We start from the raw sequence: 144,179 nt of genomic DNA, 5'->3' as shown, positions 1-144,179 counted from the left end.
GCCTGGGGAATTTGGCAGAGCTGCCTGCAGCTACGTCCAGACAAGTGCAGACGGCAGGCTGGAAGGCACTCATGAGGACTTGCTGTGTTACACTGAGTTATGTTTCTGTCTGATGGCCAGTTTCACAATGAAAAGGAGCCACTAAACCAACCTTTAGTTTTTAGCTTCTATAAAACACAATGGCTCAATATCGCTGCATCTTTGCTCACATTATTCCTTCTATCCAGAAACATCCTTTTCCCTCACGAAAGTCCTAACTTTTCCTCTAAATGTAGGAGCACCTACACTCCTTAAAAGTTTCCTTTGTCTGGGGTGCCTGGGTGGCTCAGTTGGTTAAGCTTCTGACTCTTGATTTTTGGCTCAGGTTATGATCTTAGGTCGTGATCTCAAGATCGTGAGATTGAGCCCGGGCACGGCTCTGTGCTGGGCGTGGAGCCTGCTTAATATTCTCTCTGTCTCACTCCCTCTGCCCCCCACCCCCACTTGCATGCTCTACTCTCTCTCTCTCTCTCCCTTTCTTAAAAAAAAAAAGCTTCCTTTGTCTGAAGCTTTTCCTGATCCCACATTTACCTCTCACTGGGGAAAATTTATCAATCCACATTTTGAGCTTCTCACTATACGTGGTTAGTGGATATAGCCCCTGTAATACTTTAGTGCACTTATTTTATATCTCTTTCTCCTATTACTGTTTTTACCCTCTTTAGGTCAGGGACTGATTCCTAATTATCTTTATATCCCTATAATTCGGCACAGAGGCAGTCTCATTGTAGGGGTTCCGTGTATGCTAGCTCAGTGCGTAAATAAATGAATAAAGAGGGGCGGGGAGAGGTTCAGAGGATAAACTGGTAAGAGTTAAAGGATTTCAAAGCTTTACCTGGTAGATATGTACACTGGTGGTTACCACCCTCCGACTCATTCTTTGAAAACTGTCATTCCCATCAGGGCGTGGAGCACTGCAATGATGAGCATCCCTTCCCGGTTCTGTTTAGGAATCCTGCTATTAGCATACTATCTGGGGTTATATTCTCTTCTCCCAATTAAATTCCATGTGATCTCATAGAAGAAATGAACAATAGCTCATCCTCTGAAAAAGGTTGCAAATTTGCATCTAAATTTATTCAGTAACCTTCACCAATATTTATTAGGTATTTATAATTCTCTGGGCACTATGCTAACCCACAAGGGGTAGAGGATTCTAAATTAAAATCCTCACAAGCCACTATCTAGTCTTTGAAGTTCCCAAGAAAAAATTCCAGAAAGAAATCTACTAGTGCCCTCCATTTCAATTTCTCCCCTCTGGCTATTGATAGCTCAGCAGGAAATCTCTCCTTTGCCCTTGAAGGTTTCTGGGTTTTTGGAAGAGTATGAACTTTGGAGGCAGGCAAATGAGTCTTTGAATCCCTCTTTACACTTGGAGCTGTATGGTAATTCACTCCATACCTATAAACATCAATTTCTTTATCAACAAAAATGATAATACCTATCATTAGTGGTTGTAGTAAGAATTAAAGGAGATAATGAACATGTGAAGTTATCTAGGAAATAACAGTGCTCAGAAAATGGTAGGTCTGATCGGTATTATTATTATTCTTTAGTATAGTTCAGAATCGTACAAGTAATTCTCTTCAGCAAAGCTTGCGACATATTTATCAGTGTGTAGCACTTGTACATTTAGAACAGACTCTTTACATTAAACTCTTCTGGAGTGATAGGAATGGCTTGTTACATATTGTAAAGATACCTTGATGGAGAAGAGAACCTGAGAGAGCACTGATGTTGCCACCATTACTACAATACTGGGATTTCCTTCTTGGAGTCTTGGAACCACTTCTGGCTGAGCCCTCCTTCCGGGCTTTGCCGGCACTGGATGGTTGGTGGTATGTCTTGGTTTCAAAGACAGCACAGACCATAGAAGTCAAAAAAGCTTAAGTTAAAAACTCAGCTTTGCCACTTGCTATGTAACTGAACTTGAAAGAGTTACTTAAACATCACGTGGTAGACAGAAAAATGCCCACCGCTTCCCCAGTGCTGTCCATGTTCTAATCCCTGGAATGTGTAAATATGTTACCTTACATAGCAAAAGGGATTTTTCATTACCGATATAATTAAATTAAAAACTTTGAGATGGAGAGAATATTCTGGATCATCCGGGAAGGCACAATGTTATCACAAGAGTCCTTTTAAGAGGATACATAGGAGGACGCAGGGTCAGAAAAAGGACATGTGTCAATAGAACTGGACTTTGGAATGATGAGCTTTGAAGATGGAGAATCGGGCTGTGAGCCAAGGAATACAAACCGCTCTAGAGGCTGGAAAGGGTGAGGCCATGGATCCTCCCTTGAAGCCTCCCTCCAGAAGGAACACAACCCTGCCAAGAAATGTTGTTGTGTGAAGCCACTAAGTTTGTGATAATTAGTTACAGCAGAAGTAGAAAACTAATACACACCTCAAGCTTTAGTTTCTTATCTCTAAAATAATAATGCTATATAACAAATACTTATTATGTCAGGTATTATTTTAGGCCTGGAAGATATTGCACTGAATAATACAAAGTCAGTGCCACAGGGAGCTTACATTATAGTGGATAGACGATAACAAGTAAGAAAATATTTTGAAGTAGTACAAAGTTTTGTGGAGAAATAAAGCAAGGGAAGGGAGAGTGTGGGTGGGTGTGAGTAGGAGGATCTATTCTAGATGGGGTGTTCAGGGACTCTTTGCAGAAGGGATACTTGAGCAGAGAGGTGGAATAAGGCGCCAGCCTGGGGAAGATCAGCAACAAGCACTTCCCAGCGTGAGGAAATGCCACAGCCTGTGGTGCTTCCTTAGGCTGGGACAGGAACTACGCAGGAAGGCCAGTGCAGCTGGGGGCTGGGGGTGGGGGGGGTGGGGAGCGGGCAGGGGAGGGGGGTGGGGGGTGATGGGAGCACAGTGGAGGCCACTCGAGATGTTTGCATTTCCTTTTAAATGCAAGAGGAAGTCTTGGAAAGAGATCAGCAGAAGCATAAGTTAAATTTAATTTAAATTAAAAAAAACCATGCTGGCAATTTGGTTTGGCGCTCAGAGGAGAGGTCAGAGCTCGAGGCTTTTGTCCAGATAAAGTGCGTATTGAAGCTGCAGGACCAGACAAGCTCAACCCCGCACAGAGTGTAGGCAGAAAGTCTGGGCCTTTTGGGTCTGGGAGGGAAAGACAAGCTGGCAAAGGAGACCGAGAAGTAGGAGAAAACTTCAGAGAGGGGCTGTCTTGGAAGCCAAGAGAAGAACATGCTTTGAGAATGAGGCTGGGATTGCCCTTGTCAGAAAGCCTCCCTCTAAGTCTTGTGTTAATGTTTAAAGATAACAACAGACACAAAGGTTAGGTATCATAGAAAATCCTCCAAAATGATCATTGTACTTAATGTTAGTGTTGATAAGTTACTTGAGTTCTCTTGATTGCTTAGAAACAATACCTTAGAGCAGACCCATCTTGCAGCTACCCAATTACTTTTTTTCTTACTTGAATGTCTTTCCTATTTTGTTCTTGCTGGTTCCCTTGTAATCATGTGTTCTATAGACAGCGAAGACCAGCCAACGGTAGGAAACAAGCACTAAATGGACTCTTTTTTATACTTGTGCAAGGGATAGCTCTCGAAAGACAACAGCAAGAGTTTAACAAAAGACGATACTTTGGTACAACTAAGGAAAATACGATTTCCTAAAGTACCCTGCCTGTTCTGCATCATTTCCGTTATAAAATGACATTATGAAATGACAGTAAAATCCCACATTACAGGACACAAACAATTGCAGTGGTAAGATCGGAAACTTCATTATGCATTTATTAACTAAAGATTTGAGCAAACGATTTCTAACCTCTTGGTATTGTGACAGCCTCTGATTTTTTTTTTTTTTTTCCATCTGTCACTCTCTACTCTTTCTCCTAAGAGCTGTAGTGGGCTAGCTTTACTGTTTGAATTAAATATAATTTTGTTTTGAACATTCTGACGCCACTTAAGATTATTGAAGATAGTTGCAGTGGGAATAGCTCGGCTCAGGGGGGGAAGAACAAGTGCACAATGGAGCCAGTGATTCATTTCAACTTGAGAGCACTTTTTAGCATTTGGTGTCATTTAAATCACTTTGAAGCCTCATCTCTTAATTAAGGGTTTCAGAACACTATTCTTGCCCTGTCCTAGCCTATGATGTAGGGGAGTCTGCTTTGCCCCAAATATGTAGATTACCTTTCCAGCTCTCTCTGACACCTCTCTTTCCCTGGGTCTCTGCATTCCAGCAGTTTTTTCCAAGTGCCCTCCAACCTCCTTCCTCAGGGCCTTTGCAAGGGATGCTTCCTCTCCGGGAGCTGATACAAATTGGTCCTCAGGGTGGGAGCGTCGAGTCAAATAGTTAGGCTTTCTTGTGGCTCTAGGATCTGAGTTGAGGGCCCTTCGATGAGGCCCAGCAAACCTGTTAACATTCTGGCCAGTGTCATGGGATGGGACCTGCGTCTCTCGGGAAACCACACTCCCCCCCTCCCCCCATCTTTTGCGGCTCCAAACCACACTGGGTTGCCGGACATCACAGCCACGTGGAGCCTGCTGTTCGGGCCATTTAAGAGTTGCCACAATATCATGTTTAGCAGGCTTTCCCTTAGCATGGCACATAGCACATTTTCGACACTCAGCTAATATTCAAACACTAAATATACCGATGCTCATGCTTACCTTCCTCATGTTCTTACTTCCCTCCTCACTCAGCTTAGTTTCTGTAATCCTTCATTATAATCAGTCTTCATCTATACCCTTCACTTCCTTGCCTCTTTCCCTCTCTGTTTCAGATTTGTATGCTGTAATAACAAATTATCACAGTCTTAGTGGCTCAAAACAACACCTCTTTGGTATTGCACCATCTCTGAGGGTCAGGAGGCCAATCACACGTTAGGCAAGTCCATTCCTTGGGTCTTACGATGCCGCAACCAGCCAAGATGTTGGCTGGGCTGCGTTCTCATCTGAGGCATGGAGTCCTCTTCCAAACGCACACAGAATTCATTTCTGGTAGCTGTAGCATGCATAATGGTTTGCTTCATAAAGTGGTTTGCTTCTTCAAAGCCTCAGGAGAGCATCTCTTGCTCAGGGAAGACCTAACCTTTCTCTGCAGGCTTAATTGAAGAGTTAGGCCCATCCAAGATAATCCCTTTGGAAGAACTCTCAGTCAACTGATAAGGGACCTGCAAAATCTCTTCCCAAGATTACATAATGTATGTAACCTTTCCTCCATTCTCTCTCGAGTCCATTTCATTAGATACCATCCCCACCATTCCCTAGTCACAGTTCTTGCCAAAGTCATAAATAGCCTCTTTTTTTTCACCAAACCCAGTGGTCAATTCTCAATCCTCATCTTACTTAAGCATTTCACACAGCTGAGCACCCCCTCCTCCTTCAAATACTGTCTCTAAATGGTTTTCAGGATACCACCCTCTACTGCTTTCCTATTTCAAGACATAGATATCCAACAGTTAAACGCATTAAAGGAAGGTACAAGAGACTGTGTACACAATGCTACTGTTTGTGTAAAAAATATATATTCTCTTGTAAATGCACAAAATGTATCTGTGAGGAAGCACAGAACATTGGTTACTTCTAAGATGGGGAATCTGGGTCCTTTTGTATCTTTTGAATTTTTCACCACATGACAATATTCAAAATAAATTAAATTAGAAGCACAAAACTTATATCATATGAGTTGGTTGTCAGGACTCGTGGCCAGTTGGCAGCCGCTGCAAATGTCTTGGTGCCACCAACCTCTTTGCTGGGGTCATAGGTGGCCACAGCCACAGAGCACTGTGACATCCTCCACACCCCCCTGTCCCTGAGCTATAACAATGAGATTTTGGTGTGGAATATACTTTTGGGAACAGGGCCAACTAAACAATTTAATTTATTAGTAAAATGATGTCAAAGGCAAACGATGCTCACAAATCCGTTTTTGCTTGTGGGTAAAAGCACAGAACACAGAATTACATGGAGCAGGAGGAGGTCACGAACTTGACATAGTCCTTAAATTGTTGTAATGCCAGAGAAATGGAAGACAGGGGTGGGGGGACGTTCACCTAAGAAGGACAAAGAAGGTAGAACAGTTTGATTGAGATGCACTTGAAAGAAACCTTGGGACTGTACTAATTTTTAATTTTTTTCTAGGAGACAGTATTATTTATTGCCAGAAGTTTTATTTAAGAGTTTTTTTATTTTTAATTTTATTTTATTATTTTTTTAAAGATTTTATTTATTTATTTGACAGAGAGAGAGACACAGCGAGAGAGGGAACACAAGCAGGGGGAGTGGGTGAGGGGGAAGCAGTCTTCCCACTGAGCAGGATCCCGATGCGGGGCTCGATCCCAGGACCCTGGGACCATGACCTGAGCTGAAGGCAGACGCTTAACGACTGAGCCACCCAGGCGCCCCTATTTAAGAGTTTTAAAAAGGCATAATATTTTTATTATTTGTTGTCCACAAACTGTGTCAGTGTTTTGTTCCTTATTTCCCAGCTAAAACATTGTTTTAACTCACAAAAACAGATACATTTAAATTCTTCAGTATTGTTTTCTATTACAGAAATGATGGTGGTGGTGTTAAGGTGAATGTGTATGTGTGGAGTATGTGTGTGTGTGGGGGGGGTAAAGGTGGAAATTCCTTTTTAAAAATTAGGAAATGTCTAAATGAGTCCTGGGACGTTTTTTTCTTATTTGGTTCCTATACAAATATTCACTTCTCTTCTTCCAGCCTTCCAAATTATCCTTCTATCTATTCCTTTTTTTTTTTTTTTTTTTGCTTGGGGGATGTGAAAATAAAATGGCCATTTCCTTAGAGCCCTCTTTGCTGACTCTAAATCCTCAAGCTCTTTTAAGTTTAGTTCATTTTCTTATTTATTTATTTAGTATCTAGGTAGTGAGGAGTTTGGGGAGATGTCATATTTTAATACCCAGAATGCTAGAATGCCATGTTCATATCCAAAGATCTGTTAGAGCAAATTAAATTAGAGGTTGTATTAATACACGCATGGGGCCAATGGGGGCGACGAGGATAGTCTTCTCCTTGTTGACTTGGCAATACTCAGAATATGTTGTCCTCCTGTGAGACCCCTCTTGAGAAAGTTAGAGGCATTAAGAAGAGAAGAGAACAGGATACTTGCCTTCAAATATTTTTTTAAAGATTTTATTTATTTATTCGAGAGAGAGAGAATGAGAGCCAGAGAGCACGAGAGGGAAGAGGGTCAGAGGGAGAAGCAGACTCCCCGCCGAGCAGGGAGCCTGATGTGGGACTCGATCCCAGGACTCCAGGATCATGACCTGAGCCGAAGGCAGTCGCGTAACCAACTGAGCCACCCAGGCTCCCCGCCTTCAAATATTTTAAGGGTGAGATGAGGACAAGAGTTTGGCTTTGTGGTAAATGCCAAGTGGTAAAATATGGACCAAGTGTTGTTGCAGGAAGGTGCAGGGACTTCAGCCCAAGGGTGCATGAAGATACAGGAGAAGGATTTCTTTCGGCATGTCTGAAGCCCCTAGGGACGGAACTGGCCGTCTGGGGAGAGGGCACACACTATTTCTGAAGGTGGTCCACCATTTTCAGATGGATGATTGGAGAAGATGACATTTCACATCTCTTCCATTTCTTTTTATGTTCTAGGACCTTTGATGAGTCTTGAATTCTTGAGACTCTGATAAAAGCTATCGGCTCTCTCCCCAGAAACAAATACACGTGTGTTACCATTTCCTCCTGCAGTCGATGTACAATGTGGAGAGAGAGAAAACAGCTCCAGGGGAAGAACTCCCAGGTCTCCAAAGATGGAATTTTGGAAATTACTGTTCTGAGTTATTTCTTGCTTATAGCGGGTTTGAATAATTAAAGGCTTCATCAGAAACTAAGGATGCTTTTTCAAAATGCTTCAAGAAACAGCATTTTCCTCCAAATTCATTTAAACACAGCACATAGATCTTTGAAATTAATTTGTTTTTATGGGTTTTGTAAGAAATAGGTCAGAAATAATAACAGACTACATATTTATTAATTCAAAAGCATTTTTTACAAGCACGATTATAAATTTAGCTGAATCTAAGTGCTAAATATAGATTAGTTTATAATGCATAACTTTGCCTACTTTCGTCTTTGGTCTTTACGAGAATCCCATGATGCAGGCAGATTATTCATAACCACTTTACTTTACAAATGACTGAGCATCAGAGAACTTAATTGGGTGGCTTGAGATCAAAATTAGAGAAGTATATATGTAATAAAGAGTGAGTTATAACTGGATTCAATTCCTGATCTGTTGTGTGACCTTAGAGAGCTCACTGTTTCTATAGCTCAGTTTCCTCATTTCCAAATGGGGGTAATGGTACCATTAACCTTTCTAGAGGTGTTCTCAACCCTTAGATGAGATTTATGGTCTTACGTATTGGTGAGGCATGTGTCTTGAGAATGAGAGCCAAGCAAAAGCCATATCCCCTTTCCTAACCCAGCCTCAGAAGGCACATTTCTGCTGCATTATTGTTATGGTCATAGAACATTAGAAGTGAGTCACTATGGCTGCCCGTATTCAAGGAGAGAATTAGCCTCCATATTTTTATGGAAGTTTTTTAAAACCATCATGTCCTCCAAGCCTCCTACCCTCTTTCTTAATTAGTAACATCGGCAAATTATTGTAGATGTGTTGTTGGGGGAAGCAGGTGTACAAAGGATAAAAGACTTTATCTCTGCTCTCAGGGAGATTACAATCTAGTTGGGAAAGATAATGCTTTCCTAAGAAAAGATAACCAAGGATATCTTTGGAGTAAAAAGTTCCAAATGGTAAATTGTGCTTGAAGTGAGGAAACCGGTAGCTCTAGCTCTCGTCCTACCACTCACAAGCCACATGACAGTGACAGACCCCATTCAGGGGCCCTGGATTTCCATTTTTTTATCAGGCATACGGAGGTGGGGTGGGGCTCGTGTGGACACTGGAGAGACCTCTGCTACTTCTTTGGTGTTCCTCTAAGCAGTAAATCTGTGAAAGAGGGTTAACTTTAATGTATGAACTTCTTAAATTTACCAAGTATATCGTATGTGCAAGGTGCCCTGTGAAGTGCTGTAAGTAAATGAAGTCATAGGAATTTCATGAACAGGTACATCTATATTATTCTATATATTGTATATGTAGTATATGCATTCTTACAATATCGAGATAGAATTTTTTTTAGATTTTTTAAGAAGAGTTATTTATTTATTTGAGAGAGAGAGAGCACGAGCAGGAGGAGCAGAGGGAGAGAGAATCTCAAGCGGACTCTGCACTGAGCACGGAGCCTGATGTGGGGCTCGATCTCATGACCCTGAGATCATGACCTGAGCTGAAATCAAGATTCAGTCACTTAACCTGTTGTGCCACCCAAGTATCCCAGAGATAAAACATTTTTATTTCTTTGCAATTGATATATATGATGTAAAAAAAATATAAAGGACACATGTGAAGACTATGTGTGTGTATATATATATATATATATATATATATATTATAAAAAACATCCACATCTCTAAGAGATATACAGTTGATCCTTGAACAACAAGGGTTTGAACTGCATGGGTCCACTTACATGCAAACTTTTTCAATAAATACTGTACAGTGCTGTAAATATATTTTTTCTTCCTTATAATTTTCTTAATAACATTTTCTTTTCTCTAGCTTACTTTATTATAAGAAGACAGTATATAATATATATATATATAACATACAAAATATGTGTTAATTGAATGTTTATATTATCAGTAAGGCTCTGGTCAGTAGTAGGCTATTAGTAGTGAAGTTTTTGGGGAGTCAAAACTTATACATGGACTTTTTTTTAAGATTTTATTTATTTATTTGACAGAGAGAGACAGCGAGAGGGGGAGTGGGAGAGGGAGAAGCAGGCTCCCCACTGAGCAGAGAGCCCGATGCTGGGCTCCATCCCAGGACCCTGGGATTGTGACCTGAGCCAAAAGCAGATGCTTAACCGACTGAGCCACCTAGGCTTTTAGACTGCACGTGAGGTTGGCACCCTTAACCCCTGTGTTGTTTAAGGGTCAACTATATATAAAATGAATGTATAAATTCAACAATCATGTTAAGTAGTGTCTGCATCAACTGACACACTTCGGGGGTAATGAACATGTACCATGTCCAGTAAAAGGTATACACGGTAGGCAGCAGACTCGGTTATAACTGCTTCTCTCATTATGTAGTTTCGGCATGTTACTTATCCTCACTGACCCTTATAACCACTTCCACAGAATGACAGGCCTGAACTACTTCACAAGTGTCCTTCAAACTCTTAAAAGAGCACTGATTTAATGACTTCCGGTTTTTGTTGTTGTTTTTTAATAACTGTCTGTGATTCCAAATTCATGTGTTAAAATATTCTGCCTTCTAACATTTATTGAGTGTCCATGGTGTACATGCTTGAATGTGTTAAGAATGTCCTTTAAATAAAATTTTCTATTGGACACTTTAGGAAACAAAAAGAGGAAACCTATCTTATAAGAGTAGCTCTGTACTGCACTCAGATTTTTTTTTATATATTACAAAGTACATCATATATATCTACAAAATAGTTGTGCCTTGCCTTATGTGTCCTTGGCCATTATGAAAGTCTTTCATTGGGTACAGTTCTGATTTTATCTATCTCTTGGGCTTCTCTGTTCTTGTCCTTTTAAGGTCCTTCTCTGGCCTGTTACAGCACTTCTGGGCCCCAGCCCAAAGCCTTCTTGATGGGTAAACATTATATTCCCATATAAGAGGGATGAGACTGAATCTTAGCAGGCAGTGCTGCTGGGGAAACTATCTATTAGGTCCAGGCAATCTGCACTTTAGGAAAATTGCTGAATTATACTAAATTATAGAATGACCCATTCCTTATAGCCTGGCAGAGAGAAGCCTGGCCTGCCTAGATTTGCAAAGAGGAGGATAAATTACAGTCTATACCCATTACCTTATTTAATCCTTAAACAAGCTTATAGGATGAGTAACATAAGGAACAAAAAGGCTAAGTAACTTCATTAGAGTAAAAAATCTAGTAAGGGGCAGGGGCAGGAGCTGAAGTTAACTGCTGGGGCACAGATCTGTCTGGCAATGGAATGTAGGCAGGTTGGGGAAGGTTCTGGTATCTGGTGGCCTGTTCCAGGGCTAATCTAATCTAACATGCAGCAGTGGGGCAGAAAGAACTACAGAGACAGTTCAGAAGAGAAAATAGCAGAGCTTGGCGACAAGGTGGGAAAGGAGGTGAAGGAAGGGGAAGCATGGAATGACTGCACGTTAAAATCTGCTGGGCGGAAATGTGAGTGTCACTGATGTGCCTGAGGAGTCTTAGCTCCTTGACATATAAATAGGAATTTTTTTTCCCCCAAAGCTACCAACATTAAACCAACATTTCCTTCTGGCTAACAGATTCCTTTAACAACATTTCAGGCCTAGTCAGTACGTTTTCCGTCAGGTTTAGAATTAACAAAATCTTATTTCAATTACTGTCTAGGCCAGCTTCACAGGCTGTGTGCAGGGCCCAGTGAAGCCATCCAGGGCCACATTCTCACAAGGGCCCGGGGCTTGGAGCCTAACACTCTCCAGCTGCCATCTTGAAATTCTTAACAATGTTCTCTTTGGACTTGTGCTTTGTAAATGAAGTCTGATGGAGCAGTGGAGCGGGCTCTGGGGGCTTGGAGCCTCAGGCCCACGTGGATCTCCTTCTGCTACTTCCCTGGGACAGGTTTATAGCTGACCACTCCTCTACCCCTTAGGGTCCCAGGCCCATGCATGCACTCCCCTCCCTACCTCCACCCAGTGACTTCTGCTGCCCCCTGTCCCCACTGGGGGCCTTGTGGAGTCGGCACCCCCACAGTCTCTGCATGGGCACAGCTGGGGTGGTCCCTGCCTGGGTTAGCAGCATCATGCTGTGTTGGGTGGGCAAACAGCTGGAGGGAGCCTCTCACCACGCCTCATTCAGGGGCCTAGTGCATCCTAGCGCCAAGGCTGCAACATCTTTGGGGATCTAGCGGCTTGTGGGAAGGGAATCGGAGCTGTCCGGTGCAAGTCCAGCATGCCCCCCCTTGGGGCCCCTGAAGCCTGCAAGGGTCCACATGTGGCCTGTGTGTATCCCTGTGCCTGAGGGAGAGTGACATTGGGCAAGAATAGAAAAACCTCGCTGACATGTTGAGAGACCATGAATGAAAGGAAAAAGCTTTATATTTGAGTATCTTCAAGGATGAATTTTCTTGTTTCTAGGATGAGGAGCCTCATGTTTTCATTTTGCACCACGCCCTGAACATTATGTAACCAGTCCTGATTATTATGTTTTAATTATCTTAACCTCAAACTCCAATCTCATGTTCAAGTCAGAATGTTCCCTCCACCTCCCCCCGCCCTCTTCCAAGCTTGCTTCCCCAGTGTTGGGATGGAGACAGCCCCACGTCAGTGACTTGGTGAGGTTTTTGTCTGCTTTCTGTTTCATGCAGTAGTCTCCCCTTATCCACTGTTTTGCTCGTCTGTGGTTTCCATTACCCAGGGTCAACTGCGATCCAGAAGCAGGTGATCCTCCTGACATCTGGTCAGAAGGTCAGGAGCAGCCTAACGCTATGTCACAGCACCTACGTCATTCGCCTCACTTCATCTCATCACGTGGGCAGTTGATCATCTCACACCATCCCAAGAAGAAGGGTGAGTAGAGTACCAAAGATATTTTGAGAGAGAGAGAGAGAGAGAGCACATTCACTTAATTTTTATTACAGCATATTGTTATAATTGTTCTATTTTATTATTAGTTGCTGTTGTTAATTTCTTCCTATGCCTAATTTATAAATTAAAATTTACCATATATATGTATGTATAGGAAAAAACATAGTATATAGTGGGTTTGGTACTATCTGCAGTTTTAGGCATCCACTGGGGGTCTTGGAACATATTCCCCATGGATAAGGGGAAACTACTTGTAATTGCTTTTGCAATTTGCCCACTTGGGGTGGGAAGGCAAAGGCCCCTTCCCATCCTGCTGATAAGGGACCCAATCCCAAGGAGCTTTTCTAGGTAATAATAGTCCCTTTCAGGGCCTGGCTGCCACATTTGTTGATGTCTAGTTGGTAGTTACACGAAACATTCATCTGAAACAGGCAGCACTCTGTTGGCCAACCAAGGCTGGAGTCTATCCTCTGTGGTCCTAACTCTTGAGCCTAAAGGCATAGGCAGCTAGTATCTCGCGTACCTCTAGTACACTAACTAGTATCTCGTGTACCTCCAAGAGAGTCCTTGGCTCCTCTCTACCGTATTAGTTCTCCCCTGTGCTTTAATAGCACTGGGGCAGACTGGCCATTCTGGTGTTTCAGAGGACATCCAACTGGGATGGGAACAAAGTACCATTGTCACCAACTCTTGGTTACACAAAAACTTCAAAAACAAGTCTCTTGAATTTAGAGCACAGTTTTTGAGACAGAAACCAATCAAAAAAGGATGTTAATGGAAGAGGTTGTCCTCTCCTTACAAACTCTGCGTTCCTATTCCGCGCCCCCCGCCCCCCACAACAGCCCTGCTTTGGGGTCTTAGAGTTCCCTCTTATATCTTTTGTGAATAAAGGCTGCCAAACCAGATCATCCTCTCTTGCACCTGGGGCCAGAGCAGGGGGCTACTTGTAAGAACTGAGCCCTCTGAGCTGAAATTTACTATCTCTGCTTTCAATAAAACATTAAACTTTCTCTTCAATCCCTGAAATCATTTGGTAATCTCCTAGGGCAGGAGAAGATCTTAATTAGCAGATCTCACAAAATCCTGTTATCCACATTAAAACATATCATTTTGCAGGCCCAGCAATGAACGTCATTAATAAATATTTACTTAGTATCCTGTAACGTGCATAACATCTAGGAAGATTCTGTATAGGGTATAGACCTTATCCTCAAGGACTTTTAAATCAGTTGGAGAGAAGGGACATAAAGATATCAGGAACAGTGCATGAGAATATATGCTAAGAGGGTGGTATAGACAGCAAGAGTTGTATAAAGTGGGGGAGCCGAGAGATTTCTGTGTCAAGGAGTGTTGGGATGACGTAGAGCATGGAGGACATAGAACACATCAGGTGAAGTGTGCTCAGGATTTAGAGAAGCTGTAATAAGGAGGAAGTGCTTTTCAGAGAGGGGGAAGAAATAAATAAAAGAGTAGAGTTCAGACTGTCCATGGTGTTGAGGAATATTCCACACTGTACAGAATCTTTGTCCCCCTTTTCTTTTAAGAACTCCCAGCCCCTTGCCACAGGTTTCATCTTGCCCTGGGAGCCATTCCTGCTGTAAATGACGGGCGGAGACAGTGATTGCAATTATTCACTTTAGACGGCTATGATGATGCTGGACTCTTCAGCCTGGCCTTTGGCATTCCTTCAAGTGTGCAACAGAGAAGGGCGATTTGTGTTCATCACCAGCATCCACAGCCCTTTGCAGACATGGGGATGCTCAGACACACAGACCCAAAGATCAACCTTACTTCTTGGATATAGTGCAATCCAGCTATAGTGCAGGCCAGCCTGAAGGCTCATGGGGAACAACCTCCTCAACAGGTAGTAGCCTAAAATGAGTAACTCCAATCATTGTGTCCATGCTGATCATCTACAGCAGGAATCCAGATACTTGGTCAGGAAATAAAATCATTTCTTCAAGCCCAAACTCTCTGTCTTATGTTGGGCTCCCTAGAGGCAGAGTTTGAGCCAAGGACTGGGATTCCTGTGATCTGTTGAGGTTTAGCTCTTCAGAGAAGAAACCTCTCAGAAATTGAGTAAGCAGGGCAGAAGAGGGATGGGGCTGGGTAAAAATGGGATCCAAGGTGAAGTCTGGCCCTGACCCCTATCCAGGGATACAGTGGGGTGGTGGGGCTGGGCTGTGGAGCATGAAGTTGCACTGGAGAGTGGTCCTTCCAGGAGGTAAGGGGGCTATTTTTTTTTTTTTTTGTAGTTTTTGTTAGGTGGGGGCTGCAGGCTCTGTAGGGGGAGAGAACAGATCAAGCTCCCAGGCTTGACTCTGCTCAGCAGAGGGCTTGGAGGAGGGGAGGCAGTGGGAGCCATTGGGAACCAGCATTCTCAGCAGCGGGTAATGGATGAATAAGCCCAGCAGAGTAGATCTGAGCAGAACTGGCAGGCATCCCACAGCATCCTACAATATCCGTATAGGGACTTATTCTGATGCATTTCAATGTCACTCTACATCCTGTTCTACCTCCCTGAACCCAGATTTTCTCCCAAGGCTCACCTAACACAAGAAACCAGGGCACATCACAAAGCCTTCTATTGGTAGAGACACAAAGACAAGGCCAAAGCTTTGGTATTTCTTTTTCTTTCCTTCCTGATGGCTTTTTCTAAGCTGGTCAGGATGTCCCAACACCGTTCTCTGTAACCCCGGCAAGGCAATTATGGTTCTTTCGTACAAAACAGCCCCAGGGGTCAGGAATTAGGACAGGGTGTGTGTAAGGTTTCCTCTTTTCCAGTTATACAAGGAAGGAACATTGACTTTGAAGTTGCAATATCTGTGATTTATGGTATTTTGAAAATTGATTCATATTGAATCATTTTTATATTATCAGAACTGTATACTTCCTCATTAAGTGGAAAAACAAACCAGAGACAAATCCGCTTTAGACTCTCAGATTCTCTTACTGTAATTGAACGATGAAGTTTTTAAATTTAAGTGTAAAAAGAAACGGAATGATACCGTTTTAAATTCTTATCAATTCTGATGAGGATGAAGGAAGTGGTAGCTTTTGTAGAGTGGGTGGAAATAAAATGGGGAGAGAGAATGTTAGGAATGAATTTTTCCAGATAAAGAAAAAAATAGCATCATATTAAAAAAATTTTCAGCAAAACATTTTGCTCAAAATTGACTTGAATTTTCTGGTGTAATCCACTTTTAAAATTTTATACACAGACTTAGAAAATGGGGACTATAGAATGCAAAGAGTTCATAACCTGTTTTGTTTATACAAATATATTTTTTTCTAAAACACATTTTTAAATGGATAGTCTTCCATTTTATGAAATTGCCACAGTGTGTTTAATTAATCCTCTACTGAACATCTAATTTATTTCCAAGGCAGTGTTTTTTTTTAGTGACTTTAGTTGATGGAATAAACTTTTACTTTTTAATTTTAGTTTTTTAAAATTCCAGTATAGTTAATGTACAGTGTTATAGTAGTTTCAGGTGTACAATATAGTGATTCAGCAATTCTATACATAATTCAGTGCTCATCATGGTAAGTGTGCTTTTAATCCCCTTCACCTGTTTCACCCCACCCCTCTCCTACCTTCCCTCTGGTAACCACTATATTGTTCTCTATAGTTGAGTCTTTTTTGTTTGTCTCTTTTTTTTCTTTTTTCATCTTCTTTGTTTCTTAAATTCCACATATGAGTGGAATCATATGGTATTTGTCTTTCTCTGACTGACTTATTTCTCTTAGCATTATACCCTCTAGATCCATCAATGTTGCAAATGGCAAGAGTTCATTCTTCTTTACAGATGAGTAATATTCCACTGTGTGTGTGTGTGTGTGTGTGTGTGTGTGTGTGTGTGTGTGTATGCCACCTCTTCTTTATCCATTCATCTATCAATGGGCACTTGGGCTGCTTCCATAATTTGGCTATTGTAAATAATGCTGCTATAAACATTGAATTTGAATTAGTGTTTTCCTGTTCTTTGGGTAAATACCCAGTAGTGGAATTACTAGACCATAGGATAGTTCTATTTTTAATTTTTTGAGGAACCTCCATACTTTTTTCCACAGTGGCTGCACCAGTTTGCATTCCCCTCATGAGAATTCCCTTTTCTGCACCTCCTCGCCAACACTTGTTGTTTCTTGTGTTTTCTATTTTAGCCTTTCTGACAGGTGTGAGGTGATATCTCATTGTGGTTTTGATTTGCATTTCCCTGATGATGAGTGATGTTGAGCATCTTTTCACATGTCTGTTTGCCATCTGTATGTCTTCTTTGGAGGAATGTCTATTCATATCTATTCATTTTATATTATCAGAACTGTATACTTCCTCATTAAGTGGAAAAACAAACCAGAGACAAATTTGCTTTAGACTCTCAGATTCTCTTACTGTAATTGAACCATGAAGCTTTTAAATACAAGTGTAAGAAGAAAGGCAGGGCAGTGACATTTTGATTTAAATTATGCACAGTGCCAAACAAAGTATCATGAATAAATAGGCTGGATTCATATTTTTGGTTACAAGATTTCCTTTGTCAGTGAATGAAATTGGTAAAAGTACATTTGCATTTCAGAACAACAAATTTACTAAGTTGTTATGTTCTTGATGAAATGCCTCGAGTGATGGAGACCCATGTTATTTAAAAGTACAATTTTGTTTTAAAATTATCCAACAAACATGTGCTTCCACAAGCAGAATTTTCCATTCCAAGACTTCTGAGGCAAAGGAAATTGGCATAATCCTAATTTCTATAGTAAAATTAAAATAATGCCACAATAAAGTCATTATACTAAGCAGTTAGTGATTCCTAGAAAATGATTTTTCATTAGAAAAAACCAACAAATGACATTTAATCACTAGCTTTTTTGGTAAGTCATTCACTGCTAAGAAAATTTGAGAAATACCACTTGGTTTGAAAGTCAGTACAAATACCACCAGCATTCAGGCCCTCGGATATTCTAGGATCTGAGATGTGCCCCCAGCTCTGGTATTCCATTGGGGTGTCTTACAAGTTCTTGCTTATACATTGAGTAGCACGCCCCTGAACAATCTCTATGGTCCCTTCTGTTCTAAGAACAGAAAGAGGCAGAAATTCACAGAGGTAGGCCTGGTGCCAAGGGTATTGCATTCTTATGATCTTGAACTTTTCAGAACACCTACACACATGCATGCACACACACACACACACACACACACACACTTAATTTAAAATATCAAAGACTTTGATTCCAAACTCAGCTATACCACTAACGAGCGATCTTAGAGTTCATCTTCGTGTGTGCTAGTTTCTACATCTATAAAATAAGGGGTTAAACTAGACCAGATAGAGATTCATAGACTTTTAGTACTGGAAGTTACTCTGTGGAATCAATGCAATCCCTGCACTTTTCAAATAAGAAACTGTACACTAGACTTGTCCAGTGGGGACACAGAGTAAGGGCCACAGCTCAAGTTCATTTATTTTTTTTAATTTTTATTTTCTTTAGAGAGGGGGAAGGAGCGCAGGGAGAGAGAGCATCTGAAGCAGGCTCCACACCCAGTGCTGAGCTTGAAGCAGGGCTCGATCTCAGAACCTTGAGATCATGACCTGAGCCGAAATTAAGAGACCAAGGCTTAACCGGCTGAGCCACCCAGGCACTCTGCTCAAGTTCATTTTAATACTCAAATCATGTGTGCTTTTACCCGACACTCTCTACAGCTGTTTTACTGTAAAACTTAAGAATTTATGATCAGCCAAGCTAGAGTTTACACTATGAACTAGAATCCTGCAAATCTGTCACGTGTTTATGGTTGCTCACAATCGGCAATTAGTTACCCAGTTTTGAGTGCTCTTTGGACAGGAGAAAATTGTTTTGGTCTTTATCCTGGCAGAATAAATATAAACCATCATCTATCTTTCTTGAGTTCTATCTGCTTGCTCTCAGACTCAATCCTGGGGCTAAAAGCAAGGTCAAAAATAGTAACACAGAAAAGTAGATACAAAGAAATGGTAACAAGGGGGGTAAGCAAATGATGGTAGAGCAGCCTGTGCTGTTTATTAGATTCACATGGTAAAATAGCAACAGAGATAATCTTGTGGACACAATCTTACTTTGAAATAAACTATATTATTTCAAACATCAGCCAGCCTTGGGGCTAATGTTAATTCAGCTCTGCAACAGGTTACTTTGTAGATGACATACTGTATCAACAGATTTGCCACAACTGTGACCCCTGTTAGGATAGTATTGCTCCTTCTCTGGAGGCTAAAGCTTCCTTCGAGTCTTAACCTGTAGACAGTGGTAGAGCCTTCTTCAGAGGCTGCAAGGTGGGAGGCCAGGGAGAATTCTCGGATCCCAGTCATTTTCTCTGATGTAGTTGTTGTTGGGTGGATTAGGTGTTACTCTCAGCCAGAACCAACAGTACAACATAGAAAGTAGGAGTGGGGACATGAGAAATAGCAGACAGCTGAGAACTAGAGGTGGCTTGGTCATGCAGAAAGTCACTCCGAGTTCCGTCCCAAGCCAGGGGGTGGAGCTTTCTTTTGTTTGTTTCTTCATCACTGATGGGGCATTTCTAGCAGAGTTCTTGGACAAGTTTATTCAAGGGCTGAGAAAGTAGGATTATCCCACTCCCACGTACTGATGAAGCTGGCGTGTGACTTTTCCTCCAGTTCAGTCAAGGACGGGAAGGGTCACTGGAGCTACCAGAAAATTCTTGGAGGAAATGGACCACCTCTCAGTTCCTTATATCATGATGCTGTGGCAACACGCCACAGAGGAGGGGTCAGTAAACTTACCGTAAAGAGCCAGATAATGTTTTTGCCTTTGCAGGCCATACAGTCTCTGCTGAAACTATACAGCTCTATTCCTGTAAGCCAAAAGCAACCCCAGACAACAAATAAATGACACTGTGTGGCTGGGTTCCAACAGCGTTTAGTTTACAACAGGAGGGGAGGGATGATCTGTAGTTTGCCGATCCCTGCCGGAGAACACGGACCCATTTCACGTCTGCTATGGATGTAGGTGGTGCTATTTCCTCCTAGTTACTCAGATAGAAATCTTGGGATGATCTTAAATGCCTTTTTCTTTTTTCTTTTTCCTATGTAATCATTCATCAGTATTATTGATTTTACCTTCTCGATCTCTTTTTTGGTCATCTCCTCCAAGGCCATTTTGATCAACCTAGTAAAAGCATGTTCAACCCTTTTATTTCCATCTCATCACACTGTATTTCCGGAAAAGCTCAGGTTACAGCCTGAAATTACCTCATTTATTTGTTTACTTGTTTACTATTTATCTCCCATACTGAAATGGAAACTCCTGGGGACTTTGTCTCTTTTCTTTCCTGCTGTAGAATGGTGCCTGTCATAAGGCAGGTGCTCAGGAAATACTTATTAAAAGAGAAAGGACCCCGAACCAGTCCCCCTGCCTTTAATTTCCCACATTATTCATTTCATCTTTCACATGAAATCTAGAGCTATTGAATCAGTCAAGGCCTTATAGAAAGAAGATGGCATGCTTAAAAATAGGGTAAAAAAGAAGGGCTAAACAGAAGGGCTGTTTATAAAAATGTGTACACATGAGGGAAATGAAGAGGAGCAGTGGGGCTATTAACTGTCCGCAAGTCTGAAGTGACAAGTTAGTGAATTGCTACAAAAGCCTGAAAAGAGGGTCCTATAGAAAGACCTACTGTCTTAGTCAGCTTGGGCTGCCATAACAAAATACCATAGACTGGGTGGCTTAAACAAGAGAAATTTATTTTCTCACAGTTCTAGAGGCTGGAATGTCTGAGATCAAGGTGTCAGCCAATTTTGTTTCTGGTAAAATCTCTCTTCCTGGCTTGCAGATGGCCTCCTTCTTACTGTGTCCTCGCATGGAAAGGGGAGAGAGAGATGGAGAGAGAGAGAGTGCTCACAAGAGAGCAGGTTCTCTGACATCTCTTTTTATAAGTCCTAATGCTGTTGATCCTATTGATCAGGACTCTACCCTTATGACAGCATTTAACCTTAATTACTTCCTTACTCCAGATACAGTAGGAGCTTCAACATACAAGTTTGTGGAGTGGGGACACATTTCAGTCTATAACACTCATCATGGCAGGAACTGTGTCCTTTGGTTATGAGAGGCAACCAGCCAGAGACAGCTCCCAGGATGGGAGCAGAAGACTACATGCCCTCATTTCACTCTCATCCCTTTGTCAAATTTCCTGCTAGGACTGTGTGAGAATGGAACTGCAGCCCTGAAGGCAAAGGAGACAAAAGATACAACCCATTGGGAAGAGCCTCTTGGATCTGCAGTAGTAAACACGACATCTGGTACCATCATTCCTTTGGCCCCTTGGCATCCATTTCTTTTTGTGGGAAAAGTTTGTGTCTGTATAACAGGGAACACACAAAATCTCATCAGCTACTGAATCATCATGGGGTGATGTCAATTCAGTCATACTTGTGTCCAGAACTAAAACACTAGTAATTACTGGGTTTCTTCATATAAGGCAGCAAGGGAAAAAAGGCAAAAGAAATAAAAAGGAACACGAACAGGAGTTGACACAGTCCCGACATCTGGACCTGGACACAGCACAGATTGGTAATCAGAGCTTCCTTCTTCTGTCACACGTATTATCGTGTTCTCCTTTCTCTCTGCTGGTACTGTGGCTGGACAGAAGTTCTCTCTTGGTAAGATTATCTAAGCTTCATTCTTCTAAGATCCTCAAATGGATAAACAAATCAATCCTAGACTTTTATTTTTGAGGTTTGTTTCCTGGAGTAATTTTTGGTGCTATTAATATATGTAGCAGGAAACATATGGCAACTCAAATGAGAGGATTCAAGGAGAACTTAATAAAGGGTATGGTGAGGTATGAGCAAGACCCAAGCTGTAGTTTTGGCATTCCTCGAGCCACTAGCAGGAGGGATTCTTTAGGTCTAGGCTTGAGAGGGAGGGATTCTTTCCTATAATCAAGAATGAGAGGGTCTTGTGGAGAACACATTCTCAGAGGAACTCTTTCTTGTCTTGGGCGGAGAGGCAGAGCCATCCTGAAGTGACCCTGCAGGAGGGAAGATGAGGGAAGTACTCTTACTGCACTCTCCTCTCTTTGATACTGTTGGGGCTCCTCACTGGTCAAAACCACAGGGAAGTGAGAAACCAAGAAAACCTGTTGATGTGCTGCAAACATAGTGGCCTCTTGGGGCAGAGAAATAGGCAGAGGAAGGTGAGAGGGGACCCTGAAGGGCAAGTAAAAGATCTCTGGCATCATTATATTCTTGAAACACAAGCCAAGTGATTCTTAAAAATCTCACCTTTGATGGCTTCCGATTGTCTACAACACAAAATCCAAAGGATTTTGATACCTAAATCCTCCCCCAGTCTCTCCTCATCACAGTTGCCCTACCTTGGCTTTCCTATCTTTCCCAATCCGTGCTACTCTTTGCACCATGTACTTTGTATTTGCTCTCCTTTGTACTCACACTCGAAGGCACTTCTCCATCTGTTCTTAAAACTCAGTTTAAAAATTCTGTCCTTCTGGGAAGCTGTCAAGTGTACATTCATCTGTAGTTCCTTCTCTTCTCCCATTGTACTTATTCTAGATGTATTATACTTTTCATGAATGTAACTTACTGTATTTATGATTTACATTCCTTACTCCAAATACAGTAAGGACATCAACACACAAACTGCTTTGACTATGTCCTTTTGTTCTCATAGGAATCCAGCAATATGACTATTTGTATTCCTCTTGACAAAAATAAGAATCTGAGTGCCAGAGAGATCTATCCATAAACATCTTACCCAATGATGAAGTTAGCCTAACTGATGTGGAACATTTGGATGCGGTGAGCCTCCTGATGTGATGAAATGTGAGGTACAGATCACCTCCCATGGATTCTTGCCAAAATGTGTAGGTGGATACATAGCAACTGTAACAACAACCAAATAAAATGTGTAATCTTTGATGGGGTCCTTGTTTGCCCAAAGTCATAAGGCATGCAGCAGCTGAGTCACAAGTCAAGCTTATCTTTGTCCGAGATTGTAGAGATGTGGTCCGTGTCCCAGCCATATGCCATAAGCTCTTGGCACTTACTGTTCTCATTTCTACCAGCTCTTCTGTGTCAAAGGCTTCTGACTTCAAGCACCTGAGACTCTCTGCCAGAGGGCTTTTTTTTTTTTTTTTTTTTGCCCATGCCTAGGGCAGTCCAGAAGGGGTTTGAGAGTTAATGGCCCTGGGAGTAGCACCTAGCAAATAAAGGAGAGACTTTGAAGACTAAATGTTTCAGCTTCCTCTTTTGGGTAAAAAAAAACTCTGATGACAGGTCTCCACCATTTCCCAGAGGTGGCCAGTGGAATTTATTCCCCATTTACAGAATTCATCTTCTCTTTAACGCACGCTATATGGACTCCTTCCCTCCCCATCTCATTTCCCCACTGCACTGGCAGAGCTTCCTGGAATCACTTTCCAAATTACACCACTAACACTCAACATTCTTTTTCCTGGGATCTCTTGCTGGAGGAACCCAGCTTAAAACGGGTGTCGAAACTTGCTCTTTCCATTAGACAACAGGGCCGCCTTCATTCATTCTGTCTTGTGATATGGTTGGTGAGAGGCTACAGGGCAAACTGCATAGAATGGGATTGGGTTTTGCAGCCATGCAGACCTAGGCCTTCCCCCTGGCTTTTCCACTTGCGCGTTGCTTGATGTGAGGCAAGTCAACCCTTTGAGTCTTAGCATTCTCATTGGTGAAATGGATTAATAATAGAGTTCCTCTTTTGGCACCCTTTCAGCTTATGAACTTTCATAGGTATAATAACTCTTGTTACTCTTGGTTGCTCTCTCTGGCACCTATGCAAGTTCATTAAATAGGTAAAGCTAGGTAAGAACAGAAGTAACTCACCACAAGACATCAGGGATGGCTTGAATAAAGTCATTTTGTACTTTTGCCTCTAGAACATAATGCACTGGTGAGTCAAGGAGTTTCTGAGTCTCTGGGGGTAGAGATAGTGTGAGGATGACACATAATGGTGTGAAGAACACAGCCTCCTGCCTGACAAAGGAGGTGCCCAGTAAATAAGCGTCTTTGTGGTTACAAGTCTGTCTCTAGATTTTAAGTTCTTAGGTGGCAGGAACAGTGTTTTCTTTATCCCTAATCTTTCCTTGTAGTAGTTGTACTAAAGTGAATAAGGCAAATTTTATACTCTGCAACTTTCTTTTAATAATATATTTGCATTATTCATGATATATCACACAAATCAAGTAACCAGCAGCACATTGTACTGGGAGCCCACTTACCAAATGTAATTGTATTTATTTTTCACGATGTCCTTGTAGCAAATTTTCCTCTTTCATTTCTCTCATTATCACATCATTGGGATTGTTTTAATTCATCCAGTCCTTTCCATACTGTCATTCATGGGAGTTTTCCTTTTCTGATTCTAGCCTTTGGATCTCATCTCTCTCTCTCTTTTTTTTTTAAAGATTTTATTTACTTATTTTGGGGAGAGAGAGAGAGAGAGAGTGAGCATGAGCAGGGGGGAGGGTCAGAGGCAGAGGGAGAAGTAGGCTTCCTGCTGAGCAGGGAGCGCAACGCGGGGCTCCATCCCAGGACCCTGACATCATGACCTGAGCTGCAGATGCTTAACTGACTGAGCCACCCAGGCGCCCCTGGATCTCATCTTTTAACAATCAACTTGGTCTTCTTTGTCTTCCTTAACCCACTGAGACGATTTCTGGAGTTTGAAATGTTTTTGTTTTGTTTTGTTTTGTTTTGCTTTGCATATTACTGATTTCATCAAGTTTTCAACTCCAGTAAATAGTAGGTATAATGGCTAATAACAGGTACATACTAATAACGTATTAAAACTATAATTTAATAATATTACCTAATGACTGTCAACTATTTAGCCTTTCTTATTCTTTTCTTAACAAATTTTGATTGTCAAGTCTCTTTTCTTATTCTTAAACTGTCTCATTTTATTATTTTGCTCCTTTCATCAGGTTAATTAACTGTATAAATACAATGCTCTCTTACTCTGTGGCTTTACATCTAGACCAGTGCTATCCAATAGAAATTTCTATGATAATGGAAATGTTCTATATCTGGGCTCTCCAATATGGTGCCACCAGTCACATATGGCTGACGACCACTTGAAATAGGGCTAATGTGTCTGTGGAATTGAAATTCTAAATTGATTTACTTTTAATTTAGATAGTCACATATGACTACATTGGATAAAATAGATCTAGATTTTTTAAAAATTTACATGACAGAAATATTTTTCACATTTGTCCCTTTTATTTTTTCTTCAGAAACATATAATCTGGCCTAGACAGTTGTGAACAAAAAGTTATTGGTATCTACAAAAAAATATATTCCAAAATTATTGATGCTTACTATACTATAAAATACTTGAAAAGTTAAGGAAAATGTGGTTGATGAGATTATCTTTGTTATCCTGATTAACATACTAATAATTGTCTTGACCACTCAGTAATCTGTTACTGTGCATAAAGTAGGGGAAAAAATGTGATGCCACTCACAAGAATAATTTTTAGACGAGGAGAATTTCACACAGAAGCCAATGAGTTATTCAACTTGCCCCTACATGGATATAATTGTAAAATAGGTTAAATCTTTGCCTTATTTCTTACCTCTTTTTCCTTCCTCCTCTTGGAGTCTCTTTTCCAGTAAGGTGTCCTATGCCATCACTTTTCTCCAGCTGATCCTTTGCTGTGTCCCCTCCTACCCCCTGCCACTGTAGAACATTACTGCGTGCACCCCTCTAGTCAACTCATTTACATTCAAATGTTAATAACTGGTAGCATTCTCTCCCCACAGAAAACTTACTCTGTGGGGGAATATGGCACTGTGGTTCAGAGGGCAGGCTTTGGAGTGTGGTGGTTCTGGGGTTTTCATCTTAGTTCAGTGACCTTCAGTTTTATAGCTCAGCGACCTTGGTTTGAGCAAGTCACTTTGCCTCTCTGGGTCTTTGATTCCTCAGCTATAATATGAGAATAAAAATAGTACCTACTCTATGGGGTTAATGTGAATATTAAATAAAATACCATATGCAAAGTGCTTAGCCTAGTGCAATAATTATTGAATAAATGTTATTGTTACAAGTTAACTTAATTTTTAGGCAAAAGTTACTTATGTACTCTCAAATGAATCTCTAATGATAAAATTGCAGCAGTAAGTAAACAGCTTGGGGAGAGATTCCAAATACTTAATATAAATATTTGTTGAATGAATGAATTGATGAGGAATTCATAGCTTCATGTAACCAACAAATGACCTGTTATCAACGTGTTCCAGGCTACCTGCTGAGTAAATAGAGATAGCATTCAGAATGCCAGGTTTAACTAAATTTGGCTTTGTGGTCTCAAAGAGATTTGCTATTCAAAATGAGCATAAAAGTGTCAATGACAAGTGTCATTTGGCAGGGTGGGACTTTAATTTTCTACTTTATGTTATGCCTTGTTTGAATTTTTTTATAAAACTGGATTATTTTTAGGAAAAAAGAAATTATATATAGTTATGTTAATAAAAGAGCCGCAAAGTATCATCAAGTGCCTTGAATTAGTATCACAGTATTTATGTGAAGTTTCATGATATAATTATTGATTGAAGAAAATTTGTAGTATTTAGCAGTTTTGCCTTAAAAATCCAATAGGTTTTTTTAAATATATTTTTTTAATATTTTATTTATTCATTCATGAGAGACAGAGGGAGAGAGAGAGAGAGAAGCAGAGGGAGAAGCAGGCTCCCAAGGAGCAGGGAGCCCGATGTGAGACTCGATCCCGGGACCCCGGGATCATGACCCGAGCCGAAGGCAGACGCTTAACCATCTGAGCCACCCAGGTGCCCCAAAATCCAATAGGTTTTTTTAGCATTTGTATTTTCTTTATGGTCAGCAATGTAAAAAAAGTAAGATTCATGTGAAACTGATATAACAGGCTCTCAACAGACACACAAACAGAGATACACACATACACTTTTATGGAAGACTGATACAGGATATCCTTATTAAAATGAGATAACATACTTACTGAACTTCACGGTGATCAAAACTTTGATGTCACTGTGTATTCCTAATGTAGCTGTATTTTTCTCAGAGAAAGAAGAATGAAGAAAAAAAAAAGGCTATTGTTCCTCAAAGCCAGTAGCTATTGCATGTTTTTTTCCCAGTCCATGTGGGGGATAGTGGTAAAGAATTTCATAATTTCCTTTAAGAACTGACATTTATATTTAGAAATGTTTTGCAATTAGTGGGATATGATATATAAATAGATGAATCAGTTTAATAAACATGCTACGGCTCCTATTTTTCCAGTCACAGCTCCTAGATGAAACCTAACAACAAAAAATAGGGAAGCTGATAATTTTTTTATTTTATGCTTAAATCAAAGGAATCATTCATTACTGATTTGGATACATTTGCAAAACCTACGTGTATGTCCCCCTGGTGAAGTCCTGTGAGACATGACCTCTGCGTATTGCTAAATTGTACAAAACTTCTAAATAAAACATTACTATCTCTAATTCGCTTGCCAAAATAATGAATCATAGTAGGTTGCTGTCGGTAAGCTAGCAGCCAGTGACGTATGTTCTTTTTGCTTTTCTGTAATGTTAGAGCGGGTGGCTGGAGTCTTTATCCTCAAAACGAAACTGCTGGGAGCTTTCTGATCCCTAGGACAGTTCCTGCCTCACACTGCTGATCTTAAACAGGCTGTGAAGGGCACTTATCACTGACTCAGCTACAATTGGTCAAAATTATGAATGTCGCATGTATACTCCCTCATTTCTCTCCTTCCTTCAACCTTTACTTAACCCCTCTTCCCTTCTCTGGCATGTCAGTGTGGAGCTGGCAGGAGGATTAACCGGAAAGTTGGCAAATATAATATAATAAGTAAAGAATGTTCAAACTTTGAGACAAATCGTCTCTACTGGAGGAGCAATTTTTTATTTGTACAATGAGGGTGTTAATACTTACAGAATGTGTGAGCACTGAACTTAAAGCATTTAAAAATACTATTGAAAATTGTAAACTAGCACATATTCACTGTAGAATTCTTTCAATTACAAAAAAGTAGAAAAAATAAAATGAAAGTAGTGCATTATTCAAGTACCTAGAGAATACCACATTTTTTCTTTTTTTTTTTAAATGAAAATACTTAGATAGTTTTGTATCCTGATTTTTTTCACTTTATCTTATAGTAGGTCACTTATCCTAAGTCACTAAATAACAAAGTTCATTTTTAAGCTGCCAGGTTCATATGCCATTGCTATTCCTCAACCTTCAATTCTGAGACTATAAAAGACTAATGTATTATTAAGGAAACTTGAAGAAGCTATTTCCTTGGCAATTTTGTGTGTGATAGTGTGATTCCTTCATGCCTGAACTGACCATCTAGTTTGTTGAACTGAGATGGACTTTCTCTTTTCAAGTTAATATCAGATTGAAAAGTGCAGTACTTACCATCAAATAATGGTGAATACAGGCTAACACTGGAAAAAATATATTCACAATTTAAGTGGAGAAACATCTTCAAATTTTATTTTACATTCCATAAGCATTTCGCTAAGCAGTGCAGGAAGCATGGGTTTTGTCAACAGCAGCTCTTAGAGAAGCTGGGGCTATTTTGTGGAAACTTTGCAACAGATGAAAGAACTTTTTTTGGTGTGTGAGCTATTCTTAGCAAGACTAGGAAATTAGGAAATTAGCAGAATGGTCATATATAAGCTATGCGGATTTGGGGGTTGAAATAAGACATCTGGGGGATTCTGAAGTCAATCAGGGCAGAAGGATAGAGTAGTTCTATACAATTTACATGAATGCCAAGGAATTTCTTTTACCTACTACTATGATAAAAGAAGGAAAGTGACGGTCTGCAAAAGAGAAACGGTTTTGGTTATGCCTAGTGATATAAACATAAATGTCCCTAAAGAGACACAGGGCCCTGTGAAGTCCCAATGCTGTACAGTTGTCTGGGATCCCACTTTTCACCAGCAATAGAGCATTTCTTTGCAACCTATATTTAAACTTGGCACCTGTTGGGGAATACCCCTGGCATGGCCTCAGAATCAATGGTACAGCTGTTAATTTCCACAACTTGCTTTAGTTACTAGGAGGCTGCTGCCAGACTGGGGAGGCAGAGTGCCATATGGACAAAGGAAGTATCAGAACACAGAGAATTACTCGAATATTTCAGAGAGATCTGGAATAACAGGTTGTGGCACAATTTATTTCTTCAATTCGGGCCTATAGGCAGGACCATAGGAAAACAGCATGAAATGAAACATTGATCATTTATTCAGTCTATCAGCTGAGCTCCCACTATAGGACAGTTTTTCCATTTTGTGGGGACTGTGGTGAACAAGATAGATGAGGTCCTTGCTCTCCCAGTTTAGGAGTATACTAAACAATATAATCAAACTTCTTTATTTTTTGTTGCTATTTTATATCTAGAAGGTGTAAGTGGAAAAATATAAATCTTGAATGTTCATATAGCATATTCTAGCAGAGGAGGAAGACAGTAAATATATTAGTAAGCAAATAAGAAAAATGTTGGAACACGAGAAGTGTAATATAGAAAAATTAAAACAGGACTCTAAATAATAGGAAGTCACTGGGTGGTTATTTTACTGGTAGGGGGTGGTGTAGGTCAGGGAAAGCCTAAGGAGGTGGCATTTAAACTGAAGTCCTAATGACTAGAAGGATAGAACCACGGATAGATGAGGGAGAAGAGTGAGGGTTAATATAGGCAGAAGCAGCAATTAATGACAAAGCCCTAAGCTTGCTGTGGTTGAAGAACAGAAATTGGACAATGAGTAATGGGGGATGGTATGAAATGCGCTCTAGGGGCAGGCAGGTGTCAGATTGCCAAGGGTTTTTTGTAGATCAAGGTAAGGAGTTTGGGTTCTATTCTAAATGGTATTGGGTGTCTTTAAATGGGGGGAGTACTATGACAAGCCTAATTGAATTCCAGGGGCACAATTTACTCAATGTGTGACTTGGGGTGAGTTTTATTCATGTGCTCAACACTTACTGAGTGCTTGCCAGGCCTGGTGCTTGATTCTGGGGCTACCCAGTTCCATCAGACACAGTCTTTACCCTGAATGAATTCCCAGTCTTGTGGGTGGCTTCATCTTTTTGAACCTTTTTTCTACTCTGGAAAAAGGGAATAATAATCTTCAAATTGTTTAGGGGATTAAACATGATGTATAATAAAGATCTTAATAAAGGGTCTGAAACATTATAGCTGCTCCATAGGTGGTGACTATTATTTTTATTATTGTTATTCATTTCCATTAGGTTATATAAATGCTTTTTTAGAGGAGATAAAATATAAAAATATAATTATTTAGTATTTCACATGAATTTCTTACTAAAGAATGGGATCAAGTGACATATAAGTTCTTTGGAAAAGGCCTGAGACATGGATGTATGTAACTGGCCACGTGAGAGAAGGTAAGAACACTATTTGCGTGAGTTTCATAGACTATTAGTAAACACATCACTGTGGGTATGTGTGTGTGTGTGTGTGTGTGTGTGTGTATCTATATACATCTTTTCCATTAACTTGCCTTTGTACCATTCTTGAAAATCTGTTGCTCACATATGTGTGGGTCTAGTTCTTTTCCAATAATCTATGACATGTCCTTTCACCAATGCCACACTGTCTTGATTAGTGTAGTTTTTATAGTAAGTCTTCAAATCAGGTAGTATCGGTTCTCCAACTTTGTCTTTTTTTTTTAAGATTTTATTTATTTATTTGACAGAGAGAGCACGAGATGGGGGAGGGTCAGAGGGAGAAGCAGATTCCCTGCTGAACAGGGAGCCCGATGAGGAACTCAGTCCTGGGACTCCAGGATCATGACCTGAGCCGAAGGCAGTCGCTTAACCAACTGAGCCATCCAGGTGCCCTAATTTTGTCTTCTTTTTACAAAGTATTTTGGCTATTCTAATTTTTTTGCCTTTCCTCATAAATTTTATAATCAATTTGTTGTTTTCCATAAAAAAAATTCCTGCTGGGATTTTTATTGGGATTGCACTGAATGTATGGAGTTTGGAGAGATCTGATTTTTAATTTTAAAAGCACAGAATTCTCCAATTCATGACACAGTATATCTCTCCATTTATTTAGGTCTTTAAGAGAGGAAAGAGGAAGAAAGAACATTTGCTCTGAATTATGCCTTTGCCTAACTCAGGTACTGTTGTAATATATTAAAAAGCAGAACCTGTGACCAGTTTTCTTGGTTAAGCGTTTTATGTGATCTCTAGTGCTCCTAAACGTAGATTTTTTTTTTTTTGCATTCTTTTAAACATTTTTGGATAAAAAAGTACAATTGTAAATTTTTAATGAAATAAGTTAACATTGAATCATTGTATACCATTTTTGACAATTCCAAAAAAAAAAATTAACCACCTCTACCCATTATCTCAGGTAATCTAGAGTTGACTAAATTAACTAATAGCAGTCCCGGGCTTATGAATGATTTACTTTCAAAATAAAGTCATGTATGTTGAACTTTGTTCATAATAAGTGAAATGTCAATTAAAACTTCTGAGGTTAAGTTTTCATCTTTCATATTGGTAAAGATCAGAAAGTTAGGTAATAATGTATTAACCTTTTTTCAGTTGTTCTCACTGTGGGGTGAAGAGTCCCTGGACCACAGGGTTGTGCCTGTCCAGGTCTGCCCCCTGTTCTAGATCACATTCCAAGGACCTAGCATCCTAGGGCGTTCTCAAGATAGCATATTACAGTGAAAGAGGTTTGAGCATCAGAAAATGTTGGAAAGCACTTGCTGGAGTGATCTGTAGGATCTCTGTCAGTTCTGTGGCTCTGAGTCAAGGATTCATGGACCAGTTTCTCTGTAGGAAATTCCCACTGACTTTTAAAAGTATGCAAGTTCTCTGAGTCTCTAAGAAAGTGTAGGTCCAAAAATGAATGTCACTCTTTCTTAGTTCAAACATAGCTATCTATAGAAGACATAGAAATGTTAGGCTTATCTTGGTCCAAACCCATCTGCTGTGGAACATCTTGCTGCTTTAAGAAGTTCCAGTGGCATTGTCACCAGGCCGTGAAATGTACCCAGTCATCACTGCACTGTTGCAGGCAGTCTGATAAGGAGCACACTGATCAGGGAGCACAGAATTATCAGCACCTCACATGCTTTTAAGATAATGGGCTCTTGGCAAATCATTTTAGAATAGTGCCTGGGAATCAATCGATAGTTTTAATAGTTTTTGATGGACTATTGATTGAGTTGAATGATAACTGGGAAATTTAAGATATATACTTTAATGGCATGCAGGTGTCTTCAAGGATGGCATGCATAAAAATCTCTGGGGCAAGATGACCCCATTTATAAGATATTTGGTTTTGGTAAAGTGATCTATGAAGAACATAGACTACAGCTAGATTTTTCTTTTTGACTCTCATTACCTGGATGACTTAATTGAAGTAATAAACCAAAAATCAGAGTCTTTTTCATTCTATAAACTATCATTTGATGAATGGATCCACACAGAGACCCTACTCCCAGTCTATTACTTTGCTCAGAACAATGGAGAGGAAAAAAATAACCCCGAATTCACATAATTTTCAGTTTATAGAATAAAAAATACATCCAAAGGAAAGAGTCATATTTTATGATAATAGTTACTTAAACAGTGAAAAGTCTCCTTCATTCTCAAAAACATCAAACAAAAAAAAATAGACAATCTCTACTTAAAATATGAGCCAGATTGTTTTCACAGCAATGAAGACCCAATTAAAACAGCTTGGGAAGAGATTAGAAGTGGATCGGCTGTTGAATGGCATTGGACATCCCTCACTCCCCCACCATTTTTGTGCCTACCTGTCGTACAACATTTTCACAGACCCAAAAATTGCTGCTTTAAAACTCTGTTACTCTAGGGGTGCCTGGATGGCTCAGTCAGTTAAGTGACTGCCTTCGGCTCAGGTCGCCATCTCAGGGTCCTGGGATTAAGACCCACTTTGGGCTCCTTCCTCAGTGGGGAATCTGCTTCTCCCTCTCCCTCTGCCCTTTCCCCCTGCTCATGCTCTCTCTCTCTCTCAAATAAATAAATAAATCTCTAAAACACACACACACACACACACACACACACAAAACAAAAAACAACAAAAAAAATAAAACTCTATTACTCTTCTATACTACCAAATGCGGACAAAGTGCACCTGATCTGGCAGGTATTATATTGAAGTAAATTTTACCAAAGCTCCCAGACTAAGGTCTATTCCTAATGTTTTTGGACAACCTGAGCTTTTTCTCAACTTCCATGGGGACCCAGAGACTCCACCTCTCCTGGCTCCCTTCTGCCATCCTGGATAATAGCATCCTGTTAACCTGACTGATGAATACTGAGTGTTAGAAATTAGGAATAATAGCTGACTTCTAGAGGCAGTTGAAATTAATGTCAAAGAAGCATATACACATATTAAACTGGAAAATCAAAACAAACTTACATCTCAAATCATAAATAACAGAAGAGAATAATTCCACTTTTTAAAAAGTAAGGTGAGACTTGTATGGATTTCTGTGCATTTTGACGTGCAATTATTCTCCAAATCTTTAGTGATTAATGATGACATCATATAGAGATTATTCTAGTGTAGAACGTGGGTGAAAATTTGGATCTTAGTGATAGAATATCTGTGGCTCTCTCATATTTCCCACAATGTTTTTTTCTTTCTTCCTCCTTCTCTCTTCTTATTTTCTTTACTTCCATTTCTCTTTCATTTTGTTCTTTGTCTTTCTTATTCCTTTCTCCAGTGACAAAACTTTAGATCTCTCAGTTGTACTCAAGATTAAAATTCTTTTGAACCTTCTTATATATTTTTTTCTTTTATAGACAGTACAAGCCAGAGCCTTTCAGTATTCACCACAAAAACTTCCTTCTACATTCTGGGTTCGTGAGACCCAGAGTTCGATTGTACTGGTGGTAGTTAGTGACTGTGAGGTATGAGCCACTGCAATCAGTAAACTTGGAAATAGAATGTTTGGCTTCAGACTTATATTTATCAATCCTATGGCTACCTCTGATAGATTATTTTTTCTTATTAAGCAATATTAATGATTTATTTTTAGTTTTGTGAAGATTTTACCTTTTTTTTTTTTAAAGTAGGCTTCACACCCAATGTGGGGGTTGAACTCACAACCCCAAGATCAAGACCTGAGCTGAGATTGAGAGTCCGATACTTAACCGATTGAGCCACCCAGGCACCTGGAAGACTTTACTTCTTCTTCTTCTTCTTCTTCTTTTTTTTTAACCCCATCCTCTCAACCCCTTCCCCTCCAGCAACCCTCAGTTTGTTTCCTAGAGTTAAGAGTCTCAGGTGCCTGGGTGGCTCAGTCGGTTAAGCGTCTGCCTTCAGCTCAGGTTATGATCCCAGAGTCCTGGGATGGAGTCCCTGCTGAGCAGGGAGCCTGCTTCTCCCTCTGCCTGCTGCTCTCCTTGCTTGTGCTCTCTCTCACTCACTCTCTTTCTCTCAAATAAATAAAATCTTAAAAAATCTCTCATGGTTTTCCTCCCTCCTTGATGACTTCCCTTTCAGTTTTCCCTCCCTTCCTTCTTATTGTCCCATGGACTTCTTTTTCAGCTGATGCCTCCAATTTTTCAAATACCAAATTACCTAATTTCATCAAGCAGAACTATCTTGGTAATTAACCAAGATCACTGAAAATTTTGTATGCACTCTGAGTTTTATAAAGAAGGAAAAGACAGGCTCTGCCGTCTGGTTTGTGAGATAAAGCATTTTTTCCTCTCTTCTTGGAATGACTCCTGCCTGCTTTTCTATCTAAAGTCATCCTTCTGGAGGAGTTATCAGCTTCTCTAGACCACCTAACTAGGAGAGAGAGTCCCTCTCCTGGCCAATACTTTTATATTGCAGTTGATCCTCAGTTTTATAATTAGTTACATGTCAGTTTCCACTACTAGAGTGTGAGCTCCTCCATAACAGGTCTTTTGCTTTAATTCATCTAGTTCCTGATACATAGAGTAGGTGCTCAAAAAACGTTAGGTTTTAGATTGAAGAATTAAATCCCGAATTATGATATTCTATAACATACAAAAAATTCTCAAAAATATTAAGTTGTATCAGAATGTCTTCATTTGTCACATATCCCCAAACAAATTCAGAAATCATAAGCATTCTTTTAATTCTTAGCACTCAATTTCATAGTTCTTATTCAAGATTCCCCTCTTTTTTTAAAGATTTTATTTATTTATTTGACAGAGAAAGACACAGCGAGAGAGGGAACACAAGCAGGGGGAGTGGGAGAGGGAGAAGCAGGCTCCCCGCAGAGCAGGGAGCCTGATGCGGGGCTCGATCCCAGGACCCTGGGATCATGACCTAAGCTGAAGGCAGATGCTTAACGACTGAGCCACCCAGGCACACTCAAGATTCCTTTTATCAGTATTTCCAATTAGCCCCAGCAAATCTTTTGTTTATCTAGTTTTTTTATATGGTTGTTGGTATATCAGCTCATTTTGAAGCTATTCATTTTGCTGTTATAATAGGTATTGAGGATTTTTTGTTTTCAGGATGTTGAGCAAGATGCCACAATGAGGTTTTGCTAAATTACAGTTTGTACAATTAATGAACCCTTTATTCTGCTCAAGATTATAGAGAGTTTAACTTTGTGTTCTTTTCTAAATTGATAACAGCTTGTTTTAAAAATCTATTTTTAGATAGGATGTGTTTGAAACGCTTTAGGAAATAATGCAAGTGGCCAGTGGTTTTTGTTTTGGCATGTTTTTATTTTATAATGCATGCTTTGTGACCTAGCAGATATACGGCAGATTTCAATTTATCAGACATAATACTTCCAACTTTTAACCCCTGGAAAGGAGAATGAACAGAAAGCCTGATTAATTATTGGTATAATGATCCTTTGGCCATGCTTGCTGAATGATTTACACTGGTGTTTTATTAGGTCCCACTGAACAAAGCCTCACTCACTGTGGGTGTTCAATAAAAACAGTCATGGGGTTAGGAACTTACAATCTAAAAGAAAATACAGTACAATCTGAACAAAAGAAATTTCTAATTTTATGTCTCCAAGATTTTTCTGCCCAAATCGTCTTTCCTTCTAGCTGCTTTGATCATATTTATTCTCTTTCAGAAACATGGCTTATCTATGTTTTTGTGCCAAACTTGAATTATCCCTTTTAGTGTTCATCATCCTTTGCTCATTTGTCCATGTCCATATGATTTTTCTGTTTCTCATTTTCTAGTATTTTCACCGCAAACAAACCTTCCATGTTCTTCACAGAGAATTAGCCTAGTGAGGTGATTCATGAAAAGATGCTCTATTCCACTATGTTCTCCAGGGACAGTCCACAAGGTTGTTTTAAAAATAGATTATGTTTCTTGAAAGGAAATACAGTTAGAATTTTTGTTTTTGCCTACTTTGGCCAGTCTAGACACTGACCCTTTCAAATAGACATTTAAATAACAAGTGCAGCACATTGGGGAAGGAAAACAGAACATTCAAGGGGTTTTTTTGCACATTAATCACTCATGAATGTTTGAGTATTGAGAAGTCAGTTAATTAACTGAGCACGCTTAAGAAATTAAAAAAAAATAGCTGTAGTCAAATGCCACATTCTATTAGGCGTTAGAGGTAGAGAGCAGAACGAACAGAATCCCTGCTGTCAAGGACTGACAGTCTTAGGGAAGAGGCAAACTAATGGATGAGTGACACACTCTATCTTACGATGGCATCCCAGGGTGGCCTGTGAAATATGTCCCCACAAAGCTTTACGAAGAGATGATAACTGGAACTGAACGTTGGAAGAGGAGCATCATCAAGAGGAAAAAAAGTTGGATATCAAAAGAGCATTCCAGACAGGGAATAGCATGAGTGAGAACAGGGAACCTTAAAATACTGTGACCCATTTGTGAATTATATGTATCTCAATGTGATTGAGTGAGAAGAGTGAAAAAGAGTGACAAATAATGCTGTAAAAAGAGGCAGGAATCAAGTCAGGGATACTTTGGGAATCATGGTCAAGGATGCTTGGGGTGATTTCAATGCCAGGTTTTTGAATATGGGAAATGATACTATTTGTTCCTGAATGAGAGAGCTTGCTTCCTCTCTTTCCCTTCCATGTGAGGACACAGCAAGAAGACACCTGTTTGCAAGCCAGAAAGACAGGCCTCATTGGAATGGAATTGGCTGGCACCTTAATCCTGGACTTCCCAGTGTCCATAACTGTGAGAAATAAATGTCTGTTGTTTAAGCCATCCAGTGTAATGTATTTTACTAGAGCAGCCTGAGCAGAGTAGGTCAGTTCCTCATTTCTTTCAGTGATACCATATTCCTAGGAAGGCATGCTAGACATCTGGGAATCATCTTCAACTTCTCCTGTTTCTGCCTCCACGTCCATGAATTTCGTAGGTTCTCTTTTCTGGTATTCCTGCACTGTTCAGTACCATGGTTCCTTGTCATTTGTTGTCTGGACTATTTCAATAATGTAATTGGTTTCATTTTTGTCTACAAACTCTCAAAAGACCTACAGAAGAGGAAGCACTGATGCACAGTGAAGTATTCTTCTTCAAAAATTTTTCAGTGGCTCTCCATTGACTGAAGAATAATATTTAAGACCTCGGCACAGAATTTAGAGCCCTCTCCCACCCCCACCCATGGTATGGCCTCAGTCATCTTTCCAGGGTCATTTCCCAATACACCCAGCCATGTGCTTTTTGTTGTGGCCACTTGAAATTTAATTCATTAGGAGCTTCCACGTTGGTGAACATATCGATATGCTTGAGGGTGATGTGCCCTGATTCAATGAGGAGAAGGCACAGAAGCTTTGCATTTGGGACCCTTCCAGAACTCGCCCTACAAGTCTCTTCATTTGGTTGGTCCTCCATATCCTTCATAATGAAACTGTGATAGTAAATACTGCACTTTCCTGAATTCTGTCAGTCATTGTACTGAATTATCAAACCTGAGGCGGTCATGAGTCCCCAGATTTGTAGCCAGTTAATCAGGAATTCAAATAGCCTGGGGACCCTGGAGCTGTGACTGGCATCTGAAGTGGGAGCCATTTTGTGGAGGACAGAGTCCTTAACGTGAGGGGTGGTTAGTACCAGAAATGAATTGCAGTACACTGTCTGAGGTGGAAACAAAATAATGTCACAGAATGAAAGCCATTTTGGTGATAGCAACAGTTTAGCCATTTTCAGGGGGAAGTTTTTGGGATGACCTAAAACGAAATGAGATCAGCGCTGCTTTAAAAAACAGTTCCTACCAAAGAAGAGGATTTGCTACAGTCTCAGTGTTTAAAGTATCAATTTCTATACCTCTCATTTTTCATCATAGTGTTCAAGAAAATTATTCTGTTAGCAGTCAAGATGGCTGAATCCCCAGAATTACATTTCTGGCTTGTTTTTACATTTAAGAATTTTTTTTCCCCTCCTGGATATAAACAGTCTGCTTTATTGTTGCAGAAAGGGAAATCAGGTGGAAATCGGAGACAAGACTTCCATCCTTTTTGCCCAGCAGAGAGGGAAGAACTCAGTGATCACATGGTCCTGCTTACACTAAGCATATCTGGGAACCGTATAGATATTCACATGAGAACATATGACTCCTCTCTTCCTCATTTCTTTTTGGATATTACAGTTTGGCATTTGTCATCCAGATAGGCCTTTTCTTTCTTCTCCTTGTGGTAAAGTTTGATAGTATCTGATTTTATGCTGCCTTTTTGACAGCATCCTTTGCATCCTCCTTTCACTTGATCACCCTACTTCCCTACTTTTGGTTTCAGCTTTGCTTTCATAGCCCCTGGGTACTATCCTGACCTCCTGAGGCTCCTGCTTTCCACACGGTGAGGCCATCACACCATTGCCGTATGCATAACAGTTGGCTTTCTTAGCTCACTTCCCTAGCATGGCTTTTTTGGGGAGAGGAGAGGTGAAAATCAAAGTTCTGGGAAATGTCAGACCAGGGATGCCTGGGTGGCTCAGTTGGTTAAGCATCTGCGGCTCATGTCATGATCCCAGAATCCTGGATCAAGTCCCACACTGGGCTCCCTGCTCAGTGAGGAGCCTGCTTCTCCCTCTCCCTCTGCTGCTCCCCCTGCTTGTGCTCTCTTGCTCTCTCTGTCTCTCTCTCTCTCATAAGTAAATAAATAAATGAATGAATAAATAAAATCTTATTAAAAGAACACATCAGACCAATCCAACCAACTTAATTCTTTCTTCCAAAGGGTTCTTAACACAATGTCCTCTCTTTTATTCTTATTTTATTACCCAAGGAAAGAAAATTTACTTAGCTCTTTTTTTTTAACCCAAGATTTTGCTCATCAATTAATATTTATTGAGTTTCTTTCCACTGGAGGAGTAGTTTTATTCTTTACAAATAATAAATTGTCAAATCTTTGTGCCTCAAGACAAAAAAAAAATACATGAGTGAAATACATTTCACCAGATCTGCTTGAAAGATCACATTTCTTTTTAGAGGTGCATTTATTTTTTCATTTAGTGTGTTTTTCTCTGGTATATATGATTAGCTAACAGCAAAAGGTGAAGTTTTATTAAACAGAATTGCTCACCCAGTTGAGATAAATGAACTTCGGTTTGAGGGCATTCTAGTACCATTTATTTATATTTGACTAGATCTTGCCAGTTACTGAAGAGCATTCATGTACTATTTAGTGTGGAAAGACAATACACAGACTCTGTTTATCACATGTTTGTTTACATTATAATTCTATTTTATTGTGTGTAATGAATCTGTGTATATGACAATAATTTTATGAGTTCAAACTCAAAGCATTTGTTGATTTATTAATACACATTTTCAAGTTAATCTTGTTGGATGCTTTCTGTTCTTGGTTCCGTTCTTGTCCCCTTGACGGTGGTACTTCATCCCCACCTTCTGTTTTTTCCCCTTCTTCATATTCCTGTGAAGAGGGGATCAATGTCAACAGTGATAAGAGCCACCCTAACAACTTTCCAGGGACAGTTACAGAACCACTTATAACTCTGTCAAGTCAAAGGAATGTTGTATAAAAAACTTTCTAATAAGTATCTTTTTTCTTGATTATAAAAGTAGTACATGCTATCACAAGAAATTTAGAAATATATTCTAAATCACATACAACTATGATGCTATTCTGTCATAATGGATCCTTACTCCCTAGCATTTCCTTTCAGTCTCCTCTTGTAGGGCTTTCTTTAATATACACATAGATATATTATTGTTTTCCCAACAGAGTTGAGATCATATTTATAGCTTCTTTTAACTGATTTTTGCTTTAATTTCACTTTATTTTCAGCAGGCATTAAAAAGATCAGCACAAATTTACCTAAGCAATCTTTATGCCTCTTCACATGAAATTACTGCATTGAAAGAAAAGAACATATAATTTATTGTTAACTTTGCTATTTCTCAGTGCTTTTCTCATTTTTGCTCCCTATTTTTGATATTCTCTTTAATTATCAGAGATTACCCACAGTATTATCTAATCGAAATAAAATCTTCAAAAAGGAAGTTTATTTCTACTTTCACTGAGTCAAAACTGATCAAATTGCCAGAGGAGATAAATAAAATGGAATAAAGACTCTCCCGGTACAATTATCTTCTGTAGCAACATCAGCCTGAATGATCTATTTGTGATTTTTTATGTGCGTCTGTCTGAAAACATTTGCTATGAACACTTCTTTCCCTATACCTAAGTAATGTTTAAACATTCACTAAAACTCCTAGTGGATCAGCCACAAGTACCAAATGCTTGCTGTGTACAATGTGTAAGATACTTTTCACATGCTAGTTACTAAATACATGGGAAAGGAAGACGAGAATTTTTGGTTTCTGCCTTAAAAATGCTTACTCCTAATTAGGGACAAGAAGAAAGAAGGGCGAGGGAATTAATATTAGCTGCTGGCCTCTATCTTGGACAGTGCTAGCACTCCACATACTAAATCTTTACTACTCTAAAAAGTAAGCACATGTCCTATTCTACTAAATTCTGTTAATTTTGTCTCCTGACAGATGCATTTTATTGAATGCATATCTTTTTAAAGATTTTATATATTTATTTGACAGAAAGAGAGAGAGAGAGAGCACAAGCAGGGGGAGCAGCCGAGGGAGAGGGAGAAGCAGACTCCCCACTGAGCAAGGAGCCCGATATGGGGCTTGGTTCCAGGATTCTGGGATCATGACCTGAGCAGAAGGCAGATGCTTAACCATCTGAGCCACCCAGGCGCCCCTACTGAATGCATAATGATAAAAAGTAGAATTGTTTTTCTTACCTAACGAACAATGTGCAGGAAGACAGTCCAGGACTAGTACACTGGTCTAGGAAATTGACAAGGCTGTGCAAAGGGCTCTGGGCAGGTGTCTTATGGGGCATAATGCCACCCTAAACAAATGAGGGTGATGTTAAAAATGATAAAGGGGAGAATGGATGCCTCTAGAATCTCTCGCATCAGTACTGCTTACTCATCAAGCCAATATCCTGTCTTGCATGGATTCCTGCGATTATCTTTGTATTGGTCACTTAACCTCTGGTCTTGTGCAACTTCAGTCCATTCTTCATACTTCCACCAGAGTGATCTTCCTTGAACACAACCATAAGTGTGTCACTTACTTGCTTAAAGCACTTCAATGGCTCTTTGTTTTTCTTAAGATAAAGCTCAAGCTCCTTAAGATGGCATTCAAAGGTCTTCGAGATTTGGACATTATCACAGCTCCGCTGTCCAGGTTGGTTTATGTTTTAGCCACAGCACATTTTCAATGCCTTAAATGTGCCTGGGTCTCTTTCAGTTATCAGGGTTTATTTAGGTTTCCCTTGCATTTTTAAAGAGAAACTGGATTTACAGTTTTCTAATATAAATACTGCTTTTTAAAATGTGAGACCTGTGGCCAAATAAAAGATCTCTGTCGAAGAAATTCAACTCATCTGCTGCCACTGAGCAATCTTTATACTATTCCTTTGGCCTGAAATAGTCTTTTCTCTTTTTGATGAATTAATTTCATCCCAACCCTTGTTTTTTTGCTTTTTGTTTGTCTACCTTCTCAGTTTTCAGGCCACACTACTATTTCCTCCCAGGAGGCTTCTCTGCCTTCCCAGATGTGGGTAAATCTTCTCTCCCATGTACTTCAGCCACGGACTGCTCTGTTGGCATCAGCATGTGACTAACTTCCCATTAAGCTTGGAAGCTCAGAGGGTTGGAGTCATTTCTGTCTCAATTATTTGTTCATTGATTCAACAAAGCTTTAATGGGCACCTACTATGTGCTAAGGCTATCTTGGGCACTAAGGATTTAGTAATTAACAAAGTAGGGAAAACTCTTGACTTTCATGGAGCTAGGTAGGAAGATAATAAGTGGGAGAAATAAAACATATGGTATATTATATAGTGCCCTCTCTAATAAGTCTTTTTTAAGAAAAGTGAAACGATCTACTATTCTTATGCTGCTCTATCAATCAGGACAGACTTTGGTGTTTCTCAAGCTTTTTTTTTCATTATTGCACCCTTGAGGAGGCCTTTTAGAAAATTTTTTTAGAAATGCCTACCCACCCTCTCTCCCTCATGAAATTTAAATACCACAGATATATTGTATGTCTGTTTATATACTGTGGCCCTTTGGAGGCCATAGAACATTGCATATTTTTTTCACAACCCAAAACCCAATTTTCATCATTATTGCCTCTGTTAGGAATACATTGGTTAGATCATCCGGGTATTGCCATTATCCCCAAACGTCAGGGGCTAAAAGCAACAAAGTCAAGCTACGTGACCATTGTAGGTCAAGCTGCGGACTCTGGGACTCCAGCTGACAGTCACTATGGAAACATTGCTGGTCTCCAGGCAGAGACCAAGCGGGCATGGCAACTCACAAAGAATCGTCTACAGCCTCTTGAACTTCTGCTCAGCGGTGACGTGTGCTGGTTTTGCTCACTCTCCATTCTCAAATCAAATCACATGGCCAACATCTTATATTTTGTGGGGAGGAGGAGAGAAAGGGGAAGTACAATCTTAACATGTGACTGAAAAGAAGAAAAAAACACCCCAGAATATTTGTGAAGAGTCCTAATGATTGTTACAGTTATGGTCCCAACAGTCCTGAGAGGAAGTGGGACTAAACTTTAAAGATGTCAAAATTATTTGTTCACAAGCCTGCCGGGGCCAAACTAGGATTTGAACCCAGGTAGCTGACTCTTACTTGTTTATTTTACTCCCGGTCTCTGGGGTTCAATCCTGCCCATCGTGATAAATGTGTGGCCATCACTGGGCTTTCAGTATGTATGGGGCAACTCCTCCCTCACCCTTGGTCCTTGGTCTCTTTAGTTAAAAAAGCATGTTGTCACATAACACCCGCAAGGACAGTGAAAATATTGCCAGAATCCCACTCACCCCAGCCCGAAAATCTATGCTGTCTGCATGGGGGGAGGGGTAATTTATTCATGTGACTTTCTCTCATCAGAGTCCTGAATGAGCCCATCAAGACTGCCCTGAGAACACTGGGCGCTAGGTTCACCGACTCCTCAAGATATCTTCAGGTCTGTTCCCCTAGAGCCAAGCAAACTACAAGATCCCTGTGATAGACCGGGTGGAAGGAAGTGGGGCTAATTCCAAAGGAAGGCATTTTTCGGAAGACATAGCAGGAGAAAACTCTGGGTTTTCTTGTTCTAGTGTGTAGCAGGCTTCATTTCTGCTAGGGTTGGTGATGATCTTCTACCCAACAGACCTCCAGTGTGGCCTTCTTGTTATTTCATTTGGCAAGATCCCATGTTAGAACCATCATCTGCTGTGAGATCATGGAGGCTGGCCAATGGTACAGTTTGGGGGCATGTCAAGGTTTTTAGGAACCTGAGCAATAATCTGGCCCAATTCTATGTTTGGACAAATGAGAAGACAGTGACTCAGTGTTCCATAAGTGGCCAGTGTCAGAAAAAATCCCAGGGCCCTTGCCTGCCAGTTATGTTCTCCTCTCTACTTCTCTCTCTCTCTCTGGGATGATTTGCTAAACTTCCTTCCTCAACGTCCAGAGGGGAAGATCCCCTCTGTTTACTTGTCAAGTTCCCTCTCCCTCAGGTCCTATTTCTTACTCCTTTTTTCTACTCAAAAGAGAAATGTGTTGTGGTTTCTAGAGGAGGAATCAAGATCTGAGCTTTTCCAAACTTGGCAAGAGCCCCTGGCAAGGTTTCCTCTGGGCTGTCTCGGGGACATCCGCAGCTGGAGAACAACCAGTCTCTCCCAAGGGCTGGGAAAATGCCACGTGAGTCCTTTCTCGTGGCCCACCATGGGTTATAAGCAGCAAAAGTATCCCTGCCCTGGAAAGTCGTGTGACCCAGACAACTTGCCTTTGAGCCCTCGGAACACGTGGGAATTCAGCAGCCTCCTTACCTGGCTCCTACGGCTGTCCCCAACTTGCCAAGGCTGGCCCATATCTACTCTATCCCTTATATTACCCCAGGCTTAGCACAGAATGCTGTGTTTCATCCATATTTATTGAACTGAATGGTATGAGTTGAACTGCAGATGAGACAATGGAAACTCCATGAGTCCAAGTACCTCGCTCAAAGTTGCACGGCTGGTGAGAATGAGCTTGAATTCAGAATTCGAATCCATCTGCCTGACTTCGCTGCATTATACGAATCACACATTCCAAGCTGAATTTATGAAAATGAAGCTAGTATGAGGGACGTTTCCCATGAGCTATACTGCTGTTCAAGGGACAGCACCTGTAGTGGCCTGGGGGGTCAGGGGAGCTCCTTTCTCATCCACATATTGCAACCGTGTAGAATATTTAAGAAGGCAATGAGGTTTGCCTGACTGCTCTGTCGTAGCCCAAATTCTTCGCAGTACTCTTGTCATAAGGTCGTGAGGAGGGCCAGGTCTGGTAGAGGTCAGTCACCCCTGACTACACTGCCTCCTAACCTTGCGTTTTGGTGACTTACCCAATCTGCTGTGTGCTCAGCCCCTAGTGCCCTTTCTCAGATGTTTTTTTTTTGCGTGCACAGAATGTATGTAATCTGAAGAACTAAACTTGTCAGGAAAGGCGGCCCAAATTAGCTTCTTATAGCCCAGTGCTTGACCGATTGCTGAACTCAGAAGAGGTTCCCAAGCACCAGTTTAAACAAAAAATTAAAATAACAAAAATCCTCCAAACCCAAAAAATAGATAAACAAAGAATGTGCACTTCTCCAATTCTTGATTTCATCAGAGATTTGGGTGAAGATAAAGTTGAAATGTTGCCATAACTCTTTGTGTATGATTTTATAGCCCAAATATATTCATTGAATTTGGTGCAACTTGGAAAAGTGCACTGGACATTTGTAGGCTACCCTGTAACTCCACACCCCAGTTTTGAAAACCTGTTTCTGGGCATATACTCCCTAGAAACATCCTTACAGCTGTGGACGAGTTTCCTTGCAGCTTTATTCCAGGCAACATTTTTTCTTCCCCAAAGAGGCCGACAACAACGCTTCTTTCTCTTCTGTGGTGCATTGAGAAAATGAAGGCATTATTAACCAGAGGGCATTTTAAAAAAATGGAATTAATATTGTCATGCTCTTTCCATTTGCATCATGGACGGATTAACATTGAATATTTCTATCACGTCAGATTTTGCTTATTTCCCCTTTCAGGTACAAGTTCCTTAGAAAACAAGATAGGTATATTAATATTTTTCCTGGCAAAGGAGGAATTCACACAAAATTGCGTACATGTGTGACCCTTACTTCTCTCCTAGGCTGTTTTCTCATGTCGCGGATAGTATACAACAAACATGAACTTCCTTTATGTTTAAAGGGAACTAGAGACATTGACCGGTGTTCACTCTGACGAGGGTGGTTTTATTTTATTTTCTTTTTCTGGTGACTATTTAATCACAACAAAATTTAACAATGTGTAACAGTGAAATGACCATAGTCTTCAAAGGAGATTTAGGTACAAAAAGGATGAGAAATGGCAACTCCTAAATTTATAGTATCTGGGATCTGTAGAAACCAGTAGGCAGTCGGGCATGTACAAGTCTCTATATCAAAAGGACAGCAACAGGAGGGGAAGTTCTTATAAGAATTCTAATAGCTGATCCAGCAATTGCACTACTAAGTATTTACCCCAAGGATATGAAAATACCAATTTGAAAGGATACATGCACCCTGATGTTTATAGCAGCCTTATCTACAACAGCCAAATTATGGAAGGAGCCCAAATATCCATTGACTGATGACTGGATAAAGAAGTTGTGGTATATATATATATATATATATATATATATATATATATATATATATACAATGGAATATTACTCAACCATAAAAAGAATGAAATCTTGCTACTGGCAACAATGTGGATAGAACTAGAGGGTATTATGCTAAGCAAAATAAGTTAGAGAAAGAAAATTCTGTATGATTCACTCATATGTGGAATTTAAGAAACAAAGCAAATGATCATAGGGGAAAAAAAGACAGAGAAAAACCAAGAAACAGACTCATAACTATAGAGAACAAACTGATGGTTATCAGTGGGGAGGTGGGTGGATGGATGAAATAGGTGATGGGGATTAAGGAGGACACTTGTGATGAGCACTGAGTGTTGTATGTGTTGAATCACTAAATTGTGCATCTGAAACTAATATTACACTGTATGTTAACTAACTGGAATTTAAATTATAAAAAAAAAAGAATTCTTATAGCCAAAGGTACAAAGAGCAACAAACACATCTTTCAGTGTGGATTTATGGTTGGAATCCAGTTTCTTAGAGTTGAAAGGTAGTTATTACTGAGACTCACACCAGTTGTATCTGACAGTTAAACCCACCAAATCATATCCAGGAACAGTTCAATAAACACTATGATAAAGTGTTCACAGAGACCACTTTTTCTTTCCATATACTTTTTAAAAATTTTTTTGAGAGTGAGAGCGCACCTGCAAGAGTTTGGGGGGAGGGGCAGAGAAAGAATCCTGAGCAGGTTCCATGCCCAGTGCAGAGCCCAATGTGGGGTTTGATTTCATGACCCTGAGATCATGATCTGAGCCAAAATCAAGAGTCAGATGCTCAACTGACTGAGCCACCCAGGCACCCCTCCATATACTTTTTTTTTTTTTTAATATAAAGGGATTTCAATAGGAATTCTAAAACAGTTCCATTGTAGTTGGGTTCTGACGAGGTAAGACTTGGACAGAGAGGGCCCATAAGATAAATCTCCCATCCCCTTTTTTTGTCAGTGAACAGGAGCAACTTTTCTACCTTAGCCTTTTCTTTTTAATCTTTCATTTAGAAAGCTATTTCCCTGCTGCTGCTTTTCTCTCTTCTTTGTCTCTGAGATTAAGATCAAAGGCACAGTTCAGGTCACCCATCCTCACTCAACCAGGCTACGATTCTGATTTGAGTGTAAATATTCATTAGCTTCTACCACATTTGATGGCTCATTAATTGTATTACTCTGAGAACTCATGTCACCTTGCATACTTAATAATAATTCAGACTTTTAAATTTTGTTCCTCTCATCTGTTCAGATAAATAAGGTCTCTCCAAACTCACTCTTCATCTCTGTCATAAAATGCAGTTGAATTCATCATTAAATAGTAGGAGAAGGAGCAGAGAGCCTGTCTCATGCATGCGAGGACTCCCTGCAGTGCTTTGCCCAGTTTGTATGTAGTCATACTCTGTAAGTGTTCATTAAAGGAATGAACAGAGAACGAATAGAAGTCGAGAGACTTAGTTTTGGGTCCTCTTTGAGTCTCACTTGCTGTGTGGCCTTGGACAAACCACTTGACATCTCCAACTTCCATTTTTTTCACCTGTAAATAAGTGAGGGATCAGATGGCCCCCTGTTTGTTTTTAATAGTTAGATTAGATCTCACCCACTTACTTTCGAGGTATACCCAAAATAGCAATTACTTTATTAACACAGGGCTTATAAATCTTTCCTAAATCAACAGTGAAATCCCTAAGGATGATTAGTGTTTTGTTTTCTTTTTAATTGCTTCACCTATTATCTTTAAACTAGGACAAATAAGATTTAAAGAGAAAAAGTAAAAAGATTTTCCAGTTCCAGCAAGAGGGGAACTTGTCTTTTCTGAGAGATGTTTACCAAACCTTAACATTTTGGGGAAAAAGAAAAAATTCCAAAAGACCATTAGCGTTCCATTCCCTCCCTGCAGAATATATCTCTACATATCACATTGTATTGAAATGGTCTTTTTTCACTCTTACATTTCATTCACTATTGGCAAACTGCTTGAGAGCATTCACCAGGTCTTTCCAATTATTTTTGTATCTCCAGTACCTAGAGTAGTGGCACATACTAGGTGCTCAATAATGTTAAACTAGGGCACCTGGGTGGCTCAGTTGGTTAAGCAACTGCCTTTGGCTCAGGTTATGATCCTGGAGTCCCGGGATCGAGTCCCACATCGGGCTTCCTGCTCAGCAGGGAGACTGCTTCTCCCTCTGACCCTAACCCCTCTCATGTGCTCTCTCTCATTCTCTCTCTCTCAAATAAATAAATAAAATCTTTTAAAAAATAATGTTAAACTACACTGTTAAAATGGAAATTCAGATAACTGAACGAGTGGTGGAGCAAGATTATGAGAGTATCTACTGATTCCAAATGTGATAGTTTTCCTAATATAGAAACTGATTACATTAAACCATTGAAAACCTTTAATTTTATTTATTTATTTTTTTAAGTAATCTCTACACCCAATGTGGGGCTCGAATTCACAACCCTGAGATCAAGAGGCGCATGTTCCCCTGGGCCAGATGAGTGCCCCCATAACCTTTAACATCTTAGTAAGAATTAGATATCAGATGGTGGCACCAATTTTGAGGACCCCAAATTGTGTCATTTTCATGGGTTTGAGATATGCAAGTTATAGGCTGCTGCCAGCATAGGTCTGGGTAGCCAGGAGTGAGTATGGAGATTCTCTGTCTCAAGGAGCACATTTAAATAAAATAAGGGAGAGAGAGAGCGAGATTTAGAAGTTAACACTTCTGATTCCCTCTTTAAAATAACTCTGCTTAAGTAAGGAGCAGATGGCCCAAAAGATAATTTCATCCCTAGATAGAAGCTGGGATAGATAAACCTATGTGGAAACATTTTCTACGTCATATTTTTCTTACTCTACTTTGAAAGAAATAATGATGTAAAAAAAATCAAAGGAGTGAGAGATATTACATAATTTCATTTAGGAAATGGCCTGAAGCAATTTCATCTGAAGGAATAGGATTCATGTATGCAACTGATCCAGAAAAGTTGAAAACAGGAAAGTAAACAAAACTACTGAGTGCAAAAGCCAGGAATTGTGTGAATCAGGATTATTTACTTGATTTTATTTTTTTGTATCTGTGGTATGACTAATAAACTAAATCAAGTATTGAGTCTTGAATTCTGTAAAGGAAATAAGTGTATGGGTAAATACACCATGTTTTTTTTAGTATTTAAGTTAAAACTTCAATAACAGCTTTATGCTATGATTTTGGTGAATATTGCTTCAAATTCTTCTTCTTCTTACATATTGACACAAATTTTATATCTGACTTGTTGTATAATTTATTTAAAAAAATTTTTTTTAAAGATTTTATTTATTTATTTGTCAGAGAGAGAGAGCGAGCACAAGCAGGGGGAACGGCAAAGGGAGAAGCAGGCTCCCCGCTGAGCAAGGAGTCCGATGCGGGATTCGATACCAGGACCCAGGGATCATGACCTGAGCTGAAGGCAGATGCTTAACTGACTGAGCCACCAGGCATCCCACTGATTTGTTGTATAATTCAAAAAGTAATTTTCTCCATAACTGCTTTCCAGTATTTGTGTAAAAACTATTGATAAAGGGTTTAGGAGGCTTTTTTCTTTCTCTTGTTAAGCATCTTTCTTTTACTTTGAACATTTAATGAGTAGAAAGAAAACCTTGCAACTTATTTCATAAAAATATTGGTTAAAATGCAAACTGAGGGTTGCTGGAGTTTTGGGGGGTGGGAGGGATGGGGTGGCTGGGTGATAGACATTGGAGAGGGTATGTGCTATGGTGAGCGCTGTGAATTGTGTAAGACTGTTGAATCACAGACTTGTACTTCTGAAACAAATATGTTAAAAAAAAGAAGATAGTAGGAAGGGAAAAATGAAGAGGGGGAAACTGGAGGGAGAGACAAACCATGAGAGACTATGGACTCTGAGAAACAAACTGAGGGTTCTAGAGGGGAGGGGGGTGGGGGGATGGGTCAGCCTGGTGATGGGTATTAAAGAGGGCACGTATTGAATGGAGCACTGGGTGTTATAAGCAAACAATGAATCATGGAACACTACATCCAAAACTAATGATGTAATGTATGGTGATTAATATAACATAATAAAATAAAAAAAGAAAAAATATAAATAATTGAAATAGTCTGGAAAGCCTTTTAAAATTTTTTCTTTTTACGAAGGGCAACAACTGGTTTTCTAGTTGCCAGCTCAATTTAGTCTATATAGTGATTTTTCTTCTTTGAAAAAGAAGCAATTTAAAACAGAGCTCTATTACAGCACAAAATGATTTATTGTCTTAACTCTGGTGTTCTGCTCTGTTTACCGCCTTCAGCCAGAATAGAATCACCAAGCACGTAGAAACTTGCAGGAAAAGGCAGAGCCCAAACAGAAGAGAAAGAAAGGAGGAATCCCCCTCTGTAGGCTCTGTCTTACATTGGAGTTACATTCTTTAAGCCACTGGATCATTTTGCTAAAAATTCCCCTAATAAGTCAACCAGAGAAAGACAGTTATCATATGGTTTCACTCATATGTGGAATATAAGAAACAGTGCAGAGGATCATAGGGGAAAGGAGGGAACACTGAATGGGAAGGAATTAGAGAGGGAGACAAACCATGAGAGACTCAACTATAGGAAACAAACTGAGGCTTGATGGAGGGGAAGTGGGTGGGGGTGATGGGCGTTAAGGAGGGCACGTGATGTGATGAGCCCTGGGTGTTATACCCAACTGATAAATTATTGAACACTACATCCGAAACTAATGATGTACTATACGTTGGCTAATTGAATTTAAATTAGATAAAAATTCCCATAGCCATACTGCAGTTAAGACATATCTCCTGATAAGAGAGCATTTCTTCTGACCTAATCATTCCAATTCAGAAGTTCATATTTAAAATATAATCTAAGGAAAACAAAAACCTGGAAGCATCGAGATGTTCATTGCAATATTATCTGGAACAACAAAGTGTGGAAGATAATTTAAAAATCCAACAGGAGGAGACCTGTCAAATAAATTATTCATGCTCTTTATTTGCACACACCCTAACAGTAGTGAGTCCTCACCCCGCAGTCTTTTACACAGGTTCTTTCTGCTGCCTGCTGTGCCCTCACAGCTTCATACTCATCCATGTGTCCTTAAAAACCTAAAGAAGACATTCCCCAGTTTGGGCCTTCACTGATGGCCTTCAGTTAACCACCATCTTCTGGGTGATCTCCTTCAGTTGAACATATTTCTAACACTGAACTTCGTACACATTTGTGTATATGGTGGTCCATTCTTCCAGATGTTCAACGTCATTTCCATATCTCTCCTCAGCCCCTGAGCACAGTGCCTGGCTCCCAGTGGGTTCTGGGAGCAGACGTGTCAGAAGAAATAAATAGTAAAATATTCATGTAGGAAAGAGTATTATGTCACCTTTACATTGAAATTTCTGAACGGAAAGACATATGAAAATAGATGATAGATTATTATGTGACAATTAGAATATAAATTCAATATGCACATTTTGACTTTAATTTTTTAAAGTATACCTAAAGAAAGTGATATGTTAGGAGTTATTTATGTAAGTGGGGTCAGAGGTAGGATAATGAGTGACTAAAATAATTTTCTTTCAAAATGTCTTCAAATTATGCTCTCTCTCTGTAGCAAATATTGCCAATGGTGTCATCCATCCCCCTCGCCCTTCAACTTCAGGGCACACTGGCCCAACTTCCAACTGCCAGCTCCCGTATTTCCTTGTCTGAGGCTTTCTCTGAATCAGTTTTGTCAGTTGTGTGGCAGACTAACAGTGTCAAAGAATTAACACCCCTTTGGGAGTAGCCCTCAGGTGGTGGTTAGTGTAAAAATATCCCAGATCCTGTTCCACTGTGAAGTATGTGTTCCATTGGTGCCCAAACTTCCCCACAGAGATTTTGCAGTATTTACCCACAGAGGCAAATTGCCTGGTAAGTCATCCTTTATTTGTTTCCACACGTCTTCCTTGCTCCTCCACGATTTCCTACTGTCACCTCCAAAACAAGTACTTGCACTTAAATCCTTATCTCAGGGTCCGTTTCCAAGAGAACCCAAATTAAGACACCCTCCAATAACAAAAATTAATAATTCTGTAGAGAAGTGATACTAAAATGTAAATATTATTGGGAAGGTTCTTTTCTTTTCTTTTTTTTTTTTTAAGATTTTATTTACTTATTTGACTGAGACATAGCAAGAGAGGGAACCCAAGCAGGGGGAGTGGGAGATGGAGAAGCAGGCTTCCCACGGAGCAGGGAGCCCGATGTGGGGCTCGATCCCAGGACCCTGAGACCATGACCAGAGCCGAAGGCAGACGCTTAACGACTGAGCCACCCAGGCGCCCCATATTGGGAAGGTTCTAACACCGTAATTTACTAAAGGTATTATCAAATTAATTAAAATTAGTGATGAAAACTGCCAGTTCCTCAAGGACTAGAACACAAAGCAAGCAATGTGCTAGTATGTGAGTGTAAGGAAAGTTCTGAATTTGAGTCATGAGCCCAAGCCCTGCGTTGGGCTCCACATTGGATGTGGAGCCTACTCATTAAAAAATAAATAAATAAATAAAATAAAAAGGCTTAAAAACATGATTAGGAAATGGGCATTTTTAGTAAAAATCTAGATATATTGACTACTTGTGTAATGCTATATATATCCAGATATCTAGAAATATATTAATACATTTATATTGTTACATAAAGATATTTGATGGTTTTTTTTATTTTATTATGTTATGGTCTTTTGATAGAAACTGGATAAAATATAGGCACTTCTCTGAAAGCATGCTTATTCATCACAGAAATCTGATTCAACATAGTGGAATAATATGAATTATGGTTTCAGCACATTGATCAAGACTGAATGTTTTGCAAGTATTAGGAATAACACCTCCCAAGGATGAAAAAGAAAGCTTGTATATACGAACTATGGGAACAAGATCCATTTTATAGAGTAGCTGGTGTCTTGTTAGTCTTTTATTTTTCTGTTTACTGAGGATACTGTACTACAGTAATATGGCCAGGGCAAGGCCAAAGACCCATGAGTACTTGAATCAAAGGACAAAGGAAAAATTATTTTGATTTGTTTTTGTTAGCTTTGAGCAACGAATTTATTCAAAAAACCAAAAACTAATAACACAAGAGTTATTTTTTTACCACCCATTCCAGAAATTCCTATAGGAACCTTTGCTTTTGCTTGATCTTTAGCCCAGTGCCCTAGAATTATCTGGGGCAACTGATAAAAACCAGGATTTCCAGATCCCACACAAAGGATTCTGATTCAGCAGGTCTGGAGTAGGGTTCAGGAATTTGCCTTTTTTACTGAGTTCCTCAAACAATTCTTATGTAGGTAAACCCCAAACCACACATTGAGAAACACTGCTCTGGCCTCTAGTCATTTTTTCCTCATTAAAAGAAAAAAATAGTGACTTTTTTCAACAAGGGATTCTTACACATACAGATATATATTATCAGAACAGATCTTACTGCGCTGCAGACCTATCATACCAGTGTTAAAATTTTACCTGAATCCTCCTCACTTTACTAGAACAGAGATTCTGTGTAAGTAGCAGCTGCTTTCAGGAAGCATAATCAAAATAGAGACATATAAAAACAACAAACAAACAACTTTAAAGAAAGCAAACAAAAAATCCAGTGACCAAACTTATTTTGCAGTAACTTTATTTGTATTACTAAAACATCTTTTAATTAATTTTTTATTATTGAAGTGTAACTGACATACAATGTTATATTTTCCGTGTCCGACATATTGTTTCAACAATTCTATACATTACTCAACACTTACCATAATAAGCGTAGTCACCATCTGTCACTGTACAATGTTATTACAATATTATTGCCTATGTTCTCTATGCTGTACTTTCATCCCCGTGACTTATTTTATAACTGGGAGTTTGTACCATCCTCCCTCTCCCTTCCCTCAAGCAACCACCAGTTTTATTCCCTGTGTTTGTGAGTCTGTTTCTGTAGTAACTCTAATTGCCTATCGTTCACAGTAAATATCTTAATTCACTGCTCACTGGATATCTGGTTTCATAAAGGCCTGGGGAACACTGAAAAGTCTCTGCTGTTTCGTCTTAGAAACCCAGTGTCTCACCTTGGCTGGGTGTCTTAGAGATTAATGATGCCATATTGTGCCATGGAAATGTTTCATGATATAGTGGGTGGAAGATATTAGCCAAAAACCGGGAGTGGGCTTAGAGAGAAAAGACCATGATAACAACCTGCAATGTTGCAAGGAATTCTGTAGCCCAAACCCAGCTTTTTCGTTCTGGCCCTGGAAGCAACATCACTTTCACTCAATTCCCCTTCTCTTTACCCATAAGGTGGTATAATGAATTTTTTTTATGAAGTCATGAATGTTTCATATATAGGTATAGAGAAACTCTAAAACCATAAAGTGTTAAAGGTGAGCGAATTTTAGTGGTCACCAAATTCAACCTCCTCATTTTATAAAACAGTATACGGAGGCCTAAATTAATTGACTTATGCAAGTCCACAAACAACACACAGCTAGTCATTATTTTATTCTAAAAAACAAAACAAAAAGAGAAAAGAAAAAGATTACTCCCCCCCCACCACACACAAATTATTTACTCTTTAGAGCTACTCTGATCCTCATCTCAGCATTCAAAGTGCCAGTGCTTTATTTTGATGTCCTAATTCTGGTATTTCTGATTTAAAAAGTATTTGTGTCCTATGTTTTTGTGGTTACATAAGATAGGAATAAAATTATGAAGAGCTGGAAAAAAACAAAAAGCCTCAGATTATTGATAAAAAGGAAAGCCTGCAGTGTGAAGTTATGTCTCCCTCCTTCCTTCCCTCCAACCATTCCTTCCTTCCTCCCTTCCCCCCTTCTTCCATCAAACATGCTGGGAGTACAAAAATGATTATGGCATTTAAATTAAAAAGAATGATTATGGCAGTTTCTCCTGTTAAAAAGTTCACTATTTAGCCAGATTCAGAAAGTAACAAGTACTTGTAAAAATCGCAAGTACCATGATAAGATGTAATAAAAGGAACATCTTTGTTGTAAAATGAGTTGAAGTTGTTCAGACTAAGAAAAGCAGAGGGCTCAGTTTTGCTAGAGAGATGTGTTCTATGTAAAAGTCTATGGGTGAATGAGCCGGGCATGTTAGGGAATGGCTGAAGTGAAGTATAGGATAAATGACAGGAGATGGGGCTGGAAATATGGTGTAGGAGCAGACTAAGAAGAGCATTTTATGCCATTCTAGAGGAATTTGAACTTTGCCTTATATAGTCCCACACAGTCTAGTCCTGAAGACAATAGCTATACATGGCTATTGGCCACTTGAAATGTGGCTACCCCAAACTGAGACATGCTGTATGTATAAAACATACATTGGATTTTGAAAATTTAGCATGAAAAAAAAGAAAATTAGCCATCTCACTAATAACTTTTTATATGGCTTATATGTTCAAATGATAATATTAATATTATTAGACATTATATTTCTATTCCATTATATTTTTATTTCTATTTTCTATTTTTTATACTGTTGTAGAAACAATAGTAATGTACTCAAAATCATGGGTTTTTAAAACTTTACTGTTTTTAATTACTGAAGTACTTTAAACTACCAATATCATGATTCCAGGCCTAAATGATTTAGTCTGTATCTCTAAAAACTAACATTTTCTATGTAAACAAATAACAATATCAAATACTTAATAGTTAACAATAATTACTTAACATTGTCTATTATTCAGGCTATCTTAAAAATTTCCAATTGTCCCCCAAATGTCTTTATAGCTGGTTTGTCAAAACCAGAATGCAGTCTAGGACCATCATTACATCTGCAGGTCCCTGACCTCTTTTAATTTTAAATAGTCCCCTCTTTCCCTCTTATTTTTTTGTGTCACTAACTTGATAAATAGACCAGCCCAATTATTCATGTTCTACCTTCTCAGTTTGTCTGATTTGTTGTTGTTTAGCTTGTTACTCTGTATTTCCTATAATGTGTAAATTAGACCTTCAGGCTTGAGTAGATTCCAGGGAAACATTTCTTTCGCTCTGATATAAAACATATAATGTTGAGTTCCTCATATTTTATCTCATCAAGAGATAATACATATCAGATTTCATCACTGTTTGCAGTGCCAAGGTTGACCATTAGATTGTAGTGATGACAAATTTATTCCTCCAGTATGAAGTTGTGTTTTCAGTTGGTAACCAGGAAGCTTTTAACTAAAGGAATACTGCAATTATGTCTTCATTGTGGAGTAGTGTAGAGTATGGAGGAGGAAATAAAAGAAGAGAGAAAGTAGAAAGACTACTCGTAGTCTATTACTACAGTCTAGGAAAGAGAGAGAGGATGGTGATCTTACTTTGAACTGGGGATCATGCTAATTCCTTAGCATGTGTTACATTTATAAATCCTCACACAACCATATGGGATAAGTTTTCTTATCCCCAACGTCTGGTTAAAACTGAGCTTTACAGAGATTGAGCAGTGGCAGAGTGGTGATTAAAACGCAGCTCTGTCTGACATCAAAAATCCATATACTGGACCGCTCTCCTATGCTTACTGCAATAGTAATTTGGGTTGAGAGGCTTTAGTTTGAACATTTTTATTTTTTATCTTGTTTTTAATTTTTTTTAGAGAGAGAGAGAGAGAGTGTGCAAGCCTGGGGGGAGGGAGAGAGAGAACCTTAGCAGGCTCCACGCCCAGCATGAAGCCCCATGCAGGGCTTGAACTAATGACCCTGAGGTCATGACCTGAGCTGAAATCAAGAGTCCGACACTTAACTGACTGACGCACCCAGGTGCTCCTGAATGTTTTGAATGCTTTTAAAAATTTGGTGACCGGGACACCTGGGTGGCTCAGTCGGTTAAGCGTCTGCCTTTGGCTCAGGTCATGATCCCAGGGTCCTGGGATCGAGCCCCTCATTGGGATCCCTGCTCAGCAGGGAGCCTGTTTCTCCCTCTCCCTCTGCTGCTCCCCCTGCTTGTACACTCTCTCGCTCTCTGACAAATAAATGAATAAAATCTTAAAAAAAAAAATTTGGTGACCAACGAACTACTTGGGGTATGGAAGAAATAACTCTAAAATGTTTCTCTTGGACGATTAGGTGGTATGGCTGTTGAATTTGAAATGTCATTTGGATATGTCAACTGAAAATATAGGTCTGGAATTCAGAAGACAGATCAAAGAAAAAGTAGAGACGAGTAGAATTGTAGATTCAGGAGTTATCTGCATAGATATGTTAGCTTAGACTTGGGGAGTGTATAGAATCACCTAGTATATTTATACAGCCTTGAGACACCTTCACTTTTTATGTGTAAGCCATCTGAGATTAGCAAACCAATATCAAAAGGGAGACAACTGCATGAATTAAAAATGCCATTTTTGATTTTTATATTCCTGAAAAAGTTAAAAATATTATAAAGAATTATTAGTATAATTATTATTTCAGTATAAATTCTTTATGTTACTGTGTGGGAAGGTTAGAGTATTTCTAATGGAAGACATTTTCCCTGTGGTCGGTGGTTATCATGATCCTTATAACTAATTCAGTTCTGGTAGGCAGAAGTTTATTTATTTATAGAGTGAGACAGAGTCTTTTAAACTAGCCTGGTCATAGAAAACCTTGATATTATACTTACTATATTATGGAATAACCCATACTTTGAACAATCTTGAGGGAAAAACACCACAGTTGCCTCTCAGATTCTTAGTAGTCTAGAATTCTGAAAATTTGTTCTGCTCTATTTGAGGTTGAATACAAAATGGTATGTGGTGGTAAAATAATGAATTGTTTCGAATTCTTGACAAAAGCTAAAAGGTTATTTTTCTAGTCTTCTGAAATTATCTTTCTTTCTCTAGGGCAGTAGTAAGGATCTGTTTTTCATTTAATGGTCTTTCTCAAGGAACTTCTGAGAAATCGGGTAACTCCTTTCTCCTGAGGTAAGTAAAGTGTTAAAAGGGACATTCATCAAAATTCAAGATAAACAGGTATATTTGCTCCGTATTTACAAAGTTATAGAAAGTTGAAATTTCTTTCTTAAGGAATTTTTGATTACCTTAAATGGCAATTACAAAAGGAAAAAAAACCGCAATATTTTGGAACAGGGGTCAGATAAAACCAGGTTTAAATAAATTTCACGTAAAGTCTTTAAGAGGGAAAAGTAGTCATAAAAAATGCATTCTGAGGACTGTGTGTGGAAGATGAGGAAAGGCAGTCCCTCCTCTATTCTCTGTCTTCCTGAAATGAGTGGTCAGATTGGCTGGCTTTTCCTGTACAACTGAAGTGTCTTCAAGACATGGGATGACCTCAGTGAGGCTGCTCCTTCTCAGTTTCCAGGACGCACAGGATGCACTAATCACAAAAGGGGAAATTTGTTATTCTTATAGTAAGAAAACTGCAGTGATGGGACAGTTCAATTAGCCCTATGAATAGATGTCACAATCTTTAATTTTAACTTCGATAAAGCTATGCAACACTTGTTGGTGCAACCACATATTTTATTGCAGCTTACTCATGAGAATAGTTTCCATATTTTATTGTATAAACATTACCGTAAACCTTATTAGTCTTAGCACTCTTACCTTCTGCTCAGTGTTTATGCTAATAAACCATTGCTAAAGAGATGAATGCCTCCAATGGATCAACTGTTGATTAGTAAATATGATAACTTCAGCATTCTGCCAGCTACATTTAACCCAACACCCTTATTTTATAGATGATAAAACTGGAACTCTAGAGACTAGAGTTTTATCCAAAGTCACACAGATATTTAGAGCCAGACTTAGCCTAGAACCCAGACGTCTGACCTGAAGCTCTTCCCATTGCCTTCATACTTAGATGGGGTCAATTTTCTGACAGATTAGTTCTTTAGTGATGATGGAGGTTACTCTACTGAGATGGCGAGTTGTTTTCATCTTACATATTACTAACAGTAAGATTGGATCAACTTCCTAGAATCAGTTGTATTATATCCATCTGGATGCATTGTTTGTGGTCATTTTTAAAAAAAAATGGTGGGTGGTTTAGAGGCATTTTATTTTCCTGGGGCATTGGAGATATGTGAAACTAACAACATGTAGTGGAAAGAAACTTGGATTATAGTTCTGTCTTAATCATCGACCCTGTTAAAGTCACTTAACTTCATGGCATCTCAGTTTTTCAAGCTGTAAAATAAAGACCATAGTACCTACTTATATAACAAAGGTGGGGAATTTTCAAAAAGATCCTCTAAACTTGTGGTAGCATGTTTAGGTTGACCAAATGATAAGCCTGTAGAGAGAGCTTCGTATCATTTGCTTTGGGAGTTTCTTACTGGCAAGCTGGCTCCTATACCATTGAAGACTCTGAAGGCGTGGTGATAAAAATGAACATCCTATTTATTTTGTAATGCGCTTGGGATGAAACACACCAGTGTGAGTCTTAAAGAGCACTGACTGCTGCTAATTAACATTATGCCACATTTTATAACATCCTAAGGAAGGTTGGACAGAGCTGACTCATTCCCATTGCACATGGTGTACTCATTGAGCAAACAAGAACACAGTGGACTCCTGAAAGTTGGGATGTGAACATTTTCTATTAATTTCGAGGAACTTGTATGTTGTGTGCACAGCTGTGCTGTCCTGTTCCTCATGCAGGAGGCAGAAATGACTTTCCGGTCCCTCAGTAATAGTGGTAAGAAAAATAGCTATAATTTATCCATCTCTTATTTTATGTCAGTCACTGTGCAACAGTTATACATGTATTATTTCTAATTCCCAAAGTAAACCCATGAGGGGTATTCTTATATTTGTTTTACTGAATAATGTTTTTATAGAAAGAAAATAAAATATAATTTGAATGTCTTTGTTTCCATTTCTACTACAGCAGGTATGCTTGTTTCTCATTTTTCCTTATGACTCTTGGCAAAGCAGAGACAAGCATTATTAATTCCCATCAGCAGATAAACTAAGGCAAGATGGAGTTAAATACCTTGCTCGAATATTAGCATTAGATCTATGACTGGGGCCTTAATTTCACCTCGGGCTCTGTTTTCATTAGACCACTGGTTTTCCAAATTAACACATTCAACAGTTGAACGCTGGCTATGTACTCGAATCTAGGGGGAGAATACATACGCAGCTCCTGCCCTATTTGAATGGGGGTGAGTCCAAATCAGAACCCTCTGAACAGGCCTACCTTTGGGGCTCCGATGGCTTCATCTTTTCCCTTCCCTCTTCCTCACACTATGGTTAGGCCCCTTGACACGGGTGTCAATAGTTAAAATTAACTCATCATCACTACCATTTGTCGAGCACTGTTTGGAAGGGTGAAAAGCGCTCTACCTGTATCATCTTACTTAATCTCTTCAGCGCCCAGGGAGGAAGGAAGATTCTAGTTTTTGTTTTTTGTTTTTGTTTTCTTGGCCAGGGAAGAGACACAAGAGGATGCCAAGTGAACAAGAGGCAGAGGTTGAGCCTCAAGGCTGCTCTAAAATCAGCTGTTCTGTCTCTCGTCCCACACGGCTTCTTGGTGAATGGACCTCAGTTTCTTGTAAGTAGCGACGGGTGAATCCACTTTCTGTCTTGCTCTACCTTCTGCAGGCTACAAGGGCAAGGAGAGCTGAGGTGCGCAGGCCGTTTGGAGAAGGGAAAAACCCAGGTCCTCTGGTTACTCTGGGATTATGGCAGGAAAGCTATAAAAAGGCTTGGAAGTAGCAGGCTCGAGCTGTGGGCTCTGTGAATGGGGAGGTTTGACTTTTGAGGCCACTCTATGAAGTAGCTTAGTTGTGATACTGAGAATTCAAACACCAAACTTGGACTATGTGGCAAATAGGGAAAAGAAATGTTAAGGAAACTCTTGGAGGGATTACTGGAGGAAAAGTTCCAAAGCGTTTAGCTAGGATCATCTCTAGTGTTCCGGTGTTGTTCTTTTTCTGTTTTTTAAAGTAGTCTCTTACAGTCTTTTTTTCTTTTCTAAGATTTGTTTATTTATTTTAGAGAGGGAGGGAGAGCACCAGGATGGAGAGGGACAGAGAAAGAGGGAGAAACTTTTTTTTTTAAAAGATTTTTGTTTATTCATTAGAGAGAGAGAGAGAGCACAAGTGGGGTTGGGGGTGGGAGGCAGGGGTGGAGGGGCAGAGGGAGAAGTAGGCTCCTCGCTAAGCAGGGAGCCTGATGCGGGGCTCGATCCCAGGACCCCGGGATCCTGATCTGAGCTGCAGGCAGACGCTTAACTGACTGAGCCCCCTAGTCACCCCCAGTCTATTTTTGTAGCGAACTAAACTCTATTCCTGACCGACTTTAGCCTCGTCTATGTGGTGTGATTTCTTTCACATAATTTCCTGCTCCTCTCTCGTCTTTAATCCTAAATCCCCAGCTCTATACTGAGCCCTGTTTCTGAGGCAAAGGATCTTGGCACTGCATGCTGAGTGGTGCTTTGCATGCAAGAGCTTCAAAAATATGTGAATAGTGAGTAAAAATAAGGATAAAAAAAGATTTTTTTTGGCACAGTCATTATTTTCAGCTTGGTAGGATAAATTGCTTCACCTTGCTGATTTACAGAACTCCAGGTAAATTCTAGAGTGCTCCATCAATCCTATCTTATTACACAAATAACTCTCTCTCTGCTTTGTGTCCAGAACAACTGATATCAATCAGCTCCTTATTTCTAGCAAGCAGCTCATTTTCTTGATACATTGATCTAACTTGCCTATTGAATCACTAATAATCAGTTTCTGATCCCTGCTTCTCCACTTCAGTAATAACTTAACAGATAGTACTTTGTTTCAAAGTCTGTTAGAATATCAGAAGAATGCTTCATTGTTAATGACTGAACCCAAGTGATAAAATAAAATTTAATTATATAATTAACTCTTGGCAGAAAAGTATACAATTTAGTTTTACCCTTACTCTAATCATACCAGTTCTATGTATTTTAAATAGGTAAACAATCATTTATAGGGTTTATGTATTTGATATTATACTAGCCACTTGAAACATACTTAATGGGCTACTATAATTTTGTCCTAAAATTCATTTAAAATTTTGAGTCTTACACTTTGTTTTATTAATTTATGTATTAAAAATGTATTAAATGAATGCTATTTGTCAATCTCGGACTACATTATTTAGAGGCTTAAAATACAGTTAGTATCAGGCTCCAGGGAAATATGATATAAAATTGTATAGTTCATTGTTTATGGATTACCTTGGTTATTTTATCACTCAATATACAAGGCAATATTGAACATGTTTGTGTGCCTTATAAATGTTTAAAGGTCATGTGGGCTGTTGATAAATGACTACCTTCTGGTTCACTCTTTATTGGTAAGCTATTCAGAAAAAAATTACTATATTTGAAAACAAAATTAATGGTATACTTTTCTAAGGCTTGGATCAGGAAAGTGGAAAAGTGCTCAGGAAAAAAACTAAAGCTAAAACCAGAAATTTCTCAGTACTTAAACTTTCTTTTACTGTTTAATATAGTTGAGTTCCTTTAATAATTTTAAATGAAGCAACTTCATGTACAAATTAACCAAACCTAGTGATTAGTTGTTTAAGCTGAAGTTTTCTCACACCCTTAAATTCCCCTTAGCTTCCCTAACTTCCCCTTAACTATTATAAGAGTTTAAATGACTTTCAAAAGATTTAAAAAGGGGGCACCTGGGTGGCTCAGTCGTTAGGCATCTGCCTTCGGCTGGGGTTGTGGTCCCAGGGTCCTGGGATCGAGCCCAACATCAGGCTCCCTGCTCAGCGGGAAGCCTGCTTCTCCCTCTCCCACTCCCCCTGCTTGGGTTCCCTCTCTCGCTGTGTCTCTGTCAAATAAATAAATAAAATCTTGAAAAAAAGATTTAAAAAGCCCTGAAGTCCAACCATATCCCAGCTTCATTGGATTAGGTTCGAGGCTGTGGTATCCCCACCCCCATCCTCTAGTGGGTCCCATGTGCAGACAAGAGTGAGAACTGGTGGTAGAAACACCCTCTCTTTGTTCTCAGGGGAGAGAATTTTCAGGCATCTTCTGAGATTCTCCCCCGCTCTGCTGTCTTTCACAACCAATTCCCTTGAAGAGCCATTATAGTCTAAAGTCAATTTAGTCCATTTGCCTTAGGATATCCATGAATGTATATGCTTGTTATTTCTGAAAAAAAAAAAAATCTTGTTCTATTCTGTTGCTTTAGCTTGGGTTTTTGTGTTCTCTTTTTTGTGGTCTCTACTCCATAAATGACAATTTACTTCTTAGAGCAACCATAATTCTAAAATGTGTGCAGCAACCTATGATTTAGTAATATTTCATGAAAGCTACAAATTCCACATTAACAATATTATCTTAAGCTCAAACTATATATGAGATAAATTTTAACATCCTGGTTCATAGCTCCATAAATTTATAATCTCTCACCTCTTCAACAGCAAAAGGCTATTTGATTATAAATTTCAAAATTCTCCTACATTTTCCAGGATTATGGAAAATCAAGTTTATTTGACAGGTATGCATCATAGTGTAGACTTTAACTGTAATTGTATTAGTTTACACTTCTTACAAAGACAGTTTGAATGGATTAATTACTAAATGACACCAGGCTTGTAAACTTTTATATTATGACACTTTGAGTTGGAGCTCCCCATTAAGCTCAGTTCAGAACCACTTTATGCTAAACTGAACTGTTAAAGAAAGCAACGTTGGGTAATAAACCATTTAGATACAAGTTCTAACATAAGAAACTTAGCCAGGTTGATTTGCTTGGTGTGGCTTGGCATTTGTCTTAATCTCTCAAGGTTTCTTTCCGCCCCCTCTAGTTTTCTTTTTTTTTTTCTGTTTTAATTTAACATTATATCTTGAGCATTTTCTCATGTTTTTATTTTTTTGTTATGTTAATCACCATACATTACATCATTAGTTTTTGATGCAGTGTTCCATGATTCATTGTTTGTGCATAACACCCAGTGATCCACGCAGAACGTGCCCTCTTTAATACCCATCACCAGGCTAACGCATCCCCCCACCCCCCTCCCCCTCTCCCCCTCTCCCCCCTCTAGTTTTCAGTCAGAAGTCTCTGATCATTGCTCCTATTCCAACCTCCATGATTTTCTTCTTTAAATATTCTTTCCACAAGTTGCTTGTTCAGGTAACAAGTCATCAACTTCCACTTACATCATCATTTCTACCTGTGTCAGCCCTCCATAAACCCCTTCTTTGCATTTACTTTTGTGATGTATTCATTCTTAAACTACCTTTGCTTATTTGGGGATAGAAATGGTGCTAGTGTGGTCTGATGAGACTCTGATGGAGCAGAAAGACAGGCAGAGTCCTCACTGGCTGCTCTGGAACTTGTCCTCTACTTTGAAGGTCAAAGACACACTCCTGATGGCATCCAGGTCTAAATAGATCCTGGGAGACTGGGTAGAAACAACTAAAATCCAAGCGAGACTTAGGTAGACACCAGACTGTCAATTTAATAATTTTCTGTAAGAAATAACTGTTAGGACAACGGAGAAACTACAACCTGTGTGGTCAGGTTGTGCTCTTGCTGCAGTCAGCCTACGTGGGAAACAATCAGCGAGTTTCTTTGAGGAGGTTAAAATCGAAATACAAACAATTTGCATCAGTTTAGGAAAACCTCTTCTATAATAGAGTCAAGAAAATAAATGCTAGGTTAAGTAATATAAATGAGTCAAGTCATCCAGGATGGGGATCTAAAAATTAGAGAAGGCAGGCATGGCTAGATTTTGCTCACCCTGATCCATGGGATTATTGCCCCCCTTTCTCCCAGAGCACTGATTTCCCAATAAAAGCCAGAAATCTGAATTTTTAAAGAATCATCCGTTTGTGGCTAAATCTGTCTCGATTTGAACATCAAAACAAGTAACAATAGCAAAAAATTATAATCCATTGTATATATATATCATGATCTATTGTACGAGTTACTAGTGATGGATAAACAAAATCACAGGGAAAGGTCTTCCTAAACCAACTGATAAATGATGATGGAATGATGGAATAATTAATACTACTTATTAATTATAAAAGGAAAAACAAGAACTTTACAGTGGAGAAACCTAGCAGAAAATACCTTAACACAGTGATTAAAGTTAATGTTGCGGGTAACAGGGAAAATTGACATGAGTGCCTCCTGATATAATCACTAAGAAGATAAAAATATCACTGTGCTGTTCCTGACAAAAATGCATAAAGTTAATCTAATCATAAGGGAACATCAGACTAACCCAAACTGAGGTGCATTTCATTAAATAAGTAATGTATTCTACTTAAATGTCATTGTTGTGAAAGACTGAGGATCAGTTCCAGATAAGAGGAGGCTAAAGAGACATGGCAACCGAATCAATGCTTGATCCGTGATTTTTGTGGTTGTTATACAGGACTTTACTAGGATGGGATAATTGGTAAAATCTGAATAAGGTCTATAAAATAGGTGATAATATTGAACCAATGTTAATTTCCTGATTTCAAGAATTGTACCATGGCTAGATAAGAAATACACACTCAAGTTTTTAGGTGTAAATGGGCATTATGTCTGCAACTTATAATCAAATAATTCATAAAAAAAAATTCACAGGGAGACACAAAGAGGGGGTCGAGAGAAAGAGAGAGAGAGAGGATAAAGCAAACAGAATCCTCACATAACATGTGGGTAAAAGTATACAGGAATTCTTTGTAATATTTTTATGGCTTTTTGGTCAGTCTGACGTTATAGCAAAACATAAATTTAAAAGAAGTCACCAGTTTGAATCGATGCTCTGTCCAGAGAGTTTGCAGCTGGAAGCCGAAGCCTTGAATTTCTTTGGAGGAACGTCTGCAGAGTGTGGCAGGATGCACAAGGATTCAATATCTCTATCTTCTCCTTTCTTGTTCTTTTCTTTAGATTGACAGGCTCAGTTATCAATGCCACAGTTGTCGGTACTGAGAGAGTCCCAGACAGGTCTACACCTTGTCCGTGTAATTAGAGGAGAATCTTCAGCCTCCTGATTACACGTTATCATTTAGGAGTGTGGCTGCTACCTTTGGTGAAAACTTCCGCTTCTAAGCGTTAATTAACTTCACGGGGTAAATGTTTTCAGAGGGCAATCCCTCATTTCAAGTTTTGGGGTATAATTTATAAAAATTCACCATATCTTTACTCTCCCTTCCTCCAGGTGGCCTGAATACGTAGCAGCCCCAGCCCTAATTAAGCTGATTTAATATCTGAGACTCAGAGTTCCCTCCAGGTCTAAATCTTTTTTTTTATTTCCAGATCTCTTTGTTCTGGGTCTAGTTCTGGGCACATGCAAGGCTTCTCCTTCAATAGCATTTATTATAGTCACGTTACCCTAAAAGTGAATGCTTTCAGTGAACAAACGAGTACAATTTAGCGAGTGCTCTTGAATTATAATGAACATTTCCATTTTAATGAGATTTGATTAAAGTGCAGCGGTCTCCATAAATTATCTAAAATGACACAGTACTTGTATTAGAAATTCAGTCATGCCTATGTTAGGGATCAACAGAGGAGAGCTTATTTCCACCCTCATTTCTCTTCCATAAAAGGGAAGAATGGCTGGATCAGCCACTTTAATAGCAGAGGAAGTAGCAAATTGATTTTTTGACAGGATTGCTGCAGAGAATGATGGGGAGTGGGTGGACCGGACTGAGCAAAATGAGAAATGAGAGATAGTAGACCAGGATGAGCCCTGCGAGGGAGGGCTGGGTGTAAACTGGAAGACGAAAATGCCGTTCCTGACATTGTTTAGAGGGAGGGAAACCATATTTATGTGGATTTGCAAGCAGAATCTGGTTGAGCAGTTAGAATTTTTTAATTTAAAGCTTTTCTGTAACTGCGATAGAAACCACTCTGGAAAACAGTGTGACATCGTGAGATGCCATCTCTCGGGACTCGATAAGGAGGATTATCATCATTTCTTGATTAGAAAGGGTAGAGAAGGTGGGTGGCAAAGAGAAGGGATGAAAACAGGTGGAAGACCAAAGCTTTGATGGCTTGGCAAGAACAGTGCGGTCCAGGCAAGAACAACAGTACAGAAAGGAGAGAATGAAGACAGAAAGCACAAGGCAGGGAAGATGCGCTCTGTGACTGGTCTTTTGGAAAAGTTGTCTGACACAGTTTCTCAGTTTGATATGAGCAACAGTCACTGGTATGAAGTTTAACGCCCAGAATCGTCAAATACTCAGATTTTGAATGATTCCCATGACATAGCTAAGAAAAAGAGAACCAAATGGAACAGATTCTACTCCCACTCCCGGGAGGGGAGGAAATCTGCCTGCTTGACGTTTTGCTCAGAATGAGGAAAGCCATTTTTCTTCTTTCTGTCCTTTGTTAAAACATCTGAGCCATGATCCTGTTAGGAGGGAGCTATAGGCAGGATGTCCCTAGCAAGGTGGGGGCAGAGTTGTGGCCACTTTTGCTCTGGGAAAAAGTGATTCTCCAGGTTTGGCAGCAACCATGCTCAGCAGCTGAAAGGAGTTTTTATTTTTTTTATTTTATTTTATTTTTAAATTTTTTTATTTATTTGGCAGAGAGAGACACGGTGAGAGAGGGAACACAAGCAGGGGGAGTGGGAGAGGGAGAAGCAGGCTTCTCCAGGACCCCGGGATCATGACCTGAGCCGAAGGCAGATGCTTAACCAACTGAGCCACCCAGGCACCCCTTTGGCTTTGTTTTTAATCAGCAAATTTCTTTGTCTTCTTCCCCCTCATCACATTAACAAACCAGCCCACACTTGCACCTGTTTTCTACTGCTCCTTTTAATGAAGAGGTGGTGTCCCTCTTAAGTGAATGGCTATTGTCTCCATTTGGAGTATGGCCCCCATTTCCCCTCATTTTCTCTAGGAATTCTCACACTTTTCTCCTTTGAGTATTATCTACAATACTCCTCTCTACAGGATTTCTATCAGCATACTAATAGGCTTTCATATCACTTGTTAAATTAATTAATCTTTTTCTCTTCCCTTTTCTTCTCTGCCTCTCCTACTCCATGATACTCCTCCTAGGTAATTTCATCCATACCTGTAACTTTAAATATCATCTTCACACCGTTGACTCCCCAGTTTATGTCTATAGCCCAGAGTTCTCCACTGGACCCCAACATTCAAGAGTCTAATATTTCTAGCAGAATTTATCCAAAAGATAATTCTTGATTCTTCCCAAACCTGTCCCCTGCCCTAGCCCTTAATTAAGTTTCCCCATCTCAGTAAGTGGAAACTCAGTAAGTCTCACCATCTACCCAGCTGCTCAAGCCAAAGACCCAGGATTCATCCCTCTTTCTTCTCATTCCATCCATTTTATCACTAAATCCTATAAATTCCATCTCCAAGCTATTTCTCAGATCCTGCTACTTTTCTCCATGTCCATTCTTCACCATTCTCTCTCTTCTGGGTTACTACTACCCAGTCTGCCAGCTGGTCTCCCTGCTTCCACGACTGCACATTTCTCATTCATCTCATCAGTATTTCTCATTCATCTGCTACACTGCACGAGAGTTGTGCTTAAATATAAATCTCGTATGTCCTCTCCTGCTTAAAAAGTTTCAGTGGCCTCTCAAACTTAGAATGCAATTTAAACTCCTCTTTTGGGCCTTCAGGACCCTGCATAACCAGTGATTCAGAGCCCGCCCGAGTCCCTCAATTCATCTCAAATTACTCTTACATTCTTCCATTATGCTCCAGCCACATTGGTTTTATTTTGGTTCCCTGAGCATGCAAAAACTCTTTCCTGCCTCAGGGTCTTTGCACTTGTTATTCTTCCCTCAACCTAGAAGTTTCTCTGCACCCTCATCCAGTATTTCTTATCCCCGAGGTCTCAGCTGAAATGTTACTTCCTTGGTGAGCAGCTTTTCCTGACAACTCCTTTTTACATACTTCCCCAACCGCATTACTCCATTATTCTCTGATTTAGTACCCAGTCGTTTTCTTGTAGTGGGCACATTGCAATTCATTTCTTATTATTTTTTCGTGCTTCACGTAATTTTTGTCTAGCTCAGTAATGCAGATGTAAAGGATCATCCAGTATATTATGGGGGCAGGGAACGTGTAGGTAGCACCGCTCAATCACACAATCTCAGTACCCATTGTGGATGTGTTCTCTTAGAGGTTATTTAAGTCTAAACTTCAGTTTTCTAATCTATACAATGTGGACAATAATACCAACCTCCGAGTGTTGGTGAGAGAAGTAAATGAGATTATATATGGAGTTATTAGCAAAAGCCTTGTATATCACGAATATTTCACAACTGTTAACCTGATAATTTCATTGTTCACTTTTTATTCTCCAATAGCTAGTATAATGCTTGGAAGCAGGCTCTTATTAAATATTTGTTCAATGATTAAATAAATGAATAAATTGTGGGCTCAATTTCATAGAGCTGTTTTTAGGATGAGACACAGCGCATGTCAAGTGATTAAAACAGTGCTGGCACACTGTAAATATTCAATAAACTTTATCATCAGTAGTCAAAGAGCTTGCTAATTTGATCAATTAATACAATTAAGAACTATACCCAGGCCTCTTATCTAAAGCAATCACCATCTTTAATTGTCCACTGGGTCTCACCTCTCCCATATTCTAAAGGACGTGGCTCCTACAATTGTAGGAGGGGGCTCTCTATTGGATCCCTACCAAGAAAAAAACTGCTGAAACAATTTTCAGTTTAGTAAACCCTTTGTTGAATCCCCACATCACCCTCCAATTAAACCATCTCATTTCTCTTCTGCTTTTTACAATTAAACTCTTAAAGGAGTTGTTCACAATCTCTGTCTCTGATTCTTCCCCTCCAATTCTTCTTCACCCATTCTAATCATACTTTCTCCACTTCTCTGCAGAAACTTCCTTTGTCAAGGTCATTAATGATTTACAGATTGTCAAATCAAATGTTACATTCTTGGTTCTCAATTTCCTGACCAATCAGCAGGATGGACATCTGCTCCTTCCTTTTTTGAAATACTTTCTTCACTTGGCTTTCAGGATACCATGCATTCTTGCTTATCCTTCCGCTTGACTAGCCCGCTGTTTCTTGGTTTTCCTTTGCTGGTTCTCCTTCTGTTCCCAAACTCTAGATCTTGTCTCAGTATGAGAACCTCACCTTGTTTCTCTATATTCATTTCCCATGTAATCTTATCCAATCCCATGGCTTTAAATATCACCAGATATCTGATGATTCCCAAATTTATATGTTCATCTTCGACCTCCCTCTGGAACATACATACAATTGGCTCCTTGATTTTTCCATTCTGGTGTCCAATAGGCATCTCAAATGTAACTGGTTCAAAACTGCTCTTAACCCCACCCTTCTCTCACTATCCCAACACTATGTGCTCTCAGATTTTCCCATGGGTCTGGCAACTCGTTTCAGTCACTCAGACCAAAAACATTACATTCATCCCTGATTCTTTCATACTCCCTAAACAAATCTATGTGTCTATTTGGAAAATATATCCTGAATACAACTGCTTACCACCTCAACTGCTCTCTCTTCAAAGCCAGGATCATGTCTTGCTTTGACTATTGTAATGGCTGTCTCTTCAGTCACCCTGCTTCCGCCCACTCCATCTATTTGCCACACAGCTGCCATAGTGATTCTTTTAAAATGGCATTTCATTCCTCTGCTCAAACCATTGAATGGCTTTCCACTGACAGTAAATGCTAAAATACTTACTGTGGCCTTAAAGGTTCTATATAATCTTTCTGATCTCCCTCTAGAACCCCCAATACCTTTGTGATCCATCTTTCCCCCTTTACTCCCCATGCCCAGTGCCACCACACCAAGCAACTTGCTGTATATAGAACATGCCAAGCATTATCCTGCCTTAGGGGCTTGACCTTTGTTTTTCCCTTGTCTGGATAGCTCTTTCCCCAGATATATTTGCATGGCTTACTCCCTCACCTCCTTCAGATCTCCAACGTCCCCTTTTCTGAGAGGCCTTCCTTAACCAGGCAATATAAAATTTTGTACTCCCCCTCATCACCATCATGATCGCCCTTACTCTGTTTATTTTTCTTCGTTTATACCCATCAACCACTGACATTTGATATATTTGATTGTTGTCTCTCGCCTCACTAGTATATAAATTCCATGAGAGAAAGGACTTTATTCTCTTCTTAACTCCCTGAACCTAGAATGGTAGGCATTAAAAATATTTGACAAATCAATAAATGGATTAATAAATGTTTTAGGAGTCTAAAGACTTCTGAGTTTCTCTATTTAAGTGAAACTACTGCTTATTAATAGTAAGCTGATGGAATTATGAAGGCTCCCTTTGCAGGCATGATTTGTATTGTAGAGAGAAGTTTGTGGAATTTTTTGGTGTCTCCCAAGTGGAGTAAGTAGGTGACTGTTCCTTTCTTCTATGCATAGAGCTAGTTCTATCTATGTCCAAAAATCAAACTTTTATTTCTGAGAAATTTTTGCTCAACTTTCAATCATTCTGCACATTTCAATGGGCCCAAGTCACTATGGGGTGAGTCAGTATGCAGCTCCCAGCACTCCCAGTTCCTCCCAATCACCTACTAATTGACTATTTAAAATGGTTACGAAGAAGAAAATCTTGTTTCGAAGCAGGCCCTTGCTGTGATTCAGAGGTGAGAAATGTGCCTTTTGTCTCCTTGTCCTCCTGGAGACACTGGGTAGCTTGTTTAATCTCCTACTTGGTTGGTGAGCAAGTTACAATCTATTTTCCATTTGAAGCTCAGTTGTGCTTATGATGTGATCATTAGGGTATCTGTTGAAGGACCACGGCATCCTTCCTAGGAATAGAACAAAACTATAAAACATAAAACCTCCCAGGTAGCTTTTAGTCTAAAGCCAAGCCTATAGATGAAGCTTATTCGTACAATTGGTGATGAACAACAATAAAAGCCTACTATAGTCTCAAATATTTCTTCCTTTTTCTCTACTTTCTCCTTATGAACCAGACATCTGGCACCAAATTGTTGTGTTTGCCATGTTTTCCATGTACCTTGCATGTTAGATTCAGCCTAAATTCCCAGCAGAACACTTCTAAAACAGTTTCATCATTTTAAAAGAGTTTCAGCCTAAATTCCCAGCAGAACCCTTTTAAAACAGTTTCAGCATTCAACAATGAATCAATTGTAATCATTTAAAATTTAAAAGGTACTTCCACAGAAAGCTTGAAAGTAGTTTTTCTTCTCTTCTTCCAGGAGAATCTTATCATTGGGAGTTAGTGGCTATATTCCCTCACACTTTCTAAATTTGGTAGGAATGTTTGGCAGCAACTTAGATGCTACTTCAGATAGTAATTACAAACATCGTAATTACAAGCTTTGTTTAGTACAACTTGTGTTCATATAGTCATGTGGTAGGTTAATTAATATGTGAACATATTTGTGAGTGCCAACTTTAACTACCATCTTGCCTTTAAAAATAAACCTGTAAGAGGTGCTTAACTTCTACAAAAACAAATTTAAAGTAGATCTAACTTTCCTAATTCATAAGTGGTCTCCATGTGATCAGCCTTTCCTTTATCTGGAGCGTCTAGCTTAGCTAAGTAAATGTTTTTAAGAATTTTTTTTCTCATGTCAGGGCGCCTGGGTGGCTCAGTTGATTATGCATCTGCCTTCGGCTCAGGTCATGATCTCGGGGTCCTGGGATCGAACCGCATCAGGCTCCCTGCTCAGCAGGAAGTCTGCTTCCTCCTCTCCCTTTGCCCTTCCTCTCTGCTCATGCTCTCCCTCTCTCAAATAGTTTTCCCATGTCATGTCACTATTAAAAGACTTTGCTTTACATTTCCAATAGAAGCCAACTCAGTTATACACACACACACACACACACACACACACATGCACACACAGAGTACCTAGTCTATGAGAGGTAGTTGGCTAAGCTAGCAGGGAAGTACAAAAATGAATAAGTAACCACACTGTAGAGTGGATTCTTTTTGCACTTGTCTTCAGGAGACAGCTAATCCACTCTACTGGTTGAAAAGTTCTATTATCCTTACCCCTTCTCTAATTTCGGATGTATACTCTACTTTTATTTCAAGCTACTGAGTAGAGAGAACAGATCCTAAAAATGATTTGTGCGTATTTATTGGTAAGAAACATCACCTTTTACAAGAAGTGAACTTAAGTCTTTTAAAAGCTAATAACTTGGTTTGCATCCTTGCTTCTTAAAGGCTATTAGGATTAAATAGCATGTTTTGTAAAAAACATGAGCCCAAGACTTATAATCTCTAAAGACGGGTGATAATAAGAAGTTCAAACATGTGACTCTAACAATCAGTGAAAATATTTGGAAAGTTGAGGGATGAGAGGAACTCTCATCAGTGTTAAAATTACATTGGTCATTCTAGTAATGCTCAATAGTCAACCAATTTCTTTCTCTAGCAACAGTATTTATCACACTAAAAGAAATCCGTACTCTGCTCTTTAATGCAGGAGGAAAAATTTTTTGAAAATCTTTTAGATGTACTTATAAGATTTGATATATAAATATTAATTGCTATGTTTCAATTGGATATTGTGTTAAAAGATGTCAGCCCTGTTTTAGAATAGCTGAGTCTGACCCTCCATCTAAATATGGTCATTGGCAAATGAAACAAAATAAATAAAATTAATCTTTGAGGAGCTAAAGTAAAAGGAAAATTCCCCTAAATATAAATAAATAAGACTAGAACAGAATGTGCCCACTTAAAAAAATAAATTACTGGCCACAGTTATTCAAAGCTAACTGAAGTATTCCATTTTATGTTTCAGCAGGATTTATATTCTATTGTATATATACGGTGTTTAAGAGTATAACTAATGAAATCTTATGGAAATTGGTACTGGTAATAAATCAAGGGGCCCTTCCTATAAGTGTTGCAGTGGTATTAACTGGTCAAACGTACAAAACTACAGTTAACAAATGGTATCTTCTTGAGATTGACCAAAAGAAGGAATCATTCATATAAAAAGATCTGAAAAAATATGAGATGATGATGTCAAAATAATTTTGATATTGGTTATCATTACTCAGTTAGCTGTCATTGTAAAATATCTTACAGACTTTTAATTTTTATCTTCACAAGTATCTTATTTCATTAAACAGCTCATAATCTCATTGAAAGCTTTCTAAAATTTTACTTCTTTGTATTTCTCTTATGTATAGACAAGCAATTTGTATGGGTTCTGTACTTAAGAAATAGGTTTTGGATTTTTGATTGAGAAAGGAGATATGTGGTTAAAAGTATGATTTCTCTACTACTTGGATTAGCAATTTATAGAGAATAAGAACATAATTAGATACACTTTAAGTCTAATTTGAACATAGTTCAGTGGATACCTAAGTGCCTAATCTAGATGCTACAGAGTGATACCACTTTATTTTCTAAATGCCGAAGTACTGGCTAGCAAAAGGCTTTAATTAACAGTGTGGCAAATAATAGGATTGATTTTATCATGTACATAAATTGATAACTGATACATAGGTACTTGTTACATAGTCACATTCTTCACAGTTCAAGATGTGATAAATCACATAAACATTAAATTAGGCAAATGGATTTTTTCTATTTTATAAATTTTTGAAAAGACAGCAAATAAACAGAGGTTAAAGAAAATGTCCTATTTTCAAAAAACTAAAAAAATAGTGCAATTCCACGGCTGTTTCTTTCGTAGGGCACATATAAATTATGGGAAACAAGAAGCTTTAATTGATGCATGTGATATTGCATTGCCGCACACTTAATAATTTAACACTGATAAATTATTTAGAAAGCAACAACTATATTTCTAAGACCCATAGAAGGAATAAAAAGTAACTGAAAATCCCCATCAGTGTAAGTTACTTTGTTAAATTACAAATAATGAAGATGGTGACTTATCAGTTACTATCAATACATACAACCATCATTCACTGTACTTACAGTATAGAAATGTATCATATGACTCCATTGATGAATTAGAAGGAAAAAGTATGACAGTATATGAAACTGAATGAGACATACTAAAGTTTCTCTTTTCTTAAATGCCATAATTTATATCCTCCCTTCATTCTGAATTTGCTGAAAATTTATAATAAGAATTGTGTGTGTGTCTATAAACTTATAAAATCAAACATTTTTTAGAGGCCTCAAAACCTTCCACGCAAACCTGTTTCCCATGAAAGCAATTAGCCTCAACCTGCTTCACATAACCCCTCCAAATGTACAAGCAACCCCTGTTGCTTGTACATTTGGAGCATCAAGCTTGGTATTTTACAGATGAGTCTTAATTTGGGGGAAAATGTCCTATGTTTGGCCGAACTGTGTGCAATCCCACAATTGGTCCTCATTCTGCCCTGTAGTTTGCCCTTGGAAATCTATTCCCTCCCCACTCTCCTTTCTCTTGTTAAATTTCCATTTTTCTCAAAAAACTCAAGTGTTTTTCAGGTCTTTCATCATCGTAGTTGTTTTGTATCTGTTCAGCTTATCAAAAATATCCCTTTTACAACTCAAGGGGATACACTTCTGGGTGGTGTAAGCAACACACAGTTCTCATATATTTCCTAACTGGACATTAATTTTCTGATAACGCAGCTAAACAGGACATTCATTTTTGGCAGCTCCTTAACACTAGGCTTACATTAGTATCAAAATTAACTAACAGTCAAAAAAAATTAAGTAATAGTCATAGATTTATTTCTTATGAACTATTAATTCAGTTCTTACACAACCTGAACTTACAAAGTGTATATTCTGAACCTTAAATATACAGTTTACTACCATGTTTGATTGGATTTCATCTTGTTGATTTTTTTCCTTCATATTCTAGATCTAGCCTTAGTATCTCTTCTCTCGGGTGCATCCTTATGTATTGCTGCCAGAGTGCTAATTCCTGTTGTGTTTATTTAAAGCTTCTGCCTGAAAAACCAATCTTGCAAACATTGCAGCCTGGCATTCAAAGTCCTGTGTCTCCCAAGTGTCTATGGAAAGAGCATGGCAGTGTGGAAAGAGTGTTGGCCAGTCAACAGGTCTACTTTCTAGTCTGACTCTGGTATTTGTTGGTTGGTAACTTAGGAAGTCGCTCAGACTCAGTTTCTTTGTCTGTATTAAAGTGGGGAAAAATTAGGCCATCTGCCTACTCTAAAGGTTTGGGGGACTTCATTTTTATTTTTTAATTTAATTTTTAAAATTTTTATTTATTTTTTTTAAGTAGGTGCCATGCCCAATGCAGGGCTTGAACTCACAACCCTGAGATCAAGACCTGAGCTGAGATCAAGAGTTGGATGCTCAACCAACTGAGCCACCCAGGCACCCCAAAGGTTTGGGGGACCTTAATTAAAACATGATGGTTGTGGAAATGAAGGCCTATAAAAATGTAAGATCTTGATAATACAGAGAATTATCAAGCCAACTTGTTGTGGTATTGGAAGTCTTTTATGATCTGACCCTGACCTCCCTTCCAATCTTGTTTTCTGCTACTGGCCACTGACTTCTTTCCTGAACATCTAAACACATTTTATTTCTTATTAGTCCCTAAACACATTCAGATATTCATCTTCTGCCTTTGCTAAAACTGCCTGGAATATTCTCCCCCACCCTCAGCTCACTCTTTCTCTTTCTCACTCCCCCTCACTCCCTACCTCTAACTCAAGTCCAAACTCAAATGCCATCTCTTTCGTTTCTTTCTTTCTTTCTTTTCTTTCTTTCTTTTCTTTCTTTCTTTCTTTCTCTCTTTCTTTCTTTGAGAGGGAGGGGCAGAGGGAGAGAGGAGAGAGAGAATTTTAAGCAGGCTCCACATTCAGCATGGAGTCCGATGATGAGGGGCTTGATCTCATGACCTTGAGATCATGACCTGAGCCAAAATCAAGAGTCTGACATTTAACGAACTGAGCCACCCAGGGACACCAATATCTCTTTCGTAAGCCTCTGATTTCCCTAATCAGAATTGATCTCTTCCTTCACAACATTTCTGTAGAAAGAGTCCTGTATCCTCAGTATTTCATTTTCCTATCTTGTCCTATAGTGTAGGAAGGCTTATTACTATTTGTTTGCCCAACATGAGGAGCAGGGACCATGTGTTTTTACATTCCTGCAGTACTGGGAATTGGGTTTTATTATTATTATTCCCATTTTTAGAGGTGCCTCAATCAAGGCAGAGAGGTCAAGGCATTTACTCAGCTCATGCTATCTTTCAAGTGGCAGGAAGATCCTGGTCTGCCTGAATTCAAATCTTGGGGCTCTTTCTGCAGTGTGGTATGGCATCCAGACTTCTCCACGTTTGTCTTGCTAAGTGTCTGTTTGTGAATTAACATGAATCCCTTTGTCTCGCTCAACTCCATCTGTCACTATAGTGTCCTTAATATGAAATTATATTTATCATTGCTCTGGAATTTTGAAATATGCTTTCATGTCACTTAGAGTGCATATCTTACTGTGCCCACGCTGGCCAATTTTGCTATTAAGACTGCTAAGGTGACCTTTTTTTTTTCCTCCCTTAAAATTTTTTATTATTCCCACCTCACCAATTAGATGGTTCTTGCTGGTTAGAATAAATCAACAGCATCACCTCCTCAGTATTTCTCTAACTTATGAAATATGACCTTTAGTATCACATGTTCTGCTCTGATCAAAATTATGTCAAGAGTCTGGGGGGCACCTGGGTGGCTCAATCATTAAGCGTCTGCCTTCGGCCCAGGTCATGGTCCCAGGGCCTGGGATCGAGCCCCGCATTGGGCTCCCTGCTCCGCGGTAAGCCTGCTTCTCCCTTTCCCGCTCCCCCTGCTTGTGTTCCCTCTCTCTCTATGTCTCTCTGTGTCAAATAAATAAAATCTTTAAAGAAACAAAATTATGTCAAGAGTCTGATGTTACTGAAGCTATGCTTCATTCATGCTTGGAATTCCTGGGCCCTCTCCTCTACCTTGCTTGCTGATATTAGGTTGGTTCTGCTGAGTTAGACATTTTCCAAATTATTTTTGCTTCTGTCTTCTATCAATCTCTTGCCATCAGGTAGCCAGATGGAAAATTTAGTTCAGTTTTGGTTTTAGGGTATTTACCACCTTAACTTTTGTCAACTAACTTCTAGTTCTTAGTCTTGTGCCTAATAGATATATTATGTATACTTAGACTCTTTGACTTGTTGATAATAATGCATAAAATTGACATTTATTAATGCCTACTCCATGTCAGGTGCTGGGCTAATGGCCTTATAGGTATTTCTCTTTTCTTCCTCCGAGTGCTGAAAGTATTCCTATTTAACAATGAGAAAGATGAGGTTTATAAAAGTTTAATGACTTGTTTAAGGAGAGATAGGACTTGATTCTAAGCCTGCGTGGTACCCCAACCTATGGTCTTAACCAGGACCCAGTTATTGCTGTGTTTTCCCACCTGGCAGCTAAAAGAGAACTGCCACTTCTTTTTTTTTTTGTAATTTTATTTTATTACGTTAGTCACCATATATTACATCATTTGTTTTTGATGTAGTGTTCCATGATTCATTGTTTGCGTATAACACCCAGTTCTCCATTCAATATGTGTCCTCCTTAATACCTATCACTGGGCCAACCCATAACCCCACCCCCTCCCCTCTAAAATGCTCAGTTTGTTTCTCAGAGTCCATAGTCTCTCATGGTTCGTCTTCCCTCCGATTTCCCCCCCTTCATTTTTCCCTTCCTGCTATCTTCTTCTTCTTCTTCTTCTTTCTTCTTCTTCTTCTTCTTCTTCCTTCTTCTTCTTCCTTCTTCCTTCTTCCTTCTTCCTTCTTCTTCCTTCTTCTTCTTCTTCCTTCTTCTTCTTTCTTCTTCTTTCTTCTTCTTTCTTCTTTCTTCTTCTTTCTTCTTTCTTCTTCTTTCTTCTTCTTTCTTCTTTCTTCTTCTTTCTTCTTTCTTCTTCTTTCTTCTTTCTTCTTCTTTCTTCTTTCTTCTTCTTTCTTCTTTCTTCTTCTTTCTTCTTTCTTCTTCTTTCTTCTTCTTTCTTCTTTTTAACATATAATGTATTATTTGTTTCAGAGGTACAGGTCTGTGATTCATCAGTCTTACACAAATCACAGCGCTCACCATAGCACATACCTTCCCCAGTGTCCATCATGCAGCCACCCCAACCTTCCCACCCCCCATCAAGCCAGCAACCCTGTTTGTTTCCTGAGATTAAGAATTCCTCATATCAGTCAGATCATATGATACTTGTCTTTCTCTGATTGACTTATTTTGCTTAACATAATACCCTCTAGTTCCATCCACATCATTGCAAATGGCAAGATTTCGGGGGTTTTTTGTGTTTTTTTGATGGCTGCATAATATTCCATTGTGTATATATACCACATCTTCTTCATCCATTCATCTGTTGGTGGACATCTTGGCTCTTTCCATAGTTTGGCTATTGTGGACATTGCTGCTATAAACATTGGGGTGCACGTATCCCTTCGGATAACTACATTTGTATCTTTGGGGTAAATACCCAGTCGTGCAATTGCTGGGTCATAGGGTAGCTCTATTTTCAACTTTTTGAGGAACCTCCATACTGTTTTCCAGAGTGGCTGCACCAGCTTGCATTCCCACCAACAGTGTAGGAGGTTCCCCTTTCTCCGCATCCCCGCCAACATCTGTCGTTTCCTGACTTGTTGATTTTAGCCATTCTGACTGGTGTGAGGTGGTATCTCATTGAGGTTTTGATTTGGATTTCCCTGATGTCCAGTGATGTGGAGCACTTTTTCATGTGTCTGTTAGCTATTTGGATGTCTTCTTTGGAAAAATGTCTGTTCATGTCTTCTGCCCATTTCTTGATTGGATTTTTTGTTCTTTGGGTGTTGAGTTTGATAAGTTCTTTATAGATTTTGGGTACTAGCCCTTTATCTGATATGTCATTTGCAAATATCTTCTCCCATTCTGTCGGTTGTCTTTTGGTTCTGTTGACTGTTTCCTTTGCTGTGCAAAAGCTTTTTATCTTGATGAAGTCCCAATAGTTCATTTTTTGCCCTTGTTTCCCTTGCCTTTGGCAATGTTTCTAGGAAGAAGTTGCTGCTTGTGCTCTCCTCTAGGATTTTGATGGACTCCTGTCTCACATTTAGGTCTATCAACCATTTTGAGTCTATTTTTGTGTGTGGTGTGAGGAAATGGTCCAGTTTCATTCTTCTGCATATGGCTGTCCAATTTTCCCAACACCATTTGTTGAAGAGACTGTCTTTTTTCCATTGGACATTCTTTCCTGCTTTGTTGAAGATTAGTTGGCCATAGAGTTGAGGGTCCATTTCTGGGCTCTCTATTCTGTTCCATTGATCTATATGTCTGTTTTTTTGCCAGTGATTACAGCTTTGCAATAGAGCTTGAAGTCCGGAATTGTGATGCCACTGGCTTTGCTTTTCTTTTTCAACATTCCTCTGGCTATTTGGGGTCTTTTCTGATTCCATACAAATTTTAGGATTATTTGTTCCATTTCTTTGAAAAAAGTGGATGGCATTTTGATAGTAATTGCATTAAATGTGTAGATTGCTCTAGGTAGCACAGACATTTTCACAATATTTTTTCTTCCAATCCACGAGCATGGAACGTTTTTCCATTTCTTTGTGTCTTTCTCAGTTTCTTTCATGAGTATTCTATAGTTTTCTGAGTACAGATCCTTTGCCTCTTTGGTTAGATTTATTCCTAGGTATCTTATGGTTTTGGGTGCAATTGTAAATGGCATCAACTCCTTAATTTCTCTTTCTTCTGTCTAGTTGGTGTATAGAAATGCAACTGATTTCTGTGCATTGATTTTATATCCTGCCACATTACTGAATTCCTCTATGAGTTCTAGCAGTTTTGGGATGGAGTCTTTTGGATTTTCCACATCAAGTATCCTATCATCTGCAAAGAATGAGAGTTTGACTTCTTTGCCAATTCGGATGCCTTTTATTTCTTTTTGTTGTCTGATTTATTCCTTGCAGGCAGGAATAAATCCCACTTGGTTGTGGTGAATAATCCTTTTAATGTACTATTGTATCCTATTGGCTAGATTTTGGTGAGAATTTTTGCATCCATGTTCATCAGGGATATTGGTCTGTAATTCTCCTTTTTGATGGGGTCTTTGTCTGGTTTTGGGATCAAGGTAATGCTGGCCTTATAAAATGAGTTCACAAGTTTTTCTTCCATTTCTATTTTTTGGAACAGTTTCAGAAGAATAGGTATTAATTCTTCTTTAAGTGTTTGGTAGAATTCCCCTGGGAAGCCATCTGGCCCTGGGCTCTTGTTCGCTGGGAGATTTTTGATGACTGCTTCCATTTCCTTAGTGGTTATGGGTCTTTTCAGGTTTTCTATTTCTTCCTGGTTCAGTTTTGGTAGTTTATACAACTCTAGGAATGCATCCATTTCTTCCAGGTTATCTAATTTGCTGGCATAGAGTTGCTCATAATATGTTCTTTTAGTTGTATTTCTTTGGTGTTGGTTGTGATCTCTCCTCTTTTGTTCATGATTTTGTTGATTTGGGTCATTTCTCTTTTCTTTTTGATAAGTCTGGCCAGGGGTTTAGCTATCTTATTAATTCTTTCAAAAACCCAGCTCCTAGTTTCGTTGATCTGTTCTACTGTTCTTTTGGTTTCTATTTCATTGATTTCTGCTCTGATCTTTATTATTTCTCTTCTCCTGCTGAGTTTTGGCTCTATTTGCTGCTCTTTCTCCTGCTCCTTTAGGTGTAGGGTTAGGTTGTATATTTGAGACCTTTCTTGTTTCTTGAGAAAGGCTTGTATTGCTATATACTTTCCTCTTAGGACCGCCTTTGCTGCATCCCAAAGATTTTGAACAGTTGTGTTTTCATTTTCATTGGTTTCCATGAATTTTTTTAATTCTTCTTTAATTTCCTGGTTGACCCATTCACTCTTTAGTAGGATGCTCTTTAGCCTCCATGTATTTGAGTTCTTTCTGACTTTCCTCTTGTGATTGAGTTCTAGTTTCAAAGCACTGTGGTCCAAAAATATGCAAGGAATGATCCCAATCTTTTGGTACCAGTTGAGACCTGATTTGTGACCTAGGATGTGATCAATTCTGGAGAATGTTCCATGGGCACTAGAGAAGAATGTGTATTCTGTAGCTTTGGGATGGAATGTTCTGAATAATCTGTGAAGTCCATTTGGTCCAGTGTATCATTTAAAGCCTTTATTTCCTTGTTGATCTTTTGCTTAGATGATCTGTCCATTTCAGTGATGGGGGTGTTAAAGTCCCCTACTATTATTGTATTGTTGTCGATGTGTTTCTTTGATTTTTTGTTAATTGAAATGCCACTTTTTTTATGTTATTGAAAATCAGTTATTATTCACATTCAGTTTATATATGCATGTGTATGTGAAATGCTTTTGTATTTTTTCTCATTGCAATAACAGTTATCCTAACAATATGCAAACTCTCCAACAGCCATGAAATATATTAGCAGTTATTTTTATCCCTGGATTTAATATACATAAAAGCATCAGTATTAGCCATGAATCTTATAACAATAATAGCTAACATGGATAGCATTTTCTTGTTCAAAGTGCTTTTCATATATTATTTCATTTATCCTCTCAATACCCATTGAAGTAGGGTTATTATTATTATCCCTTTTTTTAAAAGTTGAGGAAAATAGAGGCACAGAGAAGTCCCTTGTCCTAGACCTTTGCTACTCAAGCAGCTGCATCTGCTTCCCCTGGAAGCTTGTTAGAAATGCAGAACTTCAAGCCCCACCTCATCACCTATAGAATCAGAATGTGCATTCAATAAGATTCTTAGGTATTCACATGTACATTAAAGTCAGAGGCACATGACTCTAAATCACACAGCTGGTGCAGAGGAAGCTAGGGTTAAATCCCATGCAGTTGGACTCTGACAGGACTCTCAAACACCATATTAGGTTGTCTTAATAGTTATAGAAATGAATGAGAAGCATTTAATCATCATGAAAAAAATATTGCCACATACTTAATGTGCCTATGGATTATGTGAAACATGGATAGGATTTTACTTTTATGAATTATACTTTTTTTAATAAATAGAAATACTGATTTCTCATCAATCACTTTATATCTGATTATTTATCATGTTCCAATCTTATTTTTCTACTCTTTCCTCCATCTTTTCTTTTTATTCATTCTTTAAAAAATTTACTCATTTATTCCATAAGCATATGAAGAGTGACTTATATTTGTTAAGCATTTTTTTTTTTTAGGTGTGAGAATACAAAGACAAATTAGACCCAATTCCTGACCACAAGACATTTAGTGGCATCAGAACACAGATCATTACAAGTTTAAATGACTGTTGTAATGGAATTATTTACTAAGTGCAGTGGGAACATAGCAGAAAGGATGTCTTAGTTGAGATGCCCCCAAAACATACCCTAAGACAAAGATTCAAATGGCATGTAGTGTTTTTGGTAAGCAAAAACAATGCTGAAAGAGGAGTAATCAAGAATGACAGGAAAAGGAAAATGGACAATGAAGCCAGCTACCACTGAGGATGATTAGACTTTAAAACTTTGGGGACTAGTATAAAAACCATGCCCCAGAGTTATTTTTCATTCAAGGGGCAGGGAGTTGGAATATTTATACCCCAACTTTGATCTGTAATTGGTTGAAGCTGCCCCTGGGGACATTCATCCAGGTCAATGCAGGCTTGTTGCATAGGCAGATGATGTGTCCTTTGGCAGAGAAATGTGGTTGGAAAGCAGGCCTGAGTGCCCTGAGTGGTTAGGGATAAGGGATGTGGACTAGACATCCATAGCCTCTGCTTCGGCCAGTCTGAGGACTCAGGGAAAGTTTCACTGAGAAAGTGATTCTTGGATCTACTCTTGATGGCAGAAGATTTCCACTAGGCAGACATGGTGGAATCATGAATGTCTTTTCCAGGAAGAGAAAACAGCACATGCAGAGACAGAGAGGCAGGAGAGAAGATGGAATATTTGAGAAACTAAAGGTTGTCTAATGCTCCTCAAGTCTAGGGGGTAACACCAAGAGGGGCTCTGCATGTCACACCATGTTCAATTTTTCTCTTGTGGGAAATAGGAAGCCACTGAAGATTTTTGAGTAGAAGTGTGACATGGTTGAATTTATAGATTTAGAGACCATTTTGGCTAGGGTAGTGGGGATTGATTAAAGGAGGTGGGGATGAAGGCAGGGGGATTTTGAAATGGTCTCCAGCAAGATAAGATGAGGGTGGCGGTGCAGTTGGAGGAGAAAAGGGCAAGTTTGAGACAGTTGATATGGTAAAATGGTAGGACTTAGTGACTACTTTACTGAAGGAGATGGGAGAGGGGGGAGACACTGCTAGACTCTGATGTAGATGACTGTGGGCAAAAGAACATGGTTCTGGTGTCTGAAAGTGTCATTAAATGGTTTTGTATAGTCTCTCTGCCCACCAGGAATTCGAATTCAACATTCCCAGAGTTTGCAGCTGAGGTAACCCTTAAAAATAGGAGAAAAAGAGATGGAATGAAGAAGTACACATATTATTTCATCTCCTAGGAATCCAAATCTCTAACAGCTGATATTTTGAAAGCTGAGGTGACTTGGAGGCATCAGTTCAAATAAAATTTCCCCATCTTTCTGCTTGGAGTCATGATCCCTCATGTAAAGAAATACTGGTGGAGGCAGTGCTGCTAAAAATGATTTCCCTGAAAAATAATCTTAAAAAAGAAAGTCCTCTACCAGTCTCATAGTCTAAAGGGAGTTGAGTCACTGAGGATGACAAATTTGGACATACATTATTTATTCTTCCTCTTGGCTGTCAGAAAAAGTTGTGCTGAGATACTGATCCCTGCAGCTCTTGCCTGGGATTGTCAGGACAATGTATTCCTAGTCACCCCAGACCTGGAGGAATCTCATGGAACATACCCGGGGATCCTGATCATGATGTGAAAAATACTGGGATGCGTTTTTGTAAGGTATTCTTAAGTCAACATTCATTCATTAACACATTTATTGAAGTCCTACTGTATTCCAAGTACATGGTATGGGGCTCCTTTTTATAGAGTTTAATAGCAAAGGAAAACCTTAAACTAACAATAGTCAACTAAAGACTTTGAGAATGAATAAGGAAACACTTATTACAGGCTAACATTTTGTTTTTTCATTTAAGTGGATTTCGATCATCTTTTCATTTAAGGACAAATCATGGAGGGCAGAAACAAGATATTCAATGTTCGACTTTTTTCTATATTTTCTCAAATAGTTTTTAAGCAAAACATTTATTCAAATGGCTATTGAATGAAGAAATGAGAACCCCAGAATTACTCATTATTAATCCATCCATTGAATAAATACTAATGAGTTTTAACTCTGAGATATGTACTAGCATAGTTGTTGGGTACAGTGAATTAAAAAGCACATCTCTGGGGCACCAGGGTGGCTCAGTCAGTTAAGCAGCTGGCTCTTGATTTTGCCTCAGTTCATGATCTCAGGGTCCTGGGATCAAACCCCACATTGGGCTCCACACTCAGTGAGACATAATTTTGAAAGTGCTGTCAGGTGTGCGAATAGACACTGGTACAAAGTGTTTCTGTAGCACAGAGATGCTCAGAAGGATTTCAGCAAAGCAATGGGGAAGAAAAGGAGCTTTCTCTTGCCACTTCTTTTAAATCCCAGATTTGACAGTTTGCTTCTTTGTATATACACTTGCAACTTTAGAACACAATTTATACTCTAAATGTTTCATGTGGCCAATATCGTGCAAAATGTATTGCAGTGGGTATACACCAGACACATACAGAATGGTTTCCTCTGCTATCCCTTCTTTGGGAACTGCCCCATGATCCCACCATCCAGAGTCACAAAAGTGGACATTTGGGAGTCCTGTCATAAAATAACTCTGTTTTATGACTAGGGAGAGTTACTTGATCCAAACTGTATTGGAGTTTCTTTCCTAGAATTCTAGAAGTGAGACCCAGAGGATGAGATTCATTTTCTCTGTGAACTGGACCTTATGCCTAGTCCAGAGCTATTGGAAGTCTTACTTCTCATGTGGATTTAAGAACAAAGGAAACCAGTCTAGACACAGTGAGAAGAAATCTTATACACTTGAAGGAGAAACAAAAGAGAAAATTCCAATGGCTTTGTAGCCTTGGTCTAGACCCTTCCAGAAGTCTTGTAGCATTCATGCCTTTAAGCATAAGGGATTTTTTTTGGATCCTAATAATAAAGTTCCATTCTCTGCCTGAGCTAGTTAGAATGGGTTTCTGCAATTAAAAAAAAAAAATCCTAAATAATTCCAGTAGGAATCTATTGTTTACTTCCTCAGAATTCCTCTTTGACCCCTGTCTACCTGCCTTCTCCTTTTCTACCATCATCTAGAAACCACTTTGGGGGAACTTTTTTTCTTTAAATGTTTTTAGCCATTGTGGAGGGTGAAGTGAGTGGGATTGACTTCCCCTCAGGCCCAGGGAGGGACCTTCTGCAAAGCCCGTACTCTTGCTTATAGTGATTGGTTTCAGAATAGGTCTGTGAGTTTCCACTTAAGTGGATGGCCTGAAAAGATGCTAAGTGAGAAATTCTGGGAGAAATACCCCCACTGTCATTTTACTAGAGATGTTCTCTCCTCTTCCAAACGATGTGGCAGGAGAATGTGAAGTCTACAGGTGCTGTAGATCTTCCTGTTGTGGAGGAAGCCAGACAGAGGACAAAGCTGACCCAAAGGAGGAGCTGAGAACACAGAGAAACAGATACATGGTGGCTTCATGGATCAGATCATGACTGAGGTCAACACTGAGTCTGTACATTTTATTTATTTATTCATTTATTTTGGTTTGAGTCATTTGAGTCAGACTTGCTTCTTCTAAACAAAAGCATCATAACCAACAGCAATGCATTCAGGTCCTGTTTTTTTTTTTTTTCTAACATCTTGGCCTGAAAAACCTCCTGATTTATAGACCCTGGGTTTATAAATGCAGTCACTTCTGTTGTTCTTTTGAAATGTTGATCTGATAATATTGCTCTTACTCACATATTACGAGATGACATTTGGACAGTCCACAGTACCAGATGGGGAACAGAATGTTAGAGATGAGACAGAATGAGATGTACTCTTTTGATCAGGGATATCTTAATACAATACTTAATAAGTATTATGTACTTAGAAATTGAGTAACCTCAGAAGCTTTAGTTTTCAGAACACCTTTTTTTGTGTGTGAATATTTTCAATTAATAATTTTAGGTTTTTAGGCTTAAGGATTAGAAAGCTTTCTGGCAAGGGATGTTGTAGATAAAATTTCACCTCCTGAAGTAGGATAGCCTGCTCTGTAAACTGTTAAATTATGTCTTTAACTTAGCCATTTGTCATAGAAAGGGGTGATAAATATTTTTGATAACTTTAAAAAAAATATTTGAGAGAGAGAGAGAGGAGCAGAGGAGGAGGAGGAGGAGGCAGAGAATCTCCAGTAGACTTCTTGCTGAGCACAGAGCCTGACGCAGGGCTTGATCTCATGACCCTGAGATCATAACCTGAGCTGAAACCAAGAGTTGGATGCTCAACCAACTGAGCCACCCAGGCACCCCCATTTTTGATAATTTTAAACCAAACTGTCCCTCTAGAAGATGATTGGATATTCTGTGGTTGAGCTAGTCTTCCTATCCAGTGAAGTTGCCTCTGAGGATTCTTGAGAATAAATTATGTATTCTCTTGCCAGCACCAAGCTTTGGACCTCCATTCCATTGCTGGGGGTTCTCAAAATTCTCAAGTTTCCTGTAAATATAGACAAGTTAAAATTCTCTTCCCTTGCCTTCTTCTTCCTCCTTCATCTCTTTTTCATCTCTCTCTTCCTTTCTTTCTCATTTTAACAAACCCAGAGAATATTTTTACTGGAAATACCCTTCTGTCTTTAAACTTCCCACAACAAAACCAATCTTAAGACTACAGACCTATCCAATCAATCTTTATCCATTCAAATCTTTATTTATGCTTAATTTGAATCACCAAATAACTGTGGATAAAACTAAGCCTAAATGATCTGTTTACCAACTTCTCTATTTCAAGTTTTGGAGATCTAGCCTTCTATAAAAAAGCTGTTTTTAGATTTCTGAGTACATGATCACAAATGTTAGCTAACTCCTCTTTCCTTGGAAGATGAGTAAATTTGGACAAAGATGTTTTGTGTATTCTTTTGACTATTCCTTTGTCACCGGATCCTTCTGGTATTCTGGAAACTCAAATACCTGACAAGACATGTTGTTAGTATCACTAGATAAAATAGTAGATTTAAGGAACAGTTTCTTGTTCAGACACCATCAGTGTTTGAAAGAAATCACTTTCCTTTCTCATATAGCGACATTTAGAAGTCATACTCTAGACAGTAACTTTTTAGGGTGCTGTGATCTACAAGACTTGTGACTTAAATCTCAAGTTTAGAAAAGAATCTTAAGATGCAATGTTCTTGTGGTGCCTGGGTGGCTCAGTTGGTTAAGGGTCTGCCTTCTCCTCAAGTCATGATCTCAGGGTCCTGAGCCTCCTCGGTCTCCCTGCTCAGTGGGGAGTCTGCTACTCCCTCTCCTTCTCCAAGAACCTTAGTAACTTGCCTCTCCCCCTCCATCGCTCAGGCTCTCTCTCTGTGTGTCTCTCAAATAAAGAAATAAAATCTTAAAAATAAAAGATGTAATGTTCTTTCCTATAACACATGAAATGCTGAAGGCAGCTGTCGAAGATGTGAAAACAGGGCTACTAGACAGAGGGGTTTAGTGGCTTGTCTAAAGTCACACAGATGGTGTCTGACCCTAATGTCTAGGCCCTTAGCCACAAAAATAATAATTCTTAATTCACTGAGCACTTCGTTGAGCCAGGCAAGGCTTCACATGCAGTAACTTGACAGTAACTTCTCTTACTTTACTAATTTATTTACTTATTTCTGTATGTTTTGTGCCCATACAATGTGATATCTTCATAACTGTTAGTTTAAGTAGACCCCCTGATGGGTCTAGATGACAAGCTGGATTTTGATGGAAGGTAGGCCAAGGGTAAGTGCTGATAAGAAGACCAGCTCTTGTGATGAAGTGGAGAATTTTTTTTTTAGTTGTGGTAAGAACATTTAACATGAGGTCTACCCTTTTCACAACATTTTAAGTGTACAATACAGTATGGATAACTATAGGCACTCTGTTGTACAGAGGATCTCTAGAACTTATTCAAATGCATGACTGAAACTTCATACCCATTGAATAGCAACTTTCCATTTCCCCATTTCCCCAGCCACTGGCATCTAACATTCTACCCTCTGCTTTTATGAGTTTGACTATTTTAGGTATCTCATATAAGTGGAATCATGTAGTATTTGTCTTTGGAAGACTGGTTTATTTCACTTAGCACAGCATCCTCCAGCTTCATCCATGTTGTATATGGCAGGATTTCAAGAAGTAGAAATTTTTAATAAGAATAACGGGCATCCACTGATACTGGTGCTCATACTTCACAGGTTGTGGTAGAGGTTGGATGCTTTCTCCTCTTCAGCTGTAACAAACCCCGGCTTTTAGCTGGGCACACCTGCAGAAGTGGTGTATGCAACTTCCAGAAAATGTCCTTAAAGACTAGGAGCATGCCCTTCTTTTCTGCTTCTGTCCTCTTGCATGGGATGGGGCCTGAAAGACTGGAGCTCCAGGAACCATCATGTATCATGAGGGAAGCTTGGGGATTAGGCAACAAGGTAGAAGTAGCCTGACTTTCTGATATCACAAAGGGTCACCTGTGTTCTAGAATGAATCTCTTTGGACACTTGCATGTGAGAGTGAAGGAAACTTACCTTGTTTAAACCATAGTTATTTTTGAAATGCTATTCATAAGCTGAAATAAATCCTAACTAATTCACATATATCATGTCATTTGATCCTGACAATACCTCTCTGAGATAGGTACTATTATTATTTCCATTTGTAGGTGAAGAAATCAAGACCCAGAGAACCTTAGTAACTTTCTCATGGTCATCCAACTATTGGATGGTAAAGCTGGGATTCTAACACCCCCTCTTAGAAACAAGAATGTATTCATCAAATATTAGACTAACTGGACAAAAAATCCCCACTGGTCTTATGTCTCTAGTTAGGGTATCTTTCTAATAAGACTGCTTGAGAGGCCTGACCCTTTAGTGGCCCTAGACAGATAGTTCAGCAGATACCTAGTAGAGACTACATGATGTTTTGGTTAGGATGTTTTTGTCTTTGTTACTGAATATTTAATTTAAAACTGGTTTGAACAATTAAGAATTTTTTTTTTTTTTAGCTTATATAGAAGGAGAATCAGACATAGAGCGGTCTTCAGGGTTAGTTGATTCAGCAGGCAAGTGATGTTAATAAGAACACAGGCTTTTCCCCCTCTCTGCTCTGTGGCCCACAGCATCAGTTTCATTTCAGAAGTTTGTGCTACAAGCAGAAGGCTGCTTGTAGCAATCAGGATTATCCATTTTCTTATTCCCGTCTAGCAGAAAGAGAGAAGGCATTTCCTCATTTTTCTTTTAAAATTGAGATAGAGCTTTCTTATAAGCTTCCTGCTAACATTCACCTGTCCAATAGCAACTGGTTCTAGGTATAGTCTGAAGGGAATTGTCAACATATAAGTGGTAATTGAGGCCATGGGAGTGGATGAGGTGCAGGGTTGCCTGCTGGCAAACATATCATGTGAGGTTTAGAAAAAGAAACTCCCTCTGGGCCAAATAATTAGAAATCTGCACGGTATCCCTTCCTCCCCAAAGGCCTGCACTGCTCCTGCCTTAGGACTTCAGCTATAACTAAATTCCCCTCCTCCTGGACCAGGTGGCTCTGTACAGGACACTCCCCTCATCATCAGATGTAGCAACAGAGATAAAATGGCCCAGGGAAATGGTAGCCTGAGCAAAGGAGAGGTCGTTGGTCAAAACTGCAAGGAAGACATTTTTTTTTTCTTTCATTGACTGGAGTCCAGAACTGTAGTGATGCCCCTGCTATATGACAGGTCCACAGCAGACTGGGTCCATCACCTCCATCATCCTAAATACTGCACCTCAGTTAACACAGGTCCAATACTGCATGCCACAACAAGTGGTCCACTTACATCCACCTGAAATCTCAGGTCTTTTTCATATGAACTATTTCTCAGATACATCCCTATCAGACAAAGAGGTTTGGAAGAAGAGCCCGTAAGTGAGAAATAGAGACCAAGATGGTGAGACTGCAGAGTGAGGAGAGTGGCCAAGAGAATCGGATGCTTCAATCTTGGAGTCTACTGATGGTGTGTGGCTTGTCCCTACCCTGTCAGTTTGTGTGTGATAATCTCCCTTCTCTCACATTGAGGGTATACTGATATATTTCACCTCATGGCCCAGTGGCGGGCATCTCAAAGGTATTCACCAAACATAACTTTGCTGTGTGGAGGGGGATTGTCTATCCCCTATCGCCTGGTGCTGTGTCTCTGAAACAGTGAAATGCATGGAATGCTGTCGCTTTTCCCATACACTGCCGCCAGCATCCTGTCTGCCTCCACTGGGCTTCAGTGTTCCTCACCAGCCCCCGCGAATTCTTTCTTGTCTTCCTTTTTTGGCAAAAGGGGGATGGTATGGGCTAGAGGAGGTTGCAGTCTCCACCTGTGCCTATAAAGGGAGCTCACTGATGGGAGTCCTGGGGGGAATAGTCCCCTGGTAGCCCCAACCAATGGTCCTCTGGTTTTGTGCCTAAAGCAGGCACTGGGGAGAGAATTAAAATCTCTCTCATTCCTCTCAGGCAGGCAGTTTTGTTCTTTCTCAGGTTGTAAACCATGTGTCATCAAAAGATTGTGATTCCTAAATTAGCTTCATGGGGTATGCTGGGGCAGCTGAATTTCCTCTTAGAATCTGGCAATGGATTGCCTGTCAATCATAGGTCTTGGTGTCATGCGTTTTTCCTCTTACTGTCTTCACGGGCACCTTAGGGGACATTGTGAGACATTACTTCTGAGAATGCTAGCCGAAGGTCATTTAAAACTGGTCTTCACCACAGTATTTAGATAACTGCATCTGTAAAGCCACTTAAAATAATTTTTCTGTTTAGAAATGAAAAGAAGTCTCATTACTGGTTCGACTAGGTGCCTATTTAAATGACTAATGCCACCTCAGCTTAATTACTGATCTCCCTATTTGAAGTTAATATGTAATTTTTAAACCAACACTTTCTCTTCAACACTAAAAACATTGCTGCCTGGTTTCCATATAAATTAAAAAGTATCTCAGTTGGCTTGCCTGTATCCATAACTTTTTACCAAACTTCCCTGATACCAACACTTACTGGGCCAGAATTTCCTCTTAACAGGTAAATATGGCCTCGTATCATCAACTCATATCTTAAATATGTAAGAATTTATTTTCCCCTCAACAAAATTCCTCAAAGACTAGAATTGTAATATATATAAATATAACACATATATATGTATTACACACATATAAATGTATATGACATATAATACGTGTATATATGTATATAACATACATATCTTTAATACATGTTATTTATAAAATATATATATTTGCTTTTACTCCTTCCAAAATATTGATTGCATCTTCTTTCACATTTCTGTACCTACTGGTATCACTCTAGTAATGCCCTAGTATTACAATTGTAATCCTTCTTTCTTGTAATTCCTCCTCGTCTCAATTTATACTGCATGAAGTAGCTAGATCAGACTTTTGGGGAACAGTTCTCATCTTGCTACCTCTTGTGCGAAAATGGTTTTAAAAAATTCCCTATATTTCTTTAACAATACAGTATAAACTCTTTAGCAACGGGTACCCCAGGTCCTATGGCCTCCTAACTCTTATTTGATATTTCTCTAGCATTTTGAATTGTGTGACCTGACCTTATTTTTTCAAAACTTTCTTCTCCCTTAGCTTCTAGAACAGCTTTTTCTCTTGACTCTACCAGTACCTCTGTTAACTGCTCCTCAGTTTCTTTTGCTGGACCTCAATGTGTCTCTCAAATCTTGATACACTCTAACAGATGCTTGACCTCTTCTGTTATCTCTCCACACTACAGGCTCTTCCTGGGGAAGCTAACTTATTCTCCAGCACTAACTTGCATGTACACAGTGAGGACTCCAGAGTCTTAGTCTTCAGCCCTGACTTATCCACCTTGTTCCAAACATGTGTTTTCAAATGTCTAGTGAAAAAATCCTATGCTTATGTCCTCCATTAAAATGACTCTTTCAATGGCTTAAGGTAGTTTCATTATTAAATTTTGGGGGAAAATCCATTCTTCTTGTATGTAAATAACCTAAAAATCAAATTTCCATAATGGATGAAGAAAAAAGAAGAACAGTAGCAAGTAGTCTTTCCTTTTGATTTTGGTACTTATTTGCCATATAACCTTAAAAATGTCACTTAAATTCATGGGTCCTCAGTTTGATGTCTTTAAAATATGGACTAATCTAGTTGAGGCAGCTGGTGTGGTGGGAAATGGCCTGGGTCTGAAGTCTTATCTTGGTTCTGTTCCAAATGAACAAAGTGACATTGGTGAGTCATTTTCCCTCTCTAGTTCTTTCTTTCTTATGAAATAAGAAGATTGGATTAGTTATTAAAAGACCTATTCTATGTACCAGTATCCTTTTGTAAGGTACATATGATTGTGAAAACACCTTGCAAACTGTTAGGTTATTATACAGTTCTAAGGTATCATTAAGAGTACAAACAAGGGGTGCCTGGGTGGCTCAGTCATTAAGCGTCTGCCTTTGGCTCAGGTCATGATCTCAGGATCATGGTGGGAAGCCTGCCTCTCCCTCTCCCTCTCCCACTCCCTCTCCCTCCCCCACTCCCCTTGCTTGTGTTCCCTCTCTCGCTGTGTCTCTCTCTGTCAAATAAATAAATAAAATCTTAAAAAAAAAAAAAAAAGTAAAAGCAATCGGGGCTCCTGGGTAGCGCAGCTGGTTAAGCGACCGACTCTTGGTTTCACTCAGCTCTGACCTCAGGGTCGTGAGACTGAGCCCCCTGTTGGGCTCCATGCTCAGCGTGGAGTCTTGCGTTCTCTCTCCCTCTCCTTCTGCCCCACCCCCAGCTCTCTCTCAAATAAATAAGTCTTAAAAAAAAAAAGAGTATAAACAATCAAGTTGGCACTGAAGATGAAGGGCTAAATCATCAAGAACTGATAAGCTTCTGGGTTCTGTTAGGATCTACAATGATGGAATCATTTGAGTTCATGAGCAATTTTTAAGTTAGAATCACTGAATTACTATTGACCATCAGTATAATGGTCAACCAATATTTATTGTTTATAATAACTTAGTATTGGCAGCATAATTAATAGTATACTCCTAATACTGCATATTGTAGTATATACTACACCTACTAAGAATATAGAAACCATTTTTTATTGTTTCTCTTACTTCTAGCAGGTTGGCTCTTAATAGGTATCAGTAAGCTTTTTTGTTTTAAGTAAATGAGATTATATAATACAAATTGAGCACAACAAGAAGGAACATTTGAAATAGGAAAGTGTAAAAAATCTAGTAAGAGATAAAGGGAACTATATCCTGTAGAAACCTTACAATACAGTAAAGAGATCAGTTACTATATGACACAGAATTCTCAAAAGTTTTAAAGGGGAAAAGAGATTCTAACCCTTCTGGATTTATGTGACTTCCCTATTCATATTTTCTGTTCCATTTAGGCACCATTTGAATGGTCAACAAAAGTTTTGTCTTTTTTTCTAGGTAATGGTTGTAGAAGAGATTTGACTAATCACCCTTCCTCCCCCCAACTTCTAGTCTGACCCGGGATGAATAGTGGTACACACATGTACACACGCTCAACCTACTTGGAAATGAAATCCGTCCTTTTGGAAGTTTAACCACTCTAGGAAACTTATTTGACACTACGTCTGTCATGATTTTATGCAATTTGGCACTTACGTTGTCTATAATGCTAATTTTATAACAACAAAGCAAGACAATTTTAAAACATCCTTATAAAATAAATGTTTTATGTGCATGATGTTTACAATATACCTAAAATCTGTTTTTCATCTTATCAAAGTTTTTTATTTACTTCAGATGTTTGTTTTGGTTTTAACTCAAATCACACATCTTTTCTATTTAATCATAGGAATGAAATTATCTGCCTCTCTGCCTTAAAAAAATACACTCTTTTCTTTTAATTTCCTTATCAATCTGGGCTATGCAGAAGGTGTTCCCTCTGAGACTTGAGTCTATGAATTCCTCAATAATTCCTACCTCACTGATGAAGAGTTCCAGGCAGGTTATTCATTAATTGTTGTCGTCAGTAACCTCACTCACAGTATTAGCTGTCAGATTCACTGCCAAGCTTCCTTTGTTATTGGCCTTAGTAAGACAAACCTTGGTTTATCTTTCATGACAGCTCATAGGCTGTCTTGGATGCCCTGCCCAGCGAGGAGGCATGGAATGCCACCCTTCTTTACACATTGTCGTTCCTGATGCCGTGAACCATTTCCCAACTCTTACTTAGTCATTTCCTTTTAACTCCTGGGTGATGTTTGTTGCATTTCTTGGGCTTGGTTGGGTAGCTAGGTAACACTGAGATATACAAATGGTTTCTTTACATCATCATTTGCTTTCAAGCAGAGTTTGCTGTTGAGGAGGGCTACATGAGTTGAAGATTTATGAAACTGCTTTCAAGATCATTATCTTTTTGTGTTTCCAGACTCTAGCTAACAAAAGTTATTACCATCAGTCATTGGCAGATCACTGGGACTTATCTAAACAAATTTTGTTTAGGGTGATACTCCCCAGACTCTTGTCCTAGGATGTGCTCACCTTGACCCTTGGGGTCAGAGTAGGGAAGCAGAGGAGGGGAATGGTATTGTTATGACTAGACCTGGAAACCCTGTGCCATCGTTAGCATATTTATGAGGTAGTGGCATGCATGACATCTGTGCCAGATGGTCTGTGAAATGGAGAAAGTATGCATACATTTTATTGTCCAAGTTTGGGTGAGTAGTAGTGGGTGGCTAAGAAGAAATTAGCAATGAAGGGCACTTGGGTGGTTCAGTCAGTTAAGTGTCTGATTCTTGATTTTGGCCCAGGTCATGATCTCAGGGTCATGAAATTGAGCCCTGCATCGGGCTCCATGTTGATTGCAGAGCCTGCTTGAGATTCTCCCTCCCTGTGCCCCTCCCCCCACTAGCATGCTCTTGCTAAAAATCAATCAATCAATAAATAAAATCTTTAAAAAAAAAAAAGAGGAAATTAGGAATGAAAGTCCAAGGAATGACTAATATTTGTCTTAAATGACCTAAGAATGTTTTTTAAACTAAATTGGAAATATACAAGTCTGCGGTCTTTTGGTAAAGTCTAACATATACCATTTCTCTTTGGGATAGATTTGCTTATTTACTCACTTAACAACACTTATCAGGCATCTTTCATATGTCTCAACCTTTGTTAAACACTGAGAATAACAGGGAATGTAAAACATAGATTATTTCCTCTGAGGAATTCATAGTCTAATGAAAGGATAGATATACATTTAAATGTAATGTGATAGTGGTTGAACAGTCCTTCTTTAGTCTTGTTGTGTGGTCTTTGCCTTCTACTTCATCTGCCATCAGTGTGACAAAGACTTTCATTCCTTTCAGGGTATGAGGCATGCATATAAGTATTCTGGGCCAGTGAAGAGGTAATTTCCAATTAAGAAGGGGCTATCCTGGGGAGTGGAAGAGCCACACCCAAAGTGATGGGAAGAATGGCTAACCACTTCTCAGCTAGGGTGAGAGATGTTGTTCTCTGGAGTTTTGAGGAAGATCTGAAGACTTGGGTCACCTTGTAAGCAACAGCCTTGCATGGCAATGGGACAGCTCCCTAGTCCTCTCCATGTAATTGTCCTAACCCTGGGTGGGGTTGGAGAGCATGCACAGAAGTTAGAAAGCCAATGCATGCTCTAAAGAAGGGAATTGGGCCAATTGTGTCATCTTGGAATGTTAATTCTGTGCTACTTCCTTTGGGTCTCCTTTTAGAATTTTTCTTTAAAGTGGTGGTTCTATGCTATGGAACCTCTATGGCTGTCTGATGTTTATCAGATAAATAAATGCATAAATAAAACATATAGTATTGCAAAAGAAACCAATTATGTTGAAATATCATAATCAAATATTAAAAAAAAAAACAGTGATAGGGGAAACTTCCACTTCCTAGAAGATGGACTACATCTTCTTTTCCTTATTCCTCCCACTAAATATAACTAAAAGCCGTGGACATTATATATGAGACAAACAAAAAAAGACTCTGAAAGGTGGAGAGCAATAGAAAGACCAGCTAGAGACTTTAGAGACCAAGGAATGATATGGTTGTGATTTCCCTAGATTGTCTTTTTGCCTTATATATTCTAGACCTAAAGCTAAAAAGCTGGCAAATCAGACATGTCAAGGCATGCAGACATAAAGTCCCGACAGAAGCTTTCTTTCTTTACAGCCAAAGGACCAGGAAAAGGAAAGTCTAGCAAGACAGAAAACTTTAAACAATAAGCACTCCACTCCAACCAAATACCATAGAAAAAAATCTGTGGTTCCACCCACACCTCTGCCGGCAAAGGCTGAATGGGGAGTGTAGTTGAGTTCTAGTGGAGAGTTGTGACTCCTACCCCTGCTCAGCAGTAATGATAAGCTTCTCTTCCCCTCAAGTATCAACAGAGGCCAAGTGGGACATTTGGACCCCTAGTCCACTTGAAATAATACGGCAGCATTTCCCTTCTTCTGCTGGAGCAGTGTCAGATGAAATCAGCTAAAATAGAAAGTTTCAATAGAACCCAGAGTCTCATAACAAAATATTCAGAATGTCCAGATTTTTATTCAAAATCAATTGTCATACCTAGAAACAGGTTAATCTTAGCTCGAATGAAAAAAAAAAAGACAATCGGTAGATGCCAACAAAGAGATGACAGAGATGTTAAAATTATCTGGCAAAGATATTAAAGCAACCTCTTAAAAAACACTTCAGTAAGCAATTATGAACATACTTAAAACATAAGAAAAGTAGAAAGTTTCAGCAAAGAGATAGAAGATATCAAGAAGAACCAAATGGAAAAATTAGAGATGAAAAATACAAGAACCTAAATAAAAAACATTCAATGGATGGGCCCAACAGCAGAATGCGTGAGACAGAGGAAACAATCAGTGACCTTGAAGATAAAATAGAAATTCTCCAGTTTGAAAAAGTAGAGAAAAATGGAGGAAAAAAAAAATGGACAGCGCTTCAGGTGCCTGTGGGGTTATAACAATAAAAAAAAAATGGAAAATTTGTGTCATTAGGAGAAAGGATGAGAGTTAGGCTGAGAAAGCAATAGCTGAAAACTTCCCAATTCAGCAAGAGCACTTAAACCTACATAATCAGAAAGTGAGTGGATCACAAAAAGGATAAACCCATAGAAACCCACATCAAAATGTATCATACACAAACTTCTAAAACTAAAAACAAAAGCAAAATCTTGTAAGGAGTAAGAGAGAATGACCTTACTCATAGGGAGAAAGCAATTTGAATGACAGGAGATTTATCAGAAATCATGGAGGCTGAAGAAAGTGGCATGTCATTTTTAAGAGCTGGAAGAAAAGAATTGTCAACCCCAAATTCTATATCCAGTGCAAGTGTCCTTTAGGAATGAAGGAGAAATCAAGACATTCTCTGACGAATGAAAACTAAGACCATTTGTAACTATTAGAACTACTTACAGTTCTTATGTCATGAAAGCAAGGGGAAGACAGGCATACCAATAACCAACTCAAAATATTAAGTAGCAAAAGAGAGTTTAATATTAAAAATCAGGTGTTGGGCATTCTATTTCAGCTTTCATAGTAAAATAAATAATCCAATTAGAAAATGAACAAAATGACATGAAAAAAAGACATGAGCAGACATTTCACCAGAGAGGATATACAGATGGCAACTCATGAAAAGATATTCAACATCATTAGCTTTTAAGGAAATGCAAAGTAAAACTACAATGAAATATCACTAAAGTAATACATTGTTTTTACACAAAATGCTTGTGAGGATGGGAAAAAACTGGATCACTCATATATATATTGCCTGTGAAAATGTAAAATGGCAAAGCCACTCCAAAAACAGTATGGCAATTTTCTTACATAACTAAACATGCAACTACTGTATGACCCAGCATTTGCACTCTTGAGCAGTTATTCCAGACAAATGGAGACTTATATTGACACAGCAACTGATACATGAATGTTTATAGCAGTTTTACTTATAATTGTCAAAAGTGGAGGCAATCCAGATGTATTTCAATGGCTAAATGGTTAAAAAGATGGTGTTAGACTCACACTATCGAATACTATTCAGCAATAAAAGGAAAAGCCACTGATATATGCAGCGTCTTGGAAGAATCTCCATAGTATTATGCTGAGTGGAAAATCTAGTCCCCAAAGGTTACACACTGTAGGATTCCATTTATATGGACATTCTAGAAATAACAAAATTATGATGGCAGGCCAGGGTGCCTTAGTGGAGAGTGAAGGGAATAATGTAAGAAACTATCAAAGAAAGCTGGAAAAGTAATTGAACCAGAATGAGAAGAGCCTGCTAATAGACGTGAAGCTGATTGTATCAAAGATATGGGGTTGCTGAACAGGCTTTCCTAGATGGAAAAATGAAGGCAGAAATGGGATTTGATTTGAGGAAGGGAAGGGGAGTTAAATATGGATACCTCTGTGTGCCAGCACAGTGGTAAGTGCAACGCATGTAATGCTTCTTAGATTTCTTAAAACTGTTTCTAATGTTGATATAATTTACAAGTAAGAAGACAGTCTGAGAGAGCTTCAGTATTGTCCCAGAGACTGAACAACTAATTAAAATGGCGGAATCAAGATGACAACTAAAGTCTGATCTGTCTTTCAGCTCCATGTACTTTCCACCCCTTTCCTCAGGTAGGATGAACTGGAGCGAGGCCAGTCTGAAGGTGGGAGAACTTTCAGGAGAAATTTGTAGTCAGGAAGCGAGCTGCGGGGTGGTGAGAGGCTGCCCAAAGGCAGACTGTCTTCATTCAATTGTTTGTTTTTTTAAGAAAAATGGTGTTATCCTGGAATTACTTAAATGCTATTGTTGTTGGGTTTCTTTGTGGAAATTTAAGGAGTAGGAGCTCTGAGGCAAATCTCTGAGGTTTAGTGACTCAGTAATGTGAGTGGGTGAGGTTTCTAACTTTCACAAAAAGGTATATAGTGGCAGGTTTTTAGCTCAGGGGATGGAGTGGGTGGTGATAATGTCAGCAACATGATAGGGCACTAGGGAGAGAAGCAGGATGCTACCTGAGGAAATAAACCATTAACAAATAATCAGAAGGACAGTAGCTTGGAGCATCAAAATAACATTAGCAAAAAAATTTGGATAACCGTGGTATCCTTAGTGATTTGAGAAATACCTCAAGGGATTTTTGTTTTTTAGAACTTAAAAGATACTGAATGTAATACATTGGTTAAAAAATTATCCTTTTTATGGGTAAAAATTATTTTGGAATTAATAAAAATTATGGCTTAGCTAAAACAAGTTCTAAGGCTCTTATTTAAAGAGGACTTGTTGTTGCAAAGCAGAACTGGGCTTTGGTTTAACCGGTCAGTCAACACAAGTTCAGGGAGCATCTAACAACACTACACAGCTCAAATATGCCTTCTCAGACCACCCCATCTCTTCCTTATCTGACTGATTAGCTTATTTCTTTCATAGGCATTTGTCATAATCTAGAATTATCTTGTTTATTCACTTGTTCGTTATCCATTGACTCCAGTGGAATGTCAGTTCCATAGGGGCCGGAAACCTCTCTCTTTTATTCAGCCTGGTATACCCAGTGCTTTGCACACAGTAGGTACTCAGCAAGGTTTTGTTGAATGAAGGGTTGGAGGCAAAGATTGATAAGCTGGCATGCCTGGGGAATGTGATTAGGATATAGGTAGGATAAATGAAGTAGGGCACCTGTTTAGGGGCACCTGGTTGGTTCAATCAGTAGAACATGTAACTCTTGATCTTGGGGTTCTAAGTTTGAGCCCCATGTTGGGTGTAGAGATTACTTAAAAATAAAATCTTAAAATAAAAAGAATCTCTTTGTTCAGTCCCACCTAGAATATTTACATGTTTTCCTTTTAATCTTTGCAGAATGCATTTTGAGCGAGGAAGTGTTTATTTTTGTAGCAGTTTGTACAAATTCAAAAGAAATGCATGTTGTTGTCTAAGTAGTTGGAACACAAAAATCATATGTTAACATAAAGCCTATATTAAATCATATCAACAATAACTGAAGACTCATGAAATCAAAGATACAGGATTGAGAACTGCCTTCCCCCAAACTTGAAAGCTTTGAATTTTCCTGTTAATGATAATAACATGATTTCTATTTTTGCATTTAAAGCTTACAAATTTCCTTCACACTGATTCTATCCTTTGACCCTCACCAAAACTTGAGGCTAAGTGATGAGCTGAATGAGAAAACTGTGGCTCATAGAAGGGACATTTCCACACACAAAATTTTAGGAAGTGGAGCTGCAAATCAGATTTCTAAAGCTATTCCTTGTATTAGACTTATTTGCTCCTTTAATACTTTCCAGCCATGTTTGAAATGATAAAGACAACAATTCATGTTGTCAGGATAAAAATCATGTGTGTTCTGGTGCAGTGACCCATTTTGTGACATCCTCAAGTGCTTACTGAGTCATAGACTGCCCCTTCAGTGACTTGGGAACAATATACCAATACAAGTTCCTCTCAGAATTGTGTAATAGACACTGCTGATTGACCACACAATTTCAGCTCCTCCTTTCTAAAAAAACCCTAAATTTTTTCAGCTACCCATCCTTCCCCAGGCATGATCCCTCTCCTAGACTAAAGACTAGTATTGAATCCTGGTGATTCTATACCCTTTACCCATGATCATTCAGAAACACAGCATTAAGTCAATTTGTGTATGATTTCTTCTCTGGACTGCAACAAGTTGATCTAATTAGACTTAAGAAATAAACTTTTTTCCCTATAGTTGGAGAAGCAATCCTTTGGTGTCCATCGCTGCCCTTGCTAATGGCAACCATTTTGTGACCATGATGGAAGCCACTGTGTTGACAAAACTGAAGTATAGAGGAGGATTGAGAGAAAGGGAGTGCCGAACAACAGCAGGAGGTCTGAGCGCACCAGGACTCGTATCTACCCTAGTTTTGAATTTCTGTATTTTTCATGCCAGTTTGGGGTTTTCTACTACTTGCAGACAAAATCATCCAAGTGCTAGATGGAAGTAAGGGAAATATGCAGGGGCAATCCACCGAAGCAGAAGTTCCCCTGATGGCAGAGATCATAGATCTTGTCCATTGCTCTGTTGGGCACCTGGATGAATATTGTTGAACGCATGAAAGCAACATTCTAATTCTAATTCTAATAATTCTGGGGGCACCTGGGTGGCTCAGTCTGTTGAGCATCTGACTCTTGATTTTGGTTCATGATCTCAGGGTCGTGGGGTCAAGCCCCAAATTAGGCTTGGAGCTCAGCACGGAGTGGGCTTGAGATTCTCTCACCCTCTGCCCCTCCCCCACCACTCATGCTCTCCAAAAAAATAAAATAAAATAAAATAAAATAAAATAAAATAAAATAAAATAAATAATTATAAAAGAAGAAGATAGCAGGAGGGGAAGAATGAAGGGGAGTAAGTCAGACAGCGGGGAGACAAACCATGAGAGACGATGGACTCTGAAAAACAAACTGAGGGTTCTAGAGGGGAGCAGGGTAGGGGGATGGGTTAGCCTGGTGATGGGTATTAAAGAGGGCACATTCTGCATGGAGCACTGGGTGTTATGAACAAACAATGAATCATGGAACACTACATCAAAAACTAATGATGTAATATATGGTGATTAACATAACAATAAAAAATTTAAAAAAATTATAATGAGCAAAGGAGTCAGTTCTTTTGAGAAACTGGTTCACTCAAGACAGGATTTTCGTTTAACTGAGTTAGTGGCCTTCCAGTCAACAATATTTACTGATCTCCATCATGTCTAGAAAATGATGCAAAGTAGTGTTAATAGGTAACTCTTAAATAATATTATTATTAAGCATCGTTTGCTAGCACCGCCATAAACATTTTGCACATATCAATCCATTTATTTCAAAAAAAATTAAAAGAACAAAAAACCTGTAAGGGAGTCTATTACTCCTCTGTTTTCTAGATGAGAGACTGTGAAGTTAGTGCCTGGCTGGCTCAGTCGGAAGAGCATGTGACTCTTAATCTCAGGGTTCTGAGTTCAAGCCCCATGTTGGGGGTAGTGATTACTTAAATAAATAAAACCTGACAGAAAAATGTTCCATAATATGTCCATGTTTGGTCACACAGCAAGTAAGAGAGGTGGGAATCTAGCTTTATTACCTTCATATGGGAAATAGAAGACACTTTTCCTAATTAAAGGCAACATGGTGGTAAAGAATTTTGAGAACCAGTGGCTATGAAATGTATTTTGGGCATTGGAAAAAAAATAAGACAAAGTATAAATTTATTTTGGTTTATGATCTATCACCTCAGACTCAGCCTTTACTGCTATGCTCTCCAATAAGGTAGCCACTGACCACACGTGGCTACTGAACACTTGAAATGTGACTAGTGTGCATTTTAATATGCTGTAAGTGTAAACACACAGCAGACTTAAGAAGACTTAATTTGAAGACTTAATAAGAAAAAATATATAACCTATCTAATAATTTGTTATATGGATCACATGTTGCAATGACAGTACTATTCTGAGTATACTGGGTTATATAAAAATATACTGTTAAAATTAACTTCATTTGTTTCTTTTTGCATCTTTTAATGTGGCTATAAAATTAAAAATTATATATGTGGCATATTTTTTTGCTGGATAGCACTACTTTTCTGATTTTATCTTCAGTGTTGTTTCTGGGTTCTTTCTACATTCTCTGGATTTAAAAAAAATGACTCAAAGTTCAGAGATACTTCATCAATATTCACATTTTCTATAGTAGATGGATTATTGACTTTTTTTTCCTAAAAATTGTTGTATGAAGACCAAAATTGTTTTTGAAATTATTGTTACTAGCTGTCCTACAATGTTAATCATCTACTTGCACTTTTGTGGAATGTCACAGGGTTTGCGAAGTTCTGGAATCTGAAAACAGAAGTAGAAGAACTAAGAACGGGGTAGAACTTTAAGTCCCGACATTGAGGTTACCATGCTCAATGGCCACTTCTGTAAAATCACTTTGTATGAGAATGCACTGGTTTGTGCCAAATGGAGATTTAATGTCATAAACTTCCCTGTGGGAGGGCAAAGGTCAACCTAGCACCACCTGCTTGTGAAAGCAAAGCTTTATATCTGGTTTTTCTCAGACTCTACCACAGGTCATGTAAACTGCATATTTTCTTAGTTTTTTCAGTATTGCAGTTTCAAAATGCACTTACTGTAGAAAATTTGTGGTTGCATTCCAAAGCTAAAGACTGACAGAATCATTTGGGATGGAAGTGGGATGGGTCTCTGAGACTGGAAGTTGCAAATGCATTAAAAAAAAAAAAAAAGACAAAACAACAACCAAGGAAACCAAGTTCCTTCAGCAAATAGTTTCTTCTCACTTTCCTATTTGGCTCTTTTCTCTTTTTCATTATTTTGACTTTGATATGACGTCTGTACATGTCTAAGAAATACACCAGCTAAGTAAACACACAAGCCTCACTCCTAAGGGAAGTTTCCATATAGGTCAGTGTACTTTTTAAACCATATAAATATCAGATTAACTTGGGATTCCAGAAAATCTAATGTTAGGATCTTATCCAAGAGCCACATAGTTTAGTTTTTTTCCCCCTCTAAATTTGCAAGGTAAAAATGTAGAGCTAAAATAAAAAGCTTTGCAGACTCCTGAAAAAATTTTTTTTATATTGCTGCTTGTATTTTTTTTTTTCACTGCGTGCATTTTTATGGAAGAGTTTGTGAACCAATCAATCAATGAGCTAATCAGTCAATCAATGATCATGGGTACTGAGTATCTTTCATGTTTGGAACCTTACTAATTACTCTGAAAATTAAGTAAAATAAGCCAAAATGGTACTGTTATTGACCATTTAGTTGGAAGATACTGACACACCCTTGGCAACCTTTCATAGAGGTGAGACTTGATCTGAGCCTTGAGAAATGGGTCAAACTTAAGGGAAGGGAGAGCAGTTCTAAGCAAGGGGGACAATTTGATCTAATAATGGGAGAAAAATGGTATATCTCAGGAAAAATAAGAAAATCCAGCATTGGTTGCTCCTGGTCAGTGGTGAGGAAATAAGACTGGCTAGGCAGAAAAAACAAATAGTGGAGAATTTTTATCATTAGGTATTGGAGTTTACCTTGATGTGGGAGGTACCAGAAAGTTCATATATTTTCTGGTCATAAGAGTGATGTGCGGAGAGTAATGTTCAAATGGCAGTCTAGTGAATGAGTTAGAAGCAGGATGCAGAACCTGAGGTCTGTTCAGGTGTGGTTGAAGGGATGACGACCACGATGTGTAGGCTGGGCTATAGTAGGAGAAGGGAAAGATGCCTGGGATATCCCGAAGGAAGATCTCATAGAGCCTGATGACTAGGCTGGTTGATCACCTCACTGGAATCTGTTTTTAAGAAAAATAAAGTGTAGCTTTTAGTTTTGAGCTTGAGCTTCCAGCTTTTCTGTTCCTGTCCTTCTCAGTAGATGACCATTTCTTTTGCTCTTTTACATCTTCCTTGTCCAGAGAAACCCCGCATAAATGTTTGCCAAAAAAACCGAATCAACAAAATAGCTTTCAAATATACATTCTCACAAAAAGTATCTGCTTTTCACAAATGTCATAGTACAATACAAGATCTAAATTTGCTTTCCCCTAATTTAAACTGTTTCTCCACCCTGAATTCTCTCTCTTTCATCCTTATTAAATCTACTCATTCTTTAAATCTCATCAAAAATGCCACTTCATTTTGTTCCTGACTGATCATAGCTAAGGGTATTTGCATTTTTCTTTTGGTAATTAATCACCAGTCATAGCCCACCTTATGTTTTAACTTTTGTACATTATTTCATGAGATATATATTTTTTAAGGAGGTTCCCCACCCAGGACAGAGCCCAACATGGGGCTTGAACTCATGACCCTGAGATTGAGACCTGGGCTGAGATCAAGAGTCAGACACTGAACAGACTGAGCCATCCAGATGCCCCTTATTTTGTGAGATATTTAATGGGTGCCTCTTGGAGGACAAGCTGTATGTCTTACATGTCTTTATATTTATTCCCTCTATGGCATAGACCACTGTTCTGCATAGTGCAGGTGATGTATAATCTGCTATTGTCACATTGAATTATTTATTGGGTAGCATTGTCCTGGTTTGGCACATGGCATTTCTTGTCTGGGCTATTAGTGCAGTCTCCTAGCTCATCTCCCTGCCTCCAATTCATCCTTCAAATTGCTGCCCAAGTTATTTTTATAAATTTTAGTTGAGATTGGTACCTATTGCCTCAGAATAAAATCCCAACCTTTAATATTCAAAACCTTCTATCACCTGGTCCTGGGCTACACTTCTACACCCATCCTGGGTCCTATCCTCTGCAGAGTGTGTTCTGGTCATGCTGGACCATGGGCCCAAAATGACTAATATCTGAACTTTGTTGAATCTTGTCACCTTAATCTAGAATGCACCTCTTACCCTGCAAGTGATTCCTTTTTTTTTTTTTTTTTTTTTTTTTACCAGTCAGGTCACAGGAGACACTCTTTTGGGCTGTTATTGTCACTTCAAGCAACTCCAAGTTATTCCTTAGCTAGAATGCCAAAAATAAACCTCATCTCCTTGCTATTGACAACAACATGAAAACTTGTTTTCCAAAGTTGTCAAAAGGCATCTAAGCCAGTATACAGAAATCTCCGTGAAGGTCAAAGCTCACTGTTTAATAGTGGCCAAGTTCTCTGTAAGTCAAACTAACTCTTTTTTAAATCTGCGATTGTCTAACACAGGAAAACAAAGTTAGAAACAGGCTAGGGCCTGGCACAGGGTGGGGCTTTCCTAAAGTCCAAATGCACAATGCACCCCCATCCGTAAGAGAATCACTGCTGGCACTGATCAAACATTGTGGCAAAACAGACAAACACGCAAACAAACCTTCTACCAAAGACCCATTTCCTATGAAATTTTGAGTGAGTGCTTTAAGTCATGCCCCTGAAACTCATCTTTTGCCTCCCTATGCTCACATGACAGATAATACACAATTCTATTTTTTTTTCCAGTGGGACTGCTTGAAATTGCTGTATTTTGAAATGCTCCTGAGCTTAAAATATATGAAAAAATGAAATACTATCAAAATGAATAGGCTGTGGATCCTAAATGCATGAACTCTGAGAAACTGGAAGATTAAGTAATATTTATTTGTGGAGGTATGTGCCTTCTAATTTTAAATCTATTTCTGTTTGTTCCACACTAGAGAACATTGGAAAATACCACCTGAATAAAGCTTTTGCTTTTAGCAGCCCTGAAAAACTCAAAACTCTTGTTTTTTGTTACTATAATCTGGCTTCTCCTTTGATTAAAGGCCAAAAGTTATAGAGAACATGCTGAATAAGAGGTATTGATTTTTTGCCAAAGGTAAAACTCTACAGATATTTTCAGACATTTGAGCCAATGGGCCTTTTAAAACCTTGTAATTATTTCCTTGTGCATTGGTAGATACTTCTTGTTTCATCAAAACTTATAAGACTTTTTAATACTCCATCATTTATTTAGCAATGATTTATGCAGCTTCCACTGGTGTCAGGCAAAGTGTTGGGATTCAGCAATGAGCAGCAAAAAACAGCCCTCAAATTGTGCTATCCACAATCTGGAGAAGAAGTCATAGAATTATCAAATAATCCTACAAATTAGTGAGAATTCTATTAGCACTCTAAATTAGAGAACCTGGTGCTATGAGAATGTCTAAAAAGGGATCTGACCTAGGTAAGGAGGTCAGGGAAAGCTCCCCAAGGAAGTGACGATTGCACTGATTTGTGAATGATGAATAAGAGCTAAAATTGCATTCCACGCAGAAGGACTACTACGTGCAAAGGCTCTGTGAACCAGTGGGCATATGACCTGCAGTGGGAACGGGAGTAGGTCAGTGTGGCCAGCAGAGCTGGGGAAACATGGCGAACACGGGGTTGGAGTGGAAGGAGAGGTCAAACCATGCAGGTGTTAGGCCATATTAGGGATAATGCCTTTATCCTAATTGTTTGGAAAACCTGTCAAGGGTTTATAAGCGACAAGAGACAATTGCGATCAGGCTTATGTTTTGAAAGGATTACCAGAGTTAAAAAGCAGGGGACACATGGGGGAAGGGGTAAGAATGAGGGGAGTCTCAACATGCATCAGATGTTGTCATCTTTGTTCAGGGTGGCCACGGAAAGTAGGCTAGAAACATATTTGAGCTAAAATAAATAGGACTTGGTAATGAATCGAATATATGGCATGACTCCTGAGTTTCTCTGTTGGCCAAAACCTTTCCAAATTAAGGCATAGGCAAACCCGGCATATTTATTCTCTTAAGAAATGTCTCTGTCAATAACCCTTCAGAATTCATTGATTCAACCACTATTTACAGAGCACCTGTTCTGTAATATCCTCATTGCTGGTGATGCAGGAATGCAGGAGGCAGTCTCTCATGGACCTTATGCCTGTCAGTACCAGACACTTTGGCTAAAATGAAAATTAGTGGAAGCACAATGAAAACAGTATTTAAACTATGGGGGTGGTGGGGGTGGTGGGGGTGTCAATTTTTTTTTTAAAGATTTTATTTATTTAAGAGAGAGAGAAAGAGAGAGGAAGAGAGAGCGTGCGCGAGCTGGGGGAGGGGCAGAGGGAGAAGCAGACTCCCTGCTGAGCAGGACACCCACGGACATGGGGCTCCATCCTAGGATCCTGGGATCATGACCTGAGCCAAAGGCAGATGCTTAACCGACTGAGCCATCCAGGCGCCCGTCGATTTTTCTTTTGGCAGATCAGGTTTTTTTTTTTTTTTAAGTGCTTTACAATTTCTGAAACTCCTTACTACCTCATGGGCAGTGGGATAGAAAGGAGGGTGTACATTGAGGAACCAGGGAAGTTGAGGGCTTCCGAGGTCACAAAGCTATGAGAAATTATTACTTAGGCTCAGGTATTGCAAATCTGAGATGAGGGCTCTTACTCTTTTTTAAAATTAAGACTGTAATCAGGGAGGTTGGAAAAGAAGCCTCCTGGAGAAGAGTATTCCTTTTCTAAATAACCAGTCTGAAAAATAACAGATTCAAGGCCCTATCAACTTGGAAAAAATCACATTCTTAGATTAAGAAACTAAAGTGTGCTTCTTTTGCCTTCATCATTAGCTAAAGTAACATGACCAGATTCTTTATTGGCCAAACGAAGGCAGGAGAGTCAGGAAAATTCTGATTTTTGTATTGATCATGGAGGTGAACAATTTCAGGTATGCATCTTGGAAGTTCATGCCAGTACCCTGTGGGGGAATTTAGAACCAAGGGAAATATAAAAGGCAGGCCTACATTCACCTTATTTTTTTTCATTTGAGAAGTTGAATTATGTGAAATATTCTGATGCTTTGTCTCCATCATAGTACTTCTTAGCTAGTCTTTGGTAGATACCCTTGAAGGGCTTTAAGGTCAGTTTTTTTTTTTTTTTTTCATTAACAATAAACTTGATTTTTTTTTTTTTTAACAAGGTTATATGAGAAAGTTTGATCCCAGGGTGGTTCTAAGGAGGTGGTCTGACTTCTCTTGGTCTTCATATGCTTATTAGGTTTAAAAAAGAGGTAATTGCAGGGAAGACATACTCCTATCCCTTCTGAGCACTGTCAATTCTTATTGAATAGGCACATCACCTGGGTTGCCTCTTCATTACTGGAAAGGTTTCCCTTGTATCTAACATATTTCCAGTTTAACAGCCCCCCCCGCCGCACAACCCACAAAAGTCTCTACATCTGAACCAATATTCAACATTATTTATCAAAATAAATTTATTAAAAGTATTCAAAGACCACGTCAAAGTTTAGCTGCCTTCAGGACAGTTTTTGGCACTCATCATGGACAATGTAGTTTCCTACACGACAGCACTCATTCTATTACACCACTTAACAATTCAAACACAGACCGTTTCAGTTTTAGTGTTACATGAGACAACAGTACTGATGATCTGTAGTCCTAAGAACTTCAACACCCTTGCACACAGTAAACATTTTAATATTACTTATTCCTAAATAACTAAAACTAAAACCACTATGTGGTAACATGGACTGATTTAGGGAAAGATACACAGCCAGCTAGCTAAGGCCAAATAATCCCAGACCTCTTGATTTTTTAAATGTTTTTGGACCAACAGTATCACATCATACCTTGGGGTCTCACATTCCTGCCTTCCCAGTGTGAGACCCATCACATGCAGACCACTTTTTCCCTGTGTTCTGGACACAGCTACGGAAGCTGTCCCAATACAAGCTTCTCCTAGACAGTTACCAGCTTCCTGATTCAATAACTCTGAATCAGTAGTTCTGAGTGATGTTTCCTGAACACCCAGGCTAAGTTTAAGGTCAGTCTTTTTGGCAGGTCACAGCCTTTCCCCTTAGGCAAAAAATGAAATGTCCTCCACTTTTGGGCTCCCTTTCTCATCTCATGTGGCATGGGGCTCTGTGGCGATCTGTGGCTTTTTACACAAGTCCTGGTAGAATTCTGACTCCAAGAAACGGGGATAAGAGTTGTTCTCCATCAAGCTGTAGACCCTTTTCTGGGCAGTTGTAAAGCAGCCGCTTGTAACTTCTTGTATATTTTGGGCAATCAGAGTTTTGGTTTGAAAGTCTATGTTTATCTGAAATTAAAAAAAAAAGTGGTTTATTCCATAATCAGAGCTAGAGATTGACACCTATTTGATATTCGAAAACAAGAAGCAAAAACTATAATGTGATGAGCTTCACTAGCCAGGTCATTGAAGAAATGAAATTAATCTAATTAAAAACTAGAATTAGTTTTTAAAAACAATTTTACTCCTCCCCCCTTAATTTAATTTGATGTCTTTTGTTTGGTGCTAAGAATGTTCAAAATATGCTGCAATGAAGAACTTTTTTGTCCCCCCTCACCTCTTTTGGAGCTTCTTTTTCTATGAAATCAGTATATATTTTTCTTGCTTTGGAGGACAGTTTTTGGGGTGACTTGGTTTTTTTGAAGTCTTCACAGGCCAGCCAGAATTCAATATTTTCTTCACAAAACTCAGATTTTAAAAAAGCCCTGAATGCAGCAAGACCATCTGGGGAAAAGGGAGGGGAAAAAAAGCATACAGAATGTGAAGTGGGTGACCAATTAATCCCTTAATTTTTTTCCAGACCTACCATTCTCCCACCCTTATATTTTATTATTTCTGGATGATAGCAATTTTCTCGATTTCACTCAAACTTGTAATCCTCAGAATCTGGCTCTTTAAAGACTAAGATGCTAATAGGCAAAATGCTTAAGTTGGCACACTGCTACAAAAATAGAAATACTTAACTTTGCTATTAATGCAAATATTTATAGGGGAACCTAAATTCCCTGGAAACATTGTATGCAGTGGAAAAGCTGATTCAACCTCAAGGAAAAGCAACTGCCACTACAATTTTGGCTAGTTTCTCTTTCCTACCTACAGTGAATAAACCATGCATTTCCATGGTTAAATACTAGGAAATAAAGGAGAAAAATAGGCATTATATTTTTAGTGATTGTAAAGCTGAATTCCCCTTGGGCAATCTGCTCTTCTGTTGTATGAACACCTTTCTACACGTGTGATACTTGAAATGGATCAAATTCAACAGGTTAACTTACATTTACTGGCTAGCAGCTCATCAAATGCTTCTGACCACAGCTGTGCTTCCTCAGGAGAAGGCCTACAAAAGAAAGTCTGCGCATTAGCTTGTGCACACCAGAGTTCCTCTTTTCAGCACAGCAGCTAGCTATTCATATTTGCAAGTACAAGATTTTCAACTTACTTGATGAAGGTTTGCTGTTTGCTTTTCTTGCCATTTTTGGGCTTCCCAGGAGAGGATGAATTTTGCAAGAAGTAGCTCAAACGGGTCTTCCAATCTTTTAATCTAAAAAAAAAAAAACATTCACTAAGTGGCAACATTTTAAATTGCTACTGCAGCTGAAGGCATTTAATCAAATAAAGTCACCCAGTAGCTACAAACTAAATAAGACAAAACAAGAACTCTTCAAGTCAGTCTTACTCATTTTACATTTAAACCTAGCACCTATGTGCTGAACACAATTAGTTTCATCCATTCATCTGAACAGAAGTACTACCTTTATAACTAAGGGTAAGACTACCTAAAATTATTAGGTAGTTGGCATACTTCAAAAGGCAGATGCTATTTCTGGTCCACAAAAGGCAGCAGTTTTTCTGCAGCCTTAATTACAATTCTGAGACATTTCATACGTGAAACCTACAGTGGAGCGGCCTGGAGCCAGTCGGTATTCATTTCCCTTCTACCCTTAAGCAGGAGGCTCTGGACCACACTAGAAGCCTTGAGGGAGGTGGGTGTGTGTGATTGAGCCCCCCCCCCAACTACAACCCTCATTTTAAGCAGATGATGCATAACAATGATTTCAGTCTTTAGTGGCTGAGATATGCAGTTCCATTAAAAAACAAAAACGATTTTAAAACGAATATAATCAGAATCGACCAAAATACTCCTTTCAGAAGCTGTGTAAGTTGATCAAAACTTATAATGCAAGGTACCATTGCTGGGGATGCGCTTCAGCCGCAGGACTCTCGGATGTTATTTTAAATGCGGGGGGGGGGGGCAACCCGCAATTTCTTAGGCGCATCTACCACCGCCCCCATATCAAAAATTTTCTGTTCCTAAACTACCCGAGAGCCCTTCGCTCACGTAACAAAATCAGTACACACCACACAGATTTAACCTTATTTATAGCAAATTGACCTTTTCCATTTTTTTTTCCTGCAGAGGCGCAGGTTACATAGTTTTCTTCCCCCCCCCCTTTTTTTTTTTGAGCCCGAATGTATCAGGTTTGCAGCAAACCGGGAGAGCCAGGTCCGCAGCGAGTGACGGGAGAGAGAAGAAGGCCGTACTCACAGGGTCCGCTTCATTTTTTCCCGCTTCTCCTCGCTCTTGGGGCTGTTGCCGGAGCTCTTGTCCATGGATCCGCAGTCGTGCTGGACAGCCAGGAACATGACACTTTGCATTATCTTCCCCCTGCTGGAGCTGCAGCTCTTTGCGGTGGGGCGCGCACCGCCGCGTTTATTAGAGGTGGCGGGGCTGGGGCGGGGCCTCACGCCGCCGGTCCCGCCTCCATAGGGCACTAATTGGTCGGTTGCAGACGGGCCCGAGGGCGGGGTTGGCCCCGGCCCGCGGTAGTCACGGGAGCCGCCGAAGGGTCTCGAAGCGAGGTTCGCTGACGTCTGCGGCCTTTGCTTTGTACGCACTCGGGCCGAACGCGGCGGCTAGCCGTGATGGTGTGGGATCAGGCTGAGAAGGCTCCCTGCGAGCCACGGCCGGTGACCTTTGCCAAGGAGTGGTGGCCCGCGGCGAAGGGAGGGAGCCAAAGTTGGCTGCGGCCCGGCGGGGACGCTCGCCCTCTCCTCCCCTCCCCCACGCTTACGTGCTCCAAACCGCGAAGGGGAGTGCTGATTCCCCACCGGGAAAAACTTGCTTGTGGCGAACCTGGGTGCAATTGCCTTATTTTGAATTAAGATGTTTCCCCCCCTTTTTGAGAGCGCGCCCTCTTCCCACACCTCATTTCTTGGTTGGCAAACTGAGGCCGCTGGGAGACCCTCACCTGTTCCGCTCTGCGATTCGGTTTAGTCTGGGGGGAAGGAAAAGATGAAAGGGAGGAACTGTGACGATTCAGGGACAGGTGGTGTGACCTACTGTACCTACCGGCAGATTGGAACCCGTTTGGGAATGAACGATAAATAGGGAAGGAACCGGAGAAAGTGACTATCAGATGACAGTCTTTTTAACAGGGCGTACATTTTTGATCACCAAAAGATACCTGATTGGGTCTGTCCGTGGGGTTGCAAGCTATTTCTCCGGAGTCCTTGGCTGCTTTTCCTTCTAGAACAGAAATCACAGATCTCCTTCTGCTGAGATAGAGGGAAACACCAAGACCTTCCAGCTGTAATGCGCCAGAGCCCTTCTTATTTAAGAGTGCAAGGATGCAGGATTTCCTCATGAGTCATTCTTAGTTTGCTTAGAATTTACCAGAACTACTTAATAACTTGCAAAGCGGGGAGCGGTAGAGAGGAGGAGCAAGAGACGTTAGTGGTTTACCTGAATAAGTTTAATTTGTTAATTCTTCAAAAATCAGCTCTGCTGTACCCGGCTTTAAATGTTTTGATTGGGAAGGACAAACAGAGAACCTCCACAATAAATAACCTCAGAGCAATTACTTGGTTTCAGGTAACAGAACTGTACAATGGAATATTCAAATGGTTTCCCCATCAAGCATTTCAGTAGAAAATAAGATTAACAGCAATGTTAGGCTACAAATATTCTCCCTGCTTTGCATTAGAACTGCTAAAAGAAAATTGGAACTAGGGCGCCTGGGTGGCTCAGTCCTTAAGTGTCTGCCTTCAGCTCAGGATCGAGCCTCACATCTGGCTCCCTGCTCAGCTGGAAACCTGCTTCTCCCTCTCCCACTCCCCCTGCTTGTGTTCCCTCTCTCGCTGTGGCTCTCTCTGTCAAATAAATAAAGTCTTAAAAAAAAAAAAAAGAAAATTGGAAATAGTTTAACTTCTCAAAGTAAGCTACCAGTAGTTGGAGCTCCAAGTTTGACTTGTAGGGTAAAATCTGTAATAATTACTAAAGAGAACAGCCATGAACTTTATTATAGAAAGGAAAATCATTTAGATTTCAGTAATAAATAGTTCAAAACATGTTTGTGAAATGTTAGAATGCTATTTTTCTCATGCATATACTCTATCTCTAAAAGAACCCAGCATAATATTCCCATCTATTTTCACTTTCTGATTATTCAATATTTATTAAATACGTGTGATAAATAGGAACTTGTGCTTTTTTTTTTTGCCAGTATAAACCTTAATACATTATTCACTTAGAACCTTGGATGGTACCTGTACCCCTGAAACAAATATATTATATGTTGATAATATGTTATATATTAATAAAACAAACAAATAAAAACCTTGGCTGGTAGAATTCATTCACAGTGGAAGGTCGAAGAGTTCTGACAAAGAGACCGCAAGGAGAGAGAGCTGGATCTGTGTCTGGAGACCTAATTAAAGTCTCAGCTTAATCAATAAATGATAAGTAACTGTTGGGACAGTCTCATCACCCCTCCTGGAGCCCCAGTTTCTCATTTGTACTAAGAGTAATATATCTTTTTTTTGCCAATTTCATTAGATGTTATGTGACTCAAGTGAGGGGCCTTTGTGAATTCTAAAGTACAGAAGTTTGGTATTAATTTGCATATGTGTGAAAAAGGAAATATAGCTATTCAAGGTAGAGAAAGCATTAAAGGATTAACTCAGAGTTAATTAGGTTATAAATTTGTAAATACTATTAAAATATCAAAATAATGTCCCAGAGATTGTAAAGTCTTAGGCTTATAAGAGATACTTAATACATGCTCTCTGGATATTAAGCATATAAGGAAAACAAACAGTTTGCCATTTCAACTATTTCAGAGATCTCCAAGCCAGGGAAGTTAAATCATCTCAATGTATTCATAAAAGTGAATACATATGTATCCATATAAGCAACTGGTTTAAATATAGACTATTCTAGATGTTTCTGTGTTTAATGTAATTATTTGCTTTTTACATAAACCATTACCAATTGACAACTGATGTTAAGTGGCAGCAAATTAATTTTTTTCCTGAAAATTGTGAGGCCAATTGGTAAATCTGAATGTGTAATGATTTATCATTTCTGTATGTAAAGGTGATTTTAAGAGTTAAGGCAAGACCTGTTTCACACTGAGAAAACTTTCAGTCAAAAAGTTGTCATGTTAATGTCTTTTATAAAGGCAGCAGACATAGATTTAAAGCAAAAGCTACAATGTTTGATGACTTCCCTTTGTCTTTTTGTTGCAAGTGGCTTTTAGGTAAATGGGATTGCTCAATATTAAGATGACACATATTTTCCATTCTGTAGTGGCGGGAGAAGCAATGCAATAGGTTGTAAATACTGCACAGCAAAACCACAGTTGGTTTGCTTGAGAATACATTTTCAGTGTTGAATCTACCATGCCCTCTACTGGAGAGGTTTTCTGAACACATGAGTGGTGGAGGTTCTCCCTGTGGTTCTTGAATTTTTTGTATTAAAAAAAAAATTAAATTACAGAAGAAGGCAAATGAAAAATACAAGTTTCTAGCAACACCTAAAGTAGAATATGGAAGGCAAAAGTCTCCCCTGCCACAATTCTCCCCGCTGTATGCTCTCGCCACTGTATGCTATTATTACTAAGAATTATGAATTATTGTTAGCTAAACATGTTTATTACAGAATAACTTTCATACTTAGGCTTTAGAAATTTAAGAACCTAGAGAAATGCTTAAAAAACACAAAAGAATCATTCTGTGTATTACTCCATGCTTTGTTTTTTTTTCAGTCAGTAAGATATCTTAGTTCTTAAATTTGTAAAAGCTGTAAACTGTTGCTTACCTCACAAAATCTTAAGTTGGTGGTGAGTTTAAATGAAAGGGGGAAAAAAACCCCTACTGTAACTGTTGATAATATTTGAGGAAGTTTAACACCAGTCCCTCTTTCCCTCCCTCCCTCCTTTCCTTCCTTTTTTTCTTTTTTGGGGGGGGGGGAGGGGGAGTCTCATTTAGCTTTAGGTGGTGAAATATTTCTTTTAACAGAATAAACACATGACCCCACAAGATTCTGTACTTTTCTTCACCCCTAATATGATCTGAGTTTTAAAAATCCTAATTAATGTCTTTCTTAGAATGTAATTTGTATGCCCAGAAGCTGATAAGAGAGAAAGTTAGTGTTTTTGTCAGGAATGAATCAGAGTTCCAACCTAATACTTGACATGTGTTATAGAGGAGTTAGTCATTTTACCAATCTTTGTATTGGTAATTCCAGTTAGAGCATTTCCATGGTTCTGCCTTAAATTAATCCAAGGTATGGAGTATGTCCTACTTCAAATGCAGGCAGGGCGGGCCTAATAAATTTGATAACCCCCTTCCTCACTAAAGCAACTAGATTTTCTTTGAAAATCAGCATTGGGAATATCGTGATGTTATTGTTCCCCCATATAAAAATTTCTAACATGTATTGAAATACCTCTAATAGATTTCTGTAATTATTAGGCCTGTAGATTAAAGGAACAATTGTATGAAGTCTGCTTTAGGGGATTATTTCTAGTGTGTATGCCCATTGCTACTGCTGTCTTCAGTGACCGTGGACTACACAGAATCTCAAGGGAGAGTGGTGATTATAAATCCCTTCTTATAAAATAAGTTACATAGGTAGCATATTGTCTATAAAGTGCAGAGGTAGAGCTAAGAATTTATTTCCTGGCATTTCTTCTGCCTGGGATTGTAATTTCTGTGCACAGAATTTTGTCAAATCATTAGAGTGTTAAGTGTCCTACTCACTACCTTTTTGAAATTTTGGGAAATTGGGTTCATAATATACAAGATTTCAAAGGTCTATATATGATACTAATCACTGAGAGTCAGAGAGAGAGAGAGGAGAAGGGCTAATAAATAATCTAATCTAATTCATCTAATAAATAATCTCTTTGCACTGGTATTTCCAGTTTACGGACTATCCCTATGTAGAAAGTACTAATCCATTTTAGACTTCGGTTTTCAATGGTTTTTGATCCATGGACTACTTCATAATGAACTAAAATCTTGTGGATTTTCTCTACCAAACCCATTTTTGGAACAAAAATTCTCAAATATTAATAAAATTAATTGGAAGAACAATGCTTTCAAAGAGATACCAGTAGGCCTTGACACAATTGTCATATTATAAATATTGAAGTCTTAAATGCTGAGCCAATGGCACCAGACTTCATAACAGTCTCAGCTTCAAAAGACAAAATAATTTTGCTTTTCTTTTCATAAATTACCCTTAGGAGAGCAGGATGGTTGGAGGGTTTGTCCATACCTGGGGTATTTGCATTAGCTGCCAGTTCCTGGCATTGTTTTAGTAATATTCTCAGGCAAATTGCTTGTGCCTAGTCTGCCTATCTTTAGGGTGGAGGTGATTATAGCAACCTTCCTTTGCAAGGAAGTTCAAACGGTGTTCGGCATGCCCTGAGTGATGTAGTGCAAAGGACTGGCCTTCAGCATCACTTTGTAGCAGGACTAGTTTTTCCTAGGTGACTCTTTCCCATCTTGTTGCTACTTTCTTAGCAGCCACTATTTAGTGCTGTTCCTAGGGTAGCATGTCTCCCATTAAGGTGGAAAGGGTGAATCAAAAGAAGGCCCTGAGTATCTACCAGTTCAAGGAGCACCAGGACAAGCTCCATCTTGCTTCTGTGGAGGACACACTGAGCTAAGGATGGGGGGTGGCCTAATGGGGGAATCTTGCCTCTGTGGTCTTCACCCTGGGAGAATTGCATCCTGGATCCAGTACTATCATTGCCTGATACTCCTCCTTTCTTGGGGGTCTATTCATCCATTGGGTTCCCTGGTGGTCCTCTTGGGCTCTTCCAAATGCCGCCTTGGGAACAACAGGGGTGTAAGGCTACTTTTTGAAATGTTTTAAGTTCCTCCTCAAAAATGTTTTAGAAATGTCCAGCTCTTCACAGGCTAACTGTTTCATCTATTTTGGAAGAATTCTCCACTATCTTTACAGGGTGAATTCCATCTTGGATATTTGATGAAAATTCATTTCTTTTTCTCAGTGCAGTTTAGGAGGGAGGAAAGTTGCCTCTGAGGCTATTGTCTGTTCCTTTCTAACTGCATTTCCCCCTTTCTGGTTGTAGTGAAACTGTCTCATTCAGAGACTTAGAGTCTTCGAGGCATCAGTTATTTTATCACCTTTGGTTAATTTAGTATACATTCGGTTTCATGTTCTTCAAGAGTTTTTAAATAAAGTTTTATAATAAACCCAGGTAAGTCCAACAAAATCAACTGATGTGACCCAGCCTTGATCAGCTGTATCTACCCCAGCATCATCAGTTTCTTCAAAACTCAAGATTCATCTTCTTGGAAGTTTCCATTTCCTGATGGGTTTGTTATACCCAGCTTCAAGTTTCCACCATCCATGTTGTCGTCTTTATGAACAGCAGGATCTCTCCTATTTAACACTGATCTGGCTTTCTTAATCATTTAAAAATTGTCCTGTTTGTAGTAGAATGTTGTTTTTAGACTCCCCCCCACCCGACTAATAAGTTTGCTCACTCTTTCTGTCTTGTGAAAGCAATTTTGTTCCAACATGAAGATGGGGATTTTCATCTAAAGCATGTTTTTAGGTGCTGTCTGAAGTTGTTCTTCACTTTTCTGATGTACGTTGATGGGTATAGTTACTTGAAATTGGATATACTTTGATGCATGTTCTAAACACTGAATATTTCTCCTAATGTCAACTTGTTCTAAACATTTCGATTTTTCTTTGCTAAGTCCTTTACCAAAAGTCTGTATTTTAAACCCCAGCAAAGGGTTGGTGATTTCCAGCTCTTTATTAATGACCTCCAGTTTTTCTATTTCTGATAGTTTGTTCTTGAGTCCAGCTTCCATTAAAGTGGATTCGGGGTCTTAAAATTCTTCTTGAATTAGGTTAAACTCGTAAAAATTTTGATATCTTTCCTCTAGAAGGGCAGAAACTTTAGTGGTTAGTTCTCTGTCTTTATTTGCATAAGGTAGGCTTTTAATTGTTAAAAATCCAACTATGACTGCAAATAGCACCACCTCTCGTAGTAATTGGTGGGGATCTGGGTTCAGTTTAAGGTTCTCCGGTAGGGCTGCCCCTGGCTGCCACAGTGTCTCTAGAACCAGTGCTACACAGAACATCACGACCATGAGCAGACTCTCCAAGATCTAGGGTATTCTGAGCCACTTCAGGTTGGCAAAACTGATGGCCACACAAGCCGTAGAGAACACCAATGAACATTCTGCCTGGAACCAGTATGGTATCTGATAACTAGGCAGATCTCAATGGAGGTGAAGGAGCAGGGACAAATACAGTAAATTATTGGCTAATGTTCCTTTTTCTATTGACTAAACTTTTCATTCTGGGGCCCCAGAGGCCTTATTTACCCATAGAGGCCACAGAAAACTTCCTACTCTTAAGCCCTTCCATGTCTGGCTGGCCTTGAATGTATATGGGAAGAGGTGGGGGAGAGATTATGGGACCCACTACAAAGGTTTCAACTTACTTCACCAATTTTACATTTAAAAAACAAGGAAGAAATACATGGAATTTAAGTTTTCACCTCTCAAGAATGTACAATCCAACGATGAGTGAAGAAAACAGGAGTTTTTCGAACTTTTCTTGTATGTGGGAAAACATCTGATGTTGCAGAGACCCTTCAGGGTGTTTCTGTTCAGGATAATCATCTCTGGAAGTATTAGAAACTGGATGCATCTCCTCACAGAGACACATCCAAAGGGCATGCGGTGTCCAGACCTTGTCTGGCTCAATTAACAGCTCAATCTTATTGACAGTAAGTCTGCAGATTGGCTGGGTGTCCACTGGTTTTGTCTGGGCTGAACATCTCCCCTGACTTGGATAAGCTTAGTCATGCATCTTGGAGTAGGCTGGAGATTAGCCCATCTGGGCTGGGGTAGGCTGCATGGCTCTGTAGGTCTTGGCCTGGCTCCCTCATGTGTCCTGAGGTCAGCTGGGGGTCAGCTGATACAGGCCGGTGGAGCTCAATGTTTGGTTGTGCACCTCATATCACTCATCCTTATCGTATAACCTGTGGTAAAGTCCAGTCTTCCCCCCGCCCATAGTAATAGCAGAGCACAAGACAGCCATTAAAATGCAGTTATCCAATTTGCACTTTAAAAAATTCACTGTGACTACGAAATGTCAACATCTCATTTAGTGGTCTTTACTCTTTCTGAAGTCATGATCCTTAGGGAGATTGTAGATTTTCTAGAATTGGGATGTAGAGTGGGCATCAATATAGTTTACCCATCTCTGCTGTTTCTGCGGTTTGGTTCACTAGCCACTATCTACTTGGTACACGTGAGTTGACAGAGATGAACTCCTACTAAAATGAACATCAACTCAGAGATGGCTAGAAGAGTATTCCCAACTTACTGCATTCTACTGACCAGAGGAGGAGAAACTGTTCACAGCACTTGCTGTCCGATGGAATAACAACAACTTGAATGTCCAAGATGCTGATTTAGCAGAACCAAATGCTGCGTTACTGCAATATTCCAGGAAAGTCTGTTCATATTTATAGGCTTTCATTTCCTTCTCTGAAGAGCAGGAACTATGTGAATACAATTCATATCCTGAACCTGGTGGGGCTCAAGCTGGTATAAAAACTTTATCTTTCACAGGATGGAGATAATTTTTTTCTGAGAGAACTTTTTCTTTTCTTTTCTTTCTTTTTTTTTTAACCAATCATAGTCCTTAAAAGAATAAATCAACATCAGTGTCAGGGTGCAAGAATGATGCAGTGAGTCATTCTTCCTATTACCTTGCCAAAAGGTGATAAGCCTTTAATACTTGTCCTGAAATACCTAGCAGAAACTAAGAGCTCCAGAATTTCAGTCAACTTGACAGTTTGTTTTTTATCTTTTTCCACCTCCTGGAGACCCTGGCTATCCTGTCTGTTGGGGAACACCATGAGTCATTGGGGTTTTGGATGACTGTAACAAAATCTAAGGAGCAACTGGAGGAAGCTGTCTCTGTTTTGTGAAATTGTTACCAGGGTGGAGTATCCCCCTTTCCTTTAAATATTAAGTATTTAAGGTTTCTTTTTGTTATATAATATATAAACAGACCGCCTTAACACACTACTTTTTGATTTGACAGAGAAGTGCTTAAGAGCTTCAGGAAAGGAGAAAATGTGTTTGTGAGTATGTAAGTGTTGGGGGAGGGACATCATAAGAAAATAAAACTGGAGTGCAACATAGATGCAAAAATCCTTAATAAAGTGCTGTTCTCTCTCCTTATTTCAGAGCCTTTTTAAAAAACTTTTTTTCTTTTTAGATTTTATTTATTTATTTGAGAGAGAGAGAGACAGAGATAGTGAGAGAGAGCACAAGTGGGGAGGACAGGGAGAAGCAGGCTCCCCGCAGGGCAAGGAGCCCGACGCGGCGCTCGACGTGGGGCTCGACGTGGGGCTCGACGTGGGGCTCGACATGGGGCTCGACGTGGGGCTCGATCCCAGGACCCCGGGATCATGACCCGAGCCGAAGTCAGTCGCTTAACCGACTGAGCCACCCAGGCGCCCCTCCTTATTTCAGAGCCTTATAGCTAGTTGTTCATTAACTTGATTCACTTAGATGACTCAAACAAATTTGTTAAAAATAGCGTTTCCCATCTTTGCACCTAAGCCTATTTCTTTGCCTTTGCTTTCTATCTCAGGGGAGGGCACCTTCACCCCCTCAGGGGCTTCAGATGGAACATGGGGATAGAGGGAGGGAGTGGTCACCATTGAGTTCCCCCTTCGCTCAGTCCTGGATTGAATCTATCCTGCCTATTAATTTTACAACTTAAATGTCTTTTGGAACTATAAACTTCTCTTCACTCCCACTTTCACTTTCCTTATTATCTTCTCTCTCTCTCTTACGGATCCAAGCAAGGCTTCTAATTGATTTCTCATCTTGTAAATCAATCCTTTTCAATAACGTATCTGCTTTTCAGTCAGCATTTTACTAAAACACACTTGTCTGATCATTATTGCTTTCCTGATTGAAACCACTAATGACTTTCTGTTACCCTTAAGGTAAGTTCCAGATTCCTTAAATTGACCTATAAGATCCTTTTTCTTGGCCCCTGAATGCCTTTTCCAGCCTTTTATTACCATTGCTGTGTACTTTATGCTGTTATTCTACTGCATTTTTTTTTTAAGTCCCTTCTACATGCCATGCTTTCTTTTTCCTCTGTCCCTTTGCTCCTCTCTTCCCTCTACTTGGATCTTTTTTTCAAAAAAGATTTCATCTGGTTTCATCTGACTATTTTCTATATTATTCATACTTCTTCACGTATCACTTCAAGAACTTTCTCTCCTAGATATCACCTACACACTTTTCCTTCCCCTCATCAACAAGTCTGGGTGAGGTGCTCCTCCTAAGTGCTCCCACAACACCTATTAATTTACTTACCCCAGTGAATTATAATTATCTGGTTTCTTGCCAGTATTTCCCATGAGATGACTTCTCCTTGTTTTTGTTCTTCTTGTTCTTATGCTGGTTCTGGTTCCTGTTCCTGTTCTTGATCTTGTCCTTCTCTTTCTTCTTTAAATTATTGTATCTTGGAACACAGAGGATACTCAATAAATATTTGTTGAGGAAATGGATGGATGGAAGCATGAATGAATAAATGAATGAATGATTACTTTTCCAGGGAGTCTACCATCTGTTATCAGTGTGACTTCTGTCAGAAATTCCTATGTCCTTGATACCTATAGTTAAATTCTGATTGTAAACTTATAAAATAGCTTCCATATAACATTGAATTTCACCATATTTATAAGTTAATTTTCTCTTCTTTCTGTTAGTATTTCTTCTGTTTGCTTTTTATGAGATAATCTGTTTGTATTTTTTTTAAATCTGCCTTTTACCTGTTATGAGTAGAATACCTATTTTGTAAAATTGTTTAACAGAGACCCAAATTAGGAGGAAAATTGACAAGGCACTGATATATAAGATGCTCATTTAAAACATTATGAACATATGGATAATCTCACATTTCCTCTAATAAAAATATTTAAGACCCCCCCCCACAGGATTAAAAAAAATCACATGATATTATCATTTGTTCTCATTTTACTATCTATTGTAATATGTATTTGAATGAAGCCACCTACATCTCATTATTTTATTGAAGTATAATTGATTACAATATTCTATTAGTTTCATACATACAACACAGTGATTTGACATTTGTATACATTGTGAACTGATCATTGCAGTAAGTCTAGTTACCATTTTTGTTATTGAATTTTGTTGATGTTCTTTATATATTTTGGATATTAACCCTTCTTGGAAATATGATTTGCAAATATCTTCTCCCATATATCTATTATTTATGTATATCTCTATATTGCCTTAGACAATTTAATAATAAATAAAATCTAATATAAAAGTAGCTGATTTCTGAGACTTTTTAGAAATTTCTATTTTGAACCATTATGTAATGGTTGCCTCTTTTTGCTTCTGTTGGGCAAATGGACATAACATTGCTTAATGGTTTTAAATCTCATAATTATGGAAAATAATTTTCTTCATATTTTCATTGTTTTTAAACTCTATATTTCTGTTCACACATAGGCACTATTGCATTATTTGGATCATAATGTTCAACATTATTATAACATTATAATATATAACATATAACATATTAATGATCTGTTTAGATGATTTCCTCAGGTTTAAGAAGAGGAAAACAAACAGGAAAGCCTTATTAAGGGTACAGTCAGGTAGCACTTGAAGCACTTAAAGGTTTCTTGGTTTCTGCTCTTATTTATTATTTTAAAGATTTTCTTTATTTATTTGAGAGAAAGAGATCACAGAGGGAGAGGGAGAAGCAGACTCACCACTGAGCAGGGAACCTGATGCAGGGCTCAATCCCAGGACCCTGAGGTCATGACTTGAGCTGAAGGCAGACACTTATCCCACTGAGCCACCCTGGCGCCCAGGTTTCTGCTTTTACCATCATGTCTTGAGCCTATGCACTTACCTTCTCTGCTTATCCACAGTCCATCGAAAGAACCAAAAATGTAAAAAAAAAGGGGGGGGGGACAAGCAAACTTCTGAATGACCACTGGAAAAGAAGGAAAGATAGCATTGATATGAGAGAGAAATGAGGAATTTCAGGAATGTATGTAGCAGAGGAGACCAAACTGAAGCCAAACCCAATCAGACTTGAAGAGCAGGTATGTTGGAGCCTCTTGAGAAGTAAGTGGATGATTCCTCATTGTAACCTGAAAGAGTTTCCATTATAAAGCAGTAGAGGTTGAAACAAGGTTGTGCTTCAGGGGCAGTCAGTGAGGGTAAAATTATATTATTTTACAAACTGTACCAGCAACACACATAGTAAGTTGCCCTAGGTTTTACTTTCTATGGGCAGTTTACTAAATGAAGAACTTGTAGGCCAAGGAGGAAATAAAAAGAAAAGTCAAAGGCTACTAAGAAATTATTAAAAAGGGGAGCATTACCTATGAAAATCCACGGGATGTGGTCAAATACACAGAGAATAATTCAGGTCTTAAATTCATTTCTTAATACACTTGACCCTTGAACAATGTGGGGTTAGGGGTCTGACCCCCTGTAGTTGAAAATCTATATATAACTTTTGATTTCCCCAAAACTTCTAATAGCCTACTGTTGAGTAGAAGCCTTACCACGAACATAAATAGTTGATTAACTCATATTTTGTATGTTATATATATATATAGCATTCTTACCATAGAGTATGCTATAGAAAAGAAAATGTTAAGAAAATCATAAGAAGAGAAAATACATTATAGTACTGTACTGTATTTATTGAAAAATAATCCACATATAAGTGGACCTGTGCAGTTCAAACTCATATTAGTCAAGGGTCAACTGTATAGAAGAAAAATGGAAAATAAATTCACTGATTTATGTTTGTCACTTCACGGTTATGTGAATGCTATGATAAGAAGGATCTGAAGGTAAATCCGTACTGAGCAGGAGCACTGCTATTAATAAGTAGTGACTTCAGAGTTCAATAGAATTTTTAGATGAACTGGATAAAACTGTTAGGGCCAGATAATTCCTATATTGCTCCAAAGCACAGAGTGATGGGAAGTTTTGTCAATGATTTCTTGAGGCAAGTATAATTCGGATTCCCCAATCTGATGAAGAAAGCACTCAAAAAAAAAAAAAACTAAAGGAAAATTTCAACTATGAAGATGTAGTTGCCTTAAATAAAATATTTTAAATAGGTTCTACCAGTAAACAATTTAAAGTAAACAGAAGCACTACGTACAGCGAAATATAGAATTCTTGGCACCTACAAGTCAAAAAAGAAGCTCCCTTTAAATTGGGTTAAGCAGAAATTAAAGGAACTGTATTACAATTTACAGACAAAGTGGTGAATAATACCCACTTGGCTTTGCTACTGGGTGGTAATTATTCACATTTGTGGAATTCACATTGGTAGGTGAGGAATCACTAGCCTCCACCTTGAAAGTCTGAGAACCAACTGAGAGCTGACGTAGAATGTCCAACACTTGATTTTGAATATTAAACTCTTCTGCCACTTTTGTTTTGAGTTGGTTATCTGTATGTCTGACTTATTTCCACTTGCTTTCATGAGATAAGAACTATAATCACTCACCTTTTTTGCCACCTAGTACAGGCTTTTCCATAAAGCAAGTGCTAAAAACCTACTTTTTAATTGTATTTAATCAGAGAAGCTGCGATGTAAGTGACAAGTTCACTGGTCTTGGGGACAAGGATTTGGTTTGAAGGCCAGGCTGCCAATGATTAACCACTTTTGTCAGGTCACTTCCTTCGTGACTCAGCTAGGACATCCCCTCTGTGGAGCCACCTTGACGCCCACTCTAGCTTGCATTCTGAAGGAACTGGCTCATGTGCTCCCACAACTCTGTGCTTCCCTCTTTTGGGGCATTTGTTATTCTTGTGTGTCTCCTCTGTGAGATAGTGAGCACTTGAGTTCAGGGTCACTGTCTTCTTTATCCTTGTATCTGCAGACAGTAGCCCTGGTCTGGCACATAGGAACTGCTAAACAAGTTTGTTACATGGATGAATGATTTTATTTCTCTAACCATTTTTTTTTAAAGATCTTATTTATTTATTTGTCAGAGAGGGAACACAAGCAGGGGGAGTGGCAAGCAGAGGGAGAAGACCCTGGGATCATGATCTGAGCCAAAGGTGGATGCTTAACTGACTGAGCCACCCAGGTGCCCCAGCATTTTTTTTTTAATTCGGAAAATGGGAATATTGATAATATTGAGGTTTCCAAGACTCTTCCATAAAAAAAAGTCTGGTCCTGCCTCCCTTAATAATAATAGCAATATGTCTCATTTATTGAGCATTAATTATACATGCCAAACACTGACCAGGTACTTAACATATGATAGCATTATCTCTTATCGTTATACCCCTACGAGACAGGTGCTATTATTCATTCAAATTAAACATTTTATAGATGTTTGGAGATGTGAAGAAATTGCTTCAAATCCATAGCAACCAAGACTGCAGAGCTGGGGCTTGAAATCCAATTCTGTCCACTTAGAATTCCAAATCTTTCTATTAGAGAATTGATGTTTCCATAGGAAGGTCAGTTTGGGTTGTCATGGACAGGTCTCGTCATGGATACTCTTGGCTATGTAATTCTGGTCTGTAAAAGGTTGATCTTGAAAGGTGAGCTAGGGAAACCTAGCCTCTGATACATTACTTGACACATGTTAATTGTATGCTCAGTATAATTGTTGAATAGAATAATAAATTAGTTAATTAATGGAAAGCCCATGGATGGTATTAGTAATTTATGTAATAAACAAAAAGACTATGTGTGATTGAAGAGTTTTTAAACCCCCACAACTTCAGATGACATGCAAACATTCCTAGGAAGAAGGTAAAACTGGAATTTGGTTCTCATTTAGTAGGTGAAAAATTATGAAACTGGCTAGTCATCTAGGGTTCTTATTAAAAATGAAAATTCCAAGATTCCATTCCCAGGATGTGTTGTACTCTCCTCTTAAGAATGCGGCATGCTTCACAAATTCTGGAGTGTTAAACATACTTAATGAATTACTAAGAATTTTTTTTTTTTACATGGAGGTTGGAGATAGTATCCTTTGAGATCTGTTGAATCCCAAGGAACAGAACAGCTCAGAGACTCAATTAAATCAGAAAGGAAACGAGCTCTTTCATTAGGTGAGGGGAGTGTTTCTTTCTTTTTTTTAAAATATTTTATTTATTTATTTGACAGAGAGAGACATAGCAAGAGAGGGAACACAAGCAGGGGGAGTGGGAGAGGGAGAAGCAGGCTTCCCGCGGAGCAGGGAGCCCGATGCGGGACTCGATCCCAGGACCCCGGGATCACGACCTGAGCCGAAGGCAGACGCTTAACGACTTGAGCCACCCAGGCGCCCCAGTGTTTCTTTTGTCAGTACACTCTCGGAGCAAGTCCGGTTGAATACCATTTAACAAATAGATTGTTTTGTTATTTTAGGGTTGAGACATCCTTCAGTTACCTCAAGTGATAGCAGTGTATTCTCAGGATGTCCTCGTAGTCTAAGAGGAGAGCCAGAAAACTCAGCAAGGCTGCAGTGCTCAGGATCAATGAGGGAGCTGAGTGATTGATTCTCCTTGCCTGTCATGCTTGTGACTCAGCACCTCTTTCTTTGCTTCCCTCTAGAGATTTCTTCCTATCCTGCCATCGGTTACTTCTGTCTCTCCTTGTTTCTGCCTAATGGCTTCTGCTCACTGCCTTCTATCTTTAAAATAAGCAACATTTATTGGGGCTTACTGTGTACCAAGAAGAATTTCATTTTTATCCTCACAGCAACATTTTGAGGTAGGAATAGGGTGTCCTCCTTGTCTGATTGTTCATTATCCTGGTTTCCACACTGAGTGCACAGAGATGCAAAAGCCATCAGAATAGGGAAGCATCCATTAATGAATTGAGAACGGATACATTTTCTATTTACAACGCCCTCCCTGCTTAACATCAGTCCTGGTAACTATCACTAACATATGGTGCAAGTATAATGCAAAGCTTACCAGCAAAATTTGCAAAGATGCAGAATTTCATGAAGTGGATGTCATTTGGAAAGCCACTGAAAAATGAGGGTTGGAGACTATGGCCAGTTAACAGTTAGAGAAGAGAAACTGACAAGGTTGATGTTAATTCTGCTACTTGAGAACTGGTTTTGCTATTCAGCTATTCTGAGATATACTTTGAAAATCTTTGGTATGTGCACTATTATATAATTGAGTGTAGGCATTAACATAAGCCAGATTTTTATCCTTTTCAGGTCCCCCAGGCTTTTGTGGAATAAGGATTAGGCTCCTAGAACATAATGCTAGTGATTTTTGACTGATATATGCTCATGGGATTAGGTAAAAATAAATAACTACTTGGAGTCCTTAAAAACTGACAGTCATCTAAGATTTATAAATGATAGGGGCTGTGATGAATTCTTTTTTTTAATTTAAAGATTTATTCATTTATTATTTGAGAGAGAGAGAGAGCACTCTCAAGTGGGGGGGGGCAGTGGGAGAGGGAGAGAGAAACATAAGCAGATTTCCCACTGAGCATGGAGCTCCCGACTCAGGGCTCAATCCCACAACCCTAAGATTGTGACCTGAGCCGAAATCAAGAGTAAGACACTCAACCAGCTGAGTCACCCAGGCATCCCTGTGATGAATTCTTAATAGGCCCAAATAGTCTCTTTAGTTTTCGTTTTAAAGTCCTGCTAATAGCATCTTAGTGTTACATAGGATATTACAATTATAGAGTGTTTTTCACATGTGTTATCTCATTTCATGGTCATAAAACTATGTGAAGTCGAAAAGGGAAATATCATTATTCTGTTTTAAAGATGAGGATACTGAAATTAGTCTGATATCGAGTAGTTAGTGACAGCTTAGTACTAGAATAATTTTCCTGACTCCTGGCTCGGTGCTTTTCCTACTCCCCAAAGCAAAAAGGGAGACTAAGGAAGGGATGAAGAAAAGAAGGAAGACGATATCTAACAATCACTAAATACCAACCATATGCTTACTATGCTATTTAAGAGAGTGAATTTTCAATTATTTTGCATAATATATTTTCAGAATAGATGCTTTAAATTCATCTTATCACTCCTTGTATCCCTGTATAAGGAAGATCAATATCCTCTCTATTTTATAAATGAAAAAAATTATAGAAAACCAAACAATGTAGACACACTAGGAAAATCAGTTGGCAAATTAAATAGAATAATCATGTGTCCATAATCAGGCAATTACTAGAATCATTAACAAAAAGTGGAATTACCCAGACTACCGCTTTTACCCAGGGAAAAGATTTTAATTTTTTTCTGACTTTCACATCTTCTTCAGCAATCTGTTTTATTGTTTTTTTTCTTTTTAAAAATCAGTTTGTTAGCTATGATAAATCACATAGGTCAGTCCAGTTTTTATACTTTTGTCTTTGGGAAAAATAATACTAAGATCTAAGCATTTACTTAAAAAAAAAGTTAAAAACAAAACAAAACAGGGCAACACCAGCCAGGAGAGACTCCATCTTCGGCAATTGATGGCTGATCATGCACTCATTGCTTCTTATGTTCAAAATCAATGATATATTTTACTTGTAATCCTAGGCTCAAGGATTTTTTTTTGTGTGGGAAAGAACAATGATCCAAATTTTTGTGAGTCCTTACATTTTTGACTGTTGCCCTTTATTATTCTTTACATTTAAGTATTTAGAAAGAGTGGTTTCTGCAGCAAGGTTTGTTACTGGGAATAACTGTAAGTAACCTTTGGTTCTGTTGTAGGCAATTTTTTCTTTGAAGATTTTATTTATTTATTTGACAGAGAGAGACACAGCAAGAGAGGGAAGTGGGAGAGGGAGAAGCAGGCTTCCCACTGAGCAGGGAGCCTGATGCGGGGCTCGATGTGGGGCTTGATGTGGGGCTCTATCCCAGGACCCTGGGATCATGACCTGAGCCGAAGGCAGACGCTTAACGACTGAGCCACCCAGGCACTCCTGTAGGCAATTATTTGAAGTGGAAAAGTCTTGAAGTTTGGACTGATGTTATCCTGTTACCCAGTTCACATTTAAACCAAATTTATTGACTGAAAAATTTAGCTTTTGAACCTCTTTTACTAAGTTCCTGAAATAAACTAAAGCTTTTCTTAGATGCATGTCCTTGCTCTGAGTGCTTATCAGAATGGCATTTTTGTGACTCCGGGCACATTAAACTTTTCTGATTTTCCTGACTGGACAAATGAAGAAAAGATTCAGGATGAAGGAACAAAATGTCTCTGAAGGCAGTTGTATCTAATCTAAGGTATAGTAAAAAGGTGCCGAAATACCATGTCTGACTTTAAAACAGAAAAATATCTAACGGTCTGAGACCTTATCAACAGGCACGGAGAACAGACCATCAGCTCTTGTGAGCTTCCTTGGGACTGAAGTTCCCATTTTGTCAAGTACAGCACATGCAGTAAAAAATTCCATTCCACCGAACAGGAAGTAAGGGGCTTGATTTCCTTCCACATTATTTTCTTTTCCCTCTCCTTGAAATTACTAATATTGTATCTCTGTTATGGTCTAGTGGGGTTGGCAATACCTGGGGAATAGGGTGGAGCTTAGGAGAGATACTGGAAGACTCTAAGAACTCACAGTGACATTGTTTTTGATAGTTAAATTCTGAAATTCGTACTTAACAGATAAGAGCAGCTATATCACTTTAAAAGAACTGGTTCTCAGTTCAGGTTAATTTTGTGCCTAGGGGGATAATTGGCAATGCCTGAGCACATTTTTGATTGGCTTAAGTGTTCTTAACTGTTCTTAGCTGTTCTTCCTTCCCAAACCCTTGCTTGTACCCTACCCCACCCTACCCCCCAACCAAACCTCTTTTCATTTAGTCTTATTGCAGTGAACTATGTCAAAACCATGAAACAAAATATTATCATGTATTGCAAATATTAACAGGAAACACAGGAGGGTGTGTGAGTGCTCTACGGCAGTAGCAGGGAGAGACCCGTGATGCTGCTAAACAACCTGCAGGGCCCAGGACAACGCTTCAACAACAAAGAATTATCTGGTTTAAAATGTCTCAACAGTGCTGACATTGAGAAACTCTGTTTCTAGCTAGTGAATCTTGACTATAAAGGATTAAAGGTATTCATATATCATTTAAAAAATGTGTTGATTAGAAAAATGCAATTTAGAACACTTCAGGAAAAAAAAAATTGTAGAAAAATATCAAGACAAAGTTTGGCAATGATTATCCAAGCACTGTTCAGGGGAACTTTCACTCATTCATTCAACCAATACTATGAAATGCCTACAGCGAACCAGACCACATTCCAGGTGTTCAACATGAATTTTGGAGCTATTTGGTGATTCCTTCCTTATTAAGGAGATGGGCCCATAAGGCCATTAGATCTAATGTCATCAAACATTCCAATCATAAAATTAACTTCCCTACTCCCCATTCTGAGCCTATCTTCACCAAGTGCATCTGAAAATGTTGTTTTTGTGAAGCATGCATCTAAAGGAAGTGTACTGGTTAGACCAAATGACAATTACATTCCTCTAGGTAAAGTTGTCCATTGACATTAGTCACTTGTAGGCTTGGTTTGCATAAATCAGCATCCCTGAGTGTTATCATTCTGGGACACTGATGAGATAGTTTCTAGGTCCCATGTGGGTTGAGTGTCAGAGCAATTTACTGGAGTACTGTAACATACTGGCCCTGAGTGGGTGGCCATCTTATATTTTTTAGGTTCTTACACTTTGTCAATATGGACTTTAATTGAACTTATAACAGTAAATCATTTATTTTTAAGGGAAAAGAAAATAGATTAAAACATTAAACTTGTTCTTGGTGCTTACAGTTTACTGAGATGTTGTTAGCATTATTTATTTTGTTCATTGAGATTTGTGTAGACTCCTGTACTCATGAACTCAATACTTTTTACATTAAGAGATACTAAACAGTTCTGAATAACTTCCTTTAATTGAACTCCTGCAGCATTTATTGTTAGAATACTTCCTTTTGAGCTTACTCTCATTTTGACTTTTACTACACTTAAATTCATTTGTATTCCAGTTACAACCCAAGTAGAATCTACACTTTGAAGGTGTAAACAAGAGCCTGTAACTTCTTGGAAACTTGGAGGCAGTTTACATAGTCTGGGTACTCCTGGTAGTACTAGTCAGTGATATTGCTTACTGTTTACCCAGCACGTGCTAGGCATCAAGGGCTTTGTAGCAGTTCTCTTGTAAGTAGTGTGTGTTCAGATTTATTATGTGTTTTGGAGACCATAAAGTGAAATGACTCAGAGTTCAAAAAATGCTCATATTATTTACTATAAAATGAATATGACTCTAAATCTCTATTTTGCAACCTGTGGCAGCCCATTTTTTCTTTTGCATCTCCAGATATCCTCATGGACCCCAGGTTTATGTACTCTGTCTAATGAGGTTGTCCCAAGTTTCTATGTCCTAAAAATTGGGAATATGCTGAACGGCATCCTTCTGAGCACTATTGCGGTTGTTGCTGCTCTTCTGAAACCTTGACAGTCAGAGCAGATGGAGCAGATCCCTTTTACTGACATTGCTGCCAACCTATACAGCTGTTCCTCCGGGGCTGAATCAGTGCTAAAAGTCATCGGTCATAATCTGTGCTCAGCATCTGTGCTCTCTTACTAGTTTCCCACAAAAATAAAGACAATCTTACCTTATAGCCACCACTGTGAGACTCCAACACCCAGTCCAGCAGTCCACAGGATATTACTCAAGTTCTTGCCCCACTGGCTACGACACCAGGAATAGCCTTTTGGGGTGGGATTTGTTTGTCTTTCTCTGGTGTTCCTACATTAGAGGCAGAGATACTACATCTCCTACATCTCCTACCATCAACCAAGACCTGGAAAAGTTGGCTCTCCCCAGCCTTTTTTTTATCCCAGTGCACTTTTTTTAAGGAAAAACTCAGCTTGTTTGTTACTTTTCCTTTGGAAAGCGTCTGAAAAACAGAAAACATGCTCTCTAATTGTCACCTTTCAAATTTAACTAGTTTGTTAGGGTAACAGCTTAGTTCACTACCTGTGTGTCTCACACACCATTCAATAAGACCAGGGAAGTAACTAGAAGTACAAAGTGAAGCTCTACCAAGCCCATACTGGCTTATTTTAATGTAACTGTTGATTAGCCTTGGTTTTAAAGCAAAATAATAAGTTTGGGACAAATAATAAGGTGGACAGGATATCCGGACAACAGAAACAAACCTGGATGAGCCAGGTAAACTGGGGTGTGAACTTATTCTGAGAGAGGTCTTGACTACAACCAGGAAAGAAAAAGAAGATCAATATTGTTGAAATGTATTGAACAATGGGGGAGAATTGCATGGGATGAGATCGCATAGATAGAGATGAGATGGTGCAAGGGCTTCTAGGCCATGCTGAAGGTTTTTGATTTTATGTGTAAGGAAAATTCATTGGAGGATTTTCACCAGGGAAGCAACATGATCCGATCTGCATTTTTAAAAGCCCATTCTCGTTTTTGTATGGAATGTAGAATTTTTGGTTAAGAATGATGGGTGGGCAAGCAGGAGGAGATTTTAGTAGTGCGAATGAAAGATGATGATGGTTGGACCACTATGAGAAAGAATGGAAAGAAATGGTGAGAGCTAGGATATATTTTTAAAGTTAAGACTTCTGATAACTTTAATTTGGGATGTGAGAAAAAAGAAAAAAAGTAACTATTGGGTTTTCGGCTTGAGCAACTGGGTAGGCTGTAGTACCATTTACTAATAAGGGGAACATTATAGAAGAACCTATATGGGGGAGAATCAAGAGTTCAGTTTTGGACATGTTAAGATGGAAACAAATGCTTTTTAGACAGAGAGTTAAGGGGAGAGGTCAGAGCTGGAAATACAGATTTGTGAGAATGAAGTGTGTAAAGTGGTATCTAAAGATGTGAATGAGCTGAGAATGAGCAGCTGGTTAGCCAGGAGCAACACCAGACAATGCAGTGCCACAAGAGGAGAAAATGTTTCAAGGAGAAGGGGTAGTAAAATAGCTGAGTGCTTAAGATAAGGGAAGAGAAGTGACATTAGTTTGGATGTGATGGGGTTTGGTGATCTTGCTTAGCACAGTTCTTGTAAAATAGTGGTGACAAAGTCCAGTTGGATCAGATTGATGAGAAGCTAGGAAGAGAGGAAATGAAGAAAATGACTTTAGACATCAATCTAGAGAAGTATTACTGGGAGAAGAAGCAAAAAAAAAAAGGGGGGGGGAGGAATTTGAAGCAGCAATCAGGTGTGATCATGGGAATGTAATTCTTCCTTTCTCTCTCCTTATCCATCCATCCAACCATCCTCCCATCCATCCACTTATCCATCCATCTATTCATCCATCCACCCAACCATCCATCCATCCATCCATCCATCCATCCATCCATCCATCCATCCACTTATCCATCCATCCATCCATTCATCCATCCATCCATTCATCCACCCACCCATACATCTATTATTTATAATTATCAATTGAGGGAGAGGAGATTTTTGTATGCCTCAAGTCTTTGGAAAGATGATAGGGGATATGATCCAGAGCAGAAGTGCAGAAGCAGATAGGAGCAAGAACATCTCATCTATTGGAAGAGGAGGCACCAAGGCAGACTTTACAGGTAGAAGTGTATATTTGATGGTAGAAAGATGAGGACATTTCCATTTCAGTCCTTCTACTTGCTTAATGAAGTATGAGTCGGGTTATCTTGCTGATAATGAGAGGAGTGGGCAGGGGTATTGTAGATTTAGAGGGAAAAAAATGTGTGAAATAGTAATTTGGGTTAGTGGAAAAACAAATTTTAGGGGTCTTGTGATTGAAACATATGGAAATAGCAGCCTCTGGTGCCGCTGCTGGTTTCTCCTGCTGTTCATGCTGATTTAGCCAGAGGAGCACATTGAGAGAAAGAGCAATTTAAAATCCTACCATTAGGGTCTAGGAAAGATGACGGAGGAGTAGGGGACCCTATTTCAACTGGTCCTCGGAACTGAGCTGGATATTTACCAGACCACTCTGAGCACCGATGAAACCAGCCTGAGATGTAAAAAGATCTGGATCTCTACAAACAGAATATCACAGGCGGTTGGTTTTGAGGTACAAAATGGGGAGCCATGATTCCGCGGGCAGATATCGGAGGATAAACGGCAGCGGGAGGGTGCCTGGCCATGGGGATCCTACACCGCCGGTGAGTGACAGCCTCGTGGGCTGGGGACGGGGCACACACTCACAGATGGGTAGTGGCAGGGAGAGGACTTTAGGGCAGCCCCTGGGGCAGAAACCCGGAGCAGCGGGGTCACCCATGCGATCTGGGGGCGGCTGGCGGTTTTAGAAGCACAAAGGGCAGAGACGTGCTCCCACCTGGAGGCAGGACTGGGAGCACTGTGGAGGGGCACAGTTTATAGCAGCACGGACAGAAACGGAGACAGTGTGGCCTGGAGAGCTCAGTGAAGAACAGACTGCAGTCTCTCTGCTCTGAGGCAGAGGGTTGGAAACAGTCTCTTCTGCTCTGACTCGTGGAAGAGATGCCGAAAGCCGCCAGGGAAAGCCACCAGAGAACAAAAGCCCCCAAAACTGATTCCTGCTGAGCCCATCCCCCACCACAGGGGGCAGGGCAACTCCACTCAAACAGGGTTGCCTGAGTAACAGCGCAGCAGGCCCTTCCCCCAGAAGACAGGCTGGGAAAACAAGAGGCCAGCAACCCTAAGGTCCCAAGAAAACAGGTGCATCTTGCTTGGGGTCTGGTCAATAATTTGGACTCTATACATTCCCTCAAACACCCATCAACAGAATGACTAGGAGGAGGAGCCCCCAAAATAGAAAAGACTCAGAGATCATGGCTTGTGCTGCAGATTTACAAATGGATGCAGATATAACCAAGATGTCGGAGATGGGATTCAGGCTAGCAATTGCGAAGACAATGGCTAGAATGGAGAAATCAATTAATGGCAACATAGAGTCTCTAAGGGCAGAAATGAAAGCTGAAGTGTCAGAACTTAAAAATGCTATCAATGAGATCCAATCCAATCTAGATAATCTAACAGCTAGGGTAACTGAGGCAGAAGAACGAATAAGCGACCTGGAAGACAATATAATAGATAAAAAGGGAAAAGAGGAGGCTGGGGAAAAACAATTCAGAATCCATGAAAATAGAATCAGAGAAATAAGTGACACCATGAAGCGTTCCAATGTCAGAATAATTGGAATCCCAGAGGGAGTGAGAGAGAGAGAGGACTAGAAGATGTATTTGAGCAAATTGTAGCTGAGAACTTCCCTAATCTGGGGAATGAAACAAACATTCGTGTCCTAGAGGCAGAGAGGACCCCTCCCAAGATCAAGGAAAACAGGCCAACACCCCAGCATGTAATAGTAAAACTTGCAAATCTTAGAACCAAGGAAACCATCTTAAGGGCAGTTAGGGGGAAGAGATTCCTTATGTACAGAGGGAGGAACCTCAGAATAACGTCAGACCTATCCACAGAGACCTGGCAAGCCAGAAAGGCCTGGCAAGACATATTCAGGGTACTAAATGAGAAGAACATGCAGCCAAGAATATTTTATCCAGCAAGGCTTTCATTTAGAATGGATGGAGAGATGCAGAGCTCCCACGACTGGCAGAAACTGAAAGAATATGTGACCACTAAGCCGGCCCTGCAAGAAATATTGAGGGGGGTTCTATAAAAGGAGAAAGACCCCAAGAGTGATATACAACAGAAATTTACAGGGACAATCTATAAATACAATGTCTTCACAGGCAACATGATGACAAATAATTCATATCTTTCAATAATCACTCTCAATGTGAATGGCCTAAATATTCCCATAGAACAGCACAGGGTTGCAGATTGGATAAAAAGACATGACCCATCCATATGCTGCCTACAAGAGACTCATTTTGAACCTAAAGATACATCCAGACTGAAAATGAAAGGATGGAGATCTATCTTCCATGCCAGCGGACCTCAAAAGAAAGCTGGGGTAGCAATTCTTGTATCAGACAAATTAGATTTTAAACTAAAGTCTGTAATTAGAGACACAGAAGGACACTATATCATTCTTAAAGGGTCTATCCAACAAGATCTAAGAATCGTAAATATCTATGCCCCCAAGATGGGAGCAGCCGTCTACATAAGCCAACTGTTAACCAAAATAAAAAGTCATATTGATAAGAATACGTTAATTGTAGGAGACCTCAATACTCCACTCTCAGCAATGGACAGATCGTCTAAGCAGAAAATCAACAAGGAAACAAGAGCTTTGAATGATACACTGGACCAGATGGACCTCATGGATATATACAGAACATTCCACCCTAAAACAACAGAATACTCATTCTTCTCGAGCGCACATGGAACTTTCTCCAGAATAGAGCACATACTGGGTCACAAATCAGTTCTCAACCAATACCAAAAGATTGAGATTATCCCCTGGATAATCTCAGACCACAATGCTTTAAAACTGGAACTCAATCACAAGAAAAAACTTGTCAGAAACTCAAACATTTGGAAGCTAAAGACCACTCTGCTTAAGAATGTTTGGGTCAACCAGGAAATCAAGGAAGAACTCAAACAATTCATGAGAACAAAAACACATTGGTCCAAAACCTATGGGATACTGCAAAGGCGGTCCTAAGGGGGAAATACATAACCATCCAAGCCTAACTCAAAAAAAAATTAGAAAAATCCCGAATTCACCAACTCTACACCTTAAAGAACTAGAGAAAAATCAACAAACGATGCCTAAGCCATGCATTAGAAGAGAAATAATTAAAATTAAAGCAGAGATCAATGAATTAGATCAATGAAACCAGAAGTTGGTTCTTTGAAAGAGTTCATAAGATCGATAAACCACTGGCCAGACTTATCCAAAAGAAAAGAGAAAGGACCCAAATTAATAAGATTATGAATGAAAGGGAAGAGATCATGACTAACACCAAGGAAATAGAAACAATTATTAGAAATTATTATCAACAACTATATGTCAATAAACTGAGCAATCTGGATGAAATGGAGGCCTTTCTGGAAACCTATAAGCTGCCAAGACTGAAACAGGAAGAAATTGACAACCTGAATAGGCCAATAACCAGTAACGAGATTGAAACAGTGATTAAAAACCTCCCAAAAAACAAGAGTCCAGGGCCTGATGGCTTCCCTGGGGAATTCTACCAAACATTCAAAGAAGAAATAATACTTATTCTACTGAAGCTGTTTCAAAAAATAGAAACAGAAGGAAAACTTCAAACTCATTCTATGAAGCCAGCATTACCTTAATCCCTAAACCAGGCAAAGTCCCCATCAAAAAGGAGAATTTCAGACCGATATCCCTGATGAATATGGATTCCAAAATCCTCAACAAAATCCTAGCTAATAGGATCCAACAATACATTAAAAGGATCATCCACCACGACCAAGTGGGATTTATCCCGGGGATGCAAGCATGGTTCAACATTCGCAAATCAATCAATGAGATAGAACACATTAATACGAGGAGGGAGAAGAACCATATGGTCCTCTCAATTGATGCAGAAAAAGCATTTGACAAAATACAACATCCTTTCCTGATTAAAACTCTTCAGAGTATAAGGATAGAGGGAACATTCCCCAAGTTCATAAAATCCATCTATGAAAAACCCACAGCGAATATCATCCTCAATGGGGAAAAGCTGAGAGCCTTTCCCTTAGTTCAGGAACATGTCAAGGATGCCCACTCTCGCCACTATTGTTCAACATAGTACTAGAAGTCCTAGCAACAGCAATCAGACAACAAAAAGAAATAAAATGTATTCAAATTGGCAAAGAAGAAGTCAAACTCTCTCTTTTTGCAGACGTCATGATACTTTATGTGGAAAACCCAAAAGACTCCTTGCCCAAATTACTAGAACTCATACAGCAATTCAGTAATGTGGCAGGATACAAAATCAATACACAGAAATCAGTTGCTTTCTTATATACTAACAACGCAACTGTAGAAAGAGAAATTAGAGAAACGATTCCATTTACAATAGCACCAAAAACCATAAGATACCTCAGAATAAACCTAACCAAAGAGGTAAAGGATCTATACTCTAGGAACTACAGAACACTCATGAAAGAAATTGAAGAAGACACAGAAAGATGGAAAAATATTCCATGCTCATGGATTGGAAGAATAAACATTGTTAAAATGTCTATGCTACCCAGAGCAATCTATACCTTCAGTGCCATCCCGATCAAAATTCCAATGACATTTTTCAAAGTGCTGGAACAAACAATCCTAAAATTTGTATGGAATCAGAAAAGACCCCGAATCGCCAAGGAAATGTTAAAAAAGAAAAACAAAGCTGGGGGCATCATGTTGCCCAATTTCAAGCTATATTACAAAGCAGTGATCACCAATGCAGCATGGTACTGGCACAAAAACAGACATATAAACCAGTGGAACAGAATAGAGAACCCAGATATGGACCCTCAACTCTATGGTCAAATAATCTTTGACAAAGCAGGAAAAAGCATGCAATGGAAAAAAGACAGTCTCTTCAATAAATGGTGCTGGGAAAATTGGACAGCCACATGCAGAAGAATGAAACTCAACCATTCTCTAACACCATTCACAAAGATAAACTCAAAGTGGATGAAAGACCTCAATGTGAGACAGGAATCCATCCAAATCCTAGAGGAGAACATAGGCAGTAATCTCTTTGACATCGCCCACAGCAGCTTCTTTCAAGATACATCTCCAAAACCTAGTGAAACAAAAGCAAAAATGAACTTTTGGGACTTCATCAAGATAAAAAAACTTCTGCACAGCAAAGGAAACAGTCAACAAAACAAAAAGGCAACCCACAGAATGGGAGAAGATATTTGCAAATGACACTACAGATAAAGGGCTGGTATCCAGGATCTATAAAGAACTTCTCAAACTCAACACCCAAAAAACAAATAATCAGGTCAAAAAGTGGGCAGAAGATATGAAAAGATACTTCTCTGAAGAAGACATACAAATGGCTAACAGACACATGAAAAAATGTTCATCATCATTAGCCATCAGGGAAATTCAAATCAAAACCACATTGAGATACCACCTTACACCAGTTAGAATGGCAAAAATGGACAGGGAAAGAGACAACAAATGTTGGAGAGGTTGTGGAGAAAGGGGAACCCTCCCTCTTACACTGTTGGTGGGAATGCGAGTTGGTACAGCCACTTTGGAAAACAGTGTGGACGTTCCTCAAAAATTTAAAAATAGAGCTACCCTATGACCCAGCAATTGCACTACTGGGTATTTACCCCAAAGACACAGATGTAGTGAAAAGAAGGGCCATATGCACCCCAATGTTCATAGCAGCAGTGTCCGCAATAGCCAAACTGTGGAAAGAGCCGAGATGCCCTTCAACAGATGAATGGATAAAGAAGATGTGGTCCATATATACAATAGGATATTACTCAGCCACCAGAAAGGATGAATACCCAACTTTTACATCAACAGGGATGGGACTGGAGGAGATTATGCTAAGTGAAATAAGTCAGGCAGAGAAAGTCAATTATCATATGGTTTCACTTATTTGTGGAACATACGGAATAGCATGGAGGACACTAGGAGAAGGAAGGGGAAAATGTGTGGGGGGGAAGTCGAAGGGAGAGACGAACCATGAGAGACAATAGACTCTGAGAAACAAACAGGGTTTTAGAGGAGAGGGGGAAGGGGGGACTGGTTTGCCCGGTGATGTGTATTAAGGAGGGCATGTACTGCATGGAGCACTGGGTGTTATACGAAAACAATGGATTGTGGATCACCACATCAAAAACTAATGATGTATTGTATGGTGACTAACATAACATAATAAAATTAAAAAATAAAATAAAATAAAATAAAATCCTGCCATTAGAAAAAAAAAGAAACATATGGAGATAGCAAAGTAGAAATTTGTTGTTTACATGTTAAAGCCTAAAATGTCTTTTAAAATTAATTTATTATATAATATATTAAGCTTTGCAATCCTGGTATGATAAACACTGGGAATACAGAAAAAAGAATAACAAACTTCCTGAGGAAATCCTTGAAACATTTTATGATGGTTTAAAAATATGTCTATAAATTCTTTCACAGTCCTCCATGCAAAACATGGAGGCTTTTCTTGAGTGTTATCAGAACTTAGTGAAATACTTCCAATGAACAGAATGTGGCAGAATAGATAGTGTCTCTCAGAAAAGACACTGTAGTCTCCTCGCTCTCCCAAGTTTCTTCCTCTAGGCCAGCTGCCATATCATTAGGACACTTTAGCAGCCCTGTGGAGAAGTCTGCATTATGAGGAACTGAGGCATCCTGCCAATAGTCAACAAGGAACTTGAGCCAATAGCCGTGTGAGTGAGTGAGCCATCTTGGGAGTGGGTTCTCCGGTCAAGACTTCAGATCACTACAACCCCAGCCATAATCTTGACTGCATGAGAATTCTCTGTTGGAACCACCAGTGAAGTTCCAGCTAAATTCCTGAACACGGAAACTGTGAGATGAGAAATGTTTGTTGTTTCAAAAGTGGCTATGTATTAGAGCAACTCACTACACAGTAACAGATACTCAAAACATGTTTAGAAGAAATATAATTTGAGTTGTTTCTTGAAGAACCAATAGGAAAATTTATTTTTATTTTTTTAATAAAGAATTTGGGGAAAGGCATTCTAAACATATGTGAAGTCACAGAAAAATCCTGATGTAATCAGGAATAATTTTCCAAAACTCTAATGGGTTCAGTGAGACCAGAGAATACTATACACAGTGGGGAGCTGCATGATTTGAGATTAAAACTTGTAAAAGGTCTTAGTTTAGATTTTGTCTTTAAGTTTGTGCAGAAGGAACAACGGGTTTTAATCCAGTATGACCCCATGAGATTTGGGTTAGAGAGCAATAAATCTTAAAGTGTAGCTGCATGGGTAGGTAGTCTGAAAATAATGCTCTCATGAGAGGTGATGAGTTGGATTTACTGTAGTAGAGATAGAGGAAAGGTATAATTTAAGATGTTTTTGGAGTTGAATCAATATGGTTTGAAGCCCGAGTCAAATTACACAATTGAATCAAATAAAATTGGTTACATGTTTCTGATAAATATTGATACTAGACAGCATGCAATAAGCATGTATTAATTTACTTCAGTGAAAGGATGAAGAAAAGAAAATTTGGGGAAGATACAGAACATTATAATTAGACAATACTATTAAATCCTACCTTTGCATTAAAACTCAAGGAAGCCATGAACAAGAGATTTTCAGCATAATCCCTCCAGTGCTATTCAGGATTGGGAGACGTTCTGTTACCCAGAATGTGAGAGTCAAGTGAGAAAATTGGAACAAGTTGTTCTGCTCTGCGATAACACAAGTGTGAAGGAGAATGCTCAGGAAACATTCGGTTCAATATCTGTCGGAACATTGAAACTGTTCTGCTGATTATTTTGTTTGTATTTGTTCTCTCAGGAGTCTACCTTTAAAAAACATCTTACAAAAAGAAACGTGTTTCCTTTCATTTCAGGAATTGCAACTAAGGGATGGTGAGGGGTTGGAGAAGGAGGATCACTAAGGTCCCTACATGCTGTCCCCCTCCTCTCCACTCCCCACTCCCCACTAGGTCCTAAGAGCACATCAGCCCTGGAGGGGAGGGGAGTGGGGACGTGAGCTGGTTTGAAAATTCTCTCTTGGTGATTTTTTTTTTTTTTAAGAGACAGGGGAGGCCCGAGGAGGGAGAGAGGGAGAGGGAGAGAATCTTAAGTAGGCTCCACGCTCAGCATGGAACCTAAAGCAGGGCTCGATCTTACAACCCCGAGATCCTGACCTCAGGCGAAATCAAGAGTCCCACCCTTAACCAACTGAGCCACACAGGCACCCTCTCCCTTGATGATTTTAATATGCCTCCCCTCACCTTTCCCACTCTGCACTCCATCCTGAAAAATCACTCTTCTAATGCAGACAGTTAAGCACAACTTTCCTGTGCTGAAAAAGGTATGCAGTTAAAATCTTTAGGAATTTATGTCGTGAGAAGCTGCCAAACTGGAAAATGTAGTTTTATGTACATCTGAATATAAGTGCCACAGATTTTCCCTGGGCCTTAGTGCTATTTTAAATAGGCTTTATATTTCTTTAGGAATATGTCAAGATGATGGGCAAGCACATATATTTTTGGTTGTCCTGGGAGACCCAAGTGTGCTTCCACTACAACCACTTCAGCTCCATTGAGAGAGTGCAGAGCTGAATGGCTTGGATTCCGAGCATACTGACTCGTTCAGCTAAGTGAGACGTATTAGTCATTAACTTACATGTTTGCATTTACAGATAGCCCAGTAGTTTTAGATGCCAGCTGCAGTTATGCTAACATTTTGTTGTTGTTGTTGTTTTTGTTGTTCTTTTGGTTGTAGTTGATAAGATTCTGCTTTATCCACATTTCTTCTTGAAACTGAATTCTGTTACTTTTAATATGCAAATCAAAGATACTTTAATCACACATACACATATATATTTTAACAGTAAGAAACTGATTTCTGGTACTTCTTGTATGTGTTCATCTTACATGAGCAAATAACATTTAGGTCTCTTCAATATGACTGAC

The 144,179-nt window shown here is 39.1% G+C and overlaps 1 protein-coding gene and 1 long non-coding RNA gene across 2 annotated transcripts; one reads left to right on the top strand and one right to left on the bottom strand.

Moving 5' to 3' along the window:
* Nucleotides 1-57,799: 57,799 nt before the first annotated feature.
* LOC113932514 lies at nt 57,800-107,077 on the top strand. The gene is made up of 3 exons (XR_003523090.1): nt 57,800-57,879; nt 60,350-60,472; nt 107,003-107,077. It is a non-coding gene; the product is annotated as an uncharacterized LOC113932514 (long non-coding RNA).
* A 2,647-nt stretch (nt 107,078-109,724) lies between these two features.
* Nucleotides 109,725-113,900, bottom strand: RGS2 (regulator of G protein signaling 2). The gene is made up of 6 exons (XM_027611782.2): nt 113,771-113,900; nt 112,852-113,581; nt 111,745-111,846; nt 111,581-111,642; nt 110,863-111,029; nt 109,725-110,594 (listed from the first exon to the last, which is right to left on the bottom strand). Exons 2-6 carry the CDS (start codon nt 112,959-112,961, stop codon nt 110,400-110,402), a joined length of 636 nt encoding a protein of 211 aa, XP_027467583.1. The 5' UTR covers nt 112,962-113,581; nt 113,771-113,900; the 3' UTR covers nt 109,725-110,399.
* Nucleotides 113,901-144,179: the final 30,279 nt, after the last annotated feature.

Source organism: Zalophus californianus, chromosome 10, assembly GCF_009762305.2.
Source record: "Zalophus californianus isolate mZalCal1 chromosome 10, mZalCal1.pri.v2, whole genome shotgun sequence".
Lineage (NCBI taxonomy): Eukaryota > Metazoa > Chordata > Mammalia > Carnivora > Otariidae > Zalophus > Zalophus californianus.
The sequence above is the reverse complement of the archived record's forward strand: the minus strand, read 5'-3'. Positions and strand labels throughout refer to the sequence as shown.

Excerpts from the sequence above, each read along its gene's own strand:
- RGS2 (XM_027611782.2), bottom strand. The coding sequence starts at position 112,961 with ATGCAAAGTGTCATGTTCCTGGCTGTCCAGCACGACTGCGGATCCATG. Across the intron at positions 111,847-112,851 it reads GAAAAAATGAAGCGGACCCT|ATTAAAAGATTGGAAGACCC; the intron begins GTGAGTACGGCC and ends TTTTTTTTTTAG. Across the intron at positions 110,595-110,862 it reads AAAAAGAAGCTCCAAAAGAG|ATAAACATAGACTTTCAAAC; the intron begins GTGAGGGGGGAC and ends TTTTAATTTCAG.